At 37.2% G+C, this 121896-nt stretch overlaps 1 protein-coding gene across 2 annotated transcripts; it reads right to left on the minus strand.

The window, feature by feature from the left end:
• Positions 1–12575: 12575 nt before the first annotated feature.
• On the minus strand, positions 12576–115067 carry ULK2 (unc-51 like autophagy activating kinase 2). Of its 2 annotated transcripts, XM_081270356.1 has the most exons (27): positions 114929–115067; positions 113634–113726; positions 112193–112234; positions 99602–99634; positions 99075–99111; positions 91447–91620; positions 90921–90994; positions 89330–89431; positions 88082–88140; positions 86068–86150; positions 84263–84310; positions 83886–83974; positions 78284–78455; positions 67477–67537; positions 49912–50049; positions 40113–40258; positions 38395–38475; positions 36721–37007; positions 36222–36409; positions 35626–35729; positions 24181–24330; positions 22536–22744; positions 19627–19805; positions 19092–19210; positions 18612–18769; positions 16017–16152; positions 12576–14810 (listed from the first exon to the last, which is right to left on the minus strand). In XM_081270356.1, the coding sequence occupies exons 1-27, from the start codon at positions 115016–115018 to the stop codon at positions 14752–14754; spliced, it is 3111 nt and encodes a 1036-aa protein (XP_081126482.1). In that variant the 5' UTR covers positions 115019–115067; the 3' UTR covers positions 12576–14751. The 2 variants fall into 2 exon arrangements, with proteins under 2 accessions (XP_081126482.1, XP_081126483.1); XM_081270357.1 differs by lacking the exons at positions 12576–14810; positions 16017–16152; positions 18612–18769; positions 19092–19210 and having other exon boundaries at positions 19636–19805; positions 22516–22744.
• Between the last annotated feature and the right edge of the window lie 6829 nt (positions 115068–121896).

The raw sequence follows: 121896 nt of genomic DNA on the forward strand, positions 1-121896 counted from the left end.
ACAGAGCTGGACATGCAGAGCACGTCTTCCAGAAACATGGGTGGGGCAGGAAGTGTGGGAAGCAGAGCTGGCACTGTCTGCATGCATTCTGGGGACACTGCCAGGAACTGTGTGAAAGGCAGTAGGAAAAATATTACCCCTGGAAGGAACATGGACAGTTTCTTGACCTTTATTCCTCTTGCAGTTGCAGGACCACATCTGGTGCTTGGGGACGCTCCATTTCAAATTTCACCACCTCCACCACCTGAGAGAGAGCTGGAGCTGGAAAGGCCTGCAATGGCAACTCCAGGCCATCAACCCCTGGTGGCCCCTCGGCCAGCACCACCCACTGAGCTCCTCCTCACACCCGTTGTCACCCCAGAGCTACCCTTGCCTCCCCTGCCATTTACTTTTTACTTCTATTTTATGTATTTACATTTTTGTTAAAATTTGTTTCTTTGAAAATTAAATACTTTGTTTTTAAAAGATTCCATCTATTGCCATTAAATACATTCTCAAACTTCTGCACTAATCACTCCTTCGTAGTTCCAGAATATCTTCCTGAATCAGGTATCCATAACCACTAAAGGATATGAAAAATGACAGCCCCCAAAACTGTCTGACCCGGAGGAAGAGGGAAAAGGAAGGTGATCATTAATCCCAGAAACCACGGTCCCAGGCTGGGAAAAATCAACTTTCATCCCTTCCCAGGTTCCTCCCCAACATCTCCATCAAAAGTAAAGATTCATCCCTTCCCACCCACACTAGGTCGTGGAGGAAGGAAGCGGATACTGAAACCCTGGGCCCTGGACTTCTATCCTTCCCATTGCTGATCAGTTCTGGAAGAGAAGAGCAAGTAGTGAAGCTCTGGGAGGAAAAGATCCCAAGAAAGAGGATAAACAATGAACACCGATGCCATGGGACAAAGGACAAATCTGTGCAAATCAGAAGGAATCACTGCATATAGCAGTTACCGTCAGAGATGCTCAACCTCTGAATGTCAACACACAAATGCACACACTCCTGGGATGTCATTTTCCCCCATCAACTGAACAGGTTTTAAGGCTGGTGCTGAACCACCCTGGTGAGAATGTGGGAGGCACAAGCCCTGGCACATCCTGTGGGAGACCCAGCATGGGTATTCCTCTGTCAGAGTCCTTTGGCAGCACCCACGCAAATTCTCAGCTTATATTCTTTTACCTAGCACGGCCAATGCTAGGGAGTAATCCCACCTCTGCATTCATTCATTTTTGAAGATTTCCTTGCAAAGCTCTTAATTTTTATTATTTTTTTTCACTTATACATGACAGTAGAATGTATCTTGCAGAACATACATACATAGAGTATATATTATTCTATTAGGTTCCTACTCTTGTGGTCATACGTGGTGTGGAGTTACCCTGGTTGTATTTGCAAACACAGGCTAGGAAAGTTATGACCGATTAATTCTACTGTATTTCCTATTCCCCTCCTCCTTCCATTTTCTTCATTATCCATTGCCTAGTTACTTCTATTATACCCTTCTCCTCAACCTCCCTTGTTTGGGGTATAGTATCTACAAATCAGAACATTTGGCCTTTGGTTTTGGGGGACTGTCTTATTTCACTGACCATAATATTCTCCAGTTCCATTCATTTACCGACAAATGCCATAATTTCATGCTTCTTTATGGTTGAGTAATATTCTATTGTATGTATACCACATTTTCTTTACCAATTCATCCATTGAAGGACACCTAGGTTGTTTCCATAGCTTGGTTATTGTGAGTTGAGCTTCTATAATATAAAACAGTATATAACAGTGATATAGCTTCATCAATATAAATATTGATAAATATAAATATTGATAAATATAAATATAAATATTGATGTAGCTGTCTCATTGTTGTATGCTGTTTTTAAGTTCTTTGAATATAGACCAAGGAGTGGGGATAACTGGGTCCAAAGACGGTTCCATTCCAGGTTTTCTGAGGAGTCTCCACACTGCTTTCTATAGTGGTTGCATCAATTTGCAGTCCCACCAACAATGTATGAGAATAACTTTCTTCTTCCATCTTTACTAACATTGTTATTTGTATTCTTGATAATTGTCATTCTGACTGGAGGGAGATGGAATCTCGGTGTAGTTTTAATCTGCATTTCTCTAATTGCTAGAGATGTTGAACATTTTTGACCACTCATATTTCTTCTTCTGTGAAGTGTTTGTTCAGATCTTTGTGCAAGGCACTTCTTCACAGCACTGGTTGAATTAGGAACTAGAGCTCTCACTAACACCCATGTAGATGGATGGACAAATCTCCTGGTGCCCCAGGGAACTCTGCAGCTGCAAAGGAAGGTCTGTCTGAGCCCCTCATATATAGGGTGACCTCACATCTAGGATGCTTGAGCAGCATCCCACTTTCAAATACTACCCTCCGTTTTGTTAGACCTTTGGCCCCTGAGGCCTTTCATCAGCTGCTGTCTGCCTAGAGCCAGGTTGGGGCCCAGAAGATAGAGTTTAAGCCAAGGGATAGATTCTGCTCCCAGGTCACTGTCTGATGAGGGGCACAAGAGATTGACCCTGGTCTCGGCAAACAGGATCTGGTCCACTTTCCTCTCCACGTTGAAGATTAAATACCCGAGAAATGCAGAGGCAAGAGTAGAAAGCAAGTTTTATAAGAGACACAGAAAGAACAGACTTCTCCAGAAAGAATTCAGGTTCCAGAGCCAGATGCCAGTGGGAGGGGATGGTCCCTTTACAGATCTCTTCTCCCCACCTCCTCTTTCTATCCAGTGTATGTGCCCAAAGGCAGGAAAAGAGCAGCACAGGGGACATCTCCTTGTGTTGGGAGGAGTGATCCCCCAGAGGGGTTAGCAACTTCTAATGCCTGGAGGGTTCGCATCCCATTTTCTTTTCTTTGGTAACTAATTAGTCCTTACCTTTTCCACCTCCTCATTCAATATCTATGCTGACTTTTGTCCCGTCTCAGAATCAAGGTAGAATGCAGAGTGATGGGCCCTGTGGGCAGAGTTCTAGGTAATTAAAATCACATCCCTATCTCCCCTCCAAATCACCAATTTCATTATTCTAGCCTGACACTCTTGCAGGATATAAAGGATTTTAGTCAAGTTCCCCAGAGAAAGGGAAACTGAGTGCTTTGGCTGACCATCTGTGCCAGACCTCAGCGGTGCCAACCAATAGATCTGCCATTTGACAAACGTGCTGCCAATGACCCCATCGTTTCAATTACATTCTGACTCTGAGGAGCAAACCGCTCCCACCAGGTTCCTATCACAAAAAGAACAACAGATGAATAGACCTGTAGTACATCACATCTATCTGTGACAGGATGTTTTACATGGATGTTGGTACATGATGGATGTAGGAGAGAGGGAGATTCAAATAGAGATGTGGGGTGGACCCATCATTTTTCACACCTTCATGTGTCACAGGTACATCTTCCAGCCAGTGGATAACCATGTGTTTGTTTCTTGTGGAGAATTTTCATCAGCGTCCAAATTTTAATGAAGAATAAAAGCAAATTAATGTTTATTAAACAAATTATCTACCATTATTAAACGTGTTCTGTAGAGGGCAAAACTTGCAAACCTTCTGCAATAGGCAGTGTCATGGAAGCAACAGTCAGGCACTGCCCCCTCGTGGTCACGTAGAAAATGACACAAGAGCCGCAGAGCTAGGTGATTGTCTGCAAAAGGGAGACTTCAGAAGCCTGCTGTCACATCATACCCAAATTCTGTAAGATCAATGCTTTGGTGGTGTCATCTTGAAATCACTGTTTTGTCACTTCAAATGATGACAAAGAGGAGCCTTTTTTTCAAGTGCAGTACTTCAAGAAATATTCTTAGGTCACCAGAGTCAGGACCTGGGTTCCAGGGCATAAATAGAGATGTTTCTGTCTCACAGGAACAGTATGGCATGGGGAACAAAGTACTTACAGGTACTTACAGCCACTTTAAAGACAAAAGGACAACACACCAAAACATATGGATGGAATTCTTGTGCCTACAGAATTTTAGATAATTTAAAAATTATCACCCCATACATCTCTAGATGTTCAACTAAATTTAGACAGTTTTACAAAACTTGGATAATCTGATACTCCAGTTACTTTGATAATTCATTATGAGCATTTCTCCATGCCCTTCAGTGTTTTGAAAATAGAATTTAAGCCAGGCGTAGTGGCCCACACCTGTAATCCCAGCCACTTGGGAGGCTGAGGCAGGAGGATTCCAAGTTCAAAGCCAGCCTCAACAACCTAATGAGGCTCTAAGCAACTTAGCAAGACCCTGTCTCAAAATTTTAAAAAATGAAAAGGGCTGGGGACGTGGCTCAGTGGTTAAGTGTCTCTGGGTTCAATCTCAACAATCAAAAAGTTTAAAAATAAAAATACATCACATGATATACCAATTTCATTTATCCACACTTGTTTTTAGTTTATTGCAACTATTTTTTATCAGCCAATTATCAATTATATTTGATATAAATGATTCGATTTCTTGTTCACATTAAAATCTACTTAGAGATTATGTCTCTTGAAGATTTAGGGATCACTCTTTGTGCATTTTCAAGTGTTCAGTCTGGGATAGATCCCAGACTTGCCCCTTTCTCTGGGATTGAAAAATCACTAAGAAAAGAGAGGCTGTGTAGGCATGGAACCAAGAGAACCCCAAATAAACTCTCCAGCTTCACTTGCTTTTAGTTACCAGCTTTTAGTTCACTTTAAAAATCACTAAATTTGGAGGTGGCACAGCTGAATGATGTTATTAGTCTTCAACTGAGTTCTGCTGTAGTGTGGATATGAGGTGTCCCTCAAAAGCTCTTGTGTTAACATAGGAAGGTAGAATGAGTAGATTGAGAGCTGTGGCCTACTCAGTCCATCCCAGTTCCAACAGGACTGACGAGAAGATAACTAGGCAGACGGGGCATGACTGCAGGAGGTGTGCCCCTAGGGATGTCCCTGAAGGGATGCCATCTTCCCTGTGGCCCTTTCCCTCTCCCCTCTCTGCTGACCAGGAAGTCTCAAACTGTGAGTCAAGACAAACTTTTCCTCCTCTAAGTTGTTCTTACCAGGTATTTTGGTCACAGTGACAAAAACCTAAGAAATCCCCTGGTGTGGGTGTCATATTGATAGTCATTGCTGAAGTCACTTTTCAGGGACTTGCAGGCTGCTATTGTAGAAACCACCAACTCTTCCATTGGGCCTGCCTGCATGCCCTCACGAGGAACACTGCTCTCCAGTAACCTCCACATGTTCCACTACCTGGAAGCTTCTCCATACTCCTTTTGCATTTTTATGAAGACTTTATTATGGAGGCAAGGTTGATTACATCCTTGGCCAAGGTGATCAACTTAACCTTCAGCCTCCCACTCCTTCAGCCTCCCAGCTCCTGAGTGGAGCTGAAAGTCCTAACCTTCTAATCCTGCTTTGCTTTTGGGGGGGACTATTCCCCACTCTGAAGCTTTTTAGGGACTGCCTACCACCAGTCAACTCATTAATATACAAAAAGACATTTTTTTGTTTGGTTTTTGTGGTACTAGGGTTTGAACCCTAGGGTGCTTTATCACTGAGTCACACCCCCACCCAGTCCTTTGTATTTTGAGATGGAATCTCGCTACATTGACAAAGCTAACCTCAAACTTGAGATCCTCCTGCCTCAGCCTCCCGAGTCACTGGGATGACAGGTATGCCTCACCATGCTCACAAGTCACATTACTTTGGAGAGTCTAAGGATTTTAGGAGTTACACGCCAGCAAAGAGGAATAAAGGTCAGATACATATTTCACAATATCACATATGTCAGTATCTCCCATCACTTCCTGGTCAATATTCTATATCAAAAACCTTGGTCTGCCTGGGTGCAGTGGCACATGCCTGTAATCCCAGCAGCTTGGGAGGCTGGGGAAGGAGGATCACTAGTTCAAAGACAGGCTTAGCAAAAGTGTGGTGCTAAGCAACTCAGTGAGACCCTGTCTCTAAATACAAAATAGGGCTGGGGATATGGCTCAGTGGTTGAGTGCCCCTGAGTTCAATCCCTGGCGCCAAAAAAACAAAAACGTCAGTCTAAGATAGGAATTTAGGGACACTGAATCCCAAAAGAGAATCACCCACAAATTCTTGGAATGCAAAATTAATAACTCAAGAGCAATCCTGCCCCAGTCCTTTTACCTGTGTCCTTGCCCACAACTTGGTGACTGATAGAAAAACAAGACCACAGGACAACCAAAAGGCACCTACAGGAGCCATTCCTCTACTGGGAATGTGCATTAGAGACTTTGGTGACCAAGAAATGACCCTACCTTCATTATAATCATGAAGGGCACAACCCTGGGTAGAGATTTAAGATGCTAATGACAAATGCAATGTACGAAGTACCATGATTAAAATATGCAAGGGCAAGGAGAGACCCCAAGGAAAACGGACACAAAATTGTATCACCCTGCTAACTCCACCTCTAGTTCAGCCTCCTACCTACTCCATAAATGTTAGAATCAAATCAAATGAATACATAACAATAAAGCCTACTATTATGCATAATTATAATGTGCCACTAAAAAAAAGGGAACCCCAGACTAAGATAGTAGGACTCCCTCGCTCCAAGCTCACCCACACTCCCAGTCTCAAGTGTGTACTTTCCCTTTATAGTAAATCTCTTCTTGCTCTGCTGCTCAGACCTCACATGTCCTCAATTTTTTTTAAAGAGAGAGAGAGAGAGAGAGAGAATTTTAATATTTATTTTTTAGTTCTCGGCGGACACAACATCTTTGTTTGTATGTGGTGCTGAGGATCGAACCCGGGCCGCACGCATGCCAGGCGAGCGCGCCACTGCTTGAGCCACATCCCCAGCCCCTCTCAATTTTTTTTATGTGATGTGGCCTATGACCTGGAAGGTATTTGGCATGGTAGCACACACCTGTAATCCCAGAAACCTGGGAGGCTGAGGCAGGAGGATCACAAGATGGAGACCAGCTTGGGCAACTCAGCAAGATCTTTAGCAATTTAGCAAAACCCTACCTCAAAATTAAAAAAAAAAAAAAAAAAAGGCTAAGATTGTAGCTCAAGAGTAGAGAGCCCCTGGGTTCCATTCCCAGTGGTGGGGCTGTGGAGGTTCTTCCCCTTCCCACTGAAACCACTCCCTGCTGCTCAACCCCACCACCACATGTAAATACAAGCAAGCAGGCATACAAGAAAGCCTCAAAGTGGGTCAACCAAATGCCCAAGTTTATTAACATGTCCCAGAAGCTATTTCACTGTTAGATGTAGGATAATTCCTGAAACCTACAGCTCCTGCGCTCCAGATCCAGATCCAAGTGGGCTTAACAGAGCTGTTGATCCTGACCTGCTTCTTGAGCTCTGGCTGCCTTCCATTAAGCATTAGATGGCACCAACAGGAGATATCTGGGCACCAAATAGCATAAAGCTTTTCTTTCCCCTCTTCCTATATATCATCAGAAAGTGTTAGAAGACAGGAGAGTGAGTATGGGGCTTTCTAAGGGTGAGTCAGCATTAGGCGCTAGACTGTGCTCAGCACTCTCAGCCCAGCCCCTGAGGGTGAAAACCCCAACAGTGGCTGCTCCCACCACTGTCCATCTGTGTGGCTTTTCTCTTGGGGAAATGATTCTTCAGGTCTGCTTTTTCTATCTGTAAAATGAACAAGGGCTGGAATAAGGATCCAATGAAGTAATGAGTGTTAGACTGATATAAGCATGTCACTAAAACAGCCCCAAAGTCGGGTGCATTTGTGCACACCTGCAATCCAGCTACTTGGTAGGTTGAGACAGGAGGATCACAACTTCAAGGCCAGTCTTGGCAACTTCATGAGATCCTATTTTAAAATAGAAAAGAGCTGGGCTGGGATTGTGGCTCAGTGGTAGAGTGCTTGCCTAGCATGCATGAGGCAACAGGTTCAATCCTCAGTACCACATAAAAATAAAGAAATAAAATAAAGGTACTGTGTCCATCTACAACTAAAAAAAATTTTTAAAAAATAAATAGAAAAGAGCTGGGGATATAGCTCAGTGGTAGAGCACCCCTGGCTCAATCTCTAGTACCACAAACCAAAAGCAAATTGACCTAAAGAAAGTAACTCAGAGAACGCCTGAAACTGGGGTGGTGGATGGGTAAACAGCATAAAGGTGACTTTCCTGTAAGAGCTAATCGTTTGAGCGGCTCCGGGTAGAGCACAAAGTCCAGGACATACCACAAACAAATGCAAAGCAAATTATTTTTCACCTGTTCCTGAAACAAATTGAAAACATGAGCAAAAGGATGACAATTACTTCAGTAGCAGCCATTACTAGGTTCTTACTTGTGCCAGGTGTTATTCAAATAACTATGTTCATCAACTTATTCAATTCACCAACCAGCTCTTCAAGATTGGAACTCTTCAAGATTTAAACTCCTCAATTTGACAGATGTGAAGGGTTTAAAAAAATTGCCCAAGGACACACAGCTGAACAGGGCAGAGCTAAAGACCAAATGAACCCCTTAAGCTAAGTTGTCAAACTGAGCCACAGAAACCCCAAAGGAGGCAGATGTGGTGCTGTACACCTGTAATTCCAGCTACTCAGGAGGTTGAAGCGGGAAGATTATAAGTTTGAGGCCAGTCTGGGCAACTAAGCATGACCTTGTCTCAAAATAAAGGAGCATAGTGTTCAGTCCTTCAGTCCTTGCCTCCCCTGGCTCACAGGAGAAGGAGGCTGACATCACAATCGAGCCACCGGGTCCACTCTGTCACAGCCACCTCCTGCTTTCTGTCACTTTCTCTTCTCAGCCTGCTTAGCTGGGAGGATTTTGTATGTGCAAGGAGAGGTGGAAGGAAAAGGTCTGGAATTGGCCTTCCCCCAGTCAGCTGTGTGGGCCATAAAGTGGCACACAGGTGTAGCTCAGCGATACCGCACTTGCCTAGTGAGACCCTACATTTAATCCCTAGTACCAAAGGAAAAAAGAGAGAGAGAGAGAGAGAGAGAGAGACAGAGAGAGAGAGAGAGAAGAAATCCTAAAGTTGTAGAATGTAGTTTTCAATAGGCAAATGTTCAAGCTGGCATCTCCTAAAGGTATAAGTTAACGGTGCAAGAGCAGAACTGTCTCAGAGAGGCAGGCAGGCTGCGTGGAGCAGTATCATCCTGGACAGGTCTGCCCTGCCAAGCCCATGGTCCACCTGGCCCAGGGCTTAAAAGCCCTGTTGTAGTTTGGATACAAAATGTCCCCAAAAGCTCCTGTGTTAATGCAAGAAGTAAAATGATCAGATAATGAGAGCTTGAACCTAATCAGTGGATTAATCTATTTGATGAATTGATAATTTGGACAAATGGTGGTAACCGTAGGCAGGCAGGGCCTGGCTAGAGGAAGTTAGGTTACTGGGGGTATGCCTTTGGAGTATGTTTTGTTCCTGGCTCCTCACACACTCTGCTTCCCAGCTGCCATGAGATAAGCAGCTTTCCTCCACCATGCCCTTCAGCCATGATGCTCTGACTCACCTTCGGCCCAGAGCAATGGAGCCAGCTGACCATGGCCTAAACCTCTGAAACCATAAGCCGAAAATAAACTTTTCCCTCCAAGTTGTTCTTGTCAGGTATTTTAGAGCAATAGAAAGCTAACAGTCTCCATTACTCCAGATCCACTCTGGGAGGCACTAGGAGAGCTGTCAAGAAAGGATATAACAAATAATGAAGATCTTTATAGCATATGAAAATGGGGCTAAGAGGGCTTTCCACCATGCGACCAGCGCACTGGTTTCATTAAAGAGGTTCTTGGCATAAAAGTTAGCTAGTGAGATCAAAATAAACACACAGACTCAGCTACCTTTTTCTATGACCAGGTCTGAGACGGCTTCCCCTCTGGCTCCCACCTCGAACCACCCGGTAGGGCAGCAGGGATTACTCAGGGCTAGCAGGAGAGAGAGAGAGAGCAAGCCAGGGAGTGGCCTTTTATTGGGGAACAAGAAATTCAGGGGAGAATTCCATCCAATGAAGGTTGAGGGGGGCAGCACTCCAAGGTCAGGGTCAGTGATTGGCCCCAGGGTCAGTGGGCAAGTCACACCCCCACACAGACAGGCTCTTGCACCAGGAGAGGGCCGGGAAAGCTCCGACACAGTTTAGCCAGAGCGCCTCAGACCCAAACCGGGAGCTGCCCAGTCACGTGTGAGAATGGCTCCCCACAAGGGCTTCTACAAAAAACAAGATCCTACAGGTAATGCCCTTGTACAGCACACTCAGGACAACAGGGCCAGGGCTCCCTGGGCTGCTCCTTACTCCAGTCCCGGCTCCTACAGGGCCTCTGCTGTAGACTGCACAAGATCATAACGGCAGCAAGAGATCAGCCTCTGCTGTTTGTTCTGATTGGTGAATCCACCTTATAAGTTTGCCTTCACCTCTAGCACAAATGCTGTGATTTTCTTTCTTTTTTTTTTTTTAGTGGAGTTTTACTACATACAATGCTTTTATAGAGGGATCATTTCTGATAGTTTCCCAATTCAGATAAGGAAAATATCATCTTGACTGGGTCTCCCCTCAAGGACAGTATCTCAAGGGCTTTGATAAACAAGAAAGTGACCTGGGAAGGTCCTTATGTAGTCATAGGACTACACAGCTTCAAGGGTCCAGAAGTAAATGGTCTAAAGCCATCTAGAAGTGGATGCAGATGCTTCAAAGATGCAGGTATCAGGTGTGACAAGATCAAGTTCTCTGAGCAGTAGCTGCTCCCTGTGAAGTAATCTTTTCTATGGAAACACCAATTGACCTTTCTTTATTCCAGAAAAAAAAAAAAAAACTTAAAATTGCTTACAGAGACTACAAGTGTGACTAGAAGTGTGAAGCTTTCCACCACAGCCTGCGCTCCAATCACACTACACAGCACCTCAAGGATTTTTAAGTAATATGAGCCCATGCCTTCATGCCCAGCACGTCCAATTCAATTTTCTCTTTATCCTTGGACAGTAAGGCAGCCTGACCCTTACATTAGCTCCTCCTGAGCTGCTAAGTCTGACTCTAGTGAGGTCAGAAAAGCTCCTTTTGTGGGAACCAGGAAGCACTGGATCATAGGAAATAAGTCATCAGCCTTCATTGAATGTTATTTCTCTTAACTAAAATGGTCAAAACTCAAAACTGGGTGTCACCACCATGTATACAGCAGCAGGAGTGCTGTCACTGGGGTTTAACCCAGAGGTGCTCTACCAGTGAGCTATACCCCCAGTCATTTTTTTTTTTTTTTTCTGAGACAAGGTCTTATTAAGTTGCTGAGGCTGGCCTCAAATTTGATTCTCCTGCTTCAAATTCCCATGACTCCAGGATTATAGTTGTGCATCACTGTAACCAGTTTGAATGTCGCCATTTTTAAAATTTTTTTTAGTTGTAGTTGGACACAATATCTTTATTTTTTTATGTGGTGCTGAGGATCCAACCCAATGCATCCCACATGCTCAGCGAGCCCTCTACCACTGAGCCACAACCCCAGTCCTGAATGTTGCCATTTTTAAACACAATATTCTCAGACCACAAGAGAAGCTACTGCAAATGCCAGCACAGAGGTGAGCTGGAGGGAGAAATACCATCCTTCCTGAAATGAAACAGTCTCAGGACAGCTGCACCGAAACAGGAACCCAGACATGTCAGATATATTGGTTTGGAAGCACAACTCCCATGTCCTCATGTCCACTGTATAGTATTCAACTTTCTCCTTATGACCCTTGCTGGCACTATGCCTTAACAATAGCCTCCTCCTGGTCTGGTGATTCCTCTCAGTGGAAGGAAGGGAACACAGGGATGTGGGAAAAAAACTATATCAAGACCTTCAAGACCAGTCAGTACAGGAGACAGTAGGAATAGCTAACTAGCAAGTTCATGATTAATTCCTCTATTTACATTTGTAATGGTCCACAATTTTCCAAGTATTAACCCAGAGGTGCTCTACCAGTGAGCTATACCCCTAGTCATTTCTTTCTTTCTTTCTTTCTTTCTTTCTTTCTTTTTTTTTTTTTTTAAGACAAGGTCTTACTAAATTGCTGAGGCTGGTCTCAAACTTGTGATTCTCCTGCTTCAACTTCCCAAGTCTCCAGGATTAGAATTGTGCATCACTGTGACCAGTTTGAATGTTGCCATTTTTTTCTACTTCATGAAATAGGTGGGGTAGGGAGGGGGAACTTGGGAGGAATAGACACATTCTAGATAGGGCAGAGGGGGAGGGAGGGGGCAGGGGGTTAGCAATGATGGTAGAATGTGATGGACACCATTATCTAAAGGTCATGTATGAAGACATGAATTGGTGTGAACATACTTTATATACAGAGATATGAAAAATTATACTGTGTACATGTAATAAGAATTGTAATGCACTCTGTCATTTATTTTTTTAAAATCAATTTAAAAAAAGAAATAGGTGATATGAAATTTAAAAATACACTAGGTGTATACCTGTAATCCCAGCTACTCAGGAGGCTAAGGCAGACGGATCATAAGTTTGAGGGCAGCCTGAGCAACTCAGCAAGACCCTGTCTCAAAATTTAAAAAGAACAGGAGATAGAGCTCAATGTGAGTACCCCTGCCAGTGTAATTCCCAGTACCCTCCCCCGCCAAAAAAAAGAAATTAAAAAATACTCATGGAAACATAAAGCACTTGTTTATTATTATTGCTATAATCAAGGCAAAAATCTCTTAAAACAATCAGCCTTGATAATGGAAATATAATCAGAACCATTACTCATAAATTTACAGTTTGTTCTCTGCTGTTGAGACTTCACTGTTTCATACACACTAACAATAACAAGACCTTGACTACACAAGAGGAAGAAGAAAGAACTTGGAAGTTACAAAGAATGGCTTGACCACTTTCCTAGTTCCTGACTTCAGACTAATCACTTACCCTCTTTGAACCTGTTTCATCATGTGTTTAAAAAAAGTTAAGAGAGGGGGCAGAATAACCCTACCCACCCACACAGAGGATCAACTGAGATAATACAGGGGAGAACATGGAGGAAACTGTAAACTCTAAAAATTATACAAAAATACAGTATCACTAAGCAAGAAGGGGAAGTGATCATCAATTTATGGAAGCCTGAATGACAGTCACCAAGAATCTTAAATCCTGGGAAATCCTGGGATGTGGCAAAGGACCTTAATGACCAAGTCCCCAGACTAAGGAAGTATCTGCCTTGACAAGCCATTTAATATGGACCCAACTGTAACCTAGAAACACTGTCAGTTTTATTTTACCTTAATATACATTTGTATAGGTAATAATAAAAAGGCTATTACACAACAATTCAGTGAGTTTTAACTAGTTTCAAGAATAATGCATGCAATTACAAATGAGAGGTAGAAAGACACTGTATTAAAGACCTAAAAATACAAACATCATATAAATAAATGTTCAAATTAACTGCTGGAATTTCATACAGATAAATAAAGTAGAAATTACATTACTTTGTCAAAGTAAAGGAAATCCATGTTTGTTTGTTTTTATCAGTACATTAAAATTAGAGTAATGCCGAAGAGCTTCTGCACACTGTCAGTTCAAAATATTTTATGTAAAAGGCTTAAAATAATAGGATTAAAACTGGTGAATGGTTTATTCAAGTATTCAAGCAGGTAAGTAAAAGAAACCAAATAATATACAACGTATGAAACATTCCTAAAAGGATGTTAACTGCCTGCTTTTCTATTACAAGCTATTTGGTGAACTGTCAGGATTAACATTAAAAATACACGTTAGGCTGGAGAGAGCTGCCATTTTCCTAAGAGAAAACAAACCTAATTTTTCACTAACTTCATGTAGAAACTCCACATCACTAACAAGCCTTTGATCACCAACTTTGTTTTGGCCCTATGAAAATTCTCAAGAGTATCTCTTGATTCATGATAGTTTTTCTAATACTGTCCAAATAAACCTATTCTTTAATAAACCTAAAGTCACAGGCATCAATGCACATTTTGCATGCACAAGGAAAAATGCAAACAAAGTAAACATCAGCAACTCAAAATATTACTAAGAAGATCTGTAGGTGTAAATAAACAAATAAAAAATGCAAAGATTCACATGAACACAAGTTTTGATCATTTAAAAGTTCAATAGCGATTACATGTGAATTCTGGAAAGAGTATATGTATATAATCAAGTAAAATACTTTAAACAAGTCCATTGTGCCTTCAGTTAGTTTTAAATTGCAAAATCCAATACACAGTTGTTTTAATAAATTAGTGCAATATGAAAGATTTTGGAAGAATTAACGTATGTCCATACTAGATCAAATTGAAGATTTCAAAATTTCTTCCAAGAGCCATCTTTTGCTTCTTCTTAAACTATTTCTTCCTGAGCTGTTGAAAGATGCATGCTCAGGTTCAGACAAACTCACCCCAAACATCAAACTGTCTGACGAGGTGTATATTCTTGTGTACACCTCAGCAAACACATGGCATTTCATACATTGCTCTATGAACTGAGTGAAGTGCCACTTGCCTTATTTCATGTTTAATTATCCATAAGAATAAATGATAATTCTAGTTCTAAGGTATGTTTATTTACCAAGTTCAAACAGGGAGCAAACTGGAATACTCTTGCTTCTGCTTCTACAAAGAAAAAGGGAAAAGGGAGTATCTTCTCCAGTAAGGCAGATTTTCTACAAATGTAGTTTTTGGATTGTTTTTCCTTTTTGAAATTGCTGCTTGTTCTTTGGTAGTCACCAGTTAAACTAGTTTCCTGGGGATGGGTGACAGAACCAAGCTGTAATCTCAAATGTATCACCTCATGCTCCCACGCCGGTCCATGGACATGCCTGCTTCTCACACAGTCGCAGTGCTACAGCAGAGTGCTGACAATCTTCTTTCAATACTAGATTTATCTAGAAATAATTTTTTAAAAAAATCAGAATTAAAAGTACTTATATTTTCAAAACCAAAGAAAGAACAACTAAGGGGAAAAAAATCACTAACTCTATTGGAATCATTGTCTCTTTTCAATCTTTTCCCGGAAGGTAATAGAATATATTTTCTTCTATCTGGTAATAGTTTAGATATATGATTTTTAACTTAGCGTAAAATTCAGAGAAGCACATCGCATAGAGAACATTTGGATTTTAACATCACCTTCTCCTTGAAAATCAGATTGCTGGTCTTATATCTGATAAGTAGTAATATCCCCTGGAATCCCATCCATCTCTAGTACATATCCAATACAGTATCATTCTCCATTACATATTCTATACAGTATCAATCTGCAATACATAGGCTCTTTATAGGATTCTTCAGTCACTAAGCCCAGGATGCTTAAGAGTGTTATGTTCAACAATAAAAACAACATTCTCTTACATACATGAGCACACACTTGCTAAAAAGGGATGCAGAGTAGAAATCTAAAAACCATCTGTAATTTACACGCATAATCTCTATTCTTCACAACTCTGCAAGGTAGGCATTGCTATCCGCATCATATAGTATAAGGAAAATAAGACAATAGAAAGGTTAAATGGTTTACTCAAGTTTGGAAATCCAAGATTCAACCTAGGCAGTATGTTTATAAACCCTAAGCTCTTTTGTTTTAATATTTTTTAGTTGTAGGTAAACACAATATCTTTATTTCATTTTTATGTGGTGCTGAGGTTTGAACCCAGTGCCTCATGTGTGCTAGGCAAGCACTCTACCACTGAGCCACAACCCCAGCATCCCCCTAACCTGTTTTTATTATATACTGCAAGAGACAACTAAATTGCCATCAATAAATATAATGGTCTTTCCTTATCCCCAACGGATATATTCTAAGACCCCCAATGAATGCCTGAAAGCATCAAGAGTATCAAACTATCTATAAGCACTGCAATACTAAGACAAGAGATCTGATAACCAAGAGAGCTACTAAGTGACTAAAAGATGTGTGGCATATCTAATAGTATGGATAGGCTGGACAAAGGGAAGGAGCAATTTATCATACTATGGATTGTTTGTTTCTGAGTTTTCCATTTAATATTTTTACACCTTGGTTGACCTTGGGTACTAAAAATGTGGAAAGCAAAACTGTAGATACTGGAAGACTACTGTGTAGGTCAGCTTACATTTATGTACATTTTCAATATCTGCAGGGTCTTGTAGAATCTTAGTTAGGCCTTCCAAGAGAAGGGCTGCCTTATGGTAACGATAAACAATATCTTCAGTCTGCTGAAACATCTCATCCAGGGCTGCAGACTGAACCTGGAACCAGTCAACAAAAAATTCTCAAATTTTCCAAGAAAATACAAATTCATCTTAGCAATGCAGCTTTTAAATAGCATCTACCTAAAATTAACACATTTTGATGAAATGCTATAGCCTACTAAACTATACAGAACTTAGATTCATCAGGATGAGCTACTTAAAGTAAACTTCATTAAAAGATTGTTACAGTAATATGATGAAATGATGTTAAAAGTCTAGTCAAAAGAATTTTCAGGTATGTGTAGTTATTCATTCATAGATAATTACTGAGCACCTACTAATGCCAGGCACTCAGCATATAAATAAAGGAGTGCTCACAGTCTAAAGGAAGACATAAGTCTGCAAAACATGCATTTCTTCTTTTCTTTGGTACTAGGCATTGAACCCAGGGGCACTTGACCATCAAGCTACAGCTACAGCCCTTTTTTGTATTTTATTTAGAGATGGGGTCTCCTGAGTTGCTTAGGGCCGCTCCATTGCTGACGCTGGCTTTGAACTCAAGATCCTCCTGCCTCAGCCTGAGTTGCTGGGATTACAAGTGTGTGCCACCATGCCGGGCCAAAATATGCATTTCTAATTCTAAGGGACAAGTCTTATTTCAGGAGAAAGCATCAGGATGGTACAGAATACACAGGAAGTCCACCTAACCCTGCAAGAGGATATTAGGGGAAGCCTCCAGAAGATAATGTTTAGGCTGAATCATAAAGAGGAGCAAGAATGAGCTGAGTAATGGGAAAGGTGGGAAGAGGTCTTTGCAGAAAGAGAGAATGGTAGTTATTCATACGGGTTTTCCCAACAGCATTCTTATGTTCTCTTTGATCACTAAATGCCAGAACTCTCAGTAATCTAGTATTCTAATTGTTAATATGCTCTTTCAAAAAATAATTTAAAGATATTTACAGTCAACCAAATAAAATAGATAAAGAAAAGAAAATCAGAGCCATGAAAACAAAAGAGAAAAATATAACTAAAATGTAACTGTTGATACCTCTAAGCTTCCTAAGCAACTAGGGCAAAAAGAGGAACCTACTTAAGTTACAGGGCTGTTATTATCAGAAAGGAAAGAAGCATTATAATTCCTTATGAGAGGACATTTTTCTGGGCACAAAATTCTTAAAAAGTCTTTTTTTAGGGGGAGGGAGGTTGCTGGGGATGGAACCCTGGGGCACTTTACCACTGAGTTACATCCGGACCTTTTTATTTTTTATTTGGAGATAGAATCTCACTAAGTTGCCCAGGCTGGCCCTGAACTTGAGATCTCCTCATTAGCTGGGATCTTTTTCCCTGTTAAGAATACTGAATAACAGAATGCATCCTCATCAGAAACACTCTCTTCATTGGCCTTATGAACTCTTAATTCAGTGTAAAGTAATACAAGGCATATTATTCCTATCAACAGTTTAGAACAATAAAATGTATATTATTCCTGTCATTTTATATTATTGTTATTTTCATGTGACTATTCATTTTAATGGCTTTTGAAATAAGACAAAGAGTATAGTAATAGTACAATTCAAAGTACACAAATAGGTAAAATCAATTACATTACTATGGTTAAAAAAAAAAGATTAGTCAAAAATAAACTTTCCCCACTTAATCACTTATTTAATAGCTTCTATTTTTATCTATGCTTCAGAGCAATTTTTCCCCAGTAGAGAAAGAAAACAAATTATTTTTGATATTATAACCAGACAATTAGAAAAGTAGATTTTACTTGATGCTTATACTTTAATAAGGTCAGTTAAGTGGAATCTGTGCCCATGAATTTTTATATTGGTTAACAAAGCAGTATATTTTCTAACAGTTTTACTAAGCTAAAATTTCTTAAATAATAGAAAATGTAGAAACAAGTCCAGTTAATGCTTTTAAATGCAAACTACTAAAAGATGACACCATGCCTAATCTTAGCAAAGTTTAGCAGGAGCTATAAAAAAATTCTGGGCTGGTGATGCAGTGATAGAGCACTTGCCTAGCACAAGGCCCTGGGTTTAATCACCATACCACAAAAATAAAAAGAGAAAAGAGAATTTTATCAAAAGTGGTAGCCAGACTTAAGGAAGTTCATTAAATAAATTATATTAAATGTTACTTCACTGTTGGTAAGGATGGATGTGGTGGCACATGCTTGTAATCTCAGCACCTTGAGAGGCTGAAGCAGGAAGATCACAAGTTCAAAGCCAGCCTCAGCAATGGAGAGGCACTAAGCAACTCAGTAAGACCCTGTCTCTAAATAAAATACAAAATAGGGCTGAGGATGTGGTTTAGTAGTTGAGTGCCTGATACCCTCAATCCCCAATACCCTCCCCCTACCAAAAAAAAAAAAAATGTTAGAGAACTTCAATTCCTCCTTTTGTTGGATGTTGTCACAAAAATAATTACAATACTCTGGAGTCAAAAGATAATCTTAGAGATAAGTACTGCCGTGCTATACAATATTAAACCTTAAAAAAGCTTACCATTTCCACAGCACAATTATAGATGAGTTTCTCTGCAGTTACACTGTTGATTTCATCAATAAATCTCTGTTTGTCAGAGAAGAAGCGAGTCAGCTTTTCTGTGAGTTTTTTGCACATGGTGATGCAGAGTTTATATCGATCATTCAGATTTTTGACAACTGGAAAAAAAGTTGAGATGAGAACTAATTTTAATTTTCCTCTAGAAATGATGACACAGTGACACACACCTTTTGTGCTGATTTAAGGAAAGTAACATTATATGATCACTGAAAGGAAGGATCAGAAATCCGGTTCTATGATCTCTATTTCAGTATGAAATGACAAAATAAAGCCCTTACAACCTTTCTGTATCAAATACATGTACAAAAACAAAACATCAGCATCTTTTTCCCTATTAGGATACTGAATAGCACAGTGCCTCTCTCTCCACTGGACAGGAAGGGACGAACTCCAGGACTCCTAAAGCCACAGCTGCCATACCTTGTTTCACGGCCGAGGATGGGCTCAGCTTCCCGGACTTGATCTGAGCTTTGGCAAGATGCAGGGAAGCTGCAAGCAGCTGTGCTGCTTTCATGTATAACACCAGCTGTTCTACCCGCCTGTACCAGGAAGACAGGAATAGAGAGTTACCTTGAGAACCAACCCACCAGACTTGGGGCTCTAATATCAGGCCACCATTCAAATATCCTTTCTATAAGCATATCCTCCTCCTAGTTTTTTAATGCAAATATAACCCCTGAAGGGAGAAGATTTGACATGAAGACAGATGTGTGAACTTTGACTACAATAGAAATGCTCAGATAAAAATCCACACCATCTCCCAATAAAGGCAAGGCTTAAAATTATAAAATTCTCTTGGCTCATATAGTGGCATCTTACACAATGAAGTAACTTAGAGATTCCTTTGAAGATTTTAATAATATTTGAACTTCAGTAGCTGACAATGTCAGCAGCTCAGGCACAAGGTTACAGAAAGCATGAATATAGCAATGAAATGACAGGCGGTGGCACGTACCCCCAGTCTTTGCTCAACTGGCTGATCTGGTCCACAACCACACTCTCTTGAATCTGGTACAAGGACACAGCAGATGTGCACAGCTCAGGGTTCCCCCCTCTCACAGCTGTTAGGTCCAGCACACACTCCGTGAACATCAGCATCACATTCAGATGGCGTAAGGTATCTGTGTGTTCTCGCTGCAGCAAAGACACTGTCTTAGAACATTCTAGATAAAGAATTTCTATATATAGCTGGGTATGGGGGCACACACCTGCAATTCCATCTACTTGAGAGGCTGAAGCAAGAAGACAAGTTTGAGGCCAGCTTGGATAACTCAGAAACAAACAAACAAAAGGACTGGAGATAAAGTTATGCAATTCACTGGTAGAGTGCTTGCTTAGGCCCAGAGTTCAATCCCCAGTACAGGAAAAAAAAAAAGCTTGACTGTATTTTTTCTATATGTAGTGTTTTTCCATACTTATGAATGTCAGAATGATCAAAGGAAATTGACATTTTTAAATTTCAAAAAGCTGGTAAGAAAACAAAAATGAAACCAATGTGGGTTTGTGCAAGTGTTTATGTATGTTTCAGAGCACTCACATAAGTTAGCTCCAAGAAGAGCAAGACACTGTGCTTTTACCAGAATTAAAACAAAAGAATTTTTTTAAAAAAAAAAAAGATCAAATCAATATATTCACAACAAAACAGATATCAAGACTGGAAGGACAGCTACTTGGGAGGGTGAGACAAAAGGTTCAGAAGTTCGAGGCCAGCTTGGGCAACTTATGAAACGCTGTCTCAAAACAGAATTTTTAAAAATGGGCTGAGGATACAATCTCATCAGTGCTCAGTAGGAAAATACCTGCCTAGTCTATATGAGGCCCTGAGTTCAATTTCTGGTACCAAGGATACTCTGCACACTAAAATCACTTTTTTAAATTTTTTGAGATGGGATCCCTGCTATGTTGCCCAGGTCATCTCTTATCTCCTGGGCTCAAGGAATCCTCCTAAGTAGTTGGCATTACAGGTATGTGCTAGTATGCCCAGCTCTTAAATCACAATTCTTAATAGTTCAGTGAGTTGTTATTGTTATTTTAGTTTCCTGTTGATTTTTCAGTCAATAGTAGATTCCTAATACCAAAGCTCTAATTTTCTGTGTTCTTTTCAGTTAGTTAAAGAGAGGAGCATAGGAAGATAGAACAGCAATCTGAGGGATGCTGTAATTTTAAAATATGTAGTCAATTTTTGCTTTGAGATTTTTGTTTAGTTGTAAATGTATTTTGAAATCTTAAGCATAGCCTAAAAGTTAATTGAATAACTTACTCTCCTTTTATGATTAAAAGAAGAGAATAGTTTTCTTAGATGCAAGAGAATAAACCATTCAATTTTTGAGTCTCTCTGCTCTGTGACAGCATATTGTCAACTATATGCTCCAACGTGTTCAAACATGTACTGGAATGTAATTTATGTCTAATTGGATATAGACTTTAAAAAAAATACTCAAGTTTATTTTTTCCAACTTTAGATTGGACTAGATACATTTTCAAAATTACTACCACAAAATCACTACTAAAAATTTGCATGCAATATTTTGTAATTTTTATGTGAAAAGCTAATTCTTATTCATACAAAATAGAAATAGTAGAGATCCTAAATGGAGAAAAAATTTGCTCTTTAGTTGGCCCAGAAAGTTGATCATTTTAATTTAAACCTCAGGCTAAGTTAAGACCTCAGGCATTCAGGGACTGAGGACAGACACATCATCCTACAGAGTGTTTTCCTTAAGTCAGGATTGAGGAACTAAGCATACACACCTCTGAAATCATAAAACATACTCTGGTTCTGGATTTACGCTCACATATTTCAGGTTATATACAATATGTTTCTTTTCTGGAGAAGTGGACCCACAGAGAAAAGGTACTAATCTATAAATATGAGCATCCAGTCCATTTGGCAGGTATATTACTTTGTTAATAAACAAAATATGTCATTACTGGTTTACTATTATTGTTAAAAATTTTAAATTAGCTGGGCGCCTGTAATCCCAGACTCAGGAGGCTGTGGCAGGAGGACGGAGAGTTCAAAGCCAGCCTCTGGAACTTATCAATGTCCTAAGCAACTCAGTGAGACCCTGTCTCTAAACTTAAAAAAATACAAACAAGGGCTGGGGATGTGGCTCAGGGGTTAAGTGCCCCTGGGTTCAATCCCCAGTGCCAAATAAATAAATGATGTTTTATTTTTAAAATTTAAAATTTGTAATTTAAAATAATAAATCAATTATGCCTATTTATTTTTATCAAAGAAAACTTTGAGAATAAAAGCTTACTTTTTAGGACACAGCTTATGCTTTAAAATATTATAAATAGTAAATAAACTTTGGATAAAAAATTGAGAACACATAATGTGTCACTTCCTATGAACATGGTTGCTATGGATGAGTGTAGCAACATTATTTTGAAAATATAATATTAATGTTTTTCAAATAGAAAAGAAAGAAGCAGACATAGTGGTGCACTGTAATCCCAACAGCTTGGGAGGCTGAGGCAGGAGAATTATGAGTTCAAAGCAGCCTCAGCAACTTAGTGAGGCCCTGTCTCTAAATAAAATATAAAAAAGGGCTAGGGACATGGCTCAGTGATTGACTGCCTCTGGATGTCTGTAATCTCAGCAGCTTGGGAGGCTAAGGCAGGAAGTTCAAGGGCAGCCTCAGAAACTTAACAAGACCCTGTCTCAAAATAAAAAATTTTAAAAAGAGCTGGGGATGTAGCTCAACAATAGAATGCCCCTGGGTTCATGTTCCCAGTATGGGGGCAGGGGGAGGAGCATAATTTCAGAACTGCTCAATTTATTTTATCTTTTTTGTCACCACTAGAACACTCACATCATATCAACATTATATTAACACACCACTGTAGTCTTTTCTCTACCTCCATCAGTGTCTCCTCTGGCAGTTCGGGGGCTTCAAAAGTGATAAGCCCCTCTAGGCTGGGGGGTGAAGCACCATAAGGCACATATCTCAGGCTGGGAGCTGCCTCTGCTCCCGGTGGGGAAGAGCCCAAGCCCGGGCCAGGTGGGGAGCCCACACACACACGGCCACTTGCAGAGCACAGAGAGCCTCCTGAGCTGCTGGACCCCACTGCAAGGAAACATAAAACACAGCACAGCGTCCTGAGTTAGGTCACAGAGGGGCTTTTACACCCACTGCTCCTCTTATTTACTGAACAAAACCTACTGAGTAATAAAGTTCAAACAAAAGTCCCTTATCCCTGCCCAACTTTACCATATGAATAGTTTTTAGTTTTCCATGTTCACTTACAATCCTGGTCTATGTGTATATTTTATAGATATCAGAGCTAGTTTTCTTATATTCTACTCTAAAAAAATTTGTACCATAAACATTTTTCCTGGTTGCTCCATCAGTTTCATAATTATAAGATTCAATAGGTGTATAGTAATTTACAATCTTTATATATGTGAAGTTTATCTAGAGTCATTTATACTATTTCTGATTTTTTTTCATGTTACAAATATCACTGCAATGAAATTAACCAAGTTTTTCCTTCTTTCAAATGACTTCTATGTGATAAATACTCAATAGTAGTATTATAAACAAGAAAGGAATTACCACAGATGAATATTATAAACATTTTTACAGCTTTTCCTAAGAATTGCCACATTATTTTCTATAGCAGCTGTAAGCACATATATCCCACTAAAGCTTGACAAGACTGGGCATTAAGTTTTTAAAAATGTCACTACAATTAACAGATATAAAATGTTACTGTTTTAAAATGGCATTTTCTTACTTATCGTATAAAATTATAAATATTTATAAAACTAAGATTTTAGTTCTACCTATCTTTTTTTGTTGATAGTAATATCCTGATTAGCAACTTATTTAGAATAAGAGAACTTAAATAACACAAAGCACAATATATATGATGGTATTATATACTGACTTTGAGTCCAATCTAAATACTTTCTTAATTTCTCTATTAATAAACTACTTACAGAATATGGATAATAATAAAAATATATTAGCCTATCTAAACATAATGTGTCACTTCCTATGAACATGGTTGCTATGGATGAGTGTAGCAACATTATTTTGAAAATATAATATTAATGTTTTTCAAATAGAAAAGAAACAGTGGGACCCAAAGTTCAAAAATAAAACTTAAGCTTCTAGAAAACTAAACAAACAATATACTAAAATAAGATTTCAAAATATAAGTTGAGAATCACTATGGTTAGACAGCTGCTTCTTCATGGATCAATTATTTATATTTTATATTATATATATTACATATGAACATACAAGCATAATGGATATTTCTAGATATAGATACACACACACACACACACACACACACACACACAATGTAGCACTTTTACTTTACAAAGTCCCCCCATCCAAAATGCTGCCTCATTTAGTACTTATAACCCTTGTTCACTGGCAAAGAAACTGAAGACCAAAGAAATTCAGTGACTTTAAGTTGTAACACTACATTACCCTCAGAATACCACATTTCAAATACTTGCCACAGATTGAATAGGACAAACATTTCTCACCTGAGGTGGTTCTTGTTCGTAGGACCATATGGGTACAAGTGGGGCCTGTGGCGCTGTGTGGAGGAGACCCCACAGTGAAGAGGACAGCCCTAGAACTCGTAGCGGTTCCTGCGGGTGGTGCCAGTACAACACCACAGGCTCCTGCCGGAGCTACAATAAAGAGTTTATAAAATGTCAGGTTACCTTGACAGTGTATTTACTATCTACAGGTGGAATTACAGGGACACTTTAACTTTTGTATTAGTTTTCCTTAGCAAAAGCATTTATTACTCAAAATCAGAAAATTTGATGCCACACTTCCATTAAAATATTATAATCTCATATGTGAATCTTCTTCATACCAAAGTCTAATATTTAGTTACTTTTGTTTTGTTGTAGTGCTGGAGATTAAACCCAGGACCTTGCACACACTAGAAAAACACTTCACCACTGAGCTACATCCCCAGCCCTTTTTATTGTTTATTTCAAGACAGGGTCTCACTAAATTGCTGAGGCTGGCCTTGAACTTTACAATCCTCCAGCCTCAGACTCCATAGTCACTGGTATTACAATTGTATGCCACCTTGCCTGGATCATCTCCAGTCCTTCATAGTTACTCCTGAATACTTCTAAAATACATGAACTGCCAAGTCATACCTGTTGAAGATAATTTGAAAAAGCAGAAACTGGGAACTGGGAATACAAATGTGAAGTCAAAGTGAAATGGTGATCAGAAATATCTATTGTAATACAGCTTCAGAAAAACACAAAAAGTTGAGACAAGTATAGAACAAAAACCTAACATCTGTCAGGATTTGAAAACAAGGAGGACAGATGTCAAAGGGACTGAGGGACAAAGTTTGGGCTACATGAAGAGTTGGTGAAAAGCCCTTCATCTATCAAACAGGCAGAATCAATAAAATTATTGATTTTTACATTCAACCATTACATTTCTGGGAACACAGAATGGAGGCAGAATTAATTTAATCATAAAAAACACTTAACAAAATACAGAACAAGATTTCCTCAGTGCCCATCTTATCTATAGTACCCAACAAAATAAGAGCACATATCAACAGAGGTAGAAAGAGCTCATAAAGCTCAATTCACAATAGTTAAATTATGGAACCTACCTAAGCCTTTCAACAGATGAATGGATAAAGAAAATGCAGTACATAAAAATAATGGAATATTACACAGCCATAAAGAAGAATGGAATTATGACATTTGTCAGTAAATGGATACAACTAGAGACTATCATGCCAAGTGCAATAAGCTCATCCCCAAAACGCAAAAGCCAAATGTTCTGATATGCAGATGCTGACTCACAATAGGGGTGGGGGGAAGAGGAGTTTACCAGATTGGGCAGGAGGGAATTGGGGGAAAGGAGGGGGATGGGAATGGGAAAGACAGTAGAATGAATCAGACATAACTTTCTTGTTCATATATGAATACACAATCAGTGTAATTCCACATCATGTACAACCACAAGAATGGGAAATTATACCCCATATATGTATGTCAAAACACATTCTACTGTTATATATAACTAAAAAGAACAAATAAAAATATAAGAAAAAAGTGGGAGGAAGCTCATAAAAATGTCATAGGGAGCAAGGAAACAGTAAGCAGAAATTAAAGACCACCTACTGTTACAAAAGATGTACCATCTCTTTACTTAACGTTCCAAGAATTTATTTAAGGGATGTTCATGGGTAGATTTTAAGACCCAGTGACACAATTTTTTTCTGAAGGTCTCAAAGTTTTCCTATTTTCAACAGTTTTTGTTTTATAAAACAGAAACTTCATGGTTAGAAAACAGAAGTTTGTAATTTCAAATGATATAACAAAGTTCATGTAATTTCAAATGATATAACAAAGTTCAAAAAAAAGAGAATACAAATTATCAAAGATGCATTTTATGCCTAAATATTCTTTAATAAAAACTTAGTTTCACATCTATTAACCTGGACTTAAAACTATAATGCACACTCACATGGAACTAGTAAGCTCTGTAAAATTCAGATTTATATGTAAAAGAGAATAAGACATAATATGGTCACACTCAAACAAGCTGTTTTCCAAAACTATTCTAACTCCTGGTGACTTGGTGACTTTTGGCAAAAAACACTAAGAAAAAAAAATGATTCCATATTCTCAGTGTGAAGAGCTCCACAACCAGTTCCTCAGTGAAACAACTATACTGATGAAATGTTTTTAAAAACAACCACTTAAGGCTAGGGGTATAGTTCAGTGGTAGAGTCCTTAGCCAGCATGAGAGAGACCCTGCTTCAAATCCACAACAGCACTGCCCAAAATAACAACTTAAAGTGTCTAGAAATTGTCCTTGAAGACATATAGGAAGAGACATGTATTCAAGAAAATTCATGTCTACACACCCAAGCACAATGACACATGCCTGTAACCCCAGCAACTTGGGAGGCTGAAGCAGGAGGATAATAAATTCAAGACCAGTCTCAGCAACTTAGCGAGACCCTCAGCAACTTTGTAAAATCTTGTCTCAAAAAATAGGTAGGTAGCAAATGTGCCCCTGGATTCAATCCCCAATAAGCTGCAAAAGAAAAGAAAAGCAGCACAAACACATCTCAGCAATAATTGTGTCTGGCCTCTACTCACAGGGTGCAAGTTCTGGCCCAGGCCAGTGGACTAGGGCCCTTAAACACGCACTTCTGCTTATTTATCTAGCAGAGGTAAATCAAGAAGACCAGAGGCTTCCATCTCTGTCTAGCACCAGGCTTACAAAGCTGGGGTGTCCCTCCAAGACAAATGAGCAACTGTTATTCCTAGCTCCAGAGCAGTGGTAGAGAGGTATTCCCCAATGCTGGGGAGGCAGGGAACAGAGAATTCTGAAGCTCTCTCCAGGGCACCTGACTTTGTTTGAAATAAGAGATCACCTAAGGGTGCTATCAAAAAGGATGAAGATTTGGGTAATGAGCAAGTAAAAAGAAGCTGGTAACTCCATGAGAGCAACAACTAAATAACAGACCAGCTGGAAGTTTATCAGGACCAGGGAAAGATAGCCAAGAACCCTCCTGCGGTACATACAAGGTTCAAATACTATCCTCAAAGACTATTCCTACATATAAGAGGTTATGAGGGGAATGGGATAACAAACATGGAGGGAAATGAATTACAGTAGATGGGGTAGAGAGAGAAGATGGGAGGGGAGGGGAGGGGGGATAGTAGAGGATAGGAAAGGTAGCAGAATATGGCAGTATGTAAAAATGTGATGTGTAACCGATGTGATTCTGCAATCTGTATTTGGGGTAAAAATGGGAGTTCATAACCCACTTGATTCTAATGTATGAAATATGATATGTCAAGAGCTTTGTAATGTTGTGAACAACCAATTTAAAAAAAAAAAAGACTATTCCTACAAATTGGCTAGAATTTAACTGGACCTGTGAAACAATTTATCTCCCAGGGCACTGTTAAAAACAATAAAGCAATCAACTAGTAATTAGTGGAGGCAAACAGTTGAGTGTGATACCATGAGAGGTGAGAGATCAGAGAACATAAAGAATCCTGCTAGAACTGTGAAGATTGGCCAGGTAGCTAAGTGGTAGACCACCTACTGTGTCTAACATGTGTTCAAGTTCCTGGATTCAAATCCTAACACTGCAAAACAAAACCCGAAATTATTGTCTACTTAGCCAAGGTTGTATCCTTTAAGGATTGACATCAGGCTGCATAATGCAAGGCAAACAGACTTCACTGAAATAGTCCACCATGACTAAACAAATAAGAAAGGAAAAACCTAAGCTGGGGTGGAAGAGAGCCACACTTAGAATTACTACAAAATATTACATAAAATGTTCAGTTTTCAACAAAAATTATGATACAAACAAGTTATTAGGGGCTGGGGTTGTGGCTCAGTGGTAGAGTGCTCACCTAGCTTGTGTAAGGCCCTGGGTTCGATCCCCAGCACCACATAAAAATAAATAAAGGTATTTTTAAGTTATTAATAAAGTATAATCCTACACAGAAAAAACAGAAACTACCTGAAGTCTAAAATGTCAAACTAATCAAAGACTTCACAGTAACTATTTTAAACATGTTCAAATATTGAAAGGAAATCAGGCTTTAAAAAGTAAAGCAGCCAGACATGGAGGCACATGCCTATATTCCCAGCTACTCAGGAGGCTAAGAGCTTTGGCAGCTTTGTGAGACCCTGTCTCAAACAAAAAAATAAATTTTAAGGGCTGGGTGTGTAGCTCAGTGATAGAGTGCCCCTAGGTTCAATCCCTAGTACCACAAAAAAATAAAAATAAAATAGAAAGTAAACGTATGTATGATGATAATGTCTCATCATTCAGAAAAAATAGAAATTATTTTTGAAGTAGAAAGTCTGGAATTTAAAAATACAGTCATCTTCCCTTATCCACAGTTTTGCTTTCTGTAATTTATTATCAGTCGATTGTCCAAAAATGGAGAATAAACAGTTCATAAGTTTCAAACTGCTCTCCATTCTGGGAAGTGTGATGAGATCTCATGTTGTCCAGTCTAAGATGTGAAACACCCTTTTATCCAGTATATCCAGAGTGATATACTACCCACCCATTAGTCAATTAACGGTTATCAAATTCACTGGTGCAGTATCACAGTACTTGTGTTCAACTCTTATTTTATTTAAAAGTGACCCAAAAGTGAAAGAGTAGTCATGCTGGCCAAAGAGAAGCCATGAAGTTCTTCTTTCAAGAAGAATGAATATACACCAAACCCCCAGCCCCTGCCAAAAATACAAAAAAACAAACAAAAAAAAAAAACACTGAGATAGCAAAAGAGACAACCATGTTTCCCATTTTCACATAACTTTTATTTGTTATAATTGTTCTGTTTTATTACTGTTATGGTAAATCTCTTACTGTGCCTACTTTATAAATTAATCTTGGGTATGTATACATAGGAAAATGGGACACATGGGGTTTGGTACTACCTGAAGCTTCAGGAATCCACTAAAGGTCTTAGAATGTACCCCCAGCTGCAGATAAGGGGAGACTACTATCTAATAACGTAAAATGAAATTCACTATAGGGCTCAAAAGCAGATTTCAACTGGCAGAATAAAGAATCTCTGAATTTAAAGGCAGATCAATGAGAACTAGGTAATCTGAAAAACAGAGAAACAGAACATAGTATAGTTGACCTCTGAACAATATGGAGTTTGTGGGGCGGCAGAGCACCAACTCTCACACAGCTGGAAATCTGAGTGTAACTCCTGACTCCTCCCAAACTTAACTAGTAATAACCTGCTATTGACTGCAAGTTTTACTAATAATATTAACAGTCAACTAACAAATATCTTGTACATTACATGTATTATATATGATGAATAATATGTAGGAATGACAAGAGATTACTTTGTTGTTTTTTTTTTTGAGAGAGAATTTTTTAATATATATTTTTTTAGTTTTCGGTGGACACAACATCTTTATTTTATTTTTATGTGGTGCTGAGAATCAAACCCAGCGCCTCGCGCATGCCAGGCGAGCCACATCCCCAGCCCAAGAGATTACTTTTTACATTTAATTTTTATTTTTTACTTGACATAATATTTGAACTTATTTATATGGGGTACAGTATTATAATTCTAAACATGTATACAATGTGTTATGATCAAATTAGGCTAATTAGCATTTCTATCTCCTCAAATATTATCATTTCTGTGTGTTGAGAACCTTCAAATTCTTCTCTGGTTATTCTGAAATGTATAATTAATTGTTGTAGACTACAATTACCCTACTATGCCAAAGAACATGAGAACTACTACTCTCCCTGCACCAAACTGTATTTTGGTATCCATTATCTGCCCTCTAACTTCCTTCCAATACTCTCTCTATTCTCTAGTGATATCTATTCTATTCTCTATTTCTATGTGATCAGCTTTGAGAACATGTGGTATTTCTGTCCCTAGCTTATTTTACTTAACATAATGTTTACTTGGGTTGCCAAAAAAGTAGGGATTTCATCCCTTTTACTGTTGAATAACACTGAAATATTTTCTTTATTCATTCAACAATCATTGGAAACCTATGCTGATTCTGCATCTTTAGTACTGGGAGAAGTGCTGTAATAAACATGCAAGTACATATGTCTCTTTGGCATACTTATTTCATTTCCTTTGGATATTTAGCCAGTAGTGAGATTGCTATGTCATATGGTAGTTTTCCAGTTTTAAGGAAACTCCATCCTGTTTTCCACAATGGATGTACTAATTTACATTCCCACCAACAGTGTATGAGAATTCTCCTTTTTCTACATCTTTGACAGCATTTGTTATTTTTTATATATTTATTTATTTATGTGGAGGGTGAGGTTACCAAGGATTGGACCAGGGGAACTTCACCACTAAAAATTATATCCCAAGTCCTTTTCTTTTTTTTCAATTCTTCATTAATAATTTTTTTTTTTTTTTTTAGTACCAGGGATTAAACCCAGGGCACTCAACCACTGAGCAACATCCCCAGCCATACATACACACACCCACATATATACAGACACACACACACACACACACACACACACACACAAACACACACACACACACATATTTTAATTTAGAGACTGGGTCTCACTGAATTATTTAGGGCCCCGCTAAGTTACTGAGGCTGGCTTTGAATTCATGATCCTCCCACCTCAGCCTCCTAAACTGCTGGGTTTACAGGTATGCACCACTGTGCCTGGCTCAAATCCTTTTTTTAATAATTGTTTTCATTCTGAGACAAGATCTTGCTAAGTTACCCAGGCTGTCCTCAAACTTGCAATCCTCCTGCCTCGGTCACTGAGTCACTGGATCAGAGACATGGGCCACTGAGTCCAGCAGCATTTGTTACTACTTGTCTTTTTGATAACAGTTATTCTATCTGGGTGAGATGTTACCTCACTGTAGTTTTGGTTTGCACTTCCTTTATGATTAGTGATTTTGAGCAATTTACCTCTCTTTTGAGAATTTTTTATTCAAAAATTTGCCCTATTTAAAAAATTGGATTATTTAGGGTCTTTTGCTATTGAATTGTTTGAGTTCATATTATTCTGAGTAGTAACTCCTTGCCAGACAAATAGTTTGCAAATATTTTCTCCCATTCTGTAGAGAACTAGGTATTACTATTGTTTCCTTTGCTGTGAAGGGTTTCTTAATTTGATAGTAATCTCATTGCTCTTGCTGCCTGTGTTTTTGGGGTTCTTTTTTTTTAATGTATTTTTTTCTTGTAGTTAGACACAACACCTTTATTTTATTAATTTTTGTGGTGCTAAGGATGGAACCCAGGGTCTCACACGTGCTAGGCGAGTGCTCTACCACTGAGCCACAACCCCATCAATATTTTTAGGTTCTTATCCCCAAAAAAAAAAAAAAAAATTGCCTGTAACAATGTTTTAAATTGTCTATTTTCTTATGCTAGTTTTAGTTCTTACTTGTTTAGGCCCTTGATCCATTTTGAGTTGATCTTGTGTGCTGTGTGTGCTACTAGGGATTCCACACAGGGCCTTATGCATGCAAGGCAAATGCTTTAGCACTAAGCTACACACTCCTAGCCTTTTAATTATTTTGAGACAGAGTTTCTCTAAATTGCCTAGATTGGCCTCAATCTTGTGATCCAACACAACTGACATGAGTTGATATGTTGTATATGGTGAGAGGTAGGAGTCTAGTTTCATTCTTCTGCACATATATATATTTTTTTCTTTTTTTTCTTCTTCTGTTGGTACTAGATTTTTTAATCTAGAGGTGCTTTATCACTGAATCATATCCCTAATCTTTTTGTTGTTGTTGTTATTTTGAATAGGGTCTCACTAAGTAGTTGAAGCAGTCCTTGAACTTACAATCTTCCTGCTTCTGCCTTCCAAATCTCGGGGATCACAGGTGTGTGCCACTGCTCTTAGCTTGTATATCCAGTTTTCAAAATACCATTTATTGAACAGGCTATCCTTTCTTCACTGTATGTTCTTGGCACTGCAATACGCAATTCACTGGAGAGACAAACTGCTCAGGTGAAGATGATTACAGCAACACAGTAATTTAAGCAGATATTCATAATAGTTAAACTCACTGCAATAGTATCAAGAAGTAGCTATGAAATTATTAAAGTAGTACCATATATGCTATAGTTAACTTTATGCTGTTATGATTTAATACTGCATTTTTATGTTTGTTTATATTTCTCTCAATAGTAAAGGCAGCCTTGTACATTTTTTTCAGTATCTTTGATCAGTTTTAACTTTTCAAAATAGATTGTGTATATTTTATGGTGATAAATGATAAAATACTTTTATATACATGTATTTTATGCATTCATGCTACACCTGATTTAATTTTTTTCAATATTTTTAGGCTACATGATTTGTCTTTTAAGTTTTTATCAAACTGTTGTAAATCTCAAAAAAAAAAATTTGTGTGTATGTGTATAAATGGACCCAGATAGTTCAAAACTATGTTGATCAAGGGCCAACTGTACAGTGAACAGAACCTTGGAGAAACATGAGACACAATTGAGTATACCAATATAAAAATAATGAGGATTTAAGAAGAAACAGGAATAGAAAAAAATATCCAAATAAAGAATGGCTAAATACTTTAAAAATTTGATAAAAACACTAATCTACATATCAAAAAAAGCTCAAGAATTTCCAAGGAGAATAAAGGCAAATACCCAAAATCATCACAGTAACCAGTGAAAGACACAAACCTTGAGAATAGAAAGAAAAAAATAATTTGTCAAAAAAGAAATCAAATAAGAGTAACAGATAATTTATGAGCAGAAACTGTGGAAGCCAGAAGGCAGTGGGATGGCATATTTAAACTACTGAAACAAAAAGCTATCAACCATGAATCTTCTTTTCCTCCAGTAGTGGGGATTGAACACAGGGCTCTTACTAAATTGCAGAATCTAGCCTCAAACTTGAGATCCTCCTGAGTTGCTAAAATTACAGATATGCATTACCATGACTGACTGGGAATCTTTTATGAATCAAAACTCTTTCAAAAGTGAAACCAAAAAGATATCCCAAAATGTCTAAACAAAAGCTGAGAGAATTTATTGCTAGCAGACCTGTTATTCTAACAAGAAAAACCAATGAAAGTTCTTCAAGTCTAAAGTAAATGACCCCAGAAAGTAATTTTATCTGAGTGAAGAGAAACAGAAGAACACAGATAAAGGTAAATATATAATTATAAAACATTATAACTGCATCATTTTCTCCTTTATTCTCTTACATGATTTAAGAAGCAACTGTATAAAACAAGATATATATATATAATTGCATTGTTGGACCTAAATAGAAATGGAATATAGGAGGCAGATGGGAGCAGAAATTTCTTGCAGTAAAAAAGTGACACCAGATGACAACTCAAATCCATAAAAGCAAATGGAGAGAACAAGAAATGGTAAATAAGAAGGTAAGATAACTATAAAGAAAACCATGTTTTCTTTTCCTACCTCAGCTTCTTTAAAAGACATAACATACAAAGTAATAATATAATAATGTATCACTGAGTTTCTATAATAATAACAATAGCACTAAAAAAAGAAAGCAAAAATATAGTACTTAAAGAGGGAAGAATTATTTAGGAGTAATGTTTCTGTTTCACTGGAATCCAATTAGTATAAATCTTAAGTCAACTGTGATAACTTACCATGATTATTATAAGCCCAAAAGCAACTAGGAAGAAAAGAACTAAATCAGGCACAGTGGCACATGCCTGTAATCCCAGTGTCTCAGGAGGCTGAGGCAGGAGGACAGCAAATTCAAGTCCAGCCTCAGCAATTTAGCAAGAGCTTGACTCAAAATAAAAAATAAAAAGGGTTGGAGATGGGACTCAGTGGAGAGCACTTACAAAGCATGTGTGAGGAGGCACTGGGTTCAATCCTCATCACCACATAAAAATACATAAAGATACTATGTCCATCTACAAATTTTTTTTTTTTGGGGGGGGAGCAGTACAGGGATTGAACTCAGGAGCATTCGACCACTGAGCCACATCCCCAGACCTATTTTGGATTTTATTTAGAGACAGGGTCTTAATGAGTTGCTTGGTGCCTCACTTGCTGAGGTTGGCTTTCAACTTGAGATGCGCCTGCCTCAGCCTTCCGGGCTGCTGGGATTCCAGGCGTGCATCACCATGCCTGGCCACTCTGTCATTTTAAATAAAGGGCTGGGGATGGAGCTTAGTAGTAAAGCATCCCTGGATTCAATCCTAAAAGGAAGGAAGAAAGGAAGATAGAAGTGAAAAACATCATTAAGGGGACCAAAATATGAAACTAGAAAATATTCACTTAATGCAAAAGGAAAAACAAAAAGAACAAGAAAACAAGCCAGGCGTGGTGATGTACACCTATAATCCCAGCAACTTGGGAGGCTGAGGTAGGAAGATCACAAAGATCAGCAACTTAGTGAAGCCCTAAACAATTTAGCAAGACCTGGTCATAAGATAAAAAATTAAAAGGAGCTGAGGATGTGACTCAGTGGTTAAGCACCCCTGTGCTCAAGCCCCAGTACCAAAAACTGAGAAAAAAAAAACAAAAAGTAAAATGTATAGGTAAAAACAACTGTGTCGATGATACTAACATGTAAACAAATTAAATAATCTAAACAATAGGTGGAGATTGTCAGATTAAGGAGACCCAACTCTGTGTTTACAGAGGACATACTTTAGTGTCAATGATACAGCAAGGCTGAAAGTAAAAAAAAAAAAAAAAAAAAAAAAGGGAAATGACACCATGCAAACAACCATCATAAGAATTACACCGGCCTTCTCTTCAAAAACCTTGCAGACAAGAAGAGAGCACTGTGAAATATCCCTTTGGATTAGAAACCACGTTCAATCAGATATTTTGTTGGCCCAGGTACTTTGTCCTTTAGATATTCAGAAGTGAGTCAATTTAAAAATCAGAGAAAATAAGAACAAAGAGGTTACAAGAGACTCCAAATTTTAATATACATAATAATTACCTAGGGATTCCCAAAATCCATCTGCAGAAAATTTGATTAAGCAAGTCTAGGTTAGGGTCTGGAACATCCATTTTGTTTTTGTTTTTGTTTGTGATAAATAGTTCACAAAATCTAGATGTGAGTGTCTATGGATGTAACAGTCCCTAAAACAACTATGAAAGGTTTAGAGAACTCAGTAATCAGACCTTTCTAGGATTCAAGTTGCTGTCAAAGAAATGCTCAGGAGTATCTCTGTTTTTAAGCTAACTTTGGCCTATAAAATCTTACTAATAAAAAACATTCTTGGAAGGAATTTCTTCCAATTCAAAGGCTGCTGATCATCAAGATACCAAATAAGCCTCTGTCATCATAGATATGAGAAATGACTGCCAATACTTTAAGATTATACATCTGAGTTGTTTTAAGCCACCAGTTTGTGATGATTTATCACAAGAGTAATAAGAAACTAATGCATATACTTACAAATTACCTGCCTAAAAAGAAACTAGATTTTTCTTACCTATATCCATAGGCCGTTCTGTATTTAAACTATCAGTGCTGCCCTGGTGTCCACCTAAAGATGCCTTTACTTGTTGATCTGATAACTTCCCAGTACTGACAGATCTAAAAAGAACAGTGATGCTATTAATGGGAAATTCACTTTTTAAAAATAGAAGGGTTAATAGAACATTAGAAAGCAAGGAAACAAAAAATAGATGCCAAACAATTCAAGGTAAAGATAAACTTCCATAACAAAAATAAAAGTCAGGGGCTGGGGTTGTGGCTCAGCAGCAAAGCGCTCGCCTAGTGTATGTGAGGCCCTAGGTTCAATCCTCAGCACCACATAAAAATGAATGAAGCAAAGGTATTGTGTCCAACTATAAGTAAAAAATAAATAAAATAAAAGACAGAAATAAAATGTTCAAATTCAGGGAAAAGCTCTGTATTCACACAGTTATAGTAAGTTTTCGGACCCTCTGAAGTACACCATGTGCATTAACAATCATATAGCTTATGCTGGCTACTAATGTAGTCTGGTTGCTTTTATAACAAAAATGTACTTATTTTGCTATTTCAGTTTTCATTTTTAAGATTAGAGAAGAAACAATATCTTACCTGCCAAACACTGCTTTGTTCTGTTGTTCAAATCGATGCCTCTCACTTCCTTGTACCAAAAGGCAATGGGAACATTCCCGTGGGTCATTCCCATCTTTGGACTGCCCTTCAGCAGGCCCATGACGAGTAACCAAGGCTAACAGGTTGGAAGACGCTTGTGTTTTAGGGATTTTAAAAGGAGCTGTGGTCTAAACAAACATATGTAAACTAGTTAATATGATGTATAAATTTTGGCAGGCTTTGAAGTTAGTCAGACTGGATTCAAACATTGGCTCTTCCATTTACAGCCTGTGTGATCTTGGACAGTTCTTTAAGCTCTCTAAATCTCAATTTCCTTTTCTGAAGATTAATGAGATCATGCACATAAAGCATTCAACAAATATTTACACGGTGCCTGATGCATAGTAAGTAAGTGCTCATTAAAATTATGGTTATCTTGTATTCTTTCCATGAAGTACTAAAGCAGTTCATGATCTACAAAAAGATTTAAGGAACACACCTTAGTAGGAGAACCAATGATTGTTGGTAAAGGAGTTTTAAAGAACCAATCAGAACTCCGTGGAGAAGATCCCATATGCTTGGTGGGAGATGTTCCAAGGCTGCCGGGCCGACTGGGCTGAGGTGAGTAGTTGTATCCAGCCCCAGTATGGGATGGGCACACAGGGTCAGAGTGCTGTTTTCTTAGCTTCTGTTTGTTCTGATAGATGTCAGTAAGGGTAGGGGCGCTCTGCAGTCTAGCACCCAATAAGAGAGACTGTGGTGACTGAGCCTGTGGCACTGGAGAACCTACCAAGAAAATGAATGAAAAGGTTAACCAATAATGAAGTATACAGCAAAAACTTAGGAAACAAGAGGGCAAGTTTTAAAATGAGAATTCTGATGAATGTCTTATTCTTTTTAAAGTATTTTTAGTTGTAAATGGGACACAATACTTTTATTTATTTATTTTTATGTGGTGCTGAAGATCAAACCCAGTGTCTCACACGTACTAGGCAAGTGCTCTATCTCAGAGATACATGCCGGGCACGAGATGAAATATATTGATGATGAATATATGAGCTATTTTTATCAAGAGCTAATAATTCAGATTAATGCAAGGTCTAAAGAGATTATGTAGTAAATAGTTAAAGTTAATGAAAACAACAAAAGGCAACACTGAATTTCTGTTCTTGTTTTTTTTGTTTTGTTTTGTTTTGTTTTTTTGGTACTGGGGATTGAACTCAGGGGCACTCAACCTCAAGCCACATCCCCAGCCCTATTTTGTATTTTCTTTAGAGACAGGGTCTCACTGAGTTGCTTAGTGCCTTGCTAAGTTGCTGAGACTGGCTTTGAACTCGCAATCCTTCTGCCTTCTGAACCTCTGGGATCACAGGCATATGCCACAGCACCTGGTTATTGGTTCTTTTTAGTTATCTATAATGATTCATTTTAACATAATTTTAAACACAGAATTTAATTTGCTCTAATTCAGTCTCCAGTGCTTCCCTTTTCCTTCCTCTCCTTCCTGACCTGTTTCCTTCCCTCTATTCTATTGATCTTTCTGCTATTATTATTTTTTTAATTAGTGTCTTGTGGATTCACATGAGATTCACTGTGGTATATTCATATACGTACATAGGAAAGTTAGGTCAGATTCATTCCACTGTCCTTCCTTTATCCCATCCCTCTCCCTCCCTCTCAATCCCCTTCCTAAACTCCATGATCTTCTGTTTTGATGGAATTCCCATCTCCCATCTTTTAATTTTCCCCCTTTTTTTGGATTAACTTCCACATATCAGAAAAAAAAAACATTCACCCTTTAATTTTCTGAATCTAGTTTATTTCATTTAGCATGATAGTCTCCAGTTCCAACTATTTACCAGTAAATTCCATAATAAAATTTCACTTTCTAAATTATCATCTGTGTAACAATGACCAAAATTTATCTAATTGTCTAATTCCTTAGACTATTTTATTTTTTTAATATATATGTTTTTATGGCTTTATTTTATTTATTTTTTATGTGGTGCTGAGAATCGAACCCTGTGCTAGGCAAGCGCTCAAGATTCTAAAAATCAGGATAGCACTGGAAATATTTCTTACCAATGCTGTCCTTTGGATAAGGCTAGAAATACAAAATAAGTCCATTCATAATAAAATTCAAATTTCTAATATACCAAATGTATTTTCCTACCTGAAGAGTTTCTACTTCTGGATTCATGGCCCTGAGAATGTCCACAACAGCACTGACTAAACTGCTCAGGAATGGTACCAACTATGAAGTGAGACATGGAGAAAAGAAGAATAAATTATTCAAAAAACTAATTAAGAATGGAAACAGGCAATGCATGCAAAAATTGCTTGGTACGTAATTTGTAAAAATGTAATTATCAAAAATTTAGTTGAACCAGTACTTACTGAATAACCAATACACTAGGCAGTAGGTAAGCTAAGATAAAAAGTACCATATACATCCATCCTTGAAACAAAATCATTAGGAAAAAAGTCTAAATAAATAAATAAATGTCTATATAGACATGTAAGAGTTTATACAAAGTGCTTGGGGATTGTGGAGCTGCAGGACACAGATGACAGCCTAGCAGCTGTCCCTATGGATTCACATTTGTCTGAAGCCAGGCTTCCCCCAGGGGTCAACAACTGATTCAGGCATGTTGAGAGTGGGTCATAGAATTCCTCTGACAGACCAGTGCTTAGCACTATTCCCATAGTATGGTTAAACCTTTCTTAGACCTGTGCTATAGTCTCAGACTTTTCTTGCCTTATTGTCTCCCTTATTACCCTCCTTTCCCAGGTTTCAGACCTGAATCTTGGTCTGAGGACCCTCCCTGGCTCCCTACTTCCCTCAGCCTCTTACATACCTAATACCTTCTTTGCATCCACCTTCCTGAAAACCCAAACTGACACAGAGAGAGAATCAGGGACAGTACCAGGGAATTTAAATAGACAAGAGACATATCTATAACAAGAAGGAGCAATGTCCAGGTGATAAAGCAATAAGCAGAGATTAGATACTAAGGACCTTTTCACTGACATGCAAGGATAATCTTTGTCTTTGGAGACCCTGGAGTGCCAAGATTTTGTTTAAAGATTTTTCAGCTGAAATCATTGCAACAAGTGATAAGGCAATTTAAACATTACACACACACACACACACACACACACATCATCATCATCATCATCATCATAATCATCATCTTGGGGTTCCTGGGGGACTACCTACAACCCTGCTCTGTCTATTAAGATTTCAGCAGCTTTAACTATAGATGGGGCTCCTCTGTACCACCTGTTCTTCCCACTACCTCATGGTGTTTCTCACAGATACTGCCCTCAGTGGCTTTGTTCTCACACATTTTCTGAGTTTGAGCATTTTGACTCTTACATTTCACTATTTGGTCTCTTTGGTTTTCGGCTTGGTAGGGTTTCTTTTGTTGCTCTGTTTAAGGTTCTTTCTGTTTCCAAAATCATTTTCTAGGCAAAATGGGGAGATATGTAACAAAGCTGCTACTATACTCCTATTAGAGCTGGAAGGTGTGTAGTGAATGTGACTCAGAGATGCAATGTTAATTCTCATGAGTCTGAGCAATAAGAAAGATAGGCATTTTATGCACTTTAATCTAGAGTTTCTAACACTGTATTTGGATGCCAAAGCCAATGAGGATGGTTTTGACATGTAACATTAATTTATATTATTATATTTTCAACATCAATCCTAACAGATTTATGTAGAGATTCTCAAGGAGGAACTGGGAATAGGGTAGTGCAGGAGGGATGGCCTCAAATCAGCTCAGAATCACAGCCATGACGAATCAATGTCCCTAAAAATAATATTTCATACCAAATTTGTTACAGAGCAGAAAAGATTAAAAAACAATTGCTTTAAACTCTCCTTACCCAAAGGGGAAGGTGAATAAGGCCTAGAAGACCCAATAGACAGTCTTCGTCCAACTGTCTGAGCTGTGTCTGCTGGTGCAGGGGAGCCAGATCCCAACCGGAGGAAGCCCATGGGGCTGGTGTTAGACCTTCGTACCACAGCAGATCTAAAGAGAAAAAGAGAATTATTCCTTCTCTGGCAGGTTCTAGGATTTCTTCTTTATTTCTGTCTTTTTTCCCCTCCCTGAAATTTTCTAACAATAAGCCACAAAGAAGAGCTTTTAAAAACAGGTAACAGTCACATGAAACAAATATAAAATGGTATAAGGTAAAGTCTACCTATCCCCACTGATAAATTCTAAATATTTTCCCAATCTACTGGAAAGGTTACCACTGTTTTTATAGTGTATCTTTCCTGAGTTCCTTAATGTACACACAAGCACTTTCACCTTGTTTCAACACCAAAGGTGATATATTACATACCAATTATTTTCTTTTTTGGGTGGGGGGCAGTTACCAGAGATTGAACTCAAGGGCACTGGACCACTGAGCCATGTCCTCAGCCCTATTTTGTATTTTATTTAGAGACAGGGTCTCATTGATTTGCTTAGCACATCACTGTAGCTGAGGCTGACTTTGAACTCACAATCCTCCTGCCTCAGCCTCCCGAGGCGCTGGGATTATAGGTGTGCGCCACCGCACCTGGCTACCAATTATTTTCAATCTTCTGGGTCTTAGGTCCAAAGATCCCAGAGCATTTTGTTTATGTAACCTTATGTATTGATCTTAATGTATTCAAAATAAAATTCAGAAATTTAAAATTTTATAAATTCACTAAAAATAATTAACATTACATTTAACATAATATTATGAAAATATGTATATTTCTAAAACAAATTAACATGACATTATTATACATTTCTGCAAATCTCTAATATCTGGTTTAACAGAAGACATTTGGATTCTCACAATTGATTCTGCAGTCTGTTACACAATATGTCATTCTAAGGTAAGTTTTCCATGAAGATCCAGCCTAACACACATATGTACAGAAAAAGGAAGGAGTATTTCAGTCTTTTCAAATCAATGATACTCTTCTTTTTGATACTAAACCAAACCTCAATAAGTGTTGGTTTTATCTAAAAGATTAGTTTGGTTGCAATGTGGAATCTGAAACTATCTCCTTGAATTCTTTTTTTTAACAAGGGATTGAACCCAGGGGCACTTAACCACTGAGCCACATCTCTAGCCCTTCTTTATATTTTATTTAGAAACAGGGTCTTGCTGAGTTGCTTAGGGCCTAAGTTGTTGAGGCTGGCTTTGAACTTGTGATCCTCCTGCCTCAGCTTCCTGAGCTGCTGGGATTACAGGTGTTATGGGCCAAATTATATGTGCCTTGACCAGACAAAATCCATTCTACCCCAAGACTCCACTTAATATAAGAAATGCTTCTCCCATGAGAAAACACTGTCTCTGCCACCTCCTGCTAAGCACACACATAACAATGTATGGCAGTTAAAAAAATTTTTATGTATTATTAAGAAATGCATTTCTAATATGTTCTTTTTTTGTTCCCATTTTTCTTGGGCAGGGTACTATACCCTGAACTGGATCATTCAGACCTACTTCCTAGGCTGCTATGATGTTGACTTACTGGTAGCTTGTAGGTTTTGGCTATAAAGAAGATACCCTGCCTTGTGCAAGAGGTCAAGGGGAGCAAAGTCGACTTGGTTACTGTCCCTTGGCCTGCAAGCGAATAAAGTCCCATGTCCTGCTTCAAGACTGACTCGGTGATTTATTTCAAACATACCACAACATTTAGTCAGGGTTATGGCTTCCAGGCACACAGGGATTTAGAGGCGCCCTCCTTTCTAGTTGTGGGATCTCTTGGTCTACTGAGGGTCTAGGCTTTCTGTAGTGACCGATTTGAGCTTGCCCATGAGGGAGGATGTGCAACTGCATGTGTTTGGAGGCACCTCATCTGTTCTCTCCTTTTGTGTTTCGAAGGGTGTATGAGGAGATCCAGGGCTGTGACCCAGAGGGCCGATAAACAGACTGTGATCTTCATGGTCTGACATCTGGATATTGGAGGAAAGAGTGTCTTATCCATGCTCTGTCTCTTATCTAAATCCAGAGAGCCAGTAAATAGACCATGGTGACAGTCTGGTGTCTGGGGGATGGAAGACAGGATATTGGTCTGTTTGTCCATGTCTGTCTCTGTTCATCCACATCTGTTTCTTGTTTGTTCATGAATTTCTGCCTATTGTTTTAATTGTTAGTCTTGTCATGGGACACCTAATCCAAACCTGGCCTGATTACTAACTGAGAAAAAAATGGTTAAAAAGCCCTAGCTCACTAAAGCTTACATTGGAAAGTGAACAACTGCTGACAGACTCAGCAGGGGACCAATCTGAAAACTTCTCCCTGGCTACAGCTCAGGGAAAAAAATGATTTCAGCGTTGTCTTTCTCTGTCACTCTCTTTCTCACTCTCTCATGCTAAAATAATTAACGGCCGTATCATTTTGTCTAGGAAAAAACTCTCAGGCCTACATTTGGCTTTTGTCTTTTAGTCAACCCAGATATTCACAGAAAACTCCAAAACCTTAAAGGATTTGCAGTCATGAATACCTCTCAACTATTAGAGGCAGCCCAAAGGTTTTTCAACAATCATGACAGCCCAGCTGATAAAGCTGCAAAACACCAGGATAAAAATTTTGGTGGCTGCTGTCCAAGAGACCAGACAAACCAGTTTAGAATCAGATTTAAGAGAGAGAAAGAGAGAGAGAGAGAGAGAGCGAGAGCGAGAGAGAGAGAGAGAGAGAGAGAGAGAGAGAGAGAGAGATACTTCTGGGCCCCCATGAGTCCACAAGCCCTCATTTCTTTTCTTGAACTCTTTTCACCTCTGATGAGCAAGACTACAGAGGACAGAGGCCTGGTAGGCTTTTAAAATTCTGTATTTTTTGAGCTCATAATTTTGATCCAGCATGCCTAGGTTAATGTGTTTTTCTGATCAGACCTATTTTATGCAACTATAGAGGTTCTTTTTTACATTCTGCTTCATTCAGAGGCCAATTTTTTTTTTTTTTCAGATTTGGTATATCCATTGGACAGAATAGGCACAATGCCTAAATCCAACGGAAATGTTTTATTTTGAAATCCTACGAAAAATAAATAAATGCACTCTGTCATAAATTATATTCATCTTCATACCAGCCCAGTAGCAAAATGTAACTTTTAAGCTTCTTTGCACAGGAAGGAGCCCATGAAGAAAGAATAAAGTGTCTAAAACTTTCTAAAGTCACAGGCCAATTTACAAGGGTTAGCTCTCAATCTAATAGGTTGGTGTGAGTATACTATGCATACAACCAGAGATATGAAAAATTGAGCTCTATATAGGTAAAAATTGTAAGGCATTCCACTGTCATGTATAAATTTAAAAATTAATTAATTGATTCAAAAAAATAAACTACAAGGCCTTTGTTTTTTTGTGTGTGTGTGTGTATATATATATACACCAGTTAACTGTCATGTCTACATGTGTTTAGAAAATATAAAAGGGTTTAAAATTGCTTTGTGCCATCATTGGGAAAAAGGTAACTAAGAGTTAAAAGTCCCAACAGGTATAAACAAATAAAAGTCAAGATATCTTTAAAGTTACTAACTCACAGTTTGTATTTTTTTTTCTAGATGGTCAAACAACTGATAAATTGTTGATGTCTACAAAATGTCTAATATCCATTGTTTCTAGGATTTTTCTTCAATAAGGAAGAGATGGCTGATGCTGTTCAATACACTTGTCTGATATCTTGGTTTTTAAAAATAAGTAAATTAGATTTGACACACCTGAGATTAATCATAAATGTATTTGTTAAAAAATCTGATTAATTTAGGGAAAGTTAAAATACTATTACTCTTAACTCCTTAAATTCCATAGGGTAATGTACTTAAATATTATTGGTATTTTCACAAACTGATAATAAAAAAATGTTCTAGGTATTAAAATATATTTAATAAAATATGGGAAAAAAACACTTCTAGGTAAGAAAGCCTTTATGTGGTAAAAATAAAGTTGTAATACATCTACATAAACAAGAGAGTCTAATTATGTGATAAAAAGGTCTGTATGAATAAGAGGCAAATTTCAAAAAAAAAAAAAAGGTTTGTGTATAACTAAGTTGATTATAAGTAACACAAATCAGTTAAAGCTCCAGGTTTTTCCCCAAGATCAAATATTAATGTACTAATATAAACCAAAGTTTAATCTATCTGTTAAAATAACAAGAATTTCTTAAAACAGTAATTTACTCCTAACATTGTGTCTGTTATATTTCATTCTCTAGAGCAACTAGTCTGAAAAAATTAGGGTTTGTACAACTCTGATTAAACAACAACTATTATTTTAGAGTATTATACATTACAAAGTCTAAATTTTCTTTAAAAGCTAAACTAGGTTAATAAAAAACATCAATGCAATTATGATGCTATTAATCTTCTTTACATATTAAATGTATTCATATCTTCCAGGTATACACGTCTTTAAAGTAAAAGATTTAAAAGAGCATTTGGGAACATTTATAAAATGGTATCTAAGAAAGAGGCAAAGATCGGTGGTTGAGTGCTCACCTTGCACATGTGAGGCACTAGGTTTAAACCTCAGCACCACATAAAAATGAAATAATGATTTTGTGTACACCTACAACTAAAAAATAAATATTTTTTTAAAAAGAGCATTTTATCAAGCTGGTGTTCTCCAAACTGAAGTAGTCTGTAATGGTAATTTTAGGCTTATAAAAATAACAAGTTTAATTGGAGATTTATTTATATCATTTAATATTCTGTAATCAATGTTCTGTAATCAATGGGATATAAAAAATTTAAAGGTATTTTCAAAAGACAAGAGAGATTGATCTGTTTAAAGGTTAAAAATGTAAAACAAAAATATTTTGCCACTTTTCCACACAAAAGAAAAACTTAAAAGCTCTCTCAGCCTTTGATTTGTGTTTTAAATATAATGTTATATTGTGTTAACTAACATTATATAGACTCAGGAAACAATATTATGTAAACTTTATAAAATGGATCTAAGAAAGAGGCAAAGATCAACTTCAGAACTAGAACGCTTCACCTAAGATTTGTGAAGAACCCCACCTTACCTGAGTAAAGGCTCTGCCTCCCACCTTACTACATGTTAGAATGCCTTTAAAATAGGCCAGGCTTCAGCTCATTTAAAGTTATATTCAAAAGACTGATATTTATTGTAAAAATTATTGTGATCTCAAACAGGGGATATAACATATAATCAGCCAAGGTTCAAGATTGTATACAAACTAAATATGTTTTTACTCTTGTTAATTTCATTTTAAATTTTCCTTGCAAACTTTAACTGCTATCTGCTAATGCCTTATAATAACCTAAGTTAATATGAGATATTTGGCCATCATCTATAGACAGTATATAATGCTAACTTCCAGTATTAATACAGACCCCAATTAAATAAAAGGGGTAAAAATGACTGTAAAGTTTTAAACACTAAATTTAAAGCCCAGTTTCATACGTTAAGACTTGTAGGACTGGCTTGCTGGATGTTTAAGACCAAGGCTTAAAGATTAAGGTTAAAATAAAAAGGGCCAACAAAACCAATATTTGGCTCTTGCCCTCTGAGTCAGCTTGAATCCAGGGGACAAAGGAACTTCTCATCAACTCTGGGTCACATGAACCTCCCAATCAGGGAGATTACTGGGTCCCTAAAAGAGAAAGCTAATCAGTGCCCATACTGCAAAAGAGGAGGATAACTGGAAAATGCAGACATCCCTGACGATTCCAAGGGAAGCCACATGGTCAGCAAAACCTTGAGTTATCCTGGTGGATGGCACTAGCAGAACTAAAGGCTGCTCATAAGTTCCCCAGAGAGTAACCCACAAAGGAACAAGTAACCCCCAAGGAACAAGGTTAATTTGACCAGCTTCATCTTAAGCACCTAACGGAAAACAGTTAAAACCAAAACACAGCCATTCCTAGACACTTATAAAACTACAGTTATCTTAATGTAACTTAGAATGTACACTTGGGTTAGCCCCCCCCCCCCCAAGAATAAATGAGACTGGAGGTGACAAAAGAGATTCTTAGGCAGGAGTGCCTGATAACTATCAAGAGAAACTGCCAGAGTCAGGAGTTTTTAGTCAGTTTAAGGCCTACAGATCTTCCCAAACTCCTACACAGATAGGCTTAATCAATGTTTGCTAGTATAATTATCTAGCCCTAAGTAACAAAGATAAGGGACCCCTATTAACCACACAGGTTGTGACAATAAAATATTTTACAAAAATCAGATGACATTAAGCAATTTAACCAAATGTTGTGTTTACTTTCCTGATAACTCTGACAATGTTAAAGATTTACTTCCCAAATAAAGGCCATGTTAGGCTTTGTTAGGCCTTGTTATAGGAACAATTTCTCAGCTCTTCCACCTCCTAAGGAAGAGATTATTGATTTCTATTATCTTTGTGATATTCATTGACATGTTCCAGATGCCCCAACATTTATTTTGTATTAATCTCATTTCAGTACTAATGTCTTTTTGTTTCTCTCTCATAGAAGCACCCACCCCTAGATGACTTTACAACCTGTTCTTCCCGAACCAGACTTTTAGCGTGGACCCCTTGACTGAACTGATTTCTAAAAGGGGACTCCAAACTGATTGCCCCATCTGACATCACCCCCTCTCAGCTCAAAGCAGCAAGAGCAGTCATCGCCCTTTTCTCTACAGCATGAAAAATTCCCTAAAATTAGGAAAAGTAGACAAAAGAAAACAAAAATTAAAGAGTCAGTCAGTGTAGATATGTAATCAGATCAGATCACAAAAATAAAGGCCAGTTTGAGTCCAAAAATTTAGAAATTGCCTCTGGGGGATTAAAATGTTAATGCCTCCAGAGCCTTTCCTCCACACTTACCAAGATAACCTGCTCCTGTTGCTAAGTCTCTACAATAGGTTCAACTTAAAGCTCATAAATTCCTTTGAGAAAACCAGCCCCAAGAGACTACGTATCTCTAACAACCATTCTAGCCAGAGGACTAGTCTACATCAAACGGTTCCAAAAAAGAAGAACTAACATCCAGCTGGAGGGGACCTTATTCAGTCACTACCCCAAAGGACTCATAGCATGGATTCACACCTGAGTCAAGACAACAAAAATGTCTCCTGCAGAAGATGGACAGCCCTCTGAGACCCCAACCACCCTCTAAAGATAAAACTAAAAAAAAAATGTTAATCATGTTTTTCCTCTTGTTCAGGTTATGTTACAAGGCCCAAACTGCTAAAACAACATATTTTGTTAGTCAAGTAAATACATATATATATACACACACATATATATCTATATATATGGCCATTATAATCCCTTACATAATCAGAAGGTAAATCAAGGGTTTGATTTTTTTCCAGAAAAGGGGAGAATGCTATGCCTTGACCAGACAAACTCCATTTTACCCTGAGACTCCATTTCATGTAAGAAATGCTTCTCCCATGAGAAAATCCCACCTCTGTCACCTCCTGCTGAGCACACCCTGTCTGACAATGCAGGGTGGTTAAAAAATGTTTCTGTTGTCCTTATACAATGTATTATTAAGAAATGCATTTTGGGCTGGGGTTGTGGCTCAGTGACAAAACACTTGCCTCACACATGTGAGGCACTTGGGTCCAAACCTCAACACTACATAAAAATAGACAAAATAAAGATATTGTGTCCATGTATAACTAAAATATATTTTTAAAAAGAAAGAAATGCATTTGTAAGATGTTCTTTTTAATTCCCATTTTTCTTGGGCAGTGTACTGTACCCTGAACTGAATCATTCAGACCCACTTCCTAGGTTGCTATGTTTTGACTTACTGGTAGCTTGAGGGTTTTGACTGTAAAAGAGATACCCTGCCTTCTGCAAAGGGTCAAGGCGGGCAAAGTCAACTTGGTCACTTGGCATACCAGTGAATAAAGTCCCATGTCCTGATTCAGGACTGCCAGTGACTTATTTCAAATGTGCTACAACACAGGAATGCGGGCCACCATACCCAGCCTCCGTGAACTCTTGCACTGTTACATTAAACTTCATTGTTCTGCAAAGTATCTTTTACTCTGAATAAACCTTTTATCTGTTCAATGATTTTTTTAACATTCATCATTTGGATAATAATGGTTCATTTAATTATGCAGATATTCCAAATATTTAACATATAATGTCAAAAAGTCACATTCATACCAAAATGTCACCATCAATGTTAACAGAAATGTCTGGCAAGACTCTTCTGATCACAAGATCTTTTGATCTTCAAGATCACAGGGGTTAATATAAGTTTTCCAAAATTCTACTTTTTACTTGAATGTTCCAATTTTATCGTTGACATTTATTGTCACGTATGCCACTACGTGGCACATGCCTGTAATCCCAGCAACTCAGGAAACTGAGGCAGGATACTCACAAGTTGAGGCCAGCCTGTGTAATTTAAGACCCCATCTCAAAGTGAAAAACAGAAAGGACTGGCATAGCTCTGTGGTAGGGTATCCCCAAGTTTAATCCCTAATATCACCAAAAATTTTAAAGACATTTATTGTCACTTGTTTTCTCCAAAGTAATAAAACTTAGATTATATTTACAAAACAACTGCTAGAAACATATCATAGTTTGTCATTCATTGAAGTAAAAAGAGTGCGCTATAAAAAAAGTGATTATTTAGCTTACAATCATACCAGTGCTTTTCCTAAAACTATTGTAATAGCAAAAGTGCTTTATATGCACATTCTATTCAATGATTGTGATTTTCAATGAGAAATAATTTAGTCCTTTAATAATCTGTCAAGGACATTCCTTTATAACACAAGTATGTGGTGGTAAAGAGCCTAAAGACTGACAGTAGAGTGTCATCACCCTGGTTCAAGTTAAGGCACCAGCAGTATTACTCATCTTTGTTTTCTACATCATCAGTGCATGTATCATGCAGTGAAAAAAGGAAACAATGTCCTAGCACTATTATGAAAACACTTTTAACCTCATGGGTCACTGCTTGATATACTATAACCATTCTTTTTTTTTTCATTTTATACTATACTACAGTAATTTTTCTGCCTCAATACAGAGCTTCCTTACCCTTTTGGAACAGAAGATGCATAGGATTCCATTGTCTTAGATGAATTATAGCAAATCAATGAGCAGTTGGTGGGCAGTTGGCTTCTTTTTCATTCTTTGCTATCATAACAGTTAATAACTTTTAATATATACAATTTTATATTCATAGGCTATATATCTAGAATAGAATATGTAACTGACTAGGTACATGTATATGTACAATAAGTTACCATTAGTTGAAGTGCTAATTCCTCCACTTTACTTGAGTTCTCTGAGATTTAGGTCTCTCTGGGGCTAGAGGCATAGTGATTCTCATTCTGTCAGAATCCTTGATTACATGCACATTTACATCTGCCTGCTAAAACAGGAACCCTTCCTCAGTCCTCTTCATTTCCAAAAAATTTACTGGAATCTGACACCAATAAATTTTTTTTTCTTATTTTGCTTATTTTTGTGGACTCAGACTTTGTTATTCTTTTACTATCATCTTAATGAGGTCTCAAAATGGGAAATAAACAATATATAAATAATTTACTGCAATTTGGGATTTCATTTTTTAACAAGCTCTTTCTCAAATTCTCAAAAGTAATTATACCTGTGGGCAAATATATTTATATATTTGAAATTAACAGATTTTCAGTAAGAAAAATAAAAGGTTTTTAAAGAAACAAATTTTAAAAAAGGAATCCAGACACTGCCTTACCTTGGAGAACCATGCGGATTTGTGCCAGAGCTGGCAGTAGATGTAAGATTCTGTTCAATGCGTTGATAATTCCTTATTTGAGTAGGAACTGGAATTGGGGCTGTTTCACTGTGAGGTGACACGGTTGGTTGACACTGCCTGCCACCATAATTTATCAAAAAAGGAAAGAAGTATCAGAAAGACTGCTTTTCTTTCATTTGACCTGCCAGTGATAGAAAATTCTAGAAAGAGCCAAAATGATCACTTCTGTGTGTGAACAAGAAATAATCTTGTTAAAAATTTAAAAATCCAATACACATCCACACCAACATCCACACATATATACATCTTCATCTATAACTCTCTTGGCATTCATGTACATATTAAGAACTAAGAATTCTATCACAAACCTGGGGAAAAATTCCCTTATAACAGGCAAAGTCTGCAAGATTTTCATCCACTCACAGTGTGCTTTTCATTAACATATGAAAGGAAAAAAAAATCTATGAATAAGAATTCAAGAGCAGAGATGACTGGAATGTTTACAAGTCATGCATGGAGTAAGGAACTCTTCTTAAAGACTGAAAATATTGTATAACTCTCAAAACATAGAACTACCAGGAAGTCCACATTTTATAACTCTCAAAGCATAGAGATGATCTGAGGTCTACATTTAACTGTCAGTTATTTGGTTTCTTTAATAGCTTCTTACTTTTCATAAATTCAGAAATAGTATGTCCTCAGACGACTTTCAACTTGTTTTACAACATATCCAGAAATATATTAAGGATAATACTGGGCCTTAAGAAAGAAGATTTATTTCATTCTTCTATCCTACAATTCTAAAAAAGAGACATGCATCTCACTTTTTCTCAATTATAATTCAGACATAACGAGATTAAGCTGGGCATAGTAGAGCATGCCTATAGTCCCAGCAATTCAAAAGGCTGAGGCAGGAGAATTGCAAGATCAAGACCAGACTCAGGAACTCAGAAAAACCCTGTCTCAAATTTAAAAATAAAAATGACAACAACAGACATGAGTATGTCAATATGTAAATCAATGGAAGCGTAACTGATGTGATTCTGCAATCTGTAAATGGGGTAAAAATGGGAGTTCATAACCCACTTGAATCAAAGTGTGAAATATGATATATCAAGAACTATGTAATGTTTTGAACAACCAACAATAAAAAAAATAAAAAAATAAAAAATAAAATGACAGCCAAGTGTAGTTCCAAGTACCAACAAATTAAAAAACTATATGTATATTAATATATATATATACACACACACACACACACATATACACACACACCACAATCACACAGCTGTCATTCAAACAAACAATATGGTTATTTTCTGAAGTATTACTTTAGAACTTTTTGAACCATTAAAAAGTATTTTATATTGAAATAACAATTTCATCTGTAGCACAGATGTTAGTTGCTTTTCAATATTTATTTACCCATTATTTCTTATTAACAGAACTCAGAATGTATTGATGTGTTATGTATCTAGTTAAATGACATCATATCCCTAACTCCCTTATAGCCAAGGGTAGCCACGTGTTTCTTAGTCAATGAGATGCAAATGGAAGTATTTTGTGCATTATTCCTTCTTCCTGCCCAGAATGTGAGTATGCTTGCTGGAGCTTTAGCAGCTACCTTGGAACCACAAAGAAAAGGTCAAGAGAACTCAAGATATTTAACTCAAGATATTCTCTTTCACAGAAACAAAGGCAACAACTATTGATCTTGGCTTTATTTATTTATTTATTTTTTAGTAATATACAACACCAGGATACACCCTGAAATTATCACAAAAGCATGGAATACAATCCACTCCAACTCAGTCCCCAGCACTTCTCACCCACATCTAGCTCCTCTCCCTCCACTCAATGGATCCCTCTTCAATCCATTTACATTTTTTTTTTAATTAGTGTCCTGTGAATACACCCTATGCTGGGACCCACTGTGCACATCCATGCACATAAAAAAGTTCATCAGATTCATTCCACTGTACTTCACTTTTCCCTTCTCCCTTTGCCTACTCTACTTATCTTTCCTCTATTTTGATGAAATTCTCTCCCCCCTTTTTTTCTTAATTCCTATCCCCTTTTTTCATTCTGGATTAACTTCAACATATTATAGAAAACATTCAACCTTTCAAGTTTTGGGAACTGGCTTATTACACTTAAGGTCATGATGTCATTCTTCATTATGGGTAATATTCCATTGTGCATATGCACCACATTTTCTTTATCCATTCATCTGTTGAAGGGCACCTAGGTTGGTTCCATAGCTTAGCTATTATGAATTGTGCGACTATAAACATTGATGTGGCTGCATCACTGTAATATACTGATTTCTAATCTTTTGGATATATACGGAGGAGTGGGATAGCTGGGTCATATGGTGGTTCCATTCCTAGTTTTTTGAGGATTCTCCATACTTCTATCCAGGGTGGCTGTACGAATTTGCAGTCCCCACAAACAATGTATGAGTGTACCTTTTTCCCCACATTCTCAGCAACATTATTTGTAATTGCCATTCTGGCTGGAGTGAGATGAAATCTCAATGTAGTTTTGATTTGCATTTTCCTAACTGCTAGAGATGTTAAACATTTTTTCATGTATTTATTGACCATTTATATTTCTTCTTTTGAGAATTATTTATTTTCCATTGCGGGGAGTTACCGGGCATTGAACTCAGGGGCACTCAACCATTGAGCCACAACCCCAGCTCTATTTTTGTATTTTATTTAGAGACAGGATCTCACTAAGTTGCTTAGTGCCTTGCCATTGCTGAGGCTAGCTTTGAACTCACCATCCTCCTGTCTCAGCCTCCCAAACCACTGGGATTACAGGCATGTGCCACTGCACCTGGTTCTTTTCCATTTATTGATTGGGTTACTTGTTTTTTTGGTGTTGAGTTATTTGTACACTCTGGATATTAATGCCCTATTTGAGGAGCAGGTGGCAAAGATCTTCTCCCATTCTGTAGGGTCTCCCTTCACACTCGTTTCCTTTGCTGTGCAGAAGAGTTTTAATTTGATGCCATCCCACTTATTTTTTTTTAGAGAGAGAGAGAGAGAGAGAGAGAGAGAGAGAGAGAATTTTTTTAATATTTATTTATTTTTTTTTAGTTTTCGGCGAACACAACATCTTTGTATGTGGTGTTGAGGATCGAACCCAGGCCTCACACATGCCAGGTGAGCACGCTCTCACTTCAGCCACATCCCCAGCCCCCCACTTATTTTTTTACTTTACTTCTTGCTCTTTGGTAGTCGTCTTAAGGAAGCTAGTTCCTGTACCAACATGTTGGAGAGTTGGACCTACATTTTCTTCTAGTAGTTACAGGGTTTTTGGTATAATTCCTAGGTCTTTGAAGGGTGAGAGAGAGGAGTCAAATTTCATTCTTCTACATATGGATTTCCAGTTTTCCTAGCACCATTTGTATAAAAGGCTACCTTTTCTCCAACATACATTTTTATGTGGATTTATTTCCATGTTTTCTGCTCTATTTCATTGTTCTTCATGTGTATTTTCTTGTCAGTACCATGTTGTTTTTGTTACTATAGTTTGTAGTATCATTTAAGTTCCAGTATTGAGATGACTCCTGCTTTGCTTTTCCGAAGACTACTTTGCCTATTCTGGGTTTCTTATTTTTCCAAATGAATTTCAGAACTGTTTTTTCCAGTTCTATGAAGAATATCACTGGAATCCAGACCAGGATTGCATTAAATCTGCATAGTGCTTTTGGTAGTCTGACCATTTTGACATTATTAATTCTGCCTCTCCAAGAACATAGGAGATCTTTCCATCTATTAAGACCTTCTTCAATTTCTTTCTTTAGTGTTCTATAGTTTTCATTGTAGAGGCTCTTCACCTTTTTTTTATTTTATTGATTCCCCTTTTTTTGAGGCTACTGTGAATGGGATAGTTGTCCTAATTTCTTCTTCAGCAGATTCATCATTTAAGTATAGGAACACGATTGATTTATGAGTAATGATTTTATACCCTACTACTTTCCTGAATACATTTATCAGTCTCAGAAGTCTTCGGGTGAAGGTTTTTTTGTTTTTTGTTTTTTTGGAGGGAGAGGTGTCTTCTAAATATATGATCATATCATCAGCAAATAGAGATGATTTGAGTTCTTTTCCTATTTGTACCCCTTTAATTTCCTTCTCTTGCCTGATTGCTCTGGCTAGAGTTTCAAGGACTACGTTGAATGGGATTGGTGGAAATGGGCATCCCTGTCTTGTTCCTGTTTTCAAAGGAAAAGCTTTTAAGTTTTTCTCCATTCAGTACTATGTTGGCCTTGGGGTTTGTCTTATATAGACTTTACAAATGTTGAGGTAAATCCCTCTATCCCTAGTTTTTCTAGCGTTTTAAACATTAATAAGTACTGTACTTTGTCAAATGCTTTTTCTGCATCTACTGAGATCATTATGTGATTCTTGACCTTGACTTTCTCATTTATTAATTTCTATATATTGAAGCAACCTTGCATCCCTGAAATGAAACCCACTTGATCATGATGCACTGTTTTTAATGTCATCTTGTATGTGGATTGAAAATATTTTATTAATAATTTTTGCATCTATGTTCATCCAGGCTATTGGCTTAAAATTTTCTTTCCTTGATGTGTCTTTGTCTGGTTTTGGCATCACGGTGATATTGGGTTCATAGAATGGGTTTGGCAGAGTTCCATTCTTTTCTATTTCATGGAATAATTTGAGGATTGGTATTAGTTCTTCTTTAAAGGTCTGGTAGAATTCAGCTGAGAATCCATCAATCTTGAGCTTTTCTTTGTTGGAAGGCTTTTGATAGCCACTTCAATTTTGTTTTAGGGGACAGATGAGACAAGACACCAAAGACAGCAAAAAACAGATTTATTTGGCTGCAGCCAAGTTCAGAGGGCAAAGCTCTCGCTGTAATCAATAGCCCTGAACCCCAAGTTTAGGGAATTTCAGAACTTTATACCCAGTGTGTAAGGGGAAGGGCTCAGAAGTTCACAATCTACAGAAGTTCACACAAAGGCAGCTTTTTCTTTCACCATTCAAATTAACCCTTCAAGGACATTGCCTGAAAAGGGGAGAGCTTCTTCTCCCCTTTCTTCCCACCCCCTGCTAGCTGTTACTGTGTTACATCTCCTCTTTGAAATGTAAACATTTCTGTTAAGCTCGGAAAGGCTAGAGGCCTCATTAAAAGAAACTGTTTCCCTTATCATATTTTGCATTTGTAAACACACTCTACAAACTATTATATATAATAGTTTGTAGATAGTTACTATACTAGATAGTCCACAAATGTTTGTGAAAAAACTAGTAAAGAGGTTTTCATTTACTTCTAAGAATTTTTTTCTCCCCTGATTTCTCTGCTATCCATTCATCATCACTAAACGCTGTATTATTTAATCTCCAGATATTAGAGTGGTTTCTATTTTTTATCTTATCATTGATTTCTAATTTCATTCCATTACAATCTGATAGAATGCAAGGTTATTATCTCTATTTTTTATATTTGATAAGGTTTATTTTGTGACCTAAAATATGATCTATTTTAGAAAATGTTCCATGTGGGCCAGGCACAGTGAAACACGCCTGTAATCCCAGCAGCTCAGGAGGCTGAGGCAGGTGGATCCCCGAGTTCAAAGACAGCCTCAGCAATTGAGCAAGGCCCTAAGCAATTCAGTAAGACCTGGTCTCTAAATAAAATATAAAAAAGGGCTGGGAATGTGGCTTAATGGTTAAGTGCCCCAGGGTCCAATCCAAAGAGAGAGACAGAAAGAGAGAAATCCATGTGCTGCTGAGAAAAAAGTAAATTCTGTGAGGGATGTAATATTCTGTAGATGTCTGTTCAGTCCATATTATTAATTGTATTTTTTGGTTCTGTAGAATCTTTGACTTCTCTTGATGTGAGCAAACTTCAGTATTTAACCACACAACAGTCAGGACCCAGCTGTTTATAGTCAAGTGGAAATACTAAGTGATTCACCAATTAGTGTGCTTCTATATGCTCTATTTTTCATTTAGGTATTTCCATTAAGTATCTTTTTACACAATGTTTAGTATTTTCAATATCTGCCCATCTCATTCTGAGCTTTGCCTGCAATGGTTTGTTTTGTTTTATTTTGTTTTGTTTGGGGTGGGGGGTGGTACCAGGGATTGAACCCAGGGGCACTTAACCACTGAACCACATCCCCAGCCCTTTTCATTTTGAGACAGGATCTCAGTTTGCTGCTTAGGGCCTCACTAAATTGCTGAGGCTCACTTTGAATTTGCAATCCTCCTGCCTCAGCCACCCAAGCTGCTGGGATTATATGCATGCACGACCTTGACCGGCTAGTTTGCCTGCATTCTAAAAGCAGGGGGAAAAAAGAGAAAAGAAAAACAAATATCCACCACCTGAAACTTTACTAACCAGCTCTGGTGCCTATAAGCCAATACACACACAACCTAAGTTCTTCATTAAAAATAAAAAGACAATCAGTACAACCATCAGTTATCAGATACAAATAAACAAGTGGTATCTTCCTATTTCAACTTAAGAAATAAATAAAAACTTGTTTGAACATTCATTCTCTAGAAGTACACTGGGAATTCTTTTAACTTACACATTGTCAAGTTCTAATATCTCCCCCATACTGTTAATCTCCAAAGCAAAGTTAAGAAACTACATAAAGGTACCCTACGATTATAAACCCAGCAACCTCATAATTCAAAGTACCTCTCTCAGAGAACCCCAGTGAGCTTCTCTAATGACTCTAATTCATCTCCCTATCAGCATATGAAGAGAACAGCCATGGCCAGTATTTTGTAAATGTTGTCTAAGTCTCTGGACAGGACCTGCAAACAGGCTTGATCAGAATCTAGACAGTCTTCCCTAGTTTCCGGAATATGTAAGAATTTCAAGCAACTTAACAACAAATCCAATTAGAAAATGGGTGAATGGGACCTGAATAGACATTTCTCAAAAGAAGATATCCAAATGGTCAAATATATGAAAAATAATCCGATGTCACTAATCAATAAGAAAATACAAATAAAAACCACAATGAGTGTCTAAAAGAAGAAAAAGTAGGCCCAAATCTCCCACCATGTCAGCCTAGGATTTGACTTTCTTAACAAGACTCCTAAAGCACAAGAAATAAAATCAAGAATCAATAAATGGGATGGATTTGGGGCTGGGGTTGTGGCTCAGTGGTAAAGCACTTGCCTAGCATGTATGAGGCACTGGGTTTGATTCTCAGCACTATATATAAATAAATAAAGGACCATCAATAACTAATAAAAATATTTTTTAAATATTCTCTTTTATTGCTGAGTAATATTCCATTGTTTATAAATGACACATTTTTTAATCCATTCATCTACGGAAGGGCATCTAGGTTGGTTCCACAATTTAGCTATTGTGAATTGTGCTGCTATAAACATTGATGTGGCTGTATGCCTGTAGTATGCTGTTTTTGTCCTTTGGGTATAGACTTAAGAGAGGGATAGCTGGGTCAAATGGTGGTTCCATTCCCAATTTTCCAAGGAATCTCCATACTGCTTTCCATATTGGCTGCACCAATTTGCAGTCCCACCAGCAGTGTATGAGTGGTACCTTTTCCTACACATCCTCACCAACAAGTATTGTTGTTTGTCTTCATAATAGCTGCCATTCTGACAGGAGTGAGATGAAATTTTAGAGTAGTTTTGATATGCATTTCTCTAATTGCTAGAGATGATGAGCATTTTTTCATATATCTGTTGATTGATTGTATATCATCTTCTAAGGAGGGTCTATTCAGGTCCTTGACCAATTTATTGGTTGGGTTATTTGGGTCTTTTTTGGTGTTTAGCTTTTTGAGTTCTGTATATACCCTAGAGATTAGTGCTCTATCTGATGTGTGAGGGGTAAAAACTTGCTCCCAAGATTAGGCTCCCTATTCACCTCACAGATTGTTTCTTTTACTGAGAAGAAACTTTTTAGTTTGAATCCATCCCAATTATTGAGACTTAGAAGAGATAATGCTAAGTGAAGTTAGTCAATCCCAAAAAACCAAATGCCAAATGTTTTCTCTGATATAAGAAGGCTGATTCATAGTGGGGTAGGGAGGAGAAGCATGGGAGGAATAGATGAACTCTAGATAGGGCAGAGGGGTGGGAAGGGAACAGAGGGGGCAGGGGTTAGAAAAGATGGTGGAATGTGATGAACATCATTATCCAAAGTACATGTATGAAGACACAAATTGGTGTGAATATACTTCGTACACAATCAGAGATATGAAAAATTGTGCTCTATATGTATAATATGAATCGTAATGTGTAAAAAAAAAACTAAGAAAGAAAGCCACAAATAAATAAATAAATAAATAGGATGAATTCAAACTAAAAAACTTCTTCTCAGCAAAGGAAACAATCAAGAATGTGAACAGAGAGCTTAGAGAATGGGAGAAAATCTTTACCACATGCACCTCACATCAAGTATTAATCTACAGGTTATATAAAGAACTCAAAAAACTTAATGCCAAAAAAACCAAATAGCCCAATAGGCTAAGGAACTGATCGCACATTTCACAGAAGAAGTACAAGTGATCAACAAATATATGAAAAGATGGTACAACATCTTCAGCAATGCAAATCAAAACTACTCTAAGATTTCATCTTACCCCAGTCAGAATCGCAATTATCAAAAATACAAACAACAATAAATGTTGGCGAGGATGTAGGGGGAAAAGTACACTCATACATTGCTGGTGGGAATGCAAATTGGTGCAACCATTATGGAAAACAGTATGGAAATTCCTCAAAAAACCTAGAATGGAACCACTATTTGACCCAGCTATCCCACTCCTCGGTTTATACCCAAAGAACTTAAAATCAGCATATTACAGTGATGCAGCCACATCAATGTTTACAGCAGCTCAACTCACTATACCTAAACTATGGAACCAACGTAGGTGCCCTTCAACTGATGAATGGACAAAGAAAATGTGGTATATATAAATACGATGGAATATTACTCAATCTTAAAGAAGAATGAGATTATGGTATTTGCAGGTAAATGGATGGAGCTGGAGAATATCATGCTAAGTTTAATAAACCAATCCCAAAAAAACAATGGTCAAATATTTTCTCTGATATATGCATGTTAATTCACAATAAGGTAGGGGCTAGGGAAGAATAAAGTTACTTTAGGTAGAGGGGAATGAAGGGAGGGGAGGGGTTATGGGGGTAGGAATGAAAGTAGAATGAATCAGTCATTATTACCCTATGTACATATATAACGACATGACAGGTGGGATTCTACATAATGTACAATCAGAAAAATGAGAAATTATACTCAGATGACATATGTATGGTATTAGCAAAGTGCATTCTATTTTTATGTATAACTAATTAGAATAAATAAATTTTTTTTAAAAATCACATTGAGTTAACTGTGGGAGACCAACCTTACATGTGACTGAGTCACACTCCCAGGCTGGGTGTTGAGGCGCTCAGTCACAGAAATGTGGCAGAGCTTTCCCCACCCTTCTTGGGTTCGAGGGTCGGTGTTTCATGCATGGATGTGTCTTGATATAGCCCCATGGGTGAAGCTATGCTCACCTGTTCCTTTGTAATATAATCCCTTGCCCTGTTTAGGATAGAATCTTCCATGGAAGTGCCTTGTGTGTGTCTCCTTCTCTTACTGTGCCCTTGGGTGTGGCCTACCCAGGTGTCAGTCAACCTGCTGACAGTGGACATCATGAAGATAGACTCAGCCCCCTGAAACCTGACCCCTTGACTCATTTGAATAGCTTTTCCTCAATAAAAGGGGTCAGCGGGTGCTCTCACTCTCTCTTTCTGCGGACCCTTAAGGTCAGAGGAGCCGTCAGAGTGACCCCAAAGAAAAAGGTATTGTGTCTCTTGTGTGGTTATTTCGTGCAGCCCAGTTAGCCCAGTTTAACTGGAGTGACCCCTGAGCCTTTAGTCGCTAGAACAGCAACCCAGCAGTTAACATCTCACCCAAAAAAGAATGATTATTGTCAAAAAGACACGTGTTATCAAAAAACAAACAACAACAAAAAAAAACACAATAAATGCTGGTAAGGATGTAAAGAAAAGGAACTCTTATATACTACTAGTGGAAACGTAAATTAGTAAAACCATTATAGAAAACAGTATGAAGTTTCTTTAAACAAATGAAATAGAACTACCATATGACCCAACAGTACCACTACTGGTTACATACCCAAAGGGAAATGAAATCAGTACATCAAAGAGACATTTGCACTTGCACATTTACTGTAGCACTCACTATTCACAATAACTAAGATACAGAATCAACCTAATTGTCCACTGATATGTCACTGGATAAAGAAAATGCAGTACCATATACACAATGGGACATTATTCAGCCATCAAGAGATGAAATCCTGTCACTTATGGAAAGAGACGGAACTAGAGGACATCACCTTAAGTGAAATAAGTTAGGCAAAGGAAGACAAACACTGCATGTTCTCACTTACATGTGAAAACTAAAGGTGATCTCAAAAAGAAAACAAAAAGAAAAAAAGAGTGAGAGAACAGAATAGTGGTTACCCAAGTCTGAGGAGAGTACGCAGGGGAGGGATAGTTGGAAATAGGATGGTGAATGGCTACAGAGGTACAACTGGATAGGAGGAATAATTTTTATGTTCTATAGCACAAAAGGATAACTATGGTTGACAATAATAAATTGAACATTTCAAAATACTTGAGAGGAATCTGGGTTTGTTTGTTTCCTGTCTGTTCTGTTTGGTGTGGCATGGTACTAGGGAATGAACCCAGGTCTGCCTCTGAGACATATATCCAGTCCTCTTTATTTTTTATTTTGAGACAGGGACTCACTACATTGCCCAGTTGGCCTCAAATTTGAAATCCTCCTACCTCAGCCTCTAGAGTAGCAAGAATCTCAGATGTGCACCACCATGCCCAACAAGAGAGATTTTTGAAAGATCTCAATACAAAGAAATTATATAGTTCTGCAGTTATAGGTATGCCAATTGCCCTGATCTGATCATTACATATTGTATACATGTTTTGAAGTGCCACACTGCATCCCATAAATACATACAATGAATTCGTTCCAATATAGAAACTACACTAATTTTTAAAAAGAATGAAAGAAAAGAGTCCTCTCTGAATTTCCAATTAGATAAGATCACTGCTACCATTTTTCTATCTAGCTTTATATGGACCATCATTCAACTCCATAAGCCCAACATGAAAAGAGAGGTCTATGTATGTCCTGAGTCTCCAGAAGTCCTGCAGTTTAGATGGTTTACTATGAAGACTAAGCAGTCTGACCACACAGTAGCACAATCAGATATCATTCTATCTACTCTCAAGAATACTGAGCTGCAGAAAAAATCAGGTGAACGGTCCAGCAAGAAAAAACAGGGGCTGTGTATGCAGGTGGCCTTCATCAATGGCTGGTAACAACTAGTCTCATAATTCTGATACACTAACTTCATGTCTTTGCCTACTTTTTGCCTCGATACACAAGGAATGGATATTATATTCCAGTTTCTACTGGACACTGTCATATACACAATGAAGAAACCATTACCAAGAAATGTTTCTTTAGAAAGAAAAGTTAAAGGATTATTCAACAGGAAGAGAAGATGAAAGGAACCAAAAATTATTCAAGAAGAAAAAAGAGCAGCAAATCAAAAGCAGCAAAAACTAGCACTGTGCAATTAATGCCTTTATCCTCTAAAAAGGCAGCAAACAAGTTTGTATAAGACTTGTTTACCCCCATGGAACTCACACCATGTACCAAGGGACCTCAAGATACCACTGCTATTCAAGGGATCCCCTAGAGTACATCAAATTTTTTAAAAAGACACACGGAGACCTAACTACTATTATTACTATTGTAAACTAAAAGTACCAAGTTGTTTGAATGGAACTTCTTAATAAATTGTTATATTCCTATTAGCCTAGAAACATCACTAAAAAAAATTACTGAGACATTAAGGGAACCTCTAGTTAAACCTATTTTACAATAAACTAACATCCCACAATTCCAAAATTCCTAGACTCAAATTTGGAGCTCTTTTTATACTTTTTTCTGTTTTTCCTATTTTAAAAAATCCCTTCAAAGTAGTAAAGAGCATGTTATGGTTTAGATATGAGGTGTCCCCCACAAAAGCTCATGTATGGGAAAACACAGGAAAAGTTTAGAGGTACAATGATTGGGTTATGAGAACTTTAACCAAATCAGGGCATTAATCCACCTGAATGAATTAATTGAGCAGTAACCATAAGGAGGATGAGGCTGGAGGAGGTAGGTCATGCTTTTAGGGTACGCATTTTGTCCCAGAGCTTTCTCTCTGCCTCCTTGTTATCATATTCTGAACTGCTTTCCTCTGCCAGACCCTTTTGCCATGATGTTCTGCCTCATCTTGAGCCTAGAGCAATGGAGTTGGCCACCTATGAACAGAGACCTCTAAAACATAAGCACCAAATAAACTTTTCCTCCTCTATGTTGTTCTTGTCAGGTTTTTTGGTAATGTGACCAAAAAACTCACCAAAACAGAGCATCAATACTATTTAGAAGCAGTGTAACAAGATTTCATGACTACCTGGTAAGCGTTCATGAGTGACCTAGGAGCCATGTATCATCCAGCTGGCATCCAATGAAGGTGAGTAAGCATCAACAATGCCAAGTACATGTATATAGGCTGTATAAGTACATGTATAACAATGGCTGTCTTATTCTACCTATATACTTGTATGATTACACTGCTGGTGTGACTCTGCATCATGTATAGCTAGAGGAAGAAGGTGTGCTCCATTTGTGTACAACGTGTCAGAATGGATTCTACTATCATGTATCCTAATTAGAAAAAAAAAAAAAAAAAAAAAAAATATATATATATATATATATATATATATGCCAAGAACAACTTTCTATACACTTTTTAAAGACAGATGAAATGAAAACCTCAGAGGAGGAGGTATTAAGTGGAACATTTTACTACTAATATTTCCAAGAGAAATAACTATCCATTTAAGTGTTGCTCACAACACTGCCTAATTATATTTTATAGCACTAAGCAATACTTTCCTGAAATGGCAGGCTAATTTTGTGCCTAATAATGCCAGAACACTGTGGGCCAAAAACTTTAGGTCTTCAAAGACTTGTGAAGGCTTTAGTTATACAACATGTGCGTGTTTGTCCTCAATTATGTTCTCTAATGGATGCTAGGAAGTAAAATTCTATATATTGAATTATGTTTTCCTAATACAAAATTCTATATCCTAAAATTATATTTTTCTAAATAATATTGTAAGACTAGAACTACTGCCAAGCGCGGTGGTGCACACCTGTAATCCTAGCAGCTGGGAAGGCTGAGGCAGGAGGACTGCGAGTTCAAAGCCAACCTCAGGGCTGGGGTTATGGCTCAGTGGTAGAGCGCCTGCCTGGCATGTGTGAGACACTGGGTTCAATCCTCAGCACCACATAAAAATAAATAAATAATATAAAGCTATTGCGTCCAACTACAAAAAAAAAAAAAAAATTTTTTTTTTTTTTTAAGCCAGCCTCAGCAAATGGTAAAGCACTAAGCAACTCAGTGAGACCCTGCTCTAAATAAAACGGGGCTAGGGATGTGGCTCAGCAGTTGAGTGCCCTCGAGTTCAATCCACTTTACAAAAAAAAAAAAAAAAGACTGGAACTACTGTTTCTAGGAATTTTTCTCACGCTTAGACAAAAATCACTCATTTCAACAAAGTATTTCCAAGAAATTTCAACTTATTCTTCTCCTAGAGCCTAGCTTATAGAGCTAGGCTCTAGGAGAAGAATTAAATATACCATGCTATGGTTTAAATCTGAAATGTCTCCCAAAAACTCCAAAAACAGGGTATTTTCTTTTTATTAACAAAAGAAGCAAATTATTTACCCAAAGTGCAAAATTCTCAGATTGTCAATACTTAGACTTTGCTCACAATAAATACAATTCATGGGTTTATCAAATGGCATGGATGGAAATCATCTTCTTGCACAGATTTACCATGAATGCAAAAAAAAAATGTGACATGTTGATGAATTGTTTGATGAATTTAGAGAAGGACCCTGCCACTCTGGAGCAGAGATGAAGCAGGCTAGCTGGATCCATCCTGGCCAGCCAGCCCTCAACTGACTTGTCTCATGATTACAGATGCTTGAGCAAGCCTGATGAGCATCAGCAAAATTGCCCCAACTTCAAACCCATGAGCAAAAATGAATGTTGTGTATTAAAGCTTGGTGGCCACTGGGAAGTGGTGGAAGTTCGAGGATGTGGAGCTAGCTGGAGGAGGTGGGTCACTGGGACATGTTTTTGAAAGCTGTATTTTGTCCCTAGCCCCTTCCCCTCCCTCTCTCCTTCAATCGGCTTCCTCACTGCCATGAGGTAAGCTGCTTTGCTCTACCACTCCCTCTGTGCCACAAAGCTCTGTTTTACCAATGGCCCAAAAACAACAAAGCAAAGCAACTATGCACTGAAATCATAAGCTAAAATACACTTTTCTTCCTTTAAGCTGACTTTCTCGGTATTTTGTCACAATGAGAGATATCTTAGCACATACCACTACTAAAATTACAGGGATTGTCAGGCAATCCGGACCACTGAGATATGGATACAAAATCTTAATGGTTTCAAGAAAAATCTGTTTTTCACCTGTATCGACTATTTTAATCTTGTATATAGCATAACTTTTAATACTCCCTTTCTACTTCTGTTTTTAATTATATTTAACATGTTATGAAAGAATGCATTATTAATATTTTTCAAAGTATTCATAACCTCTCTCTGGACCCATTTCTACATTCCATTATTTACCTCCCACCCTGCCACAATTCTCTGGAAAACAGGTTGAAAAGCAGTTCCCATTTGAGACATGCTGTCCTCAGAGTGGAGGGTGAGAGAGTAATGAATGGCAGGACAGAAGCTTTCAGGGCCACTGAAGTTCTACCTTCACTCTTATTTCCTCAGCATGTCCCAAATAGGAGCTGATCTTCTAACCAGCAAGCCAGAAAGAAGGTAAATGAAGTAAAGTTACAGCTGATCCACAGTTGGTAGTAATATGAATAAAAAATAAGCTCTTGTTGCAAGCCAATGAAGTTTTGGGGTCAATACCATAGCAATAACCTAACAAACATCATTTCTTTGGTATCAAAGCCCTCCATTCTCACTCTTTTAAAAGCTAAGAAATCCTTTATCTTACTATATTCACATCTCTCTTGTCTAATTTCCGTTACTGACTTCACCACTGTGGCCCAGGACATTTAAAACCTCAGTTCAACCTTTCAACACTTCCTTGTTGCATGAAAAAAGTGTTTGAAAATAAAACATATATTATGCCACTAATATAACACATGCAAAAGTACTATATACTATTTATAGATAACATAAACACCTTGTTTTGACTGACCTTAAGATATTTTTACCTCTCTTAGCTGTTTAAAGGCAAAATTTTAAGTTGGAAGAGAATTGAGGGGTGACTATATAGGTAACATTGTGGAGGATAGTGAGGAGTACTGGGAATTTAATGCATTGGGACTCCACCACTGAACTACATCAGTTCTTTTTATTTTTTTATTTTGAGGCAGGGTCTCACTAAATTTCTTAGACTGGCCTTGAATTTGCAATCCTCCTGCCTTGGCCTCCCAAGTCACTAGGATTCCAAGTTTGGGCCACCACACCTAGCTACAGATTAAATATATATCATTCTTCATACTCTACTTTTCTCCATACTTTGCTTAAAATATCACATTTTGAAAAGAATGATAACACATGATGCCAATAAGATGGAGGACTAGGAACCTACAGGTTCCTCATTTCTCCATGGAGACAATAAATAGCAATATGTATAATAAAGCATTTGGGGGGAAACTTTAGAAACTAGTTTTGGGGTAGCAACACCCAGTTGAGCGCATAAACAAGAGGAGATGGTAAGGAGGAGGATAAGAAAGTTCACATTTTGTTTGCCCTAATTCCTCCTACCACCAGGCATGTTTAGGCAGGATCAGGAGAATATTAACCCAACTCCTAGCTCTTCCTGTAAGAACTTGCACCTAGCATTATGGCTTATATGGGGTCTGTGTGAGAAACTGGTTTCTATCTTGCCTGGCTCAGAGTATAAATGGAAAAGGCGACACAATTTGATTACCAGATGGGAGGCCAGTGAAAGCAGAGGCAAACTCCAGAGTACATTAGAGCAGCAGAGACTGTAGTTCTGAAAGCAGGCACAAAGGAGCAAGAGATTAAAAGCAGAGGAATATAACACACATGAAACCAAAACACCCTAAGAAAAAAACAGGAAATTAAAACAATCAGAAACAACATGTATAAAGGCTGAGACTGTAGCTCAGTACTAGAGTACTTGTCTAGCATGCACAAGGCTCTGGGTTCAATCCCCAGCACTGCAAGGAAAGGACAGGAGAGGAGAGGAGAAAAGAATGCTAGGATAAAAGCACATGCACAACCCCACAGAAAACATACCCCAGAAAAGGTCTGTGGTCTTAGAATCTCTAGCCAGGCTGATTGATAAATATCTTTCCCCTTATAATGCAAGTTCATAAATATTAAGAGAGAAGACTGTCTTCAACCCAATTTTCAACAAAAGATCACAAAGCATACAAAAAAAACACAGAAACATGATTCAACCAAGGAACGGATAAAGGTCCAGAAATCAATCCTAAGAAAACACATCTATGAAGAGCCCAAGAAAAAATTTAAAGTAATAATCATGAAGTTACTCAATGAACAAAAAAAGAAAACAGGTAGATAACAAATGAAATCAGGAAAATGAAGCTTGAAACGAAATGAGAAAATCAAAGAGAGAAAAAAAAAACTATTAAAAAGAACCAAATGAAAATTGTGGAACTTAGTGAGATCCTGTCTCAAAAGAAAAATTAAAAGGGCTGGGGATTTGGTTCAGTGGTAAAGCACTTCTGGGTTCAAAACCCAATACCAAAAAAAAAAAAAAAACTGAAAACAGGATCTTGAAGAGATATTTATACATTCATTCAGCAGCATTATTCATAATAATCAAGAAGTAGAAGCAACCCACATGTCTATCAATGGGTGAATGGATAAACAAAGTGTCTTTTATAATGCAATATTTTTCAGCCTTATGAAAGAAAGAAATCTGTCACATGCTACAACATGAATGAATCTTGAGGACAGTACCTTAAGTGAAATAAGCCAGTCACAAAAAGACAAATACTTGTATGATTTCACTTACATGAGTTATCTACATTAGTCAAATTCACATAAACAGAGGGGAGGGAGAAATGGGGAGATGTTGTATCATTTAGTAAGAATCAAGTTTCAGTTTTATGAGATGATAAAATCCAAAAGACTGGATGCACAATATATATATATATATATATATATAACACTACTGAACTGTAACCTTAAAATGGTGAATAGCGTAGATTTTGTGTGTTGGTTATCACATCATTTTTTTCAAAGTGATAAATTTTGAAACAAAATTAAATTAAATTAAATCAAATACCAAAAGTTCTATAAACTTGCAAAAATAACAAAATACAAAACTTTTAATAAAATACAAGCAAACATACCCTCCACACACCAAGAACTCATTTGAAGCACGTCTGCCAGTAGTTCCCATTGGCATGTCATCTAAGAAAGAGAAAACTACAATCAGTTCTGTTATACCCCATGCTTTGAAAAAATGCAAATTTGTTCCAACATGATTATTATGAAACATTCTGAGTACAACATGAATGATCCATTTATGTTTCAATTCCACCAATGAAAATAATAGGTGAACACAGAAAATTGCACCCATCTGAATATACAGGATGTTGACCTTTCCATGCCAGTTCTACCAGCAAACTTATTGCCTTTTCCAAGGTAAACTGCCGTATCTGTTGCAGTATTTAAGTATTTCTTCACCATCCAACATGTGTAGAAATTGTGCTTTTATTTTTAATTAGATTCCTTTCTATAGGTCACTGACAAGTTTTGAGTGTTACCATTTAGCTAGCCCATAAGCTCTGTGTTTTTTAAAACCTTTTTTCTTCACTAGGTTTGTGTAATAGTGGGGGGGGGGGCTGGCTTTGTTGCTGAGATAGGGGTCTCATTATGTTGCCCAGGCTAGTCTCTAACTCAGGGAGCTCAAGCGATCCTGCCACCTTAGCCCTCCAAGTAGCTGGGGCTACAGGAATGCTCCACCACATCAGGCTTGCTCTGTGGTTTTTATTGTACCATTCTGCAAAGAACACATACATCACACTATACTGGAAATTATCATATAACAAAGTCTATCTCAATCTAATGTTAAACTACCCCATCCTCCTGAATAACTCTTTTGAATATACTATGGAAGCTGAGGACTCCTGGACACAGTAGCACATGCCACAGGCCATCTTAGTCTACTCTTATGTTTCCTCTGAATGTGGGAGTACTGCACAGCTCAGAACTCAGGGACTCTTCATTCCCTGCCACTGTTATATTCACTAACACACTGCTCTATGTCATTTTATGTGATATGCAACAGAAGTGTTGATCAAATAATAGATGTTTACGAATAAACCGTGCTGCTAACCTATACTCAAAAGACAGAAGAATCACAAATATTCTTTTGAATAACCCTACATAGGAAGTGAGACAGATGTTTATTTGTCACATCTCAGGTCCCTATTCTCAACAAGGGTATATTCTAGAAGTGAAAGAACCTAATAATGTCAGGTAGTGATTGGAAATGTAAAGGAAAATAAATCAGGGCAAGGGAACAACAAGTAGTAGGATAAAAGAAGAGTCTATATTAAAGATATTAAATAATTCCTATAAGTAGAAAGGAAGAAAAAGGGAAGAAGAGGCAAGCCTAGAAGCTAGGTTTCCCTTGTTTTGTAGCTTTGAGTGTGGAGGCACATATGATTATAAAACAAAATTAAATTAAAAAAAAAAAAAAACAATCCCTAGAAATCAAAAGTAAAATGAAGCCTGGCACAGTGGCACACACTTGTTGTCCCAAGTTTAAGGCCAGCCTGGGAAATAGAACAAAGCCCTGTTCTAAAACAAGAAAGGATTGGGGATGTGGCTCCTCGTGATACTGTGTTTATCTAGTACATGTTAGGCCCTAGGTTCAATCCCCAGGACTGCAAGAAACAAAATGAAGCAAAGGAACCTAACCACAGATCAACTTGGTAGCTTAATCAACAGCAGGAAATTATTTCAAATGACTTTAAACTAAGTAATTTGTGTATCTCTAATGGATTATCCTAGAACAAAGAAACACAGAAAGAGATTTTAAATGACTTTAGTAATTATACATTAAGTAATATTTATATTGTTATTTCAATGCAATATTGCTATTTTGAAACTCCAAAGAGTGAGAGAAAAGATTACAGCCTAAATTCACACAGATTAAAACACACACACACACACACACACAGAGAGAGAAAAGTCTACTGCCACAAAAACTGGGAAGATAGAAAGCTGGTGGACAAGTGATATTGACCTACTTGACCCAAGAAGATAGAATTTTTAACCCCAGAAGTAAAGCAACTTAATCACAGAACCCCAAAAGGCTTGAGTAATTAGCAGTACCAGAGACCTTGAAAGTAGGAACAAAACAAACAAAAAACACCCCCACAGGCTTATTTGAAAGTCTATTTAGAAGCAGTTAAAATACAGTAAATTATAACATTGTAGTGTCTTTAAATTTTTTATTAAATGAGTAATTATAACTGCTCACACCCGGGGGGGGGCGGGGGGGACAGGTAACTATATGAGAGGATGGATATGTCAATTTTTTTCGTTAGAGTACCCTTTTTAATAAATACGAATATATCTATATCATTAACATCAGATGTGTACCTTAAATAAACACAGTAAAATTTATTTTCAAAAATACAGAATATTTTTTTAAAATACAGAATTTTTAAAAAGCATTAGAATTTCATGTCCTTTCTCTAATTCAATGTAGAAAGGCAATGAATGCCCAGACCCCACTATTGTGAAAAACTGGATGTTTCTATTGGGACAGAGTAAAACTGGGTCTCTGGATCATAGAGCACAAGGAAGAATTAAAGGCAAAGGTATTATGGTTTAAAAAGGTTAATGAGGGAAAGTAAGTAAGTGAAATTTTACACTGAAAATTGAGTCCTCCTGACATACTACTTTACTGGTTCCCTTAAACAGTATCAGATTTATACTCTTTAGGCAGAAGATTGGATAAATCTTCTTTGAGGTATCTAAGTAGCCCTTCAAAAAGGAAATAGTCCAAGAAAATGCCCCAGCCATAGTACCCAGTACTATCAATCAGACGTAGCTCTAAATAGAGATTTCAGTTTTTAAATCCTCCATTCTTAACTATGATAATCAAACAACAAAACAGAATATTACACCTTGAAATAAGAACAATGTCAGAGCAGGGAGACAAAGGACTGAAAATTAAAAACACGACAGCATAAATGAAAAACTAAACAGAGTGGTGTTAAATAAAACTTACAGGAGGCCACTGTTTTGGTCTAAGCTCTATACTAGACTCCAACCAACAACCAGGCTAAAAATAGTCACTCATGCTGAAACTCCATCAGCAACCTGATACTAAGCTTTTATCTGACCTTCCAAGAAATCAGGATTACAGAGATAACAGTCAAATTTCCCAACCAAAGTAGTTTCAAGTGGTGTGTTCATAAGTTTTCTCTGCCTTAATCCTTTCACAGGAAAGGTAACCTAAGTTTTTACTCTAGGTTACCTGATGTTGACTCATCAGTTACTTTTTCATTATTCTGTCTCCCAGTCTGAGCCTTACAGGAAAAGTAACTTTGAAATAATAATTAGCTCTTTGTTTTTTGTTTCTGCTTTCTTTTATTTTTTTTCATATTTTTTAGTTGTTAATAAGCACTTATTTTATTTACTTATTTTTATGTGGTGCTGAGGATCGAACCCAGTGCCTCACACATGCTAGGCAAATGTCTGATCTACCACTGAACCACAACCCCAGCCCTGTTTCTGTTTTCTTCAGTCCTTTTCTGTCTCTAAAATCAAGCTCCTCTGCTCAGTTTATAGGAACAACACATTCTGTTTCATGCAACAAAGTATTGCTCGATTCTAGAATCGAAAATAAACCCAATTAAGAACATTAAACTAAATTGTTGTAATTTTATCCTTTGATAGGATTAGAAGAAAACATTAATGACATTTCCTAAAATATAGAGTATTAAGTCAAATAGATAGAAAATCATGGGCTGGGGCTGTAGCTTAGTGGTAGAGCGCTTGCCTAGCATGTGTGAGGCACTGGGTTCGATCCTCAGCACCACATAAAAATAAATAAGTAAAATAAAGGTGTTATGTCCATCTATAACTAAAAATATTTTTAAAAAATAAAATAACACCCTAGGAGAGTACAGTAAGAAGAAGTGACAGCATACAGAATACTACAGGGACACAGCCACAACAATGTTTATAGAAGCACAATTCACAATAGCTAAACTGTGGAGCCAACCCAGATGCTAGCGGTAAAAAAGTCCAACGGGACCTATTGCTTAGCTCAGGACCTACAACTCATCAACACCTCCATTAGGCACATACATCCTTTGGTTCCCAACCCATACATCCTGCTGTCTCAGATGCCCCACACTGCCACCCACTTCTTGGTCACAGACTTAAAGGATATCTTTTTGCCTTTAACCTAGACTGTCCTTCCTCAGGGATTTTGAGATAGTCCACATCTCTTTGGACAAACCTTGGCCTCCGACCGTCAATCTTTTCACCCCCAGTGCCCCGAATCCACCCTCTTACAATATGTTGAAGGCTACAGTGGCCCTCAGGGACTAATATCATCTGGCAAATCTCCTTGCCCACCTGCAGGGAGGAAAGCACCCCACCACAGCCTTTAAGGCTACGGTAGTCCTCAGGGACTCCTTCCTTGGGCAGATTCCTAAAGTCCTAGTCCTCTCACCTTCAGCCACTAGAGAGATGCTTACCCTCCCCTTCCTCTCTGCATGCCCTGCCTCTCCCCCTCTTTCTAGCCATGGGAGTATCCGGCCTCTCCAGGAGGGGTCCCGAAAAGCCTTGGCCAAGGTCTCCCACGGTTCTGGTTCTGTCCAGGACAAGAGCTTCGACTGTCAGGATTCGGTGACAACCAATCTCTGCAGCTCGAACCTGCCACTTGGGCACTCTTGATTTTTTGGCTCTAGCGGGGATGCCCCTTTTGCCAAAAAATCAGTTTCCTCCTTCTCTGCGTCCTCTTCCCTCCTCCTTACATGGGTAATGTGTCCTCTCTGCCAGTCGACTTTCCCCTACAATGCCTTTTGGATCAAATATAGCACCCAGACCTGGCCCACTTATCCCTTAGACAACCAAAGCAGATGGCCCCTTTTTGGATCCCTGGATCCCTCCATACTAAGGGATCTCTAGAATTACTGTGCAAAAAAAATGGGTAGAGATCACTTATGTCCAGGCTTTCTTCTTGCTCCGATCCAATCCTGCTCTCTATACCTTTTGCAAACCTCTACAAATTCTTCTAGCCCGTCGAAAGGGCGCTCAACAGATAACACAGTTCTCCTACTTATATCGGGCCTCTCCACAAAAGGCCCAAATAGCAGTAAATAGGTCACACATCTAGGGTTCTCTCTCTCTCAAGGGAAAAAGGCCATTACAGAAGACAGAAAACAGCTTATTGTGTCTACACCTACACCAAAGACATACTCTCCTTCTTGAGTTTGGCTGGGTACTTCAGGGCCTGGAATTTCTCCCACCTCGCCAGGCCACTAATCTGGCCAAGGGCCTCCAAGATGAACCCCTACCCTCAGCGACAGGGAAGCCCTTTACAATCCTTGAAAAGGCCCTCCTGGGCTGGGGATGTAGCTCAAGCAGTAGTGCGCTCGCCTGGCATGCGTGCGGCCCAGGTTCGATCCTCAGCACCACATACCAACAAAGATATTGTGTCCGCCGAAAACTAAAAAATAAATCTCTCTCTCTTTAAAAAAAAAAATATTTTTTTTCTTTTTTTTATTGGTTGTTCAAAACATTACATAGTTCTTGATATATCATATTTCACACTTTGATTCAAGTGGGTTATGAACTCACATTTTTACCCCGTATACAGATTGCAGAATCACATCAGTTACACATCCACTGTTTTACATATTGACATACTCATGTCTGTTGTATTCTGCTGCCTTTCCTATCCTCTACTATCCCCGCTCCCCTCCCCTCCCCTCCCCTCTTCTCTCTCTACCCCCTCTACTGTAATTCATTTCTCCCCCTTGTATTATTTTTCCCTTTCCCCTCACATCCTCTCATATGTAATTTTGTATAACCCTGAGGGTCTCCTTCCATTTCCATGCAATTTCCCTTCTCTCTCCCTTTCCCTCCCACCTCTCATCCCTGTTTAATGTTAGTCTTCTTCTCATGCTCTTCGTCCCTACTCTGTTCTTAGTTACTCTCCTATATCAAAGAAGACATTTGGCATTTGTTTTTTAGGGATTGGCTAGCTTCACTTAGCATAATCTGCTCTAATGCCATCCATTTCCCTCCAAATTCTATGATTTTGTTATTTTTTAATGCAGAGTAATACTCCATTGTGTATAAATGCCACATTTTTTTATCCATTCGTCTATTGAAGGGCATCTGGGTTGGTTCCACAGTCTTGCTATTGTGAATTGTGCTGCTATGAACATCGATGTAGCAGTGTCCCTGTAGCATGCTCTTTTTAGGTCTTTAGGGAATAGACCCAGAAGGGGAATAGCTGGGTCAAATGGTGGTTCCATTCCCAGCTTTCCAAGAAATCTCCATACTGCTTTCCAAATTGGCTGCACCAATTTGCAGTCCCACCAACAATGTACAAGTGTACCCATTTCCCCGCATCCTCGCCAGCACTTGTTGTTGTTGGATTTCTTAATGGCTGCCAATCTTACTGGAGTGAGATGGTATCTTAGGGTGGTTTTGATTTGCATTTCTCTGACTGCTAGAGATGGTGAGCATTTTTTCATGTACTTGTTGATTGATTGTATGCCCTCCTCTGAGAAGTGTCTGTTCAGTCCTTGGCCCATTTGTTGATTGGGTTATTTGTTATCTTATTGTCTAATTTTTTGAGTTCTTTATATACTCTGGATATTAGGGCTCTATCTGAAGTGTGAGGAGTAAAGATTTGTTCCCATGATGTAGGCTCCCTATTTACCTCTCTGTTTCTTTTGCTGAGAAAAAACTTTTTATTTTGAGTAAGTCCCATTTGTTGATTCTAGATATTAACTCTTGTGCTATGGGTGTCCTATTGAGGAATTTGGAGCCCGACCCCACAGTATGTAGGTCGTAGCCAACATTTTCTTCTATCAGATGCCGTGTCTATGATTTGATATCAAGCTCCTTGATCCATTTTGAGTTAACTTTTGTGCATGGCGAGAGAAAGGGATTCAGTTTCATTTTGTTGCATATGGATTTCCAGTTTTCCCAGCACCATTTGTTGAAGATGCTATCCTTCCTCCATTGCATGCTTTTAGCCCCTTTATCAAATATAAGAAAGTTGTAGTTTTGTGGGTTGGTTTCTGTGTCCTCTATTCTGTACCATTGGTCCACCCGCCTGTTTTGGTACCAGTATCATGCTGTTTTTGTTACTATTGCTCTGTAGTATAGTTTGAAGTCTGGTATCGCTATACCACCTGATTCACACTTCCTGCTTAGCATTGTTTTTGCTATTCTGGGTCTTTTATTTTTCCATATGAATTTCATGATTGCTTTCTCTATTTCTACAAGAAATGCCGTTGGGATTTTGATTGGCATTGCATTAAACCTATAGAGAACTTTTGGTAATATCGCCATTTTGATGATGTTAGTTCTGCCTATTCATGAACAGGGTATATTTTTCCATCTTCTAAGATCTTCTTCAATTTCTCTCTTTAGGGTTCTGTAGTTTTCATTGTACAAGTCTTTCACCTCTTTTGTTAGGTTGATTCCCAAGTATTTTATTATTTTTGAGGATATTGTGAATGGAGTGGTTGACCTCATTTCCATTTCAGAGGATTTGTCGCTGATATACAGGAATGCCTTTGATTTATGCGTGTTGATTTTATATCCTGCCACTTTGCTGAATTCATTTATTAGCTCTAATAGTTTCTTTGTAGACCCTTTTGGGTCTGCTAGGTATAGAATCATGTCATCTGCAAATAGTGATAATTTAAGTTCTTCCTTTCCTATTTTCATGCCTTTAATTTCTTTCGTCTGTCTAATTGCTCTGGCCAGTGTTTCAAGAACTATGTTGAATAGAAGTGGTGAGAGAGGGCATCCCTGTCTTGTTCCAGATTTTAGAGGGAATGCCTTCAATTTTTCTCCATTCAGAATGATGCTAGCCTGAGGCTTAGCATAGATTGCTTTTACAATGTTGAGGTATGTTCCTGTTATCCCTAGTTTTTCTAGAGTTTTGAACATAAAGGGATGCTGTACTTTGTCGAATGCTTTTTCCGCATCTATCGAGATGATCATATGGTTCTTATTTTTAAGTCTACTGATGTGGTGAATAACATTTATTGATTTCCGTATATTGAACCATCCTTGCATCCCAGGGATGAATCCTACTTGATCATGGTGCACAATTTTTTTGATGTGTTTTTGTATTCAATTCGCCAGAATTTTATTGAGGATTTTTGCATCTAGGTTCATTAGAGATATAGGTCTGTAGTTTTCTTTCTTTGAAGTGTCTTTGTCTGGTTTAGGAATCAGGGTGATGTTGGCCTCGTAGAATGAATTTGGAAGTTCTCCCTCTTTTTCTATTTCCTGAAATAGCTTGAAAAGTATTCGTATTGGTTCCTCTTTAAAGGTTTTGTAAAACTCTGCTGTGTACCCATCTGGTCCTGGGCTTTTCTTAGTTGGTAATCTTTTGATGGTTTCTTCTATTTCCTCAATTGATATTGGTCTGTTTAGGTTGTCTATATCCTCCTGACTCAATCTGGGCAGATCATATGACTTAAGAAATTTATCGATGCCTTCACTATCTTCTATTTTATTGGAGTATAAGGATTCAAAATAATTTCTGATTATCTTCTGTATTTCTGAAGTGTCTGTTGTGATATTGCCTTTTTCATCCTGTATGCTAGTAATTTGAGTTCTCTCTCTTCTTCTCTTCGTTAGCATGGCTAGGGGTCTGTCGATCTTATTTATTTTTTCAAAGAACCAACTTTTAGTTTTATCAATTTTTTCAATTGTTTCTTTTGTTTCGATTTCATTAATTTCAGCTCTGATTTTAATTATTTCTTGCCTTCTACTTCTTTTGCTGTTGTTTTGCTCTTCTTTTTCTAGGATTTTGAGATGAAGTATGAGATCATTTATTTGTTGGTTTTTTCTTTTTTTAAGGAATGAACTCCAAGCAACGAATTTTCCTCTTAGAACTGCTTTCAATGTGTCCCATAGACTCCGATATGTTGTGTCTGTGTTTTCATTTATCTCTAAGAATTTTTTAATTTCCTCCTTGATGTCTTCTATAACCCATTGATCATTCAGTAACCTATTGTTCATTCTCCAAGTGATGCATGATTTTTCCTTCCTTCTTTTATCGTTGATTTTCAGTTTCATTCCATTATGATTAGATAAGATGCATGGTATTATCTCTACTCCTTTATATTGTCTAAGAGTTGCCCTGTGACATAATATATGATCTAGAATACCATTCTAACATTGGAACAGTAGGATAAAGACCACTGGTACAATTTGCTTGTACCAATATTTTATAGAGTTGGAAGTTGTCTCCATCTAGTGTATCTACTTAGAAGAAATTCTGGCACATGTATACAAGGACACCTATTAGAGTAGAATTTAAACAGTGAAATGGCAGAAATAATCTAATATAAATCAGTAGGGAAATGGGCAATCTGGGCTTTAGTTGTGCTATAAGATTCAAATATGAGGGCTGGGGATGTGGCTCAAGCGGTAGCGCGCTAGCCTGGCATGCGTGCGGCCCGGGTTAGATCCTCAGCACCACATACCAACAAAGATGTTGTGTCCGCCGAGAACTAAAAAATAATAAATATTAAAAAAAAAAAAAAAAAAAGATTCAAATATGAACAAAACACAAACAGTATGTATCCAGATCTATAATAAAAACAGGAAAAAGCAAACTAGAGAAGTAAGCATTCTATAAACCATTTACTTAAAACTATGAAAAGATTAAAATACTATCTATTATATATGAATACATATTAAAGGAAAAAATATCTATAGGAAGAATATCTGTCTAGAAAAAATAGAAAGAAGAAAATGTGAATGTTCCTATAGAATTTTTATACCTTTAGGGAAAACATTTAAAACAAATATGGCAAAATGTTGACATGTATAAAAAGCAGCATAGGGGGCTGGGGTTGTGGCTCAGCCACAGAATGTTCGTCTAGCATCTGTGAGGCACTGGGTTCAATCCTTAGCATTACATACAAATAAATAAAATAAAGGTATTGTGTTCAACTACAACTAAAAAGTAAATATTTTTTTAAAAAGCAGCATAGCATGGGGGAGGTAACTTGAGTATTATTTTCTGTTTAAAATATTTCATAATTTTAAAAGTTTTTTTAAATTTTTGTAAAGAAATCAAACCACTGTAGTGAATGATTTTTAAGGGTAACTTATGATTCTCACAGCTCTGACTATAAATTGTACATACACTTGCTGTGGTCCATGTTTTCCCTCCCTGGGTAATAAAATCCTTAAGTTAATCTGGGGATTTTGACCTTTGCAATGATGAACCAACACCTGGCAATACCTATGAAATAAGTATTTGACAAACAACTAAATAAACCTCTTCATGCAAACTTCTGCATATAGTTAGTACTTAGTACTACTCAACTGCTAAAGGAATCAGATCTTCTAGCTTCTCTGATCTATTCTTTCATACTCAAATCATGGTTTTCATCTAATACTTTTGTCTAATTTCTCTCTCTTATAGATTTTCTGGTACACTTTACTATTCCAAAGAACACTGGCTATACTTAGTTATAGTATAAATCTGCATTCTAGTTCCTTTATAAAAAAATTCTTTCTATATATTTATGAAGCTTGTTCCTGAACTTATTCCTGAATATATTTCCTAAAAGACTCCAATCTTAGGTTTTGTTCTTAAATGAGTTATCCCTTTAATTCCTTCCCTTAAAGTTAATTTTACTTATTATGATGGTTTCTCTCTTTTTTTCTGTTTGGATACAAAATTTGAGATAATTTCTTATAAAACTTTCATGTAACTTCAGCATCCAAAATTGTTTTATAGATGACTGAACAGATCTTAGAAAGGCAAGTGAGTAATTCTAAGAACTCAAACAACTAAATAAAATGCCCATTTGACAAGGTGTCTTACACAAGAAAGTGTGATACACAGGTTAAAAAATGCTAATTTGGCAAATTAAGAAATATAATGTGTACAAGTAGAAAAATTCTCACATGAGTGGTCTGACGAGATGTTGTGTGGTACCAAAACAAAGTCATCCGTGTCACAAGAAGAGTTCTTGCTACTAGTACTGGCAGAATCTTTAGACACTTGTAGATAGTTGGGAGGACCCAATGGTGGGGAGGATAAGTTTTCTTCCTGAATATGCTGCATATCTGGAAGGGACTAAAATTAACAACATAAAATTAAAACTGGCCTAATAATCAAATGCAAGTCAGAACAGCCATTAGACTAACGAATTTTTTTTTTTTTTCATGAAATGGGGCACAAAGTTGAATTCAACCTAACATTAAAAAAAAAAAAAAAAAAATCTCTCTGGAAAGTTTTTCTTTTAGAAAAGCACAGTTTAGAAGTATTGCCATAAAGACTTCTAAATATTTTCCAAAAATGATACTTAAAAATACAACTTATCACATGTACCTATCTATCTGCCTCTTGTGAAGCCTTCGAGGTGAATTTTTAATCACTGAAATATCTTCTGCCCAAGCTTGTGGCCCAGCAAAGCAGATACTCAGTAACTATTCACTTAATAACACAAAATGTCCAGGGATTTTAAATTAATCACATCTTGCAAACAAAAACAAGTTCTAAATCTACCGTGAAGAAAACATTATAAGCAGGAAGTGAAAGACTAACATATTATGTAAGATAAAATAGATAAGTCAATAAGGGTAACTATGTTAGACTAGAAATTCATTTACACTCACAGAAAAAAATATAGGAAAACTTTACAGGTGTGGGTGTGTTACTTTTGTTTGTATTTTGTTATGAGGTGAGGTAGTTTGTGGAAGACAGGTCAGGAAGAGAAGAAAAGCAAAGAAATCTATTTAAGCAAATACTTAGGTATCACTAGCTATGTACTTTTCAGCAATTGCCTCAATCAAGTTCTCTCGTGATAGCTCTGAATGTCTTGATTATACAATGGTTTTCTAAAAAATTGAATTTGCACTACATCATGCTGTTAACATCAAGCTTTAAATGCCCAATTTACTCCTGCTGCTCCTCTGAATATCACCATGCAATGAAATCAGTCTCAAAGCACCTTATTACTTCCTTTTCTGTATGTGACATACGTAAAATCTTTTTGAAGACTTTATATCTGAAGGTAATAAGAAAAGGCAAGAGGAGTTCAAAGCTTTCCACTTGTTATCTAACTCCAGCCTTATTCTGAACTCCCTTTTGCATCTAACTAAACAAAACCTCAGATGGTTAAGTAATTTTCCTGAGACCGTATAACTAAAAGGCAGTTGAGATGTGATTGCAAGTATCAAACTCCACAATTTCTTGACAGTGGGTTAAGCAAGAACTTTCTCAATTTCTTTCCCTGCTATTAATGAAAGTATCTACATCTACAAATGGTCCTCTCATTTCTCATCTTCACATAAGAGATGCTTCCCTTTTATTCAAAACTAATCTTTCCACCTGGTCTTGCTCCTCATTCCACCACCCATACTAACTCCCCAAGGACACAGATCAGCTCCTGACATTTTCACCCTCTCTGTTGATTCTGGCTTTTTGTACCTCTACACATAAATATGTTTAACTTTCTCACATCTCAAATGCAAGTCCCCAAGGAGAGCTAGAGTTCCTTCAGTGGTTCACATTTCTATCACTTATTATATGGAGGGTTCCTGTCTATTATACCATCTTTTTGCTAATTCATTCATTAAAAACTCAGCTCAAACAATACTCTCTTTAGACAAGCCCTCCTGAATCCTCAGTCTGATTATAATGCCCCTAATCCTTATTCCCACCTTTCCTTTTGTTGTTATTGTTGTTGTTGTTTTGTGTGTGTGTGTGTGTGTGTGTGTGTGTGTGAGAGAGAGAGAGAGAGAGAGAGAGAGAGAGAGAGAGAGAGAGAGAGAGAAAGGGGGGAGAGAGAAAGATAGATAAATAGACACAGGGAATTGAACCTGGGACCACACTTACCACTTACGCTAGGCAAGTACTCTATCATATGCTACAGCCCCAGCCCTCTGTTTTTCTTAACGATATTTCTTGAAGTTATATTTACTGACTCAAATTCCTTAACGCTTATATATCCCTTAATCTACCATAATCCATTTTTTGTCTTCAACTCTCCAATAAAACTGTCTTTATTAAGCTTACAAATACTGTCAATACTTCACCACAAAAGTACTTAACGTTCTTCCCCCTCACCTCACGGCCCCGTTCTTATTTTTCCTCCTACTTCATGGAGACCCCTCCTTTGTCTCTATTTATTTATTTATTTATTTTTACTTGGTGCTGAGGATCAAACCCAGTGCCTCATCCATGCGAGGCAAGAGCTCTACCACTGAGCTACAGCCACAGCCCTCTTTGTCTTTTTTGTGAGTACATTTTCTCATCTGTCTCTTGAAAACCAGAAGAAAAATACAGAACTTCTCAGGGCTCTCCCACCCTTCAGTCCTTACTTTGTATCTTTATCCTACTGACTAGTCTCTCCCCAACTTCAACTATCAAGTACTTCACATGGTGCTGGTGTGACTATTTTAAATTCTAACAAATTTAAATGCAAGTCCCCAAGGAGAGCTAGAGTTCCTTCAGTGGTTCACAGTTCTATCACTTCTTATATGGGGGGGGGGGGGGGGTTCCTGTCTATTATACCATCTTTTTGCTAACTCATTCATTAAAAACTCAGCTCAAACAATACTCTCTTTAGATAAGCCCTCCTGAATCCTCAGTCTGATTATGATGCCCCTAATCCTTATTCCCACAGGCAATTGAGGTTTATATACCTCAATTGCCTGTGGGAATAAGGAATTGGGAATTGGACCTAGGGTCTCATGCATGCTAGGCAAGTGCTCTGCCACTGAGCAATGTCCCTAGTTTTTTTTTTTTTATTTATCTATTTTATCTATCTATCTATCTATCTATCTATCTATCTATTCATTGGTGGTACTGGGGACTGAACCCAGAGGCACTCTACCACTGAGCTACATCCCCTTTCATTTTTTGAGACAGGGTCTCACTAAGTTGCTCAGGCTGGCCTCCAATCTATGGTCCTCCTGCCTCAGCTTCTCAAATAGCTAGGATTACAGGCATGTACAGTATGCCTAGCCCCTTGCTCTGTATGTATATACTATGTATGTATGTAAATGCATTTATACATATAATTTTTATATGTATAATTTACACATACACATGACTGACTTACCTACCTACTGTCACCCAATTAAATTTTTTTAAAAACCCTTAATGGTGGTGGTTATATGTGAAAAGGGCCTACCCCATAGTAATTTTAAGTTTTATTATAAAGTATATATTTGACACAATGTGATACATAATATGGAAAGCAAATTAATTAATTAAATAAACAAACAAACAAAAAAAAAACCTGCAAGCAAAGGTTAACCAGACCTAGTTCCACAGGAGAACATCCAGACTCAGTTCTCTAAATGGCCAGCTCAAAGTTACCAGTGAGAAAGTAGTGGGGCCAGGATGAGGCCAGTCCACCAGGCTCCAGATAAAGTTTTGTATGTCAATACACTTCCTCTACCTTTCTCCCTGACAAGCTCCAAATCCAGAGTAGCTTTTTTTGTTTTTCTTGTGTTTTTCAAATATTCCAGACTGACATAGGAAATATACAAAGTTCTTTCTCCTCTCTTAATTTTTCACCTTCACAGGAATATAAAGTAAGTCTTACTAATATATCCACTTTTGGTTTGGATTTACAGGGTTCTACAAGAAAGGTTTTTGCCAGTTTCAAGATTTGTCTGTTAGCAATAGGTTACTTTCCCATCTCCTTTAACTAGGAACTACTAGATTTCGCTGAAAAATAATAACAGCTGTCATCACTGCTTGAGTACTTACTGTGTACTATATACTGTAGTAAGGGCTTAAGCCTGTTTATCCTTAAAGAATCCTATTAAGGAAGTAAATCATACTCGTTTCACATACGAGGAGGGCTCAGAGAAATTAAGGTCCTTGTCCTAGTTACTATGCCAAGTAGGAACTCCCAAACTCCATGCTCTTAAACCTGAGTTGTCTCAACTGTCTAACCACAAAATTACTTCCTTTTATGGCTTCTCCACCATTCTGCCAACAGAATTCAAGAAATTCATGTCTGTCAGGCTAACCTGAAAAATATTCACAATAGCTGACACAGAGCCTTGGACCTTCAGCTGTGTAAAAGTCTCAAGGTCACAGGCTGCAACACAGATTTGGGGGAAGGGTCAATTAAAAAAAAAAAAAGAACATAAGAGAGCTAAGTAGAACCCTAGGAGAGGCTAGAGTTGTAGCTCAGTAGTAGAGCATTTGCCTAGCACATGTGAGGCACTGGTTTGATCCTCAGCAACACAGAAAAATAAATAAGTAAAATAAAGGTGTTATGTCCAGCTACAACTAAAAATATTTTTAAAAAATAAAATAACACCCTAGGAGAGTACAGTAAGAAGTGGTGACAGCATACAGCATACCACAGGGACATAGCCACAACAATGTTTATAGAAGCACAATTCACAATAGCTAAACTGTGGAGTCAACCCAGATGCCCTTCAGTGAATGAATGGATTAAAAAAAATGTGGCATAAATACACAATGGAATATTACTCAGCAATAAAAAAGAATAAAATCATGGCATTTGCAAGTAAATGGATGGTGTTGGAGAAGATAATGCTAAGTGAAGTTAGCCAATCCCAAAAAAACAATGTTTTTTCTGATATAAGGAGGCTGACTCATAGTGGGGCAGAGAGGGGGTTGCATGGGAGGAATAGATGAATTCTAGTTAGGGCAGAAGGGAGGGAGGGAAAGGGATTGGGCAGGGGATTAGCAAGGATGGTGGAATGTGATGACATCATTATCCAAAGTACATGTATGAAGACACGAATTGTTGTCAACACACTTTATATACAACCAGAGATATGAAAAATTGTGCTCTATATGTGTAGTAAGAATTGTGATGCATTCTGTCATATATATATATATATATATATATATATATATATATGTATATGTATATGTATATGTGTAATAAGAGTTGTAATGCATTCTGCTGTCATTTTTTTTAAATCAATAAAAATAAATATATAAGAAGTGGTGACCAGAGTAATCAGAAGTCCTGAGGATCAGGAGAAAGTACTTAAACTGGAGGGAACAGAGTCATGGAAGAAATGGCTTGGGAACTTCAGAAGAAGAAAAGAGGTTTGAGAAGAAACTTTAAGGGGTCAGTAATCACAATCAAATCAATAAAAATATGACTCCAAAGTCACTACTCCACACTAGAAATCCTATATAATCCCAACATTTATAGTATGCAGGTAAAACAAATATTTATTGCTTATTCACCTGTAATGGGTAGTCTTTGTTTGCAAGTATCATCACCAAAATCCTATAGAGTATAAAAAGGTGGTAGTACTGTGCTCAGTGTTCAGAGGAAATGGCCCAGAGAGGTAATATTTTTTGCTGAAGCTACACAGTGAAGAAAGGAAAGAGGTTCAAAAATAGGTCCACTTGATCCAACTCTAACACTTTCTCTTAAACTTCAGCTTAATTAGTAAACACTAATAAAAAAAAGAGCCTCCAGAGCAAGCTCCATTTGTGAATAAATGCAACAGCACTAATTCTGGAATTATTTCTAATAAAATGGGAACTTACTGGTGGAGAAGCAAAGCGACAAGACGGAGAGCTGCCACAGGAGTTTCCAGGGACAGAACCAGCATACACAGGCACTGGGACTGGGCAAGCTGGGGAATAAACACAGCCAAAGAGCTATATCATACTATAGTACATTACAAGCCCTGCCTAATAGAATAAGCTGTCAAAATTACTACATCTTTGTGTTAATCAAAAATTTGCATTCAACTACTTACTTAATTAGTAAGCTGCCATGGAGGCAACTAAAAATTACTAGATCTTTTTCAACTTGGATATGGATAGAAAAACAACTGCTATTTTGTAATATAAAATACTAATTTTTTTATTAGCTTACATTCACTCTTTAAGTAAAAAATGAAAAAACAAAGAGTACTCACATTTTTTTACTGGAACCTGCTCTAGAAAAGGATGGCTAAAAAATGCTTCTGCAAGGAAAAATGAGAATATAATCTTTAAACAGACATTAATCAATGATAGCACAAAGGAGACAGGCAAGAAGGAATGGAATTATGCTGGAGCCAAAAAGTGATACTAAACAGTAATCTGAATCCACAAAAAGAAATGAAGAATACCAAGAATGATAGATATACAGATTTTTCACTATTTTTTTCTTTCTTCCCTTAACTTCTGAAAAAGACATAAAACTATATAAAGCAATAGCTATAATACCACACTGTTGAGATTATAACATAGATGTGACATATGTGACAATTACAGAATAAAGGGAGGAAGGAATGGAGCAATATCAGAAAAACAAAGTTTTATTATTTACTGGGATTCAGCTAGTATTTATATGAAATAGACTATGCTAACTTACGATGCATACTGTAATCGCTAAAGCAACCATGAGTCAACAGCATTCAAAAAAAGAATCAATAAAGGAACTTAAACGCTATACTAGAAATCAATCTGTTTAATATTCTACACCATCAGCTGACAACTCTCAAAAATAAACCCCTAATCTTTCCTCCGTAATTCAAGTGGCTTCTGACAGCTGCACTTAGATATCTAATGATTATCTTAAATGTGACATATCCAGCTGGAACCCCTCTTCTGGTCCCCATAGTCTTGCCCTATCCATAATCTTCCCTAACTCTGTAACTAACAACTCCACCCTTAGAGCTGCTCTGGCCAAAATCCTCAGAGTTGTTGCTGAATATTTTCTTTGTTTCACACCCCACATTCAAACTATCAGTAAACACTGTTGCCTTTGCCATCAGAAAAACTCAGAACCCAGCTTCTTCTCACAACCTCCACTGCTATTATACCAGCCTAAGCTCCATTTTGTCTCACTTGGGTAACCAAGAATGTCCTGAAGAGTCTCCCAGCCTCTGACCTTCTCCTCATACACAGTCCATGCTTAAGAAGCAGCCAGATTTATCCTTTTAAAAACATTAGTCAGATCAATTTCCCTCAACTCAAAACCTTCCAATGGCTCCGTCGTCTTTAGCCGCTTTCTAGTTGTTCCTCAAGCTTCCATGCATGCTCTCTACTCTGAAACTTTGAACGGGCTATTCACTCTGCCTGAACAGCTCTTCCCATACCTATCCTCATAGCTCACACTCATTTCAAGTTGATCAAATCATTTAAATGCCACTTTCTCAGTAAAGACCTTACTTCTGACCTTAAAATTTCAATCCTCTATCCCTATTATTCTCATAGTACCTTGTACCTTCTAATATAGTATGCAATTATAGTTTATAATTTGTTTGTCTCCCCCCCCAATAGAATATATTCTAATGAGGACAGGAATTTTCTTTGTTTATCTCAGTACCTAGATTATAATAAGGACTCAATAAATATCTACAAAATTAGTGAAAGAAAATAAAGAGGGGCAGAATAATAAAATGATAAAAAAAGAAAATTTAAATTAACTGTAATTTGCAGAATACAACAGACACTAGTATGGCAGTATGTAAAAACGTGGATGTGTAACCGATGTGATTCTGCAATCTGTATACCGGGTAAAAATGGGAGTTCATAACCCACTTGAATCAAATGTATGAAACATGATATGTCAAGAGCTTTGTAATGTTTTGAACAACTAATAAAAAAAAGAGAAAATAAATAAATTAATTAACTGTAATTTTCTTCTGACATCTTTATAGTATCAACTTTCAATCTCTTCAGAATACATAAAAGTAAAATTAGAAAGCACACAAAATTTGAAACTATTACTTACCAAAATCCATTCTGTCTTTTTGGTTTCTCTGAAGCAAACCCAAAAGGAGATTAGCCAAATAAGGTGATGTTTCTCTTGGAATACTGGGGAAAAGGAAAAAAACAACCTAAGTGGTAAGTTTATTTATATTAAATACATTATTTTTGCCTTCATTATGGCAAATATGGAAAATGTATATGCAGTTTCACAAATACAAAAAGACTACAGCAAAGCATAATATTTTGGTGGGAGAGGGTAGAGCATTACAATAGCCCTTAAAAAACAACATCAATTGTGACTATTATTGTTATTGGTTTAGAGAATTTACAATTTACAAGAATAAAGCACTCCAGAAGCACAACACAAACATCTCCGAGTTTTTAAAACAACTTGCACAAATAGTTACTATGAAGCTCTCTATTAGAAAAAGAGCCACATCCAGTTTTGTCTGGAAAGGGGCAGAGCTTAAATAAGTACAAGTAAGAATATAATATCTTTGGGGCTGGGGTTGGGGCTCAGCGATAGAGTGCTCGCCTAGCACATGCGAGGCCCTGGGTTCGATCCTCAGCACCACATAAAAATAAATAAATAAAGATATTGTGCCCAATTAAAAAATATTTTTTTAAAAAAAGAATATAATTCTTTAATATGAAAATGGCAAAGCAATGGAAAAATGAGTAACAGTAATATAGCAATAATGAAATAAAAACCACAAAAGAATATTAAGGCAAATTAAAAAAAAAGACAGCTAGCTTTGCTGGGGGTATAATTCAGAGGTAGAGCACTTGCCTAGCTTGCAAGGAGCTCTGGGTTCAATACCCAACATCAAAAGGAGAAGAAAACAGCCAATTTCACTAATGAAGAGAATAATGCAAATTAAATTAATATCTACTTGGTCCTACTCCATTTATGAGGCATCAAGTCTGGAAATTCAACATTACATGTTGGTAAAAATGTGAGGAAAGGGGCTGGGGCTGGGGCTCAGTGGCAGTGGGCTTGCCTAGCACGTGTAAGGCACTGGGTTTGATCCTTAGCACCACATAAAAAAAAAATAAACAAAATAAAGGCATGATATCCAGCTACAACTACAAAAAAATTTTTTTTACTAATTTCAAAAAATGTGAGGAAAAAAAGCTTACATGGCTATTTCATCTGGGACAGCCTATTTGGAAAGCATACCTTTCAGTCCAATAATTCTATTTCTAGGAATCCATCCTAAAGAAATGCACAATGATATTGTGTACATACAAGTGCACACCACACACACACACACACACACACACACACATTCACTAAAGCGTGCTTGTAGCAACCAAAAAATGAAAACAAGGACCTGATTAAATAAAATATGGAACACCTAACTATAGGACTCTAGATTGCCATTCAAAAGGATGCAGTATCTCTCTATATACTATCATTGAATGTATATACTAATGTATATAGTAAGAAATACTAAAGTTAAGTTTCAGAACAATTCATAAAATACAGTGCAACTTGTCTTGAACTATATGTGTATGTGTAAACATACTCATAAATGAGCAAACATGTATAAAAAAACTCCCACATGAAAGATTCGGAAAGACTCAGAGCAAACTCTTGTTAATCCTACAGAACAGGGCAAAGCATAGACAGGAATTTACTTTCTACTTTATGCACATTTATTCTTTCTGCCTCCCCACAAAGAACACATTTAAAACTTCTGTAATTTTTTATCTTAAATTTACTTTATATTTAAAAAACAAAAAATAAAATGGTCCAGCACTATACAAGTACCTCCACTGTGTTAGCAATTTTCTAATTTCCTGCCATAACATCACTGTCAGTTGAAAAAACACTCACAGAAATACATAAAACACCTAAGGTTCAAATAAATAACACAATGCTCACAAAGAGTAAAATTCTACATAAAACACCTAGGGTTCAAATAAATAACACAATGCTCACAAAGAGTAAAATTCTACATAAAACACCTAGGGTTCAAATAAATAACACAATGCTCACAAAGAGTAAAACTCAGTGTAATCTAAATACATACCTAGGCATTAAGCTCCTGTTTTTTTCATAAAACATCCTTAGGTCTTGAGGACTATTGGCCTGTTAAAAGAAAGAAGGGTGGAGAGCTTAGTTTCCTGACAAAAGTGGTGATGTGGGAGGGGATTGTAGAACTTCCAAATCATATGATCAATATTTGTATTCTTGAGAACTAGAATTTTAACTTGAAAGCCTTGAATTGCTGAAGGATTAGTCATTAAGGAACTGTGCAAATTCTACACAAGGATATACTGTACCTTTTCTAAAGACAAACTGTTAAAGTTAAGAATTGTTATTCTAGGGCTGGGAATGAAACTCTGGAATTACACCTGCCTAGCATGTGCAGTGTCCTAGGTTAGATTCCCAGCACTCCAAAACAAACAAGCAAACAAAAAAATCTACTATTCTGGAGGTTACATGGTCTAACCAAAAGGTGAATTATTATTGTGTAAAATAGAAGTGTATTTAACTTAGGACCTTCAAAGAATTCAAGGAAAGGAACTAAGTATATTGGCACTATCCAATCTCTCCATAGGAATAAATAGTATCCTTATAGCAAGAGCTGCAGAATTAGTGAAACTGACTCTATATACAAATTAGATTGGAAAATTAGAAATTATTAACCTGGTTTCACTGATTTTGTTTAAAACATTTTGGGCAAATAATTTCACTTTGTTCCAAGTTTTCAGATTTAAAAAAATCTTCGTAACTAAGAAATTATAACATCACAATATGAACCCAACAGAATTCATCATAATTATTATCTGTAAGGCCACTTCTTTACAGGATGGTAGGGAAAAAGAAGAAAAACCCAAAGTAATTTACATAAAAACCTCAATAATTAACTCCCTCTCACCCAGCATTGTCAGAGTTGGAGATACGATTCCCAAGGATCTCCCAGATCAGCTCCAATCCTCACATGGATTCTAGGACCCCAAAACCAGACTAAACAGAAAGTGCTTTTGTCAATATTCACACCCACCTCCCACCACCGCTAGACTCCAGCCAGTTTTCTCTAGCCTGGAAAACATCCTCCAGCTTTCATGCCCAGTCTAATTACAAAAGGCAGGCAGATAAATGAAAAGCAAAAGATGTTCTAGCTCACCATAGCAGTTTCTTCCTGGAACAAAATCAAAGTAAGTCACAAAGGATCCAAAAACACTGCTTTCAAGGTATTCATTTTATAAGTCAAAGGCAACTACAAAATGAGAAGATTCCAAAACTGAGGACATAAAGAAAAAAATCAGGCTACCTGAAAAGGTGGTTTTCCAACTAGGCATTGATATATCACTGTTCCTATGCTCCACAAGTCTGCCTTAGCATCATAATGTTGAGACATAATAACTTCAGGAGCCTGAATATAGAAAATTGAAGAAACATGAATGAATGTTAAATACATAATTAACTGCATGTATTAGTTGATTGGCTATGGTCACACTCGTAACTACTTAAAAAACTAACACACTGTGGTATTTCTCTAATCAAATGACACTGCAATGAATTTAGATCGACATAATTATGAGGTCTTGAGATTTGCTAGTAAATCTCAAAAACAATGCTACATGAAAAGGAGAAACAAATATTTCTACATATTATGATGGACACAAAGTACAGTAAAAGTATTAAAATAAGAAGGAAAAATACACACCAATTATAGTACAGAACAAAGATTCCCTCAAAGTTATGAGAGGTGGAGTGTAGGTAATGAGATTAGGGAGAAGGTAATTGGGTTGTCTGAAATATTTTAATTTCTAAACAAAGCTCAAGCCAAACATGCCAAAATATTAATTTCATTAAATATGGATGGTAGGTTCACAGGCACATGCTTCATTTTTCCCTACATTTTTTCTGCATTTTGAAAGCTTTTCCAATTACAGAAAAACTATGATGTAAAACACAATAATAAAATGTATCTTAACGGGCTGGGGTTGTGGCTCATCGGTAAAGTATTCACCTGCATGTGCAAGGGCCTGGGTTCGATCCTCAGCACCACATAGAAATAAATAAATAAAAATAAAGGTATTGTGTCCAACTATAACTAAAAAATAAATATTTAAAAAAATAAAATGAATCTTAAAAGCAAAGGCTTTTCTCTACTACTTGTTACAGGTATTTTTCCCACTTCTCATAAAGAGATAGGTTTATATTCTTCTAATTGGGCTAGTGTGGTATACCCCTATCTTATATATAGAACAGGAACAGACATTTATTTACGTCACATAATTCTGAAGTTCCAGAATTAAGTTATTTCTAAACTTAATATTTCACATTAGGTCTATACATATAGCTCAGCAATAGAGCACTTGCCTAGCATATACATACGGGGCCCTAAGTTAAATTCCCAGTACCAAAAGAAAAAAAAAATGTTTTTCCCATTAGTTTAGAAGTTTCATAGCCTACAACTAACAGATATAATAATAGGTACATGAAAGAATAAAGAGAAAAGATAAGATTTTCATCATTAAGTGTGGGGATGTCTACAGTTCAGGAATCTTGTCAAGACAGAAAACATGGAGAAAATGGTATTAGCAGAAGAGGTATTTTTAAATATTCCTAAGAACTATGTCAACTATTGCATCTTTATACTTAATGAATTTTTATTTTCAACTTAATGGGATTTCTCTCTTATTATTATAAAAATTATTAAAAAATAAAGGCAAATGGACAAAAATGACTTAATTTCATAGCCCACTATGCTAAAGCAAAAGATAACTGCAGTATTGGCACTATAATTAACATCAATAATAGAAATAACAATGTTCAACCATATATAAAAATCAATATTACTCAGAAACAAGCATTATATTTAAATTTCAATGCTTATGGTGCACAAACTTACTTACCATGTACATTGGGGATCCACACAGCGTTGCAGCCATCATATTACTGTGTAGGTAACGAGCAAAACCAAAATCCGCTATTTCACAAAATAAAAAGTAGAAAAACAAATGATACTTTTGGCTCACTCTTAACAAATATCATATGATTCTTTAAGACACAGGAATTGTGAAAAACAAAGAACTCACTGAATAAGTCTGCCACTGAAGGAAAAGTAGTAGCTATCTCAATTTCAACAAACTAAAAAATAGTAGTTATAATCAACTGTACAATTCACTACTCAACAAGTTGTGTAACCAAGGAATACCAATCTTCCCAAGTAAAAATGCTAATACAATAAATGATTTATTAATATAGCTCTCATTAAATATCAATACCAGATACAGAATTTGAACTGTTCTCTTACTGACGGCTTCAAGTAATTTTTATACCAGAGCACCAAAAAACTGACAAAAGAAGCTGAACTAAAATTATCTAAAAATACTGAGTCTCAGAAACATCCTTTCCATAAAGCAAAACATAGCTGTTTACCTATTTTGATGCGAATACCACTGACACTTGACTTTCTGCGATTGGCATAAGACAACAAAATGTTCTGCGGTTTGAGATCCCTGTGGATTATTCCTTTGCTGTGCAGGATTCGCATGGCAGCTGCAATCTGATGTAGAAACACTCTGATAGTATCTTCACTGAGAGTTCCTTTAGCTGGTAGAAAAGGAGTCACATAAATATTTAAGCACACAAATCAAATACCATCTGTATATTCCATCAAGAGAATTGAGTTGTGAAGGAGGGCATGAAAGGAATAAAGAACTAGGATTCCTTTTTTACTTTAATAATTAAGTCTACCATGAAGGGATATAAGATTTCTCCAACATGGTAACCAAACTGATGTAAAGAGAGTTGATTTGCATTTGTATTTTTGTTTTCACTACAGTTTTTTGTTTTGTTTTCTTTTGCTTTTCCCTTCTTATATTTACTTGCAGAAGGTATACAAACAGTTCTGAACACAAGAGGTGCTCAACAAATGCAAATCTTCTTTATAAATCTTCATGTTAGTCAAACACCTGGAATAATCGTTCTTATTTAGACTCAATCATCACATAAGCATGAATTAAAAACAGGTGAAATCTTTGTGTGGCATCTACCACCTCTTGTACCTGACAGGGATCTGAGCTCCTCATCTTTTTCCTCATATCTTCTCTGTTGCCCCAACACCCCTGACCCTCATAGGATCTTTCATAACTAAAGATACCTTTAACAAGGGGGCTGGGGCTCAGCGGCAGAGTGCTCACCTAGCACGCGAGAGGCGCTGGGTTGGATCCTCAGCACCACATAAAAATTAATAAATAAAATAAAGATATTGTGTCCCACTACAGCTAAAAAAAAAAAATTTTTTAAAGATACCTTTACAAGCAGATATTTTCAACAATGAGAAAGTGTGCACATTATTAGAAGTATTCATTAATCATTAACTCAGCAGCATCTAGGGTAGGTAATGGCTAATCACCTCTGTCCGGTAAGGCTGCCTTTGTTTAAATCCCAGCTCCACCCTCCCTGTGTGTCCTGGAAGATGATCAATTCTCTCCCTTTTCCACACAAAGCTGATAAGAGGCTGATCACATGAGATTGTTGTGAGGATTAAATAAGATAACACCCTTAGTAATGAAGACTTCAGAAGGCCTAACTCATAATACACACTCAAATGTAGTAAGTATGCAAAGAGAAACTTTTTATTGCAATGGACCTAAACATCACAAGTTCAATTACTTGACTCCACTTTAAATATCCTTAAACCTGTTTAAAACCTTTGTGAACACATTTCTGCCTATACAATTTGCAGAATATGTTCTACATAACTTTTCCACATATAATTTTAAAAGGTAAAAGTTAAAACCTGAAATAAGTGTAATATTAAGGTTTAAAAATCGTTTTTAAACAACATGTCAAGTGATAAATGGTTTTAAAAATCACTATAAGGTAACAGTAAGTGTTGGCAAGAAAGTGGGGGGAAAAGGCACACTCTTAAATTGCTGGTGAGACTGTAAATTGGTGCAACCAATCTGGAAAGCAGTATGGAGATTCCTTAGAAAACTTGGAATGGAACCATCATTTGACCCTGCTATCCCACTCCTCGTTTATACCCAAAGGACTTAAAAACAGCATAATACAGTGATGCAGCCACATCAATGTTTATAGCAGCACAATTCACAATAGCTAAATTGTGGAACCAACCTTATGCCCTTCAATAGATGAATGAATAAAGAAACTGTGGTATGAATACACAAAGGAATATTATTCAGTCTTAAAAAGATAATAAAATCATGGCATTTGCAAGTAAATGGATGGAGCTGGAGAATATCATGCTAAGTGAGGTAAGCAAATCACAAAAAACCAAAGGCCGAATGTTTTCTCTGATAAGTAGATGCTGCTTTGTAATGGGGGTTGGGGGAAGCATGGGAGGAATGGAGGAACTTTGTATAGGGCAAAGAGGAGGGAAGGGAGGGGTTTGTGGGTAGGAAAGGTGGTGCATTGAGATGGACATATTTTCCCTAGGTACGTGTATAAAGACATGAATGGAGTGACTGTACTTTGTGTACAACCAGAGAAATGAAAAACTGTGCTCTATATGTGTACTATGAATTGAAATGCATTCTGTTGTCATGTAAAATTAGATCAAATAAATAAATTTAAAAAAACAAATTGGGGGGCTGGGGTTGTGGCTCAGAGACAGAGCGCTCGCCTACCATGCATGAGGCACTGGGTTCAATCCTCAGCACCACATAAAAATAAGATATTGTGTCCACCTATATCTAAAAAATAAATATTAAAAAAAATGGGGGCCAGGGTTGTGGCTCAGCGGTAGAGAGCTTGCTGATCATGCGTGAGGCACTGGGTTTGATCCTGGCACCACATAAAAAAATAAACAAAATAAAGGCATTGTGTCCATCTACAACTAAAAAATATTTTTAAAATGGCATTAATAAAAACAGATAAAACCAAAAAAACTCACTTTAAGGGCTAGGGATATAGCTCAGTTCGTAGAGCGCTTGCCTTGCATGCACAAGGCCCTGGATTCAATCCCCAGCATCACAAGAAAAAAAAAATCACTTTAATATCACCAGGCATGGTTGCACACACCTATAATCTCAGCAACTAAGGAGGCTGAAGCAGAAGGATCACAAGTTCAAGGCCAGCTTCAGCAATTTAGTGAGACCTTACCTCAAAGTAAAATATCAAAAAAGATTGGGGATGTAGCTCAATGGTAAAAGTACCCTGGGCTCAATCCTCAGTACCAAAAATAAAATAAAACCACTTTAATAACATACTGACATTTATGTTCTTAATATCTTCAGATAAAACAAATCAACATGGTATAAATTTTACCAAATATTTTTCCTGTGAGGACTGTTCTTAACTTGTCCTCCGTCTTTTTATTCTCTGGGGCTCTTGTCCTGATGTTCAATATTAAAAAAACAACAAACAAAAATATATAAAAATGAAATCTATACTATTCTTGAAAAAGAACAGAGTTAAGAATTTGAGCCAAGCACAGGAGCTCATGTCTATAAACTAGGAACTCAGGAGGCTAACAGGAGGATGCAAGTTCTGGGCCAGGCTCAGCAATTTAGCAAGGCCGTATGCAACTTAGTAAGACCCTGTTTCAAAATAAAAAATAAAAAAAGGTTTGGTGTCAACAAAATAATATATAATCAGAGATATGATAAATTATTGTATAATGGTGTATTAAGAATTGTAATGATAATAAATAAAAAAATCATTTTAAAAAAATCTAAGCAGATAGAGGCTACAGGTGCTATTGTTAATGCTTGAGAGGTAATTTTTTCTTTTCATTATAGTTTTTAAGGTTATATAAAAAAAAAGAAAACAATAGAATTTGGCCATTAGCAGGAGAAGAGAACAAGATGAGGAGAAAAAAAAAAAGACAGTGAAAATGTTACTGGAGATTACAAAAGAGTGCAGAGAGTGTACAGGGGCAAAGTAAAACAAGTGGAGGATCATGGAACTTTAAGCCAATCAAATACCCAGTTTAGGTATTAGGCAATAGTATAGGCTTATAAATGAAAAGACATTCTTTTGAGTCATATTTCTAATAATCAAATATCTGTTTACTGATTTTATTTATTAAAAAAAAATAAAAATAAAAAATAAAAAAGGGCTAGGGATGTGGCTCAGTGGTTAAGCGCCCATGGGTTCAACTCCCATTCCCAGTACCCCAAAAAAATGAATAATTTAGAGTACAGATCTGGGGTGAAACTTAGTAGAGCACCTGCTTAGTATGTGTGAGGCCCTGGGTTCATCCTCAGCACTGCAAAAAAAAAAAAAATACAAAAAAAGAAAAAAAAATTTAGAACACATTCTTTCAGATCTACTTTCTTGTAAATGTCAACATACACATTACTTCATATTAGCTAGTGGGGCAAATCAATGATGTTTTACTTAAAATTACATTCCAACAAAATGGATATCACATCTTTTTCATTTTACTCATTTATAATTTCAGTTTGGGGCTTAGAATAATTTAGCTACTTTAAAATTACTGCAGGTGCTTAAAACTTATATCTATGTCCTGTGAAATAACATTGAAAATACCTGAAATTTATCTGATTCAGAGTCCAAATTCTAACACTTATCCCATGAGGAATAAAAACAACTACCAACTTGGGGCTGGGGTTATGGCTCAGCAGTAGAGTGCTCACCTCGCACGTGCAAGGCCTTGGGTTCGATCCTTAGCACTACATAAAAATTAATTAATTACAACTACAAAAAAATAAATACTTAAAAAAAACAATGACCAACTTTAAGCTGTTTCAAACACAATTCTGGAAACTGAAATTCTCACTTCAAAAACAGCAAAGGCAGGGACAACATCAAAACTATTTTGAATGAATTCTTGAGGAAATTAACATCAAAAGAGTAGGCTCAGCTATAGATGCCACACTTAGAATACTATAACTAATGTTAAAACACAGTTTACTAATTAATTTATAAATTTTTTAAGCTTCCAATTGACAGAATTTATTTTCCATCTTTTGAAATTGTGAATTTTTATTTATCAGAGCAAATAAAAGGTTTGAATGATCATATTACCATACAATGGCAGTCGACCTTCCAGACATTCCAGACCTTGCAAACCAGAGCTCTGTGATAGAAATGCCATGTGAACCATACATGTAACTTTAAATCTTCTAGAAGTTATATTTTTAAAAGTGGAAAGAAGCCAGGAGAGGTGGTACACACCTGTAATCCCAGCAACTGGGGAGGCTGGAGCAAGAGGATCACTAGTTCAAAGCCAGCCTCAGCAACTTAGTGTGACCCTGTCTCAAAATAAAAAACAAGAGCTAGGGTTGTGGCTCAGCGGTAGAGTGCTCGCCCAGCACCTGTGAGGCACTGGGTTCGATCCTCAGCACCACATAAAAATAAATGAAATAAAAGTATTGTGTCCAACTACAACTAAAAAAAAAATATTAAAAAAATAAAAGTATTGTGTCCAACTACAACTAAAAATAAATATTACCAAAAAATAAATAAAATAAAGGTATTGTGTCCATCTACAACTAAAAAGTATTTTTTAAAAATAAAAAGGGGAGGACTGGAGATATAGCTCAGTTGGTACAGTGCTTGCCTCACATGCACAAGACTATGGGTTCAATTCCCAGCACCACCAAAAAAATAAATAAATAAAATAAATAGAAAGAGGGTGCCAGGGTGTGGCTCAATGGTACAGCACTTACTAGCCTAGCATACATGAGACACTGGGTTTGATCCCTGGTACCACATAAAAATGAAAACAAATAAAAGAATAAAAATAGTAATAAATAAATGAATACAAAGGGCTAGAGATGTGGCTCGGTGGTTAAGTGGCCCTGGGTTTAATCCCTGGTATCAAAAAAAGGAAAGAAAGATGAAATTAACATATTTAACCCAATACATCCAAAATTTTATCATTTTAACTTGGAATGATATCCAAAAATTAATGAGATTTAATCATTCTTTTGTTCTATTTAAGTGCTAAAAACTCAGTATGCATTTTACACTTATAGCACAAATGAATTTAGCCACAGTTCAAGACCCCATGTGGTCAGTGGCTACTGTGTCAGACAATACAACTGCAGGCAATTCCTTAAAGACCATAACATTTTTTATGTCTTTAGAAGTATTTTTAAGCTATAGGAGATCCCCTTATGGACTATGACAGAGAAGTTCTGGAAAGAGGTTAAAAAAAAAATTACACAGCAATTAAGTGATATAAATATTAGAACTAGAACTATGATTGCCTGGTTAATTCCAACATTCAAACTCCACTATCTGGTCCCCTGATTTAACAATACTACTCTAGAAATATCAAACACAAGAGTTCAACATCAAGTACATAACTGTCAAAATTAATTTAAATCTGCTTCACTGGATAACATGCTTGTATTATTTATGAAGCAAACTCTAAGCTGATTAAGTACTGTAAGCTGATATAAGTACCACTTGGTTTGACCCTAGCACAAAGATGTCTGTACCAGGAACCCTTAGGATGTCAAGGAACACAAGATTCAGAAACAGACAGCAAGACAGAGCAAGGAGCTTCCTAGCTTCAACTTCTTTCACTGACAGTGAATCAAAGTACTCATCTTACTGCATTCTATCTATTCAAAAAAGACATTTTGAAAACATCATTTTATAAATTGACAGATTTTTTTAATCTATCAAATTCAGGACAATAGTTACCTATAGATGAAAGATGGGAATGGAACTGCAGGAGGACTTACAAGAAGTTTCAACTGTATTTATAATTCTTTTTTAATTTGGAGTGTATACCAGTGTACTTTGTTATTCTTTACACAGACTGTGAATGTGGGCAATATTCTATATTTTAAAGGGTTTTTTTTTTGTTGTGTTTTGTTTGTTTGTTTGTTTGAGTCATTGTTAATTGCACTCCCTGGCTATTAGGTAAAACCAACATTTTTTTTAACATATATATTTTTTTAGTTGTAGAAAAACACAATATCTTTATTTTTATTTATTTTTATGTGGTGCTGGAGATCGTACTCAGGGTCTCATGCGTGCAAGGCAAGCGCTCTACCACTGAGCTACAACCCCAGCCCAAATCAAACATTTTAAATAATTGTTTCTCTTTTATAAATTGTCCAGTTTGTGTATGTATTCACTGGCTTCAATGCTTTTACCACCAATTGCTACAATCTGTTTATAGGTTGAAGGTATTAACCTCTTACTTTCATTTTGCATATTTCCCTTGCAATTTTTAAGTGATGAACAAATAGATATTAGCCTCCTATATAGCATCATTAAAATAAAATACTTTGGAGGTACACAATTTGATCTGAGTGCTTCAAACCTTATATGTATGCATTTTGGGTACAAAATTTCAAACACCTTGTCACATTTAATCCATTATAATGCTATTGAATTTTGTTGGGTTTATTATAAGAAATTTTCTCATAAATAGATTCTTGGATACATTCTTCCCCTACAAATTTTTTATTTTATTTTTTAATTTTGGGTTGCTAGTAGCAACCTCTTCAAGTCTTTTTGTTCAATTGCAGAACAAGGGATTGGATCTAAGGGTGCTAGCACTACCAATAAGCCACATCCCCAGCCATTTTTATTGTTTATTGAGACAGGGTCTCGTTAAGTTCATCAGGCTGGCCTCGAACTCGTGATCTTCCTGTTTCATCCTTCCAAGTTTCTGGGAATACAGGCATGTCACTGTGGCAAGCTGAAATTTTTTGTTTCTTGTTTTTTGTTTTGGTGCTGGCAATTAACCCCAGCCTTCATTCATGCTAGGCAAGCACTATACCACTGAGCTAAATCCCCACCCAGCCCCTCCAATAAAGTCTTTTGAAGGAGAGAGATTCTATTTGGTTCCTTTCCTCCTGGGGAAAGGATCCCCTTTCTCACTGCCATCAGAGACAGCAAAAAAAGGTAACTATATGTAAATAAATATGAAAAAAACTCACAATAAACAACAACTGATCAGCAAAGTGACTATGAATTAAACAAATACACAAATATTTATTGATTGTTTCTACACAAGTGCAGGAAAAAGCATATTTCAGAACCATCTCTGAGGATTAAACAGACTAAAATATTATCTTTATTGAACATTCTCACACACACAAAATTACCTTGCAAATAATCTGCCAGGTCTCCACCATTGCAATACTGATACACAAAAGAAAAAGTAATTAAAATTAAGATAGCAATTCAAGATAAACTCAATCTATTCTAAGTCAAATTTGCATATAAAGTCATCAAAAAACACTATAATCAAAATTTTAAATTTTTATATTCTTATAAAATAGAATCTAAATCACCAAATCAATTTTATTAATTTAAAATTTCTTTTTTTGAGGGGGGCATACTGGGGGTTAAACTCAGGGGCACTCGACCACTGAGCCATATCCCCAGCCCTATTTTGTATTTTATTTAGAGACAGGGTCTCACTGAGTTGCTTAGTGCCTCACTTTTGCCAAGGTTGGCTTTGAACCCATGATCCTCCTGCCTCAGCCTCCCAAGCCACTGGGATTATAGGCGTGCACCACCATGCCCAGCTAATTTAAAATTTCTAATAATAAACTAGTGTCAATTTAAAAGTACAAATTAATCAAAATGAATTTGAAATGAATTCAATGGAAACTTGTATAATACCTACCTCCATCACCAGAAAGACAGAGTTCGGCAATTCCTAAAAAGTAAACATATCACACTTAAAAAAACTAAATGCCAAATTTTAAAATAATGATACTTTAAAAACACACTTGATCATTATTAAATTAATAAAGTGAACACACAAAATCTATCAGAAAGTGAAATGAAAAGTCCCAATACAATGATTTAAGCACCTCCTCATCAAAGTCAAAGCAAGGTTTAATAACGAGGACACAATTTATCAAGAAATTCAATTCTGTTTATGAAAAAAACTAAAGAGCAATTCATCTTTTGGTGATGACTAACCTAAAACAATATCTCAGACAAAAAGCATGGTAAATTTACTAATTATGAAAAGGGAAAGATTATTGGGTCCTTAGGGAAATAGTTGCACTTTGTAAAGTATGAGTTGGGGCTGGGGTTATAGCTCAGTTGGTAGAGCACTCACCTCACACGTGTGAGGCATTGATTCAAGCCTCAGCACCACATAAAAATAAAATAAAGGTACTGTGTCCATCTACTATAAAAAAAAATTTTTTTTTAAGTATGAGATGGGCAGAAAAATGACTTATAATCCTTCCTAGTAACTCCAAACATATTTTTTTTTAGTCTGATTTCTAGAAAACATGACTCAGGATGCACTGTTCTTTTCTCCTGGTTTTTATGTTTACTTGGGGCAATCACATAATCAGGCAAATTGTTGGCAAAAAAGGTTCATCAGATGTTACACCAAGATATGTTCCAAGGTTGTAAGGAACTAATTTGAGAAATTTTACAAAGTCCTTCAAATATATATATAGCTCCAGGTCTGTTTCTTGAGTAAATAATTCAAAGACTGATTAGCTAGCTCTTCAATGACAATTTTTATAACGTTAACTAGATTTTAAATTGGGTCTCCCTTGGGTTTAAGCCTATGCTCAAATGTGATTCAAAATATAGTGCTTCCAGGTAGCACCTGGTTTCACCAAGATCCTAAAATCAAAAGATAAAGTATTCAGTGGGAAAAGGAAGAGGGCAGGGCAGAAGGGGGGCAGTTTAGAGCAGTAGTACTCATTGGTTCAAAGATCAACAGAAGAGGTCAAATTCCCATTTTGGTAGATATTCACAATTTAACAGGTATACCTAACTATTTAGTTTTCTCCATTAATTCACTATCTAATAAACAATTATCAACAATTATCTCACACTAGCCCACTAGTTAACTACAGAAATTAATGGAAGAATCTGAAAAGGTTTAAAGCAATTCTACAAAGGTAATTTTGTCTGCTGAACCTAATAATAAAAACTCTGGAAGCTGAGGTGTAGCTCAGTATTACTGGGTTTCATCCCCAGCACCTCCAAAAAAAAAAAAGAAAAGCAACAAAAACTAGATGTCCATTTTTAGGCCCTCTTTATTTCACCTTTATAATAATTCAAATTTACAAAAGTCTCGATTCATCCAAATCAGTAATATAAACTAGTGCTTCCTGACAGCTGATATAGATAACATTCTTCCCCGCAACAAGGAGCAACACAAAAACTGCCATGCAATTACCACAGGTCCAAATGCTGCAATTCAAAAGACCTCAATGTAAAAGTATGTCTATAAAAAACTCAGGACTGGGACTGAGTTGTAGTTCAGTGGTAGAGCACTTGCCTAATATGTGTGAGGCACTAGGTTCAATTCTCAGTACCGCATATAAATAAATGAATAAAATAAAGGTTCATCAACATCTAAAAAAAAATTTTTAAAAAAACCTCAGGATGATTTGCTAAACATTTCTCAAGAAGACTAATAAATAATCAAAATACATTCTGCCCAATCAATACTTTGATCCAAGAGTTATGCAGAAGTTCACAAGAATGGAGATGCCATTTTCTGTTAAGGAAGGAGAAGCCAGTTTCTACCATAGCAGAACCCCAGAATGAAAAGCCTACAAAACTAGCTTGACTTCCTAACAGCAGGGCTCCACTGACAAATCAGAAAGGAGGCGAGAACAGCCAGCACACAAAAGCTGAGAAGATCAAATTTGTAAGAAATAAATGTTTCCTCACATCAGAAATGAAAACAAAATATATTTATAAGAGTTAAATCATCTTTACTGCGAACCAAATAGTTTTCCTCACAAAACCTGATCAAACCCAAACCAAATATCATGTAATCCTTAAAATAATGAAAAATCATTCAACATTGACAACTTTCAATAATATTTTCTTCTTCTCAAGTATAAAGTACAATATTATCTCAAATCAGTGTTGCTTACTCATGTAACAGCACCATATCCAAATATTGCAGAGAAAAGAGAGAGAGGAATTCTTAAGAAAGGCTCAACAGCCATAAATAACTTCCGATCACTCAACAGAAGAGGTCAAATTCCCATTTTGGTAGGTATTCACAATTTAAGAAGTATACCTAACTATTCAGTTTTCTCCACTTATTCACTATTTAATAAATAATAAATGAAATATCCTGATCTCTCATGCACACCTCCTTTTGCCCACCTTCAAAGCCGTGAAGATCTCATTCTTTTCTCTTAAATACCCCCTCCTTTTAGGCCCCCCTTTACAAAATAGTGCATTTTTAAAAATGAAGTACATAAGTAATATGGAACATTAATCACTATAAGAGACAGGAAAGAGTTAATAAAGAAAAAAGAAAATGTTCTTTTTCTTAACAGAATCAGTCAAGTCACTTATAGACAAATTGAAACAACTGGTATTGGGACACCAAAGAACTTCAAAGACAGGGACTTGTATAATCAGAAAGACTGAGAAGTGAATCAGAACACCAAGAATTTGCCATGGCTACACACTTCACATAAATTCTCCTTTCCTGATACCTAGAAATCCTCATTCTCTGCTTCTCTCCAGCACCTCCAACCCACAAAATTAAAGTCATAGAACTTTCACTCCATCATTCCCCTACTCAAACTCCTTAATAACTAAGAATTAAAACCTGTAAGAGTTAAAACCTAGTTACTGGGCTGGGGATATGGCTCAGTTGGTAGAGTGCTTGCCTGGCATATTGGGTTCAATCCCCAGCACCACCAAAAAAAAAAAAAAAGCATAAAACCATATACTAAAAACCAAAAAGAGATATTATGAACAATTGTAAGCCAATGTGAAAAACAATTTGATGAAAAACACAAAATGATAAGAGAACATTTGAAAAAGCTCTTAGCTATTAAAGAAATTGAACTGTAATTTAAAACCTTTCTACAAAGAAATTCCCAAGATTCAATGTAATCTCAATCAAAATCCTAGGATGTTTTGGTTCTACGGAAACTGAAAAGTTGATTCTAAAATTTATGTGGAAATGGAAAATGTCAAAAGTAACCAAATGTAATCTAGAAGAATAAAAACAAAAATTGAAAGACTTATCACTATGTTTCAAGGCTTAACTATAGTAAGAAAAAAACAATGGTAAAATCCTGAAGTTAGAGAGTTTAGAAATGAGCCCACACATAAGTGGCTACTCATTTATGACAAAGGAAACACTACCAGACAAAAGGAAAAGGGTATTTAGGTCAATAAATGGTTATAGGTCAAATGGCTGCCCATTTGTAAATGTGACTAAATCCTGACCTCTATTTCATGCCAAACATAAAAATCACTTCCAGGTGGATGGCAGAGCTAAATGTGAAAGGCAAAACAATAAAGAATAGAAAAAAAATACAGAATATCTTCATGACTGTAGGGTAGATAAAGTCTTCTTAACTATGACACAAACAACTAAATACAAAAGGAAAATAAACAATAGCATTGACTACACTGAAATCAAGAATTTCTGTTCATTAAAATAAACCACTAATAGAGTAAAAAGGAAAGTTACAGTGTGGGATAAGTCACCTCAAATACATATGTCTGGTAAGACTCAAGTCCACAATAATATAAAGAAATACAGGGGCCAGAGTTGTGGCTCAGTGATAGAGTGCTGGCCTCACATGTGTGAAGCACTGGGTTCGATTCTCAGCACCGCATATAAATAAATAAATAAAGTCCCTAAACAACTAAAAATATATATTAAAATAATATACTTTAGGGTCTAAATTGCTCAGGCTGGACTCAAGCTTGCTATCTTAGCCTCCCAAATCACTTAAATATTACAAGTATATGCCACCATGACTGGCTAATCTCCAACAAATTAATAACAAAAAGGCAACCCAGTGGAAAAACAGGCAAGATATTTCCATATTAATTTCAAAAAAAAGATATTTATTTATTGGTACTGGTGATTGAACCTAGAGGTACTTTGCCATTGAGCTATATCCCCAAGCCCTTTTATATCTTTTATTTTAAGATAGGATCTCACTAAGTAGCTCAAGGCCTCACTAAATTGTTGAGGCTGGCCTTAAACTTGTGATCCTCCTGCCTCAGCCTCCCAAACTGCTGAAATTACAGGTGTCAGCCACCACACCCAGCATCAAAAAGATAATTATATGGCTAATAAACATACAAAATGTGCTCAAATCAGTAGTCAACAGGAAAATGCAAATGAAAATCATAATTAATGTCTAAAATTGCCAAGTGTTGGCAAGGATGTGGAGCAACCAAACTGTCAAACATCTGCTAGTAGGAGTACAAAGCAATTCACTGGCAGTATCTACTAAAGTTGGGCCCCCACATGCCCTATGATCCAGAAATTATTCTCCTAGAGACTGTCCCTAGCTATACTTATTTCAGCACAGAAGAATGGTGAAGGGGAAACTGAAGGAGAAACCACAGCAACAAGCTGTTTTTACTGCTCCTATGTACTTCTTAAGGGGGCGCTGAGGTGGAGAGAAAGTAAAAATGCTATAAAATCAAGAAGGAGGTCAATTTGGAAAAATGTAAAGTCAGGACCAATTAAAAAGAAAAAAAAATGTTTAACTGGGGATGTACCTCAGTGGTAGAGTGCTTGCCTTAGCAGGCTCAGGGCCCTGGTGTCATCCTCAACATGGGGGATGAAAAAATAATAATAATAAAGTTGCATGCTTCCAAAGAATGTTTAGTGTATATATACTTGCATACATGCATTAACAAAGGAAAAAAAGGGCTGGGGTTGTGGCTCAGTGGCAGAGAGCTTGCCTTGCACATGTGAGGCACTGGGTTTGATCCTCAGCACCACATAAAAATAAATAAGCAAAATAAAAATATTGTGTCCGTGTATAACTAAAATAAAAAAAAAAAACAAAGGAAAAAAGAAAGCCCAGGTCAGTGATGTACAATTGTAATCCCAGCTTCTTGGGAGGCTGAAGCAGGAAGATTACAAATTCAAAACCAGCCTGGGCAACCTAGCAAAACCCCATCTCAAAAACATGGGTGTAGCTCAGTGTTAGACTGCTTGCCTTGCATGCAAAGGCCCTGGATTCAAAAGAAATAGAGGGGAGGAATAAAGGGGGAAGGGGGCAGGGAGTAAGAGAGAAAAAAAGAAAAAAAAATCTTTATAAAAGCATATACAGGGGTTGTAGCTCAGCAGTAGAGCATTCACCTAGCACGTGCAAGGCGCTGGGTTTGATCCTCAGCTCCACACAAAAGTAAATAAATAAAATAAAGGTATTGTGTCTAACTACAACTAAAAAAAATATTTTAAAAAAAAGCATATATAGGGCTAGGGATGTGGCTCAAGCGGTAGCGCGCTCACCTGGCATGCACGGGGCGCTGGGTTCGATCCTCAGCACCACATAAAAATAAAGATGTTGTGTCCACCAAAAACTAAAAAATAAATATTAAAAAAAAATTCTCCCTCTCTCTCTAAAAAAAAAAAAAAAAAAAAAGCATATACATAAACTTTAGAGAGATCTCCAAACTGATGGCCAGTAAAAATGATGTTCTTTCAAGTCGATAAAAGTACAAATTGGTCTGGCTGTGTTAATGGAACTTTGGCTTTTACTCTGACAGAAATGAGGAGCCAGTGCTAGAGGAGGAGTGAACCCTGATTTGCATTAACAAAATCATTTTGATAAAACCATTGAGAAGAATACTCAGGATGGAAGCAAAGGAATAGAAACAGGTATCACCAGGCAGTATTTCAAAAAATGTTTTCACAGTTTACATTTCTGTAACTGGCACAAGAGACCATCTTACACTATTCTGTTCTCAACTCTACCAGTGAGAACACTGCACTTTTAAAAAATATTTTTGGGTTTTTTTAGTTGTAGTTGAACACAATACTTTTATTTTATTTTTAAGTGGTGCTGAGGATCGAATCCCGAACCCCACACATGCTAGGCGAGTGCTCTACCACTGAGCCACAATCCCAGGCCCGACTGCACATTTTCATTTCACCAATTGGTTCGGTGAGAAATGACATCTCACTGTAACTTTGATTTACACTTCCCCCGAGTCCTTGTTTGTGAGTATAAATACGTATAGTTATTAGTCATTTTATTTTTCTTATGAGAACCAATAATTTACATCCTTTGCTTATTTTCTCTTTGGATTATCTTTATCAATTTGAGAGAATTTGTACACTTCAGATATCAGCCTATGGCTGTCATGTTGTAAATATTTTCTCAAATTATTTTTTGATAAATTTTTTGTAGTTGTAGATGGGCAGATGCTTTTGTTTATTTTTATATGGTGCTTAAGTATTGAACCCAGTGAACACATGCTAAGCAAGTACTCTGCCACTAATAGAGTAAAAAGCACCAGCTCATTCTCAAACTTTTATTTGCCAATTATGCTTTTTTATACTTTCCTAAAGTATAATTTATATACACTAACACAAACTTAAGTGTAGAGTTCAGTGAATTATAACAAATGTGTGTATATATACTGTGACTATCCTTCCAATAAAAACATGTTATATTTCCATCTCTCCAGAAAGTTCCCTTGTCTCCCTTTGACATCTGTTCCAGCTACCAAGGGGCACTTCTGTTCTGATTTTCCTCATTTCAGACACACTTGCTTAGTTCTGTCTCTTCTTAACATGCTGAGATTCGTATAAGTTATATAGCATGTACTATTTGTTCCTTTTTATGGCTGCATGGTATTTTTTGCCATATAAAAAGTCCCTACTAAGCTATGACCCCAGCCCCCTCCCAACCCCGCTTTTTTTGAAACAGGTTCTCACTAAGTTTCCAAGGCTGGCCTCAAATGTGCAATGCACAGTGGCCCATGCCTATAATCTCAACAGCTTGGGAAGCTGAGGCAGGTGGACTGTGACTTCAAAGCCAGCCTCATCATCTTAGCGAGGCCCGGAGCAACTCAGCAAGACCCTGTCTCTAAATAAAATATAAAAAAAGGATTGGGATGTGGGTCAGTGGTTCTATCCCCAGTACCCCCCGCCCCAAAAAAATTCATTTGCAATCCTTCTGCTCTGACTGTCTTCTCTTGATTTAAAATGTCTTTCTAGGGGCTGGGGTTGTGGCTCAGTGGTAGAGTGCTTGCCTGGCATGCACAAGGCACTGGGTTCGATCCTCAGCACCACATAAATGTAAAATAAAGATATTGTGTCCACCTAAAACTAAAAAATAAACATTAAAAAAAAAATGTCTTTCTAGGGCTAGGGATGTGGCTCAGTGGTAGAGCACTTGCCTAACATGCATGAGGCACTGGGTTCAATCCCCAGCACATTAAAAAAAAAAAAAAAAAAAAAAAAAAAAAAAAAAAAAAAACTAAATAAAGGTATTATGTCCATCTACAACTAAAAATATTTTAAAAATAAAATAAGGGGCTGAGGCTCTGGCTTAGAGGTAGAGCGGCTTCCCTAGCATGTTCAGCTCTCAGCACCACATATAAATAAATAAAATAAAGGTCCATTGACAACAAAAAAATATTTTTAAAAATGTCTTTCTAACCCTTGGAGTATATATTGTCATCTAAATATCATTCTAAGTTTGTTATTATTTATGCTTCATAGTTAAGCCTTTGATTCTTTTGGAAAATGATGAAAATGCAGTTCCAACTTTATTTTTTCTCATCTATGAGTTTTGTCAGCAATCAAAAAAACAGGTAAGTACAGTATTCCTGACAATACTTGCCTCATGCTTAGAATGCGCAAGATTTATCTTAAAAAAACAGACATGACTTCAATCTCCTCCTTTAACATGGTTTTTGCACTATCCTTAGAATAAAGAGCACATCCGGTCCCTGTAACCTCTCCAGCATCATTGAGCACTACTCTCTCTCTTTCTGTGGTCTGGTCACACTGGCCTTCTCCCTGGTCCTCAAACTTAGTGATCTTTCTTGCCTGTGGCCTTTATAAAAAGCTTCATTCTCCCACGCAAGTTCACTTGCTCTTCTACCACCAACCCCTGGCAAATCTGTTTAAACATCTTTAGGGAACCTTTCCTAGATCCACTCTTCTGCCCCCATACTGTTTCCTCCAAGCCCCTCCCAGAGTTCCTTATAGCAGTTGGTACACTTAGAATTACCAACTATTTGCTTATTATCATCTTCCCCTTATATAGTTAAAGCTCCACAAAGACAAAAAACATTTCTGTTTTGTTCACTACTATATTCCTGTACATCTCATTAAATGGCTCAAGTAATATTAATCACAAAGAAATCAGTACGAAAATCATAACACAAGGGCTGGGGCTCAATGGTAGCACACCTGCCTGGCATGTGTGAGGCACTGGGTTCAATTCTCAGCACCACATATAAATAAATAAAGGTCTATCAACAACTAAAAAATAAACATATTTTTTTAAAAAACACAACAGAAGCATCATAAACCAGCAATGGAAAATTTAGAAGAGATACAACATGGTCCATATACTAAAAATTAATGAAATAAAGATAAAATATTTAAAATATTTTCCTACTAAAAATTGCCCCCCAAAAAAGTCACTATTGGTAAAAATAAATTGCTTTAACCTTTTAGAAAACAAAATGATATATCTTTGACCAAGCAATTTCAGGAACACCATAAAACTAATTAAAGATATGTACAACTTTCTCTGCAGCATTGTATCCAAAAGGAAAAGACAAACCAAAGGGCAATAATCGAGTTTTACGTAAATAAATTGTCATTTATTCCTTCAGTGTTATAATTACGAAAATTTAAGATACATTAAGCTTAATAAAAGTTGTATTCATGTATAAAATTATTAATAAATCTCTCATAATGAAAAGCATAAAAATATCGATGACAATGGATTAATATATTTAGAAAAATCTAAGAGAAATACACCAAATTGCTCTCTGGGAATTGTCATTTCTATCTGTCATTCTGACAGTGTTTGATAATTGTAACTAGGAGCAAAAAATACTCTTGTAATCAGAGAGAGAAAATGTGTTTTAAGTGTCATCTGAACTGATATTTATGTCAAAAGTTCTCAATTTGGGGGCCAGGGATGTAGTTCAGTGGTAGACATGTACTTAGCAGTTTTGGTGCTAATTCAAACCCAACACCAAAAAAAGAAAAGTTCTCTCTTTTAAAAAACAGATGGGCTAGGAATGGTGGCACACACCTGTTATCTCAGTGACTCAGGAGGCTGAGGCAGGAGGATCAGAAGTTAAAGGTCAGCCTCAGCAATTTAGTGAAGCCCTGAGCAATTTAGCAATCCCTGTTTGAAAATATAAAATCAGAAAAGCTGGGGATATGACTTAGTGGTTAGGTACCCCTGTGTATGTATACACACACAAATACACACACACACATACACACACACACACACACACACGTAATTTCTAAATTTTTATATATAATTTATATATAATATATTTATTTATTTTATAAATATTTATTTATATTGATGTAGCTCAGTGGTACAGCAACAGCATGACTGAGGCCCTGGGTTCTAACACCAATATTTATAAATAAATTTTAAAAAGCATAAACATACACTTTAGACAGATCTCCAAAACTGATGGTCAGTGAACATGATGTTCACTTCAAGTTGATAAAAGTACTAGTTTCTAAACTTAGTGTACCCCTTGATAAACAATCAGAATCAAGGAAGAAAATCTAAAATACTAGATTGAGACCGTTTACTTGATAGCTAAATGCTCAAAACGACATTTATTTCACTGATATTTCTTAAGTTTATTTTACACATTAGTTCCAATAGTATACAGTGTACAAAATAATAAAACATTTTAAAACAGTCACCTTGAAATTCAGAGTTTTTGAGTACATGTCTCCCTAATGTTATCTCATTCTACAACCACAACTGGTACTTAAAAATACTTCTCATTCTGACAGAAAAAAATCTAAGTATACTCCACTATGAAAGCAAAACAGACTCAGCAATATTGGGGTTTTCCGTACCTCTCTAGAAAAGGGAAATTGAGAGTTAATATTATTTAACAATTTTTGTACTAGGCACTGGCTTGTACCACTTGGTGCCCTCTATCCATAGAATCTAAGACAAACTACCCAAACAGCTCTGAAGAGAATAGACATTTCAACTAGGGACTGTGAGATGAGTTTTGTTTTGAATTTAAAGGGTTTTTTCTCCTTTTCTATATTGCTTTGAATTTCCTTAATGAAGGAATAAATTACACCTTTTTAAATAGGTAATAAAATATACCCAGAACACTCATATATTCTGTAGGGGAATTTAAACTGCAAATGTGAAGCACAATAATACTCTATTTTTTTTTAAATATACTTTTTTTTGAGAGAGAGAGAGAATTTTTTAATATTTATTCTCTAGTTTTCGGCGGACACAACATCTTTGTTTGTATGTGGTGCTGAGGATTGAACCCGGGCTGCATGCTACCGCTTGAGCCACATCCCCAGCCCACAATAATACTCTATAATCAAAAACTTTAATTTAGCATTAAGTAACAAACATGCTGTATTTCTTTTATCTAATAGGTTTTATCTAAAACATTCTGAACTATAACTATGAAATATAACTGTGGATTAAAGTTAAATTGTTGCTTTCAAAAAACATCAGAAAGGGGCTGGAGTTGTAACTCAGTGGCAGAGCGCTTGCCTAGCACATGTGAGGCACTAGGTTCGATCCTCGGCACCACATAATGAATAAATAAATGAAATTTTTAAAAAAAAACTTTAAACCTGCGCAGGTTATTAATCTGGTACTTCCAATTCTTAAACTTAAAGAAATAAACATATGGGGGCCAGGGTTGTGGCCTAGTGGTAGAGCGCTCATCTAGCATGCGTGAGGCACTGGGTTCAATCCCAGGACCACATAAAAATAAACAAAGGTATTATGTCCATCTATAACTAAAAATATATATAAAAAAAGAAATAAACATATGTTCAGAAGGGATACACTATTTTTCTGTAATGGCAAAAAGAAATATTAAGTGGATTTAGTTTCTTTGTAGCACAACATGACATCATAAAAAATTAGTACACAGGGCTGGGGTTGTGGCTCAGGGGTAGAGTGTTCACCTAGCACATGCAAAGCCCTGGGTTCGATCCTCAGCATCACATAAAAACAAATAAAATAAATGTATAAAAAAAATTAGTACACAGGGTTGGGTTGTAGCTCAGTGGTAGAGAACTTGCCTCACATGGTGAGGCATGGGGTTCGATCCTCAACACCACATAAAAGTATTGTACCCATCTACGACTAAAAATACTTTTTTAAAAAGTAGTGCATGTTTTGAAAGCATATGTAGAACAGTCCATTTCGTTTCACCCCACTAAAATTAAGCACACTGAGAGCAAGAACTTTATTTTTTTTATTCCTAGCACTTAGTACAATGCTTGGCATATGGTAGCCACTCAAAAATTTGCAAAAATGAATGAATTTGAATAATGTAAATGAATACAGAAAAGTTTTTAACTAGAAGTAAAAATAACAGAATCACATAATATATCCATTTGCTTTACTGGAATTCAACTGTAAAACCAAGCAAAACAAACGAAATGTAAATCATGCATACGGATCTGCCCTAGAGTGGAGAGAAAACCTGAATCTGCAGTTCTCTCCTTATGTCTGTCTTCATAGCTCTCACACAGTGAACACCACAGTAGCCACGTGTGATTTAAGTTATATAAAAGAAAAAAAATTAAACATAATATGGACCAACTAATTGAACTGGCATACTACCCAGAACACAGTACTTTTCTCCAAAGCTGGCCTCTTAAAAGGACTTCCAAGAATAATTCTGACAACAGAAAAATTTCACCTTAGAAGATGACTAGAACACAGCTTTCCCACATACAAATACAATGCAATTCTATTTTATGCCATGTTGACAACTATAGCTGTACCTGAGAAACATGCACAGTGTTCTTGTTTTTATTCATTTTATTCTTTAACATTTCTTTTATGATTTACAAATGTTGTTTTCATAACTTAGCAAAACCCTGTCTTAAAATAAAAAATAAGAAAGTATTGAGGATGTGGTTCACTGGTTTAGCACCCCTGATTTCAATCCCTGGTACCAAAAAAAAGAAAAAACATTCTATTAAGTTTTTAAATAGCCCACAAAAGTCCTTTTCACATTTATCATGGAAATGCTATATCTGATGTCAGTACTCCTGTACTTGACCTAAAACAATACTACCCCTATGGTATATTTTTAATTGTTAATAAATTTACTCACACAACGCTTTTTAGCCTACTGCTATATGCTACCTTAAAAATTTCTTAACTAATAAACATGCCATTCATACTGTATCTTTTCAAAAAGAACTGACAATTTTTAATTAAAATTTACTTAAATATATATGAAATAGAAAAAACAATAATCCAAAATAAGTTACCTGAACATCATAGAGTGCTACAATATTTTCGTGCTGAAGTTCCTGTTAAGGAAATTGAGAAATAAATAAAGATACTAGTAATTTTAATATATTTCAGTGTGTAAATATAAATTAAAGTATACATATACATATGTTCTAGCATATCACACCTTTATTAATAGCCTGGAATAATTCAATTTATTACAAGGAAATAATATGTCTGACCAAACTTTATTTGGGATCTAAATATTTTCTTTACCACAATATTTTTGGATTTCTAGTAAAATGAGTACTCTCCTTTACAAAGCAAATGTTACTTAAATAGAGCCAAAGACTTTCTACTACTTTTTTCTAGTTTTCTAAGTTTGATATTCTTTGTAATGGCAATGGAGATAAAATTCCAAAGTGCTTTTAAAAAGCATATTATAAGCTTGCAAGAAAACAAACTATAATTCTTAGCCCAAAGAACTGAAACTCTTTCCAAAGAACTCTCAGCAGGATAATTATGAGGAAAGCTGGTGAGTGTTGGGTGAAGGTTCCATGCTCATTTTAGTTTGGGAAACACTGGGTTAAGTACACTGAAACTGGTAAGATTTTTCACTTTAATGAGCCAAGTGTTTTGTGACTGCCCAAATATTTAGTAAACAGGATTTTCCAAATTTATTTAACCATGGAACCCTTTTTTCCTCAAAGCCTCTCCCTTGGATTATACTGGCTGTAAATCATCTAAAAAAAACCACCTCTAAGGAAAATAACTTTCTTCAATTTATAAGGAAAGAAAAAAGACCCCAAGAGTCCCCACTATTCCCCAAAATTTAATTATATGTGTAAGAGGTCAACATTAGAAGAAAACAATGTATCAGATGAGACTGCCTGGCCCTTTTCTCAAACAGTAACACAATAACTAGAAAAAAGAAATTTGAGAAACTAAAATCAGTCTTCACAGAATCCCTGTAAGTTTGGCCAAGAACCACAAGTATCTATTTTTTAAAAATTATTATTAGTTCTAATTAGTTATACATAACAGAAAAATACATTTCAGTTCCTAAAAACCGCCTCAGAAAGTCAGGAGCTCTGGGGCACACCAGTAATCTCAGTGGCTCTGGAGGCTGAAGCAGGAGCATTTCAAACTCAAAAATCAGCCTCAACAATTTATCCAGGTTCTAAGCATCTTAACAAGACCTTGTCTCAATAAAAATAAAAATAAATAAAAATTAAAAGGCCTGGGACCATGTTTTAGTGTTCAAATACCCCTGGGTTCAATCTCTGGAACCAAAAAAACAACAACAACAAAAAAAAAAAAAACAGCTTCAGAGCAAAAAACTGATCATGCAAAAATGAGCAGCAGCTGAATTCTCAAACTTGGGCTCAATTACCAAAATGGCAAAGAATGTCATTACATATTCATTAAATTTAGAATAGTCTTTAACCTAGAATATTACACTGCATAAAAGTAACATACCTTTAAGATTTTAATTTCCTTTCCAAGCAGTATTTGTGATTTTGACAAGTTCTTTTTATTAATACTTTTAATAGCTACCTCCCAATCAGTTTTCTGAAAAGAAAAACAATGTCACTCCTGGATAGTATTACATAGAAACAACTCAACAGAAAAAAATCTATAAGCACAAAGATCCTTTTAACAAATAAATGTATGGCACTTGGGAAAATGAAAAAGAACCTCGATCTCAACAAGAAAATGGTCTCATAAATTATATTTTAACAAGCCAATGTCCTACAACACAGCTACTAAAAACTGCAAATATGAAGTCCAAAACAGGAACTGGCATCAAATGAAAAAATACAGTTTACAACCACCTAAGAATTATGGATAAATGTGTTTACAAATTTGGAAAGTGATATGGTTAACTGAAAACAGTATTTGTTAGCTTGACTAGATTATAGGTGTTTTAATTTTTTTTTCTTGAGTTTTTCCTTACTTTCATAACAAATGAAAAGTAAGACAGCCCACTTCTAACATGCCCCTTGGCAACTATCACAACAGTCCAAGCCTTTATAATTTCCACCACTCCCAATGTGCCTTCCCAAATTCTTTAGATTCTAAAACCTCATGTGACCTTTCTTGCGAAACAGCAAAGGCTTTTAAAGAATCTCTTAAAGGCTAGAACATGCGTTCTTCTTTATTTTCATTATAAATGAAGCGTCCAACTATCTTTTCCACTCGGGGCCCTTCTAACCAGGAGGGGAAGATAGTACGGAGCTCCTCGGGGTGTAGAGGAACAAATGCTGGGAAAAGTAATACTTCCCAGTTTGAGAAAGCCTCAGGCGGGAAACCCGCCCATTTTCCGCTGGGTCTGCAATTATCATCCTCAAAGGTGACAAGTCCCGGCAACCCAGGGCTGGAGCTGCGAGGGACCAAAGGTCCATGATTGAGCCTCCAGAGATGCAAGGAACAGTGCTAATCATTTGGGTTAACTTCAGGTGGAAAAGCTTGCCTGGGCGGCTTACGGGGTCGAAACCCTCAGCGCACTACTGACTAGGAGGGGACATCAATGACCCGGCGCCCGTCGGTAGGTGGAGCGCTGCCTAGAAGGAGGCTCCGGCCTCAAAACAATCCTCGCACTACCAAAACAAACCCCGCGACACTGACAGCGCGCACAATGGCAGGCCCCAGGCGGCAAGCCATGATAGGGGGACCTCGACTCCTGCGGCTTGGTCAAGTTTCAGGACCCCTTAGTCGGGCTGCGGCCCAGGGGTCCCGGCCTCGTCCTGGCCAGCTGGGCAGGCAGCGCTCACCTGGCGGTGCCGCCCCCGGAAAACCACGGCGAAGGCCCCGTGTCCCACGAGGTCCCTCTTGCTGTACTCGAAGTCGCCCACCACCTCCATGGCCGCGCCCGGGGGGCATACAGCGGGCGGGCAGGCGGCGCGACGAACCGGGATCAGCACCGCGGGCTCGCGAACCCCAAGCGCGCCCGCGGGCAGCGGGACTGGGGCAGCCGCGGCCCCGGGCCCGGGCGGACACTCATGCCGTAAGGCCGGAGCGGAAATGGGGGAGGCCGCCGCGCGGAGCCGAGGTCAGCGAGGCCTGGCCCGGCCCCGGACGCTCCTCATGGCCCGGCCCGCCGCGAGCTCTTTGGCGAAGCGGCCTCGGCGATGCCGGGCCAGGGGCTCCGTCGCCGTCACTGTGCGACTCCGGAGTCGCACACGCACCCGAAAGAGGTGCGGCACCTGGTCCTCCCCATCCCCAGCTTGCTCGGCCGCCAAGGCCCTCTCCGCCCGGGGCGCTGCTGCTGTGGCAGCCGCCGCCCTAAAACCCGCACAGCCGCTGTTCTTTCGTTTCCCCGCCTCGCGGTAGCGCCCAACGCACACGAACTGGGACGCCGGCCGCTCCGGTGCCGACTGCCGGCCCTCCGCGACGTAAGCACGTCTTGTAGGACGCAGCACGCGGCAATGCCCGCTCCTTCCGCTGAGAAAAGGAGTTCGTGCATCTGGGCGCGGCGCCCTCAGCCAAAGCAAATCCAGAGGCACTGAGGCAAGGAAGGTGCGGGCTCGTGCGGCCAGAGGTAGTTACCAGCTGCAGGCTCCGAGCTGGCGCTGGGAGCCGATTAGAGCCGGCCACGCCCTGGCTTTGAGTCCGCTTGCCAGGAAGCGGGCTTCAGAGAAACCCGTATTGAACACCATTTGCAGGCGGGACGGGGGTATTGCTTGTGCAGTGTAGACCCCCAGGAGTCCAGGGAGGGCAAAGGAGCAATTCCCAGAACCCGGGCTTTCCCTTGACCTCTCAAACCAGAATGCATACTGCAGACTTTCTCCCACCCTTCTTAGGCTTTGCTCTCTCCGGGTCTCTAAAGGGATTCTGTCCTGCAGGGATTCCTCACGTTTGGGGGGCTCCCTGGCCTCTGTGAAAAGCTGATGACAGTGCAGGAAGCCCTTCTCAGAGAAATGCTTATGCCCGCAGAGGTAATATTGTACATATTTGTATGGTCTGTCCTAGGCAAGTGACCTGCAAGTTTGACCTCGGGTTTACCTTTGACGGCTTTAAGGAAAATTTCTTTTTTTTTTTAATGCTTTTATTTTGTTTGTTTATTATTATTTTTTTAATGTGGTGCCTGGGAATCGAACCCAGTGCCTCGTGCATGCTAGGCAAGGGCTCTACCACAGACCCACAACCCCAGCCCCTTTAAGGAAAATTTCTTTTGTACCTAATTATTAAGGTTGTTCAAGTAACAAGGAGCTTCTTTGTCAACTTCGAGGAAGTCTTTCATGAAACCATTTTATAAACAATACGCTTGAAAATGACAAAGAAAACTCAGGCCCCTAAAAACTCAACGTGTTTTTAGGGTTTTTGCTTTCCTGTTATCTCTTACCACCTCAATAACATTGCCTATCCCTGCACTCCCAACTCTGAAGGCCAAGCAAGGACCCTAAAAAATTCCAGCCTTATAGCAATCAATTCAGAATTCCAAGAGAAACCTCTGTTTTCACTCCATTTTCTGTTTCTAGTAACACAATACCACAAACTGAGTAAGTAGGTTAGTCAATTTTCCATTGCTGTTACAAAATACCTGAGGCTGGATCCTTTATAAAGAAAATAGGTTTATTTAGCTCACAAAGAGCTAAATATTTGGCTGAAAGTCCGAAGTGTGTAGCACCAGCTCTGGTAAAAGCCTCATGGCAAATTGCATCATGATGGGAGTGGTGGGAGATGGCGAGATCACATGATGAAGCCAAAGAGTGGGAAGAAGCCAGTTTTGTTCTTTTGTAATGATTCACTCTGGAGAAAACTACCTAGGATCCCAGAACTATATTAACCCCTTCTAAGGGTGGCACCGCTAACAGCCTCTCACTAGGATCCACCTCTTAAACATGTCTCACCACCTCAACAACACCACATTAAGAACCAAGCTTCCAGCACATGAAACTGTGTGGGGCTAAGATCCAACCATATCCAAACCATAATCAGCAAGTCATAAAGAAAAAAAGATTTACACTGATTCACAGTTCTTGCCTCCAAATTGAGGGGACACATCTGGCAATGACTTTCTTGCTGAAGAGTCACATGGTAGCATTACAATAGAAGAAACAGGGAGCAAGAGAGGAACCTAGCCAAACTGGCTCCCCTTCTTCCCTCACTAGCCCCAGCAATCCTGGGGATCCAACACAGGGCCTCATGTATGCTAAGCAGGTGCTTTACCCCTGAACTACATCCCCTGCCCCAATCTGGCTTATATAGCAGACTCACTCTCAAAGCAACCCATTAATCTACTCGTGGAATGCACAGGTTAACCCATTCATGAAAGCAGAACCAGAATTACCTGTGAGAGGTCCTGTATCTTTTTTTCTTTATTTTTTTTTTATTTTTATTTTCTTAGTTGTCAATGGACTTTTATTTATTTATTTATATGCAGTGCTGAGATTCGAACCCAGTCCCTCACATGTGCTAGGCAAGTCCTCTACTACTGAGCTACAACCCCAGCCCAGGTCCTGTTTCTTAACATCTCATGATGGGGATTAAATTTCAATATGAGTTTTGGAAGAAGCAAACCATATTTAAACCGCCTTCCTCACACCCTCAAAATGTAAGGGCTTGGGGCTTCTGTCCCCACCACTGTGCACACTCACATAATTGATCCCTACTTCAAAATCTGGCCTTGGTGGTTGTGTTAGACTCTGAACGTCTGGAGCCTTCAAATTGAGAACAGCCACAACCTCATTGGATTATTAAGGGGAGTAACTGAGCTAAAAGTAAAAATAATAACAATGATGATGATGACAAATGAGCTAAAAGTGTAAAGTGATCAGATCATCTCCTGGCACAAATAAAGAACTATTGAAGTCTTGGTTAAGTATGGTGAAATCAGGGCTGAGGCTGGGGCTCAGCGGTAGAGCACTCGCCTAGCACGTGCGAGGCCCTGGGTTCCATCCTCAGCGCCACATAAAAATAAATAAGTGAAATACAGGTATTGTGTCCAACTAAAAAAATAAAATATTTAAAAAAATATAGTGAGGGCTGGGGATGTGGCTCAAGCGGTAGCGCGCTCGCCTGGCATGCGTGCGGCCCGGGTTCCATCCTCAGCACCACATACAAACAAAGATGTTGTGTCCGCCGAGAACTAAAAAATAAATAAATAAATAGTAAAATTTAAAAAAAAAAGATAAAAAAAATAGTAAAATCAAAGCTACTCCGAGGCGCTATATATATATATATATATATATATATTTTTTTTTTTTTTTTAAATATTTTTTAAAAAACAGACCCCTTGGGGATCCCATCCCCACTCTTCTCCATCTACTCCCCAGGTGATTTAAAAGTGAACAGAGACCCAATTTCTCAGCTTCAGGGATAAACCATCTATACCTGCTAAGGCCAGTTTATCTGCAGACATCTGGAGAATTCACTTCCCCAAAAGCAATGAGTGTAAAATGTTGGGAGAGCAGGGTGGCAGCGGAGGGAGACAGCACAGCTGGAGTAGGGCCGGCAGCAGTTTTCACAGTGTCTAGCTCACATCCTGGAGAACCAGAGGATAACCCCCTCGGGCTGCCAGAGTCAGAGAAACGCAGGCTTCAGCCTCTGTCCCTGGAGCAGCTCTCAGTCTGATGAGTCACCTCACCGTCCAGATGAGGACCCAAGTGTAATCTGTTAGTTGAACCAATGGAATCGATGGATATTTTACACATATCTGTGTCTCCATGTTTTGGTGATGAGATACAATCCATAATCCCTAAAAGTCCTAAAAGACCCTAAAACTCCCATTTACAAGGTTGTATCTGTTAGAAACACATATATGTTTATATATGTACATGTATGTACATATTTTATATATGTGTGTAAATATATGTATATGTATGTATATATTTTATATATGTATGTATATGTGTGTATACATACATACATACATAAAAATATATTTACACACATATATAAAATTTTGAGATGTTTTAATGCCACTAAAAATCACATCCCCACCCTAGGGCGTTACAAAGGTATTAATTAAGAAGCCACCTCTAGGCCCTTAGTGTAAACATCATTTGCGTCCTGTATTCAAGGCTAAGCACCTGTAGCTCACCCATATAAGGATATTTTTTTACATTGACCCTAATTATCAAAAGAAGTGGTGGGGGGTTGGGATTGTGGCTCAGAGGAAAAGCGCTCACTTAGCATGCGTGAGGCCCTGAGTTCGATCCTCAGCACCACATAAAAATTAAATAAAGGTATTGTGTCCACCTACAACTAAAGAAAAAATATATTAAAAAAAAAAAGAAGAAGAAGTGGTGGGGTAGGAAGAGCTTTGCTAAAGAAATGTTTAGTTAGGACTATGTGGGTAACAAATAAGAAGAATCAAATGTGATAAAGTTAAAAGTAAAGAAATGGAGGCTGGGATTGTGGCCCAGTGGCAGAACGCTTGCTCGCTTGTGTGAGGCACTGGGTTTGATTCTCAGCACTGCATATAAATAAATTTTAAAAAGGTCCATTGACAACTAAAAAATAAATAAAATAAAATAAAAATTTAAAAAGTAAAGAATTGGAGATAAAGGTACAGGTGCACCTCTCTCTGGAGTTTCCAGGCAGGGCCTTCAAAGCAAACTACCAATAGAACTAGGGACCTAGAGAAGACCACTCTCTCCTCTTGTCACAAACCTCCAAAGTGGCTAAAAGATAAGCACTGATAGCCATCAGTCTGATATGCAGATGCTAATTCACATTAAGGGAGTGGGGGCTAGGGAAGAATAGAATTACTTTAGATTAGGTACAGCAGAGTGAAGGGAGGGGAGGGGGTTTGGGGGTAGGAAGGACAGTAGAATGAATCAGACATAATTATCCTATGTACATATATAACTACAGGATAGGTGGGATTCCACATCATGTATAACCAGAAGAATGAGAAATTACACTCCATTATATATGATGTATCAAAGTGCATTCTACTCTCATGTACAATTAATTAAAACCAATTTAAAAAAATTTTTAAATCTCAAATCCAAATTCAGAAGGGATTATTATCTTTACAACTTCAGTCAAGGTGCTGGGCAGTGAACGATCATCCAAAGCTGAGGAGTAGAACTGAGGAAGTCTGGGTCACCTTGTATAACTAAGGCTGCTCCCAATGCAGCTAGCAGGTGGGTCTTTGTTGTTGTTTTGGAACAGAGGATTGAACCTGAAGGCACCTTACCTTTGAGAGACATCCCCAGACAGGTTCTGGATGGACTCCAAATCTTTTTAAAAAAAAAAAAATATATATATATATATATATATATATATATATATATATATATTTTTAGTTGTAGATGGTCACAATATCTCAATTATTTATTTTTATGTGGCGCTGAGGATCAAACCCAGCACCTCACATGTGCTAAGCAAGCGCTCTACCGCTGAGCTACAACTCTAGCACCAGCCTCCAACTCTTAATCTACCTGCCTCAGCCTCCCAAATTGCTGGGATTACAGACTTGTGCCAAGGCACCAGACCAGTCAACAGGTGTTGAGGGAAAGAAGTGATTCCCCAGAAGCAGGGACAGAATAGGTACCCCAAAAAAGTGTTCGACATAGTGGCAAGGGATGATATCTAACTTTATTCTAAAATAGTTGATTGGATTCATTTTCAGTTCTTAATTTATCCTATTAACGATACATGTATGTGAATATATGTGAACAAACAGGTACATATGATAAACTATTGAAAGGTTTCAGTATCTGTTAGTAAAAGGTACAATAGTAACTGCAATGAGAGACAAAATTAATGATGAATGTAAAATGCTAAAATAAATTCATTACTTCATCAGCCCAATGATGTAGGATTTTCTGGTAGTGAAGGGCCTCCTATGAAAATCAATGAGAGAAGTATTCTGCTTGGCAGGAGACACTCTAAGATTTAGGAGAGTAGCCACTTCATTATTATCTTCAAATCACATCGTTGGTATTGCTTCTATTTTGGTTAGATTGTTTCTGCTTTGATCATGAATTGCTGATGATTTGAATTTCTTGTAAATAGTTAAGAGTGTGGTGTTTGGGTATTTGTTTGTGAAGGAAGTTGCAATAAAATATGGAAAATGAGCACATAAAAGGAAGGGACAGTGAAGTTTGTATATGTTTCTTAAAATTTTGAAGAAATATTATAACCGCAAACCTTTGGAATCATAAACATAAATCTTTTAAAGTGGTAATAATAAACTTCAGCCTAGGAATCTTCTGATACAATGCAAAATTGAGAATGGCAGGGAGCAGTTTTGGGGGTTTCTGTTTTTGTTTTTTAGGCACTAGGGATTGAAACCAGGAGCACTTAACCACTGAGCCACATCCTCAGCCCTTTTGATTTTGAAACAGAGTCTCATTAACTTGCTTAGGGCCTTGAGAAGTCGCTGAGGCTGGTTTTTAACTTACCATCATCCTGCCTAAGCCTCCCAAATTGCTGGGATTATAGGAATCCACCACCACACTTGGCAGGAGCAGTTTTAATATTGTACAAAAATCAGTCTAAAATGTGCACTTCTGCTATTTATGGTAGCACATACCTATAATCCTAGCAACTCAGGAGCTGAAACAAGAGAATCACAAGTTTGAGGGAGACTCAGAAACTTAATCCAGACCCTCAGCAACTTAGGGAGACCCTGCCTCAAAATAAAAAATAAAAAGGACTGGACTGGGGTAATGTAGCTCATCGTAAGTGCACTCCAAAATAAACAACAATTTAGCTATTTCAACCCAGAATATGAGTGACTTACTTTGTTACTGTTACATAATCAGTAGCTTAAAAATTCATATAT

The sequence above is a fragment of the Spermophilus citellus genome (assembly GCF_964194105.1).
Source record: "Spermophilus citellus genome assembly, chromosome: 17".
NCBI lineage: Eukaryota > Metazoa > Chordata > Mammalia > Rodentia > Sciuridae > Spermophilus > Spermophilus citellus.

Excerpts from the sequence above, each read along its gene's own strand:
- ULK2 (XM_081270356.1), bottom strand. The coding sequence starts at position 115,018 with ATGGAGGTGGTGGGCGACTTCGAGTACAGCAAGAGGGACCTCGTGGGA. Across the intron at positions 113,727-114,928 it reads TCCGGGGGCGGCACCGCCAG|AAAACTGATTGGGAGGTAGC; the intron begins GTGAGCGCTGCC and ends TTTTCTTTTCAG. Across the intron at positions 78,456-83,885 it reads GTCGCTTTGCTTCTCCACCA|TCCCTTCCAGATATGCAGCA; the intron begins GTAAGTTCCCAT and ends TGTTAATTTTAG.